Source organism: Protopterus annectens, chromosome 3.part1 (assembly GCF_019279795.1).
Source record: "Protopterus annectens isolate FY-2018-M chromosome 3.part1, PAN1.0, whole genome shotgun sequence".
NCBI lineage: Eukaryota > Metazoa > Chordata > Ceratodontiformes > Protopteridae > Protopterus > Protopterus annectens.
Window position 1 is genome coordinate 1,832,663,376 of NC_056732.1, and position 144,179 is coordinate 1,832,807,554.

At 41.5% G+C, this 144,179-nt stretch overlaps 1 protein-coding gene across 1 annotated transcript; it reads right to left on the reverse strand.

Moving 5' to 3' along the window:
• Positions 1-37,946: 37,946 nt before the first annotated feature.
• Positions 37,947-99,258, reverse strand: LOC122797896 (putative protein ZNF720). The gene is made up of 4 exons (XM_044066415.1): positions 99,123-99,258; positions 69,878-70,004; positions 39,402-39,524; positions 37,947-38,083 (listed from the first exon to the last, which is right to left on the reverse strand). Exons 1-4 carry the CDS (start codon positions 99,132-99,134, stop codon positions 37,947-37,949), a joined length of 399 nt encoding a protein of 132 aa, XP_043922350.1. The 5' UTR covers positions 99,135-99,258.
• Positions 99,259-144,179: the final 44,921 nt, after the last annotated feature.

Here is a 144,179-nt window from a genome sequence, read left to right on the forward strand (position 1 = left end):
TTTACCAACACCAAGTTAATTTTGACAAAGTGTTAAAAAATACTGAGGTTTTTGTGAACAAAAGTAGGTTGGTCAAACAAAAGAAGTTGACTAGGGACACAAATGACTATGCTAACAAATGTGCTTACCCGCCTGGGTGAAAAATGGGTTTTCATCAGCCTAGACTCAATATGGAAGGGCCTGTTGTTAATGACAGTGACGACAATGTTTTCAAACCTATCAATGACCAAGAACTTGATTCAGCACATGAGCCTTTTTGGAACAGTCATAATGACCTCACGGAGGTCGGAAAGACTATTAAACAGAGGGTGCAAACAGTCAATTTTCAAGAATATTGGGGGAGGGGGGAGTATCGAAATGGTCTGTAAACACAACTGAGGGATGTGTAGGCCATTTTGCAGTTTTTAACAGTGTTATTAATGTTGGAAAAGACTATTTGGGTGAGGAGTCACTTGAACTTGGTGATTCAACTGACAATTGTTTGGATGTTGACATGGGTGCCCAACATACTGAAATGGGTGACAAGGAATTTTGGGTCAACACATATGTAGGAAATGACTATGGTTCTTCAGTTGTTAACAATGAGTCTGTAATTTCAGTCAGCAGTAGCTTAGCTGACAAACATGATTTTCTTGATGTACAAACTGTTGATAGTAATCACTTGGTTCATTGTGATACTATAGATGAAGTTGTTTCAAAATGTGATATAGCACAGAAACATGCTTTTTTTTATATACAACTACACTGATGTTGACTTAACAGACACTCATTTTGATTTGTTTAGCAAGGGTATTAAATTTGTCCCCAATTTTAGGTTGGATATTGCAGAGGTTTTGATTGCTATGAGGTTATATACGAGGAAGTTGAATTTACAACTGTACTTTGCTACTGACCAGCAATACAATGAAACTGTCAATAATGGAAGCTTGGTTAGGTTGAAAAAAAAGAGCACCTTTATTCCTCCATACAACCCAGAGATAGTTGTTCTGGAGAAGTTAATGGAGAACGACCTCAGGAGGATTTGTTTGAACAAAAGTGCCATTCCTGACAATTTATCTGCTGATGAAAGGTTGGTTCTTAAGGAACTAAAAACCTCTAGGCACATTAGATGTATGAAACCTGACAAAGGTGGGGGCATGGTTCTTATGAATACGATTGATTATATTTCAAGTAAGATGGAGCTTCTAGAAGATGATAGTACTTACACCAGGGTTTCTGTCAATGAAATCAATAGGGCATACCAGAAGATTGATTTATTTCTACTGGATGCACTATATCAGGGTGTTATTTGTGAAACCGAATATGACTACCTGACTGTAAAGTTTCCTACTATGCCCAATATCTTTGGTATCCCCAAGGTTCACAAAGGGACAGACAAATTACAATTTAGACCAATTGTGGCCGCTGGGGGGTCCAAAATAGAGCCACTTGCAGCATACGTTGATGAATATTCTAAATCATCATTGGGAGAAGTCTCTCACATTTTGAGAGACTCGTGGCATTGTTTGGAAAGACTAAGGGGATGCAAAAATGATGTCAACTCTTTTGGTTTTTTAACAAACAGCAGGAACAGCACACACAGCAAACGGAGTACGGAAACCACACAGGATAAAAAAGTAGGTAACAAAAAAGTCATAAAGTTCAAGTGTGGTCTCCAAATGGCATACAACTCACTTATAAAACTCCAGGGAAGAAATCCAGCATCCAAAATTGATCAAAAAACAGGTTTATTCCAGTAAGCGCTTTCACCCTAAGGCTTCTTCAGACTTTTATCTCCACAAGCATATTGTTTACAAGCATTTTTAGTTGTCAAAAACAAGCTTTTTGAGTTTTATTTTAACCAATTTTAATTAACTAATTATGATGTCATGACTAATCAGTGGGGTGTGTGGATATATAATGTGCAAGTTTTCAGTGTTTCAAATGACTCTGAGGATGCCATTTTAATGGTGAAAGCGCTAAGTCTGTTTTTTGTAACAATAAATTGGTTTTCATAAGTGAACTTCGTTGCTTTGGTGAATAGTGGTGCAGTGGTTGTGGAACTTCGTATTTTTTTTACTGACATTAGTTTAGAGCAAGAAAAAGATTCCCCAACAGGGTATTTAGCTCAGTTGAAGATTTCGGATCTTAAACTCAAAAACGAAAATTTCAGGAGTCGGCTGACCGGCACTAGCAAACTGCTTTTGCTTTGGGCACCACACAGCAAGAAAGACTGATGTAATGGCATCGGCTGCATGCTTTATACCCCTGACTACCTGACGTCATGGAAGATGAGACAGCAACCGACGAAGGACCCAAGACTTTGATAATCAGGCCGACTGAGGGCTACCTGCAAGAAGATAAACCAAATGTGATGACTGCAACAGTGAAACACGAAGAACATTATGACCTACATGGAAAGACTGAAAAGTCCTGTCACTGTACTCTGTATCCTACAGGCTGCAGAGAGGTAACTTGTGCCTGGCCTACAGAGCAGTCTCTGACCCTGCACTAATGGAAATTATGCACATCTGCAAATCAGATGGGACAAGAGTCACTCGGTACAGGGTCTCAATCTAGCCTTTGACATTATCAGAACATGCTGGAGAGACATATGTATCTTTTAGAGATTGCTGCTCCTCTGGAATAAATTCTCAATTCACATGAAGCAGAGCTCCACAATGAACCTATACAAGTGCAACCTAGACAACTGGATGGGAGATGGTAAACTCAGCCTGTGGTGGCACCCATGTCCCTCATGGATAGGGCCAGTCGGTGCTGTCACAGATTCACTCTGCAAGTAATGACCACCTAACCAAGGTCAGTTATGGAACATGGGTATGACATGGCTAGGCTTGTAAAGGCCTTAGGGCCATTAGCCTAGTAACCTCCTAGGAACTTGTAGTATTTACTTTTATTATCTTAAATTTCATGTTTTTCCAAATATCTCAATAATCAGGTAGCACAGACAGAACTGCTTAGCCTTGTATGAAACCTTTCAGCTGGATGAAAAAAATGCTGCCAGCAGTATATGGGTTACCTGACTGGTTACTGAGAATATTGTAAGTTGTTCACAAAATATTACAAACTTAACAGTTACAGTGTTTACTATGACTTATAAAAATCCAGTTTTATGACCTAGCACCTAAAGAATACTACCATTATAAAAATAAGTTTGCACCGATTATTGTGAAATTTACACTTCTTTATTAAGTCCTATGGCTCCAGAGACATGAACATTTGTTTATAACATGAGGACGTAATTTGATTCTATCAAAGAGCTCCACCCATTGGAAGTTACAGTGCAAAGTTCCAGAGCTCCATTGGAGGGAATGAGTTAAGCATATGCAGGAGGAGGGTATAGAACATTAAGTTTTTATTAATGGATGCGGCCAGTTTAAATGGTTGTAGGGAGGAAATATGTTAATTGAAACTAACAGAATGGAGTATAAATGTATGTGTGTGCTAACAGCAGACTATACTCCTGGATTACATGTTGCAGTTAATATAAAATGTATTTTAAAAGTAAGACCATTGAGAAAGTGAAGGTTTTCAATAACGTTTTTGAAACTTTTCTGAATTTTTTGTCATGTTTTTACATATATTTAAAACAGCCACACTTATTTTGAAGCTGTAACACTTGAAGCATTTGTGCAAAAGATTGTTAGTATTCCACTTGACACTTGTGTTTTATTAAATTGCCTCTGTGGTGGTATGAGCAGTTTGTTATCTTGTACTTTCAAAATGCCTGACTGTTCACACCATTGAGTAAGGCCATTGTAGCTCCTGTGGCTTTAAAAGAAAAACAGATACAGTAAGCTAGCGATGTATATATAGCCGATTGTTTAGAGGCTTTCCCTCCCTCCTTCCTTACCCTTTTTAAGTGAGATAAATAGCTGGTCTGGGATCCTTATCAGTTTTGTCCTCTACAAGTAAAATATCACTTGTCTACTTATATCCAATGAATGTAACATCTTTTATCCCTTGTTCTAGAGATCTAACATGATGATGTGGACAAGAACAGTCTGGTTTGGGGACAAATCAATTACTGTTTAGGCATGAAAGTTGAAGTGTTTTGTAGAAAAATTCTGCCCTTGTGAAAAGTCTAAACTGTATGTGTACGTGAGATCCTGCACCCCCCCCAAGAACTGACCATCATCTGCCAGCAGCTCCGTACGTCATTCACACCTCAGTGTCCCCCTGGGTCCAGCAGCTCCATACCTCATTCACACCTCAGTGTCCCCCTGGGTCCAGCAGCTCCGTACCTCATTCACACCTCAGTGTCCCCCTGGATGCAGCAGCTCCGTACCTCAGTGTCCCCCTGGGTTCAGCATGAATCACATACAGGCCCAGTGTGGAGATCAATGAAGCTGGCACAGTGTCATATTGTTGGTCCCCACCACCCTGCAGCAGCCATGTGAGCTCTACAACTGCTACATCTGGAAACTACATGCGCAACCTCCTGACCAATCTTTATACCTGCTTGCAGCATGGAGCTCAATAATTTTTGGAACAATCCTATTGCAGTAAACCTTTGCTTTCTCTTTCCATCCAGGATGTGTGGGCTGACACTGGCTTCTCATTCCCATTTTCATTCACCGTGGCCCTTCTAGTGCTTCTGCAACTAGTCAAACATGGGCCATCTGGGGCCCAGTAAGGACTTTATCCCCTTGCACCACAGGGCTTCCAAGATGGCCTGCAATTCTGAAATCCTCTTAGCAGAAGTAACAGGCACCAAAAGGGTGATTTTCCATAAAAAGTATCAGGGGGCAAGGAAGCAGCTGATCCAAAAAGTGATAATGTGCATTTCTCTAAAACATACTGGAAGTTCCATGGTGGGATGACATCTCTTTTTGGTAGTCTAAGATGACGTTCCCCTCAGAGGGATTACTTAAACTAGCATTGAGGAGGTGGGTGTTACTGGCTCGCTAGCTGAATAATGGATATATCCAACTTCAGACTGGCAGAAGACATTCCTGTTCTGTAAATAACCCACAGGTAGGGATAACCAGGGTACATATTCTAGACAAAGAGCTTCTTCTGATTTACTAAGTAGGATCTTCTTGTGTTAGGTTTTCTACTCTCCTTCATGATATCTGTCAAATCCTGTAACAGAATGTGCCAGAATGAGATGATCCAAGCCATCAGCCTTAAAGCCCTCAGGTCTGGGTGCAGCAGGGACCTTTTGTTCTCAGTTAAGAGGTTTACATATACAGACAAAAGGATGGTTTGTCATTGTTAGGCTCAGCAGGAGGGAGAATCAGTGTTGCACAGGCCAAAAGGGAGCCATCAGTAGCATTTCTGGATCCTCGTTTGTTTTCTTTAATTCCCTGGAGATTAGTGCATATGGTACAAAAAGACAGAAAACACTGTCACCTAAGAAACTTAGAAGGCATCTGCTTGCCAGGCTCTTGGGGCTAGTGTTCTGGCATAAAACATCAATGGTTACCTGTTGCCTGGAGAAGAAATTCTACTTCTAGTACACCTAACCTGTGTGTCAAGTCCAGGCAAACATCTCTGTTTCGCATTTCTTTGTGTGGGTCTGCTTGTGCCTTGCTAAGCTGATCTGATAATTTGATTCCTTGAGAAAAGATGTAATTCACTCATAGGGTCAGTCTGGACTCCTGGACCATCTCTTAAGCTTGCAAAATTAACTTGCACAATAGGTAAGAATATGTACTCCTTGCTCTTTGCTGTACCGTGCAACTGTACCATTGTCTGCGAGGATGTTCAGAGATCACGGAGTCTAAATTAGTTTGACAGTCTTGAGGGCTAATATTGCTGCCATAATACTCACCAAGTTCGCAGATGACTGCAAACTGGGTGCCATAATCGACTCGCCGACTGACACAAGCATCCTCCAAAATGGTCTCACAGAGACGGATAACTGGTGCGAGAGCCATGGCCTAAAGCTAAATGCCAAAAAGTGCATAGTCATCCCCTTTGGGAAAAACAAAGTGCCCATAAATTACCACATAGGTGGTAATCCATTAAGTACGGAAGAAGTAATTAGGGATTTGGGGACCCAAGTAGATAGCAATCTCTCCTTTGACAATCAGGTTGCCAAAGTGGTTAGAAAGACCTTCTATGTAGCCCACCTTATCACGAAAGGGTTCACATCTAGATCAAGAGAGGTCACTGTGCCCCTCTACTCATCACTCATCAGGCCCATAATTGAATACAATGCCCCATTTGGGATGTACCTTACCCGACACCTGCAGCAACTGGAAAAAACCTCAAAAGTACCTCAGCAAGAGAATCAAGGGACTCAAACAGATGCCCTGTGCAGTTAGGCTAAAGAAACTCCAGCTCTACTCAGTTGCTTACCGCCTACTCAGAGGCGATCTGTGCCTGACGTATAAAGCCATGTCCAAACCAGAATTAATGGACATGCTCCATCTCAGGAAATCTAAATCCCTTAGAGCTACACACTCCAGGGACTTAAACCTCAGCACAGAAATAAACAGGACGTGCTGGAGGGACAGATTCATATACCAGAGGCTCCCCTCACTCTGGAACAAAATCCCAATCCATGTTAGGCAGAGCCCCTCAATGACCCTCTTCAAGAGAAATCTTGACGAGTGGATGGGAGATCGTAGGTTTACCCCTGGGATCTCTTCTGTGTCCCTACTAGACAGAGGCACAGTAAACTAACCTTAAAAGGGCTATCTTCTGTGACCTACTATACAGAGGCACAGTCAACTAATCTAAAAGGGTGGCGAAAGCCAAACACACTCTTGGCTAGGCTTATAAATGCCCTAGGGCAGATAGCCTAGTGTCAACCTATGAACCTATAATCTTTGGCATGATGTGCCTTTTCCTAAAAATTTCTGTCCCAAGAACCCTGAATACTCAAGTCTCTCACACACTCTCCCCAGGTTATGTCAGTTGAGTCTGGTGTGAGACTGCAAGTCCCTTGGACTACCCTAAAAACTGCCCCATGAGAGTTCTTTCCTTATGAAATGTAAGGGTGAACTAGATGATCCAGACAATGGGTTTAATGGCATCTGCTCATGTGATACCATTAAAGCTTCCTCATATGCAATCTTGCTAAATGGATCATCAGTTTGCAGGAAACCATGTACACAGGACTTTAGAGAATTCTCTTACAGTGATGGTGTTCTGTTAAAAGAATTGCCTGGTGTACATGGAAAATGAGAGCACTCTGTCTGGGGGGGGGGGGGGCTCTCTTTGTTTTGTCTACTAATGCCTCCAGGAACTGAATTTCCTAAGCAGGAGCCAGACGGGAACTTGGTAGGTTGACAGACAGAGCCTTTCTAAAATGAGACAGTGACATTTAGCAATGCTCTCTTTCATGAGACAGGGGCATATGGTTAATGTCTTTAGAATGAGACAACAGCATACAGTGGTGATCTCTGGGATGAAGCAGTGACATAACACAGATGCTGTCAGATGAGGCAGTAATGCAGACATGCTGTCTGGGACTCTGGGATACAACATGAAGTGACATGTAGGATTCTGGGATACAACATGAAGTGACATGTAATGATGTGCTCTAGAATGAGAAGATGACACACCTTTTGGCTACCTTTTGGTGAGAACATGAAAGGCTGTGACATTATGGGATTATAGGGTTGGGAGGGTGGCTTAATGGATAAGGTGTTTGCCTTGCAAACACAAGGTGCAGGGTTTGAGTCTTACAAGGGATAACTGGCTAGGCTTAAAATGGCTCGCAGGGGCAGTTAGCCTAGTACTAAACTATGAACCTATGAACTATAGCATAGTTAGCAATGATGTTTTCTGGGTTGAGACAGTGGCTTGTGGTTAAGATGGCCAGAATAACACCATAACATGCAGTGATACTTTCTATCATGAGACAGTGATCTGCACCAATGCCCACCTGGGGTGAGACAATGGCATGCAGTCATGATCTTTAGGATGGGAATCAGTAATGCCCCTTGGAATGAGACAGTAATGTATGGTTAATTTTGTGGGGAGAGACCATGAGTTGCAGTGAAAGACAGTAAATTATGGTTAATTTTGTGGGGGTGAGACCATGAGATGCAGTGATATTCTCTAAGATGACCGTAACATGCCGTAGTCTCTGGAATGGAATAATGACATGGAGTGACACTATATGATGAGATAGTGATGGTCATACTCTTTGGGATGACAGTGATATGCAGTAGTGTGCTCTGCATGAAACAGTAATATACATCGATAGTTTCTGGGACAAGACACTGACTTACAGGGATTACAAGATATGAAAATAAAATCCGCAACAAGCCAACCCCAAAAAGCTAATAACATAAAAGCAGGGTGAAGGAGAGTCCAAAATGACGGGCTGAAATTGATTTTGCAACAATGGTATTTAAAATACTTTTAAAATTTAACTTTGTTAATGTATTTGATTGTTTTGAATTTTCTTTTAAATTGGAGGATGACTGTGATTGGCAGTTCTACATCCAATAGGAATATTTAAATTGTTATTTTAATTATATTTCTGTTCATCTGAAGAAGTGTACTGCATACATGGATGAAAATGTGTGGTGTAATTTGTGCGTTAATGTATCGGTTTTGTGAATTAAAGGGTCAATCTCAGCCTGCTGTCTGTGGATTCTCCTTCACCCTGTTTTTATAAGTTATTACAAGATATGACAATGGCATGAAGTAATGCTCTCACATGTGACCATGATAAGCAGTGATGTTCTCTAAAATGAGTCTGTGACATGTGGTAAGTGCTCTACCATGAGACAGTACACATGGACATGCTTATTGAGATGAGACAATGAGAAGCACTGCTCACTGGTGTGACAGAGAAAAGAAGTGACGCTATCTAGGATGAGATGGTGATGTGATTAAGCTCTCTGTGATGACAGACGTTTGAAGTACTAGTACTTGAAGTCTCTAGGAGACACTGCCGTGCAGTGATGCGCTCTGGATGAGACACTGACGTGCAGTGATGCTCTCTGGATGAGACACTGATGTGCAGTGATGCTCTGGATGAGACACTGACGTGCAGTGATGCTCTCTGGATGAGACACTGACGTGCAGTGATGCGCTCTGGATGAGACACTGACATGCAGTGATGCTCTCTGGATGAGACACTGATGTGCAGTGATGCGCTCTGGATGAGACAATGACATGCAGTGATGCGCTTTGGATGAGACACTGACGTGCAGTGATGCACTCTGGATGAGACACTGACATGCAGTGATGCGCTCTGGATGAGACACTGACGTGCAGTGATGCTCTCTGCATGAGACAGACATACAGTGTTGTTTAAGGTACTTTTCTTCTTACCTTCTCTCTGGCATAGTGTCTGGTATACTACCTAGAAGGGGGGGGGTACCCTTTTCCTTATTTCTAAAAATCTGCTCATCCTAGTGCTGTAGTACATAGTCCATTCCTACAAATTCACTTCATTAGCAGTCAATTACAACCCCCTTTTTCTAATATACAATCAGTTCCTTAACTTCATAAGATAGCAGTCTAACCAGGCTTGGACGAGGGGATTTACACCTGTTACCTAGAGTGATCTGAAACAGAACTGCTTTAGTTTTAACTCTACTGAGAGAAATGGAAGAACTAAGCCATTTATAGGCCTCTTAACTGCTTGTAGAACCTTGAATTGTGCTACTGGCCAGTGCACTCATTTAAATTTTTGTGTTCTTCTCCATCATAAGTCTCCTGTGTTATAAGGCATTGCTCTCTGCTCAGCCATTTCAAAACCATAGCCTCCTCTGCCTTATCTACTCCAGAAACTGTGTGTGTTTAATACTTGGTAGTTGTGCAAAGTGGCTCATTCCTCCTTGTGTCGACTTGCATTGTTTGTCTTAGACAGCACTCCACTTAAGCAACTCCTAATCTCATAGGTACTACTCCCCCACCAGTCCACAGCAGTTAGCAACTGTAGCCATGGATCTGCACTTTCCAGCCGTCTCTGTAGCTAGTTTGGTCAAAATGAGCATCCTGAGACAATGCAGCAACTAACAACCACCCACAACGTAAACAATCTACCACAGTGTGCGAGAGATGTAGTTATATTATGCTATTGGGGCAAAGCTCTCTCACAAGACCACTACAAAAAACAAGGCTGACAGCAGCACATGTCATCACACTAAACCATCTCAAACACGTTAGTTCAAACAAAGAACTGCTCAAGCTGACGCTCTTAATACCTAAACCTAAAAGGTCACCCAGATGCAACTACGTAGCAAACATCCTCAGCAACCTCACAAACACTCAAGCAACTTCCACCACAAAACTATTTTGTTTGCTCGTTTCCCATTTTTCCTTGCTAGTATAGTCCAGATCCCAGGCTTTGCTGGTTTCAAGACTTTATTTTCTGTGCTCAGAGCTATCCAGACCTTGCTGTGGTAGAGGGAAGTCCTACTGCTTACCAGTGGGAGTGGTGAGCTTTGTACTGCCTATCTAACAATAGAGGAGTGGTTTCCAGGTCTGAAATTGTAATTTTATTAGTCATTTCGGCCTGATTTCTATCCCTTTCAACTTTCTGGCTTAAAAACATGTGTGTTTGCACATTTTTTTCATCGTGCAGCACCGCGGGGCTACAGTTAAACTATTTCAGGTGCCAGAAAGTCTGCTCTTCAAATTTTCCCTTAGAACTAGCTGGTTTCTCAGTAGTAGCACTAAAATCTGAACCCCTGTGACTAGCACTTGCTCTAGAACCTGCTGGAAAGCACTAGGAAGCCTTAAACTGATACAAGCACTTAACTCTCCTTGTTAAGGAGAAACTAATCGTAGGCACTAAACAGCCTATAACTGCAAAGTACCTTGCAAAGGTAAGGGAAAACAGCTCTTGTACTTCACAAAAAAAGCATCTAAATAGGCATGTCCAAGGGTCAGCTTCCGGTGATTTCTCCTGTCCACCTCGTGAATCTGGGCTTACTGGGGCAATACAGCAACTGCTTCATGTACACAGACAACCCTCTACTCCTACCACCCAACACTACAACCTGTGAGAGATGCACTTACATAGCTAAACTGGAAGCAAAGCTCTCTCCAGCCAAGATTGTGCTAGACAGTCAAGAGGAGAAGGTTAACACCTGCACTACACCTCAAGCAGCACATAGCCCTTCAAAACCCACACCATCAACATCCACACATAGCAAGACTAAACCTACATATGCGGAGGCCCTTAACATTAACCTGCCCAAGCTACAAGGACCTCCGAAGCTGAAATGCAAACAAACCAGTCACAACCAAAGTGACACATAGCTCACAACACCAGTGTGCCAACCAACAACAGGCCCTAAGGTAAGAAAACGTATCCAACACTTCAGTCATAGGTGACTCTATAGTCAGGCACACTGATGTCCCACTCACCAGGCTGAGCAAGGAGAAAATTACAGTCAGCTGCCTGTCGGGTGCCAGGATCCACCACATAACGCATGCAATCAAGTCACTCCACAACAAGCACGAATAAGACTCTGACATTGTCCATGTTGGAGTGAATGACTTGAGACGTACCTCCCTGGACTACATGAAAACAGACATGGAAGAGCTCTCGGATCATGTGGCCCAGGCAGGTATGACCCTAGCCCTAAGTAGCATCCTGCCTTCGCCCAGAATGATACCACAGTATAAGGACAAATGACTTGACTTCAACAATTAGCTAAGATTCTGGTGTTATTCAAAGGGGATCCAGTATGTGTCTGCCTGGGATGACATGATCGACAAACCATGATGCTTTGCCACAGATGGTCAGCACCTGTCACCCCTGGGATTCAGGTTACTGGCTAAAGCTCTTGCCACCCCTATAGTGCTTTTTTTAGGCAAAGTTCAAAGTACAAAACCACCACCATAACAGATACAAGCATGCAAAATCTGAAGGTAATGCTACTCAATGCTAGAAGTCTAAACCTCAAAATGCACTCTCTCGAGGCACTCCTAAAAATGGAGAACATCGATTATCTGTGCAGTAACTAAGACCTGGTTCAAGACTCCAGAGAGCACCCCTGCAATACCAGGCTACAACTCTTACCACACTTTTCAGCCACCAAATCAAGACCGAAACACTAAAGGTGGAGGAGTGTCCATATTCACCAAGGATATTCACAGCTCCAGGCTAGTTGCCCAACACAATGCATCTGAAAATCTCCAGGTGCAACTAACACTAGGTAAGACTGCAATCCAAATTGTAGCTTGCTACAGATCCCCCACCATGCCCTAAGATTCTCACTATACCTTTCTAAACATACTGGAAAATATTAAGATACAACCAAACACCCTAATACTGGGTGATTTCAACTACTCTGCCATTAACAAATATAAAATAAATAAATAATAAATAAATAAATTAATTAATTAATTACCTGGGAAAACTACTCGGGTACCAACACCTTTTCCCAATGGTTCCTGGATCAACTAATCCATTGTCCCACCAGGGGCTTCAATATCCTAGACCTGGAGATAGCTGCTCCATACCAGTGGTCACCCCCTTATTGGTCAGGTCTGACCATAAGCAAATCACCCTTGACATCCACATCCCACCCCACCCCCCAGTAAGGAAACCTCCATAAAAAGCTTCTCCAAAGTCAACTTCTTGCTACTTAAGTCAGAAGTGACAAACTTCATGGCACCCATGCAGACAGGAGCTGAAAGTTCGACTGCTGAATCCTACACTAAGGCACTGTACGAGCACATCCACTTGTGCATGAATCGTGCCATCCCAAATAGATCCAAGATGCTCTCCTCCAAAAAAAAAGCTAATCTGGTGGTCCCCTGCCATAAACAAATTATACAATAGAAGGAAGAAACTGTTGCAGAAAAGAAGAAAATCCCAGGATGCAAAAAACTCCCTTACCAGCCTCAGTAAGAAGCTGAGATCCCTCATAAAATCCACCAAAGCTAGTTATGAAAATAAAATTGCCAAAGATTCCAAAGACAACCACAAGGCATTCTATAGTTATGTCAAGAATCTAAATGGCAATGCTCAGATCTGCAACAGAATGGCATTAAATATACTGATCCCAAGAATCTTGTCAATATCCTGGCAGATCGATTTAGTGCCAATTTCACCTCCCTCTCACCCCTAAAGGGCCCATCTCAATACCAAAAGATTGCCAAATTCCAGTAATCACAGCCACACAGGTAGAAACCGCGCTCTCCAAAGCTGAGAATATAGCATCCATGGGACCAGATGAAATCCCAGGCTGTGTACTACATTCACCTAAGTGTCATGTTTAATCATAGCCTCACCTCAGGCTTCAGGCCCACTGAGTGGCGCACAGCTACAGTTATCCCACTCCACAAGGGGGGATTCACCTTGGATCCCAGGAACTACCATCCCATCAGTCTGGCGAGCCTGATCTGCAAGGACATGGAACACATTATCATGGAACTTATAAACAAAGGCATTGGCAACCTTTAAACACTGGACCCCACCCAGTTTGAACTTGACTGACTTCTTCAAATCAGTTTCCAGAGCTGTGGACAAGGGTAAGGCGGTCCACACAGCCTATCTGGATCTCGCCAAGGCCTTCGACACCATCCCCCACTGGAATCACAGATAAACTTACTAAGCTGGGCATAAATCCCTACATCACTCGATGGGTTGCCAACTGGCTTACTCACAGAACCCAGACTGTAAAAGTAGCAAACTCCAAATCCAGCTCCAGACAAGTGACAAGTGGAGTACCTCAAGGTTCAGTCTTGGGACCGCTCTTGTTTGGCATCTACTTCTCTGAAGTACAGGCCAACACTAAGAGACTCTGGCTAACAAAGTTCACAGATGACTGCAAACTGGGAGCCATTACTAAATCACCAAATTATGTGGATATTCTACAAAAGGGCCTTACAGAAACAGATGCTTGGTGCCAGAGCCATGGGCTAAAGCTTAATGCCAAGAAATGTATAGTTATCCCCTTTGGGAAAAAACATGTACCCATGTCTTACTGTTCTGCAAATATACAGAGATCAGTATATATTTTTTTGGCTTTATAATTTGCACTCTGATTCCTCACATCTCTGTTGAAACTGTTTTTCCCCTCCCCCCTCATTTTGGTTTCTATAGCTTGTGTTAGGTTCCCTTAATTTGACCTGTTAATAGCAGCCGTCTGCATTTAAAGTGGAACCTGTGTGTTGAGAGACAGCCTTACAAGACTATCTGCAAATATATAGAGCTGAGTATATTTTTCTGTATTATTCTGTATTATAGAGCTAAATTGTTGCTTAGATATCTGTTGTCTTACTGTTCTGCAAATATACAGAGATCAGTATATATTTTTTTGGTTTTATAATTTGCACTCGGATTCCTCACATCTCTGTTGAAGCTGTCTTCCCCACCCCCCTCATTTTGGTTTCTATAGCTTGTGTTAGGTTCCCTTAATTTGACCTGATAATAGCAGCAGTCTGCATTTACAGTGGAACCTGTGTGTTGAGAGACAGCCTTACAAGACTATCTGCAAATATATAGAGCTGAATATATTTTTCTGTATTATTCTGTATTATAGAGCTAAATTGTTGCTTAGATATCTGTTGTCTTATTGTTCTGCAAATACACAGAGATCAGTATATATTTTTTCGGTTTTATAATTTGCACTCTGATTCCTCACATCTCTGTTGAAACTTTTCCCCATCCCCCTCCCTGTTCTTGGTTGTAGTTTAAATTTGGTGGCTTTTGCAGTGCCCGCCCCACTGTAGATTTGATCTAGGACACTCCCCCAGTCCCATCTCTTTACCGCATTCTACCTAATAAACCCTTTCTGCACTTGCTTTTAGTCCTTTTTAATTTAATTACATTTTTCAAACTGTGTGTGGACTAATATTGCTACATACTCAAGTGTGCCAGCTTGCACTGCATGTGAATTGTTTTTACTACTGTTTTTGCTACTTTTCTGAAAAAAAAAAATTGTAAGCCTGTTTCCTACCTTTCCTGTAATTAGTATTCCAGATACAGAGTTGCTGTATCCAGGACTATTTGTAAGCTTCTGAGCCCCCCCAAGCCTTTCTGTGTTGGAGGGAAGCCTTCTAGCTTATCAGTGGGAGTGGTAAGCACTAGGTAACCTGTCTTCCACATAAGGACTGGTTCTGGCCCAGAATTTGTAGTTATTGGCCGTTTCGTCGGTCTTCCATCTCTCTCAACTTTCTGATTTGAAAGCCTGCATTTGCACTTGTTTCTGTCCTGTAACTCCTGGGCCCATCTCATTTGCTCACTCAAAAAAAATGTATCTGCTTTTACTGTATTTGTGTTTCTTCCTACTTTATTTTGCTTTTGCGTCATCTTAAAAGTACTCAATTGTATTTATTACTGCTTGGTGTAACTCATTTTAAGCCTTTTAGTTTAAGCACTTGGGCTTCAGACCAGTTGTTTTACATTAAGAAGGTTTGTGGTCTGCACTGTAGTGGCAGAACAGGTAGCTTACATCCTTCTAAGTTGGGAACTGCTGATTGAGGGCTCAGTGTCTGTTATTCTAAAAGTATATTAATTCTGGTTTAAGCACTTGGGCTTCAGGCCAGTTGTTTACATTAAAAAGGTTTGTGGTCTGCACTGTAGTGGCAGAACAGGTAGCTTACATCCTTCTAAGTTGGGAACTGCTGATTGAAGGCTCAGTGTCTGTTATTCTAAAAGTGTATTAATTCTGGTTTAAGCACTTGGGCTTCAGGCCAGTTATTTTACATTAAAAGGGTTTGTGGTCTGCACTCTTGTGGGAGGAGAGGCTGGACTCTGCCCTTCTGAGCTGGGAATTTCTGGTTAAAGGCTTATAGTGCCTGCATATTTGAACTGTTTCTTACTGAAATTGGTACACCTTGTTTGCTGTAGCATAGCCTAGATCCAGGCCTGCTGAATCTAGCTTTGTTTGTATGCTTGTTGTTTGTTTGCTTGTTATTTCCCTGAAACGCTAATTCCACCTAAAATGCCGCTTTTCAGCCCTTCTGTGAATCCCTAGTGATATCTGCATTGCTTACTGTACTTATTTCCTTGTTTCACTTGAAAGAAAGTTACTGTTTGTCATTTTTGCATTTAAGTTACCTGTAACACATTGCATTTAAGATACCTGGCACTTGCTCACTAAAGCAATTATATAAGTCAGCACTAAAAAATTAAAGCACTACACCCTCACAAACTCCCCTTGAGTACCTTGTTCCCCATTGGCCCTTTTTTTTCAATTATAAAGGAATTCCCAATACTATTCTAGCATGTCCAAAGGTCAGTTGTCAATCTCCTCTTCGGTCCAGCTGGTGAATCTGGGAATCTTGAGGCAATGTTACAACTGCCTCATGTACACAGACAACCCTCTCCTCCTCCCAACAAATTCCAACACATGTGAGAGATGCAACCATATAGCCATACTGGGGGCAAAGCTCTCTCAACTCAGTACTGGCGAAACCAGTCAGGAGGAGAAGGAAACCACACTCACTACAATTCCAGTCTCACATAGACCTACCACGACAGCAAACCAAACACATAAACACACAAACACACAAAAACATACTCGGAGGCTCTAAATAAAAATCTGTCTAAGCAGCAGAGACCTCCAAAGCAGACACCCAAGCAACCGCTACCCCAAAACAAAACACGTGCAACACATAGCTCACAAAGCCAGCGTGCCTAACAGTCACAGCCCTTAAGGCTAAACAACACACCTGATACACTTGTAATAGGTGACTCTATCGTCAGGCACACTGACGTCCTGCTCACCAGGCTGAACAAGGAGAAGGTCACGGTGAGCTGCCTTTTGGGCGCTAGGATCCACCACATAACACAAGCACTCAGGTCACTCCAAGGCAAGTACAAATATGACTCAGTCATTGTCCATACTGGTGTGAATGACCTGAGATGTACCTCCCTGGACTACATGAAAAGAGACATAGAGGAGCTCTCTGAGCATGTAGCCCAGGCCGGTATGACCCTGACCTTGAGTAGCATCTTACCCTCACCACGAATGATGCCACAATATGAAGACAAGATGATCAATTTCAACAACTGGCTTAAGTATTGGTGTCATTCAAAGGGGATCCAATGCCTGTCAGCCTGGGATGACATGCTTGACAAGCCACGATGCTTCGCTAGGGACGGCTTGCACCTGTCACCCCTGGGCTTTCGGATATTGGCAAAGGCTCTTGCTACCCCCATAGTGCCTTTTTTTAGGCAAGGCTCAAAAGACAAACCCACCTTCATAGGTATCACAAGGGATAAGAAACTAAGAGTAATGCCAGAAGTCTAAACCTCAAGATGCACGCACTCGAAACTCTCCTTAGCATGGAGAACATTGATATCTGTGCAGTAACAGAAACCTGGTTCAAGGCTCCCGAGAGCACCCCAGCACTACCAAGTTATATCTCATACCATGCTTTTTGGCCCCAAAACTTGGACCAAACCACTAAACGAGGGGGAGTATCAATATTCGTCAAAGATACCCACACCTCCAGGTTGGTGGAACAGCACGAAGCATCAGAGACTATCCATGTGCAACTAACAGTGGGTAAAACTGCCTTCCAGTTTATAGCCTGCTACAGACCACCCTCCCAAACCCAGGAATCCCACTCGGCCTTCCTGAGAACACTGGAAAATATGAAGGTCTCTCCAAACACCATTATATTGGGCGACTTCAACTACCCAAACATAGACTGGGAGCATTATCTAACGCCAACACCCTAGCCCAAAGGTTCCTAGAATTTATAAACTCAAATGCTATGGAACAACTTGTTACCACTCCCACAAGAGGGGAAAACATACTGGACCTGATCATCACCAACATGGGGTCTCTATGCTCCAGACCAGAAGTGTATCCCTCACTGGTAAGATCAGACCATAAACTAATCTCACTGGATATTCACATCCCGACTCCACCCCCTGCCCTGAAAACCACAGTGAAAAACTTCTCTAAAGCAAATTTCACACTCCTCAAAACCAAGGTGGAATCCTTCAAAGCCCCCGGGCCTGTGGAAAATACAGCCCAGACCGCAGAATCCTTTATAAACGCATTCTATGAACACCTTCAGGAATGCATGGATCATACAATCCCAAATAAAACCAAGACCTAATCCTACAAAGGCAGATGTCCTGTCTGGTGGACCCCAGTCATAAACAAACTATACAATAGAAGGAGGAAGCTACTACATGATAGAGCAAAATCCCAAAAGGGGAGGCATCTCTGATCAGTATTAGCAAAAAACTACGGGCACTCATAAAATCGTCTAAGGCCAGCTTCGAGAGAAAAATTGCACAGGATACTAAGGATAATCACAAGGCTTTCTTTAGTTATGTTAGGAACCTGGGTGGGAATTCTCAGATATGCTCAGAATTAGTCCAAAATGACAAAAAATACACCGAACCCACAGACATTGCCAACATCCTAGCTGACAGGTTCAGCGCAAACTCCCCACCCCCACAAAAAGGGCAAATATCTATCCCAGCAGAGTGATGCCCCCCTGACATCTCAGATGCTCAGGTAAGAGCTGCCCTCTCCAAAGCAAAAAACACAGCATCAATGGGACCAGATGGTGTCCCAGGCTGCGTCCTATATGAACTCCAAGAAGAGCTAAACCCAAACATAAAACAACTGTTCAATCTCAGCCTTACTACAGGATATGTACCCAAAGAGTGGCGTACAGCAACAGTGGTCCCTCTCCACAAAGGTGGTGCCTCAACGGATCCCGGAAACTATCGCCCCATAAGCCTGACTAGCTTGGTCTGCAAAGCTATGGAAAGGATCATCATGGACCTCATAAATAAAGATATTGGGGACCTACAGACACTGGATCCTACCCAGTTCGACTTTGTTAAGTGCAGATCCTGCCTCTTAAACCTGGTTGATTTCTTTGAAACAGTCACCAAGGCCATTGACGAGGGGAAGGTGGTCCACACAGCCTACCTGGACCTCGCAAAAGCCTTTGATAAAATACCCCACTCGGGAATTATAGATAAGCTCACCAGCTTAAATATAAACCCCTATGTCACTAGATGGGTTGCAAACTGGCTCAAGGACAGAACCCACATGGTTAGAATTGCTGGAGCCATGTCAGACTCCAAACCAGTTACAAGTGCCGTCCCACAAGGCTCAGTCCTGGGACCTCTCTTGTTCGGTATATATTTCTCGGAGGTACAGGCCAACACGGAAGGACTGTGGCTGACCAAGTTCGCAGATGACTGCAAACTGGGCACCATAATCGACTCTCCAGCCGACACAAGCATCCTCCAAAAGGGCCTCATAGAAACAGACAACTGGTGCCAGAGCCATGGCCTCAAGCTAAACGCCAAAAGTGTATAGTCATCCCCTTTGGCAAAAACAAAGTGCCCACAAATTACCACATAGGTGGTAATCCATTAAGTACAGAAGAAGTAATTAGGGACCTGGGGACCAAGTTGATAGCAATCTCTCATTTGACAACCACGTGGCCAAAGTGGTTAGAAAAACATTTTATATAGCCCACCCAATCATGAAGGGATTCACATCTAGATCAGGAGAGGTCATCGTGCCTCTTTACGCATCCCTCATCAGGCCCATAATTTAGTACAATGCCCCTTTTGGGATGTACCTTACCAGACACCTGCAGCAACTGGAAAGACCCCAAAAGTACCTCACCAAGAGGATCAAAGGGCTCAAACAGATGCCATAAGCTGCCCGGTTAAAGAAACTCCAGCTCTACTCAGTGGCATACCGCCTGCTCAGAGGCAATCTGTGCCTGACGTATAAAGCCATGTCCAACCCGGAATTAATGGACATGCTGCACCTCAGAAAATCCAAATCCCATCGAGCTACGCTCGAGAGACTTGAACCTCAGCACTGAAATAAATAGGACATGCTGGAGAGACAGATTCATAACCCAGAGGCTCCCTTCACTCTGGAATAAAATCCCAGTCCAGGTTAGGCAGAGTCCCTCATTGACTCTCTTCAAGAGTAATCTTGATGAGTGGATGGGAGATCGTAGGTTTACCCCGGGTATCACTTCTGTGTCACTGTTAGACAGAGGCATAGTATACTAACCTTGAAAAAGGGCATAGCAAAATTAATTTAAAATGGATGGCGAAAGCCAAACACACTCTGGCTAAGCTTATAAATGCCCTAGGGCAGATAGCCTAGTATGAACCTATGAATTACCACATAGGTGGCAGTACACTAAACACCGAAAGCGTGATGAGAGACTTGGGGACACATTGCCACAACAGTCAGTAAATCCTTCTGTGTGGCACACCTCATCACTAAGGGCTTTTCATCCAGAAAAAAGGAGGTCATTGTCCCACTGTACTCATTCCTCATTAGACCCACTATAGAGTACAATGCTCCATTTAGTATGTACCTCACAAGACATCTGCAACAGCTGGAAAGGCCGCAGAAAAACCTCACTAAAAGAATCACATGCCTAAAGCAAATGCCCTATGCTGACCATCTAAAAAACCTCCAGCTATACTCTGTGGCATATCGTCTACTCAGAAGCGATATCTGCTTAATATACAAGGCCATGTCAAACCCTGAGCTGTTGGAAATGCTCCACTTACATGAAATCCCAATCCCTCAGCGCCACATGCTCCAGGGATCTAAAACCTTGTGATCACAATGAACAAAACATGCTAGAGGGATAGGTTCCTGACCCAGAGACTCCCCATACTCTGGAATAGACTGCCCATACATGTCAAGCAGAGTGCCTCCTTGGCCCTCTTCAAAAGGAACCTTGACGATTGGATGGGAGATAGAAAATTCACCCTGTGGATCACGTCAGTCGCCCTGCTAGACAGGGCTCCAGGGAAGTAAATATTGTGGGAAGAAATAACCAGGGAATTGTTATAGCTAGGCCGATAGCCTAGTACCAACCTATGAACTTATGTTGCTCACAGTGCCTCAGTTTGAAAGTCCACAAGGCAAACGTCTACACAACACAACATCCTAGTCATAGGAGAATCCATTGTGAAATAAATTGGCGCCTGAGCAAGGACAGCATCATGGTCAGTTGCTTATGGGGGGGCCAGCATTTGCCACATAATACATACACTCAAGTCCTTGCACCACAAGTACACATATGACACAGTCATAGTACATGTGACAGTAAATGCCCTACAATGTACCTCCCAGGACTGGACTATATGAAGAAAGACATTATGGAGCTCTCATAATGTGTCCAAGGCAAGTATGAACCTAGCCCTGAGCAGCATTTTACCTTTACCTGCGATGATGACACAATATGAACAAAAGATGATAGAATTCAACAAGGTGTCATTCAAAGAAGGTACAAATGGAGGACATAATACAGTCTAAACTGTTTTGCCAGCGATGGCCTGAACCTGCACTCCAAGTCTTTCAAATATGGGCAAAAACCTTATCCACCCCATAATGCCTTTTTATGCACAAACCAGTCTTAAAAGCTTCCAACATAACAAAGTTTAAATAACATTAAGGTATTGCTGCTGAATGCTAGCAGCTTTAACAAAAAACACATTCCTTACAGGCACTCCTGACCTTTCAATACATTGATATACGCATTGTCACACAGACCTGGTTTAAGAATATTGAAGGCACTCCATCTACCTACCAAATTTTCAGGCCCTCTATACTAGATGAAGGCACTAAAGGCAGCAGGAGCTCTATATTCGTAAAACAAAATTTCACCTCCAGACTAGTTAAGGCAGTATAATGACTATTAACAAAACACCATATTATATCATAGCTAACTATAGGACCCCCCTTGGTTCACATCTTCTACTTGACTAACCTGGAAGAAAGAAGCATTCAACCAAACACCATTCTCTTAGGGGACTTCAACTACTCATCCATCAACTGTGAAATGTACACATACCCAAATATGATTGCCTACATTTCTGGCCTTCGTAAATACCATCTGGCTGGACCAGCTAGTCTATACTGCTAGTTCAGGAGACAAAATCCTGAACTTGGTTCCCAATAATGCAGGACAGCTCTGTTCCCTACCTGTTTTAACATCCTCCGTAGTCAAATCAGACCACAAATCAGTCATAGGACTAAAGCTGGAGTAGTCCTCCAATACCTTGATATTCAGATATTATGCTAAAGCTAAAACTATTCTTTAACCACAACTGCCAGGAGAACGCATCTGTAATAAGACTAATAACAAGGCAAAAAACTGAGGTGCTAATCTTCGAAAACTGAGTGACAACCTGGCAATTCAACATTCCCTTCGACCTGATGATCCCACATGAATGCAAAATTCTTCACTGCCACATTCTCTGCACATGTAAATAGCTATACATAAACATTTGTCCCCTTCTAAAATAAATATAACAAAATTTAAAACACCACTATGGTGGAATTGAAATATAAACAAGCTCTTAGCATAAAAGGAACAAGGTAATTGCATGTAAAAATAAATGTAACCTTCCAAATGCCAAAAAAATGCTCTCCCTTAATAGGGAATTCCACTCCCTGATCAAATCTGTCAGAGCTAGATATTGGGTAAAAACAGCCACCCAGGCAAAAGCTGATCTCAAAGTCTTCCTTAACTCTGTTAGATACTTCAGAAATAGTGGCTAAAACTGCACAGTTCTAACAGTAAATATTATCACATACTCAAATCTTAAGGACATAGCCAATCTACTAATGGACAAATTTATAGGTTCATAGGATGTTACTAGGCTATTGACCCAAGAGTCTTTACAAGCCTAGTCGTAAGATCCATTCCCAACATAATACTAGATGAGCGACAGTGTCTATGCCCAAGATTTTTCTAGCAAGGATCACCCATGTCCAGGAAAGAAGCAGGGGCAATCCCTGGCAGAAAAATTATCGTTTCCCATCCAGTCATCCAGGTTGCGCTTAGACAAGGTCATGGAGGTGCTCTAGCATGGATTGGAAACCCATTCCAGAGGAGTGGCAACCTCTGAGAGATGTATCTGTTTCCCCAGCAGGTCCTACTTATGTCGCAGGCTAGACTTAGATCCCTGGAACGGGTGACGGGTCCCATTTGACTTACGGATGTGCTCATTTTTTTTTCTGTAAAGAAGTACTGCATATGCGTGTATTCTAACTCTGTACCATTTGGACCAAAAAAGAAACATATCAATGCATTAGCACATGCTGCCTACCAACCCCCCCCCCACTTCCCCTTTCCAAACCCCCCATACCACCCCCTGCAATCTCCCAGGAAAAAGTCCTCAAAACAACATCCAAGACCAAGAATACTTGTTTCTATGGGGTTTGAAAACATACCAATGTCTACTGGTCAGCCTGAAGCAGGACCTGTCAACCCACCTACAGTTGCTCTTTAATATCAGCCTCCAATAAGGGTTTGCACTGGATAAGTGGAGCACTGCAGCAGTCATTCCTGTACACAAAGGTGGGGTGTTAGCTGATTTGGGAAAATATATACTTGTAAGCCTGACCAGCTTCATCTGTAAGGCTATGGAAAGGGTCATTTTTGGGTTTAATAAATATTGACATAGGAAGCCTACAAACGCTTGATTAAAGACAGTTTGATTTTGTCAAGGACAGACCCTGCCTATTTAATCTGGTCATCTTCAAAAAGATTACCAAAGCGACAGTGGAATGTGCACCTGAAACCAGAAGAATTAGTGGATCTCCCCTCCAAATCATAGTCGCTGTAGTTGTCTTCCCCAGGATAAATCTTAAAACAGAAAAATCTGTGCAGTTTTGAGAACTGACTACTGCCCTGCTGAGTTGGTGATATTTTGGGTTTGGCTTCATGTCTAAAAAGGGTAAAAGGACAAACAAGCATCTGCAGTTGTAGACCTCCATAATGAGATGCCAGGACACAATTTCCTCCTCAGTGGCACGGAGAACTCGTCCTGTGGTGGAACAGGTTCCACTTGAAATGGCAAAAGGATCTGCTAACAGAATGGATTCACCCCATGACCAGATCAGGAAGGAGTTGCTCAAAATTAGACTCTTGCAGCTTACATGGAGAAAACTGAAGGGAAAATATGGGCACTGGAGGACAGCATTACAATGCATTCAAATAAGGTGGATGAACTGAATCACAGGCAACAGCAAGCCAACCAGAGACTGGCTTCAGCCAGATCTAAAACTGACACCTTAGTGGTGCATACAGTGAAGATGGAGGGCAGTGCCTACTTCAAGAACCAAAGGATACTTGGTATTGCCAAGGGTGAGGAAGCAAGAGACAGTGTACCTTACATTAGGCAAAACAATTGCTGAGTGCTCAAATACCTCTTGGGACACCAAAGTCATTGAACGAGCCCACAGAGACTGTATGCCAGCTGATAGCAGGTGTGCATTCCCTCATAATTTTCTCAGCCAAGCCTGGTTAGACTGCTATCTTTTGAAGTTAAGGAACTGATTCTATTGGCTCTATGAAATCTGGAAAAAAATGTAACTGTTAGTAATGAGGGCTCTTTGACAATGTGCGTATTCCCTAGAAAAAAGAGAAACACTTTTAGGTACAGATCACGTTATCTTTTAGTGTTGAAAGTTCATTACAAGGGTGCCTGGCACTTTTTTTTGTACCCATTTAAGTTCTGGATAAAATTCAACACAGGAGTGAGGTGGTTTCTTTGACTCCTGAACCTGAGAGTGCAAAGTTATTTGAGGCACAATGTTAATTTCTCCTTGAGTAATTTTTTCTCTTTAAGCAGCAATCACAGGACAGAAGGAAGTTGGCTACAGAGGCTAGGAAAACAAATCTTGCAAGAGGAGCAGCCTCAGAAACTCTTCCATGATGAAGAGGGGGATCAGGGGCTTTGCACTTTAGGAATACAATTAATGTGACTACTTACTATAAATTTGTGACTCTTGAGTGACTATATGCATTCTCTATAGTAACATTTTTTGTCATCTGATTAATTTAACCACATGTGGGAAGCTGGCAAATGGCTGAATTATGTCACTACTGGTGAGGATGTTGTTATTTTCATATCCTGCCGTTCCATTGCATTTTGAGTGCATTTAGGAAACAATGGTACCTCCTCACAGTTGTGTTAATTATTTGGTTAGCTTTGGCAGCTCCCTACTACAATGTCAGCACTTGAAATGCTGAGGGTCGACACACCAAAAACTAGACAAGCTACAAGAGAAGAGTGAATCTTGAATATTGCTGCTCTTTAAACTTTTATTGCAGGGGAAGTGTCAAGCATCCATGCACCCCCCATGTAGGGGGAGGGGGTAAAGCCTCCACACACCCCAAACATATATACCAACTCAGATCACAATACCTTGGAGAAAAGGTAATAGCATCACCGACTTTGTATATAGAAGTCTGCTCTTTCAGCCATTCAGTCTCTGTGTTCCAGGACTCATTCTAGTGGGTCCTGACATTTCAAATGGTTATCTAGTTGGCTTCTAATCTGAGTAAACAGATGTTCTATCTCCTTCATGTAAGTGATTGTTAGATTTGTGTTTGTATATAGCTGCTGTTGAGCATGTATTAGCAATGTTAAAAAAAATTTTTTTGCTTTCTTTTTCAGTAGGGATTCAAGTGATAAACCTTTGTATGTTTGTATATAGTTACTGTTAAGCATGTTTTACCAATGTTAAAAAAAAAATTACAGCTTTTTTTCCTTTCTTGTTTTAATAGGGATTCAAGTGATAAACCTTTGCATGATTAAACAGAGGTTTGTTATAACACACGTTTTAATGAGAATGGGGTGGTTACACAGCGTGGGTAGTAACCCAGACAGCAAAAATAGATTGTGGTTATTTGGCATTTTTTGTTTTACATTTGGATGGTGGCTAAGCATTATAGTTTAATTTCCTGGAATATAAATGGGTTTGTAAAGCCAATTAAGAATGCACGGGTTAAAAAATACTTTACTAAGCTTTCTCTTCATGTCTTATTTCTACAAGAAATGCATTTTAATGCAGAAGACACTAACCCCAAGATTCTACCTGAATACATTGTCTGGGGAAACTCAGTTTACCCCACAGGCAGGAGGAGGGGTGTGATTACTCTTATACAAAAGGATTTACCCCATTTGGTAACAGATATTAAGATAAATAGATAGCAGTGTTTTGACCTAGTCAAAGGGTATATAGAAGGTAAACTATATAATTTGGCAAATCATTACCTGCTGCCAGATGCTTCCACAGGTGAAGTTTTACAACATTTAAAGGAGACAGTTTCTGTCAGGCGACAGTTATCTGTGGGGGCACTGAAATTTGTTTTTCTCCAATTTAGATACATGAGCAGAGCAAAGATCATTAAAAATTCCTCATGTACGAAAACTGGTAAGAAACTATTTAAAGTAGATGGGTTTTGTGGACGCCTATTACTCGGTGCCCCCTGTCAGACATCTTAATGAATTAAAGTTCTCCTACTTTTCACCCAGATTTGGTTATTTTTCGAGAATAGATTATATCCACCAAAAACACCCATTAGGTAGGGGCTTTGAGGATTGTTTCCCTCAGGTTCTTGGGTGATCCCTTGCAGTTATCCTGGGTGAATCAAATGAGTCCTGTATCACCTCTTTGGAGGATTAATGTATTAATATGTATGGGGGGGGGCTTCACTTGGGAAATCTCAGTTGATTTCCTCTTGGGAGCAGACTAAAAATAAAAATTGGATATTTCCCTCTTTGGTGGGAGAAGCTTAAGAACTCCTTAAAGGGTTTTGCCCAGGAGTTTCAAAGACAAGAACTCCTGAAGTGAAGGAGAAGCCTCAGAAGGATACAGAGTAATTTAGGACAGGGGGAAATGTATATGGAAACTGGAAGGGGGGTGTAGTTACGGCCTTACTATAACAATGGAAAGGCTGTTGCATTACCTTCAATACAAAACAGACACTGCAATATGAGCCCTTAAATCATCTCCCTTTGAGACAACCCACAGATCTTAAAAAATATCTTACTTGGGGACTCCAGCAGCAAGCAGGAGAAAGTCAAATAGCAGAAAGACCAGGTAGTGAGACCAAAGTACTGTTTAGGGATCGAGGGAATCCCACCCAACACAGGCTCTTAGTATTATAAGGAATTATTTAGATTTGTTATACGTCTGTATGTTGGATTCAGTTAAGGTGGAATAGTTCTTCAATCCAGTCACGTGTGAGGAGGCTGAAGTCATTTCCAACAATTTCAACAAACAGGCAAAAGCTAAAGCTCCTGACACAGGTGGGGCTCCATTACAATTGGGCTTTTGAAACTTGTGCAATGGGGCTTTAATAAGACTAGTACACTTAAGCCGGGTGTAAGATATGTGTCGCAAAAACATTCATAAACCAAGTAAAAAAACAAACAAACCAAATGGAGCTGTGGAAACTGCTAGAATTTAATGTGTTTGGGTACCTCTGCTAGAAGTGCCTTCACAGGAATAATTTCACAAACACTCAGCAGTTCAGTTTATACATAGGTTCATAGGTTCATAGGTTCATACTAGGCTATCTGCCCGAGGGCATTTACAAGCCTAGCCCATCGTTTTGTGGCTTACGCCACCCCTTTAGTATGGGGAACTATACCCATTATTTTGCTGTGCCTCTGTCGAGCAGTGACACTGAGGTAATCCCTGGGGTATATCTGCGATCTCCCATCCATTGGTCAAGATTTCTCTTGAACAAGGCCAGCGAGGTGCTCTGCCTCACATATACCGGGATTTTGTTCCACAGCATAGGGAGTCTTTGGGTGATGAATCTATCCCTCCAGCACGCCCTATTAATAGCCGTGTCGAGGTTTAAGTCTCCGCCTTGTGGCTCTGATGGATCTAGATTTTTGAGGTGAAGCATATTCATCAAATCTGGGTTTGACATGGCCTTGTATGTTAGGCAAAGGTCACCTCTGAGCAAGCGGCGACTGAATAGAGCTGGAGTTCTTTCAGTCGGGCAGCATAGGACAGATTTTTGAGACCCTTTATCCTTTTGGTGAGGAACTTTTGTGGCCTCTCCAGCTGCTGCAAGTGTCGGGTCAGATACATTCCGAATGGGGCATTGTACTCAATCATTGGTCTGATGAGTGATGAGTAAAGGGAGACCATGACCTCCCTTGATCTAGATGAGAATCCCTTCATGATAAGGTGGGCAATGTAGAAGGTCTTCCTAACTACTTTAGCTACATGGGTGTCGAATGACAGACTACAATCAACCTGGGTCCCCAAATCCCTGATAACTTCTTCTGTGCTCAGTGGATTGCCACCTATTTGGTAGCTAGGGGTAACCTTGTTTTTCCCGAAGGGTATGACTATGCATTTTTTGGCATTTAACTTTTAGGCCATGGCTCTGGCACCAGTTATCCGTTTCTGTGAGACCCTTCTGAAGGATATCTGTGTCAGATGTGTTTTCTACTATGGCGCCCAGTTTGCAGTCATCTGCAAACTTTGTCAGCCATAACCCTCCTGTGTTTGCTTGTACTTCGGAAAAGTAGATGCCAAACAAGAGTGGGCCCAGGACTGAGCCCTGTGGGACACCACTTGTGACAGGCTTTGAGTCTGACATAGTGCCAGCAACTCTGACCCTGTGGGTTCTGTCACTCAGCCAGTTTGCAACCCATCTTGTGATGTATGGGTTAACATTTAAGCTGATGAGTTTTTCAATGATACCCGAGTGGGGTATTGTATCGAAGGCCTTCGCCAGATCGAGGTAGGCTGTATGGACTGCCTTTCCCTCATCAATGGCTTTGGTGACTGTTTCGAAAAAGTCAACCAAGTTTAAAAGGCATGATCTGCCTTTGACAAAGCCAAACTGGGTTGGATCCAAGGTCTGCAAATTCCCTATGTCTTTATTTATGAGGTCCATTATGATCCTCTCCATGGCTTTGCAGATAAGGCTTGTCAAGCTAATAGGCGGTAATTTCCAGGGTCGGTGGAGGCACCGCCTTTGTGAAGTGGGACCACAGTTGCAGTGCGCCACTCCTGGGTACGTATCCAGAGGTAAGACTTTGATTAAATAGCTGTCCTAGCTGTGGGTTTAATTCCTCATTGAGTTAAGTGGAGCACACAGCCGGGGACACCATCGGGTCCCATGGATGCTGTGTTTTTGCTTTGGAGAGAGCAGTTCTAACTTGGGCGTTGGAAATGTTTGGGGGCTGCAATCGTTTGGTATAGATATCTCTCCTTTTGGGGAGGGGAGAAGTTTCCACTGCACCTGTCAGCCAGTATGTTGGCAATGTCTGTAGGATCAGTAATCTTCACATCATCTTGGCCTAGTTCTGAGCATATCTGGGAGTTTCCTCCCAGGTTTCTAACATAGCTAAAGAATGCCTTATGATTGTCTTTTGAGTCTTTAGCTATTTTTCTCTCAAAATTTGCTTTGGATGATTTTATGAGAGCTCTTAGTTTTATACTTATAGTGATCAAGGGTGACTTACCTTTTAAGGATTTTGCTCTATCTTGTAGTAGCTTCCTCCTTTTGTTGTAGAGATTGTTTATGGCGGGGGTCCAACAGACTGGACGCTTGCCTTGGTACAAAGAGTCTTTGTTTTGCTTGGGATTGCCTTATCCATGCAGTCCTGCAGGTGCTGGTAGAAGGCATTTGTAAGTGATTCAGCGGCTTGAGTACTGTTTTCCATGCTCGGGGCCTTAAAGGAGACCACACTAGTCTTTAGAAGTGTGAAGTCGGCTTCGAGAAGTTCTTTACTGTGGTCTTTTTATTTCAGGTGGGGGTGGGATGAGGACCTCCAGCGAGATTAGTTTGTGATCTGATCTCACCAGTGAGGGGTATACTTCCAGTGTTGAACATTGTGCTCCCATGTTCGTGATGATGAGATCAAGTATGTTATCTCCTCTTGTGGGGATGGTGACTAGTTGTTCCATGGCATTTGAGTTTATGAATTCCAGGAACTTTTGGGCTAGGGTGTTTGGGCTTGAGTAGTGTTCCCAGTCTATATTAGGGTAATTGAAGTCACCTAGTATGATGGTGTTTGGTGATACATTTATCTCCTCTAGTGTTTTCAGGAAGGCCATGTGAGGTTCCTGAGTTTGTGAGGGTGGCCTGTAACATGCTACAATATGCAGAGCAGTCTTGCCTATGGTTAATTGCACCTGGATGGTCTCCGATGCATCGTGCGTTGCCACCAGTCTTGAGGTGTGGGTGTCCTTGATGAATATGGATACCCCCCCCTCCTTTCTTGGTATTGTCCGGATTTTGGGGCCGGAACGCATGATATGAGGTAAAACCTGATAGTGCTGGGGTGCTCTCAGGAGCCTTGAACCAGGTTTCTGTCAGAGCACAGACATCGATGTTCTCCATACTGAGAAGGGCCTCGAGTGCGTGCATTTTGAGATTTAGACTTCTGGCATTGAGCAGCATTACCCTTAGTTTTTTCCTTTTTGTGTTCTAGGGTGGTAGGTTTAGAATTTGAGCCTTGCCTAAAAAGGCACTATGGGGTGGCAAGAGCCTTTGCCAATATCCGGAATCCCAGGGTGACAGGTGCAAGCCGTCCCTTGAGCAGCGTGGCTTGTCCAGCATGTCATCCCAGGCAGACAGACACTGGATCCCCTTTGAATGACACCAGTGTTTAAGCCAATTGTTAAAGCTGATCATCTTATCTCTGTATTGTGGCATCATTCTTGGTGAAGGTAGGATACTGCTCAAGGTCAGGGTCATACCTGCCTGGGCTACATAATCAGAGAGCTCCTCAATGTCTCTTTTCATGTAGTCCAAGGAGGTACGTCTCAGGTCGTTTACACCAGCATGGACAATGACTGAGTCGTATTTGTACCTGCTGTTGAGAGACCTGAGTGCTTGCGTTATGTGGCGGATTCTAGCGCCCGACAGGCAGCTTACTGTGACTTTCTCCTTACTCAGTCTGGTGAGCGGGACGTCAGTGTGTCTGACTATGGAGTCACCAATGACTAGTGTGTCTGGCATTGTGTTTGGCCTTAAGGGCTGTGACTGTTTGACACTCTGACTGTGAGGTCTATGTGTTGCAGGTGTTGTGTTCTGAGGTGGTGGTTGTTTGGGTGTCTGCTTTGGTGGCCTCTGCTGTTTTCGTAGATTTAGGATCAGAGCCTCCGAGTATGTCTTTGTGTGTTTATGTGTATGATTTGAGGTTGTGATGGTACTATGTGAGACTGGGTCTATAGTGTGTGTGGTAACCTTCTCCTCCTGACTGGTCTTGCCAGTCCTATGTTGAGAGAGCTCAGCCTCCAGTTTGGCCGTATAGTTGCATCTCTCGCATGTATTTGTGTTTTGTGGGAGGAGGAGAGGGTTGTCTGTGTACATGAGGCAATTGTAACATTGTCTCAAAATTCCCAGGTTCACCAGCTGAGCAGGAGAGGACACTAGCAACTGATCCCTCGACATGCTAGAAGGAATAGACAAAAAAACTTTGAAAAGGATTCCGGGGGACGTGGGAGACAGAGAAATGGGGGTTTGCCTTTTTGGGGTACTATCTATGACAAGAGTGCCGTATCAAGGTAATAAGTACTGTAGGAGCAAGTGCTAGGTTTAATAGGTATAGAATAATCTACTTGGAGTCAAGTAGAGATGATCTTTTTAGTTATAGGATACGCTGATTAGATCAGTAGTATAGTTTGAGGAAGGTAGTTTTAAGGGAAAATTTGAAAAGTGGAATTTAGGTAGCCCTAATAGTTTAATTCTGCTTAACCGGCGCTGCCCTAGTGTGCAACAGTGGCAATTCCGCGCTAAATCGCGCAAACGCGCGTTTAGCGTTTTTTATATCAGGGGGCTGAAAGAAGCTAGGAACTGGCCCAAAACGACCAATAAACTACAAGTTGCTGGCTGAAACCTCACAAAACTGGACCAACAGGCAGCTCAATGCTTCCCACTCCCACTGGTAAGCAAGGGAACTTCCTCCTTTCCAAATTAGGTAAAGAATCAGTAACAGGAACTGCAAACAAAGTCCAGGGATCAGCAAGCTCTGAAACTGGACTAATCTAGCTTAGTAAGGCGGGAAAACAAGAGATATATTTTTTTTTTTTCTCAAGAGAACAAGCAGAAACAGATACAGTAAACACTTATAAATGCTATAAATCGGCTATCACAGCCTACACAAACAATTTGCAACAGTTACAGATTTTAAAAGTAACAATCTGAGAAACAAGTGCAATATCAGAATAAATGCAGAATAAACAATAACAATGTATCAGCAGCAGGCGAAATACAGTTGCAAGATAAATAGAAGTGGAAAGCCACAAAAAAATACTTATATCAGGTAAAGTCGCTTTTTTAGCTCTCTGAAGCTTGGATTACTCTGCTGGCCACCACGAGGATCTTGTGCTGAGTACAAGTCTTAATTAACACATTCAATCAAGCGAATAAATATCAAGTAAATAAATATGCAATCTTTTAAAGAAACAGTTTACCAAGTCATCCATCGAAGTACATATAATAAGAATGAATCACACATTTAAATTAATCTCCAAAGTCAAACCCGTAGGAACATGTGTACCAAAATTTAAAATAAATCTGCTTTCCATTTCCAACAACTTTTGTACAACATTACCTCCCCCTTGGTATAGAGGCTTTGCTTTTTCTTCTTATTTTGGCTGCTCCCATTAGGGGTCGCCACAGCAGATCAACTGTTTCCATTTCCTCCTGTCCTCTGCATCTTGCTCTGTCACACCAACCATCTGCATGTCCTCTCTCACCACATCCATAAACCTTATCTTAGGCCTTCCTCTTTTCCTGTTACCTGGCAGCTTCATCCTTAGCATCTTTTCCCCAATATACTCTGCATCCCTCCTCAGCACATGTCCAAACCAATGTGATCTTGCCTCTCTGGCTTTGTCTCCAAACCTTCCAACCTGGGCTGACCCTCTAATATACTTATTCCTAATCCTGTCCATCCTCGTCACACCCAGTGCAAATCTTAACATCTTCAACTCTGCCACGTCAAGCTCTGACTCCTGCCTTTTTGTGCCACTGTCTCCAACCCATGTAACATAGCTGGTCTCACTACCCTCTTGTAGACCTTCCCTTTCACTCTTACAGGTACTCGTCTGTCACAAATCACTCCTGACACTCTTCTCCACCCACTCCATCCTGCCTGTACTCTCTTCTTCACCTCTCTTCCACACTCACCATTATTCTGAACTGTTGATCCCAAGTATTTAAACTCACCCACCTTCACCACCTCTACTCCCTGCATCCTCACCATTCCTCTGTCCTCCCTCTCATTCACACACATATATTCTGTCTTAGTCCTGCTGACCTTCATTCCTCTTCTCTCTAGAGCATATCTCCACCTTTCCAGGGTTTCCTCCACCTGTTCCCTACTCTCACTACAGATCACAATGTCATCTGCAAACATCATAGTCCACGGGGACTCCTGTCTGATCTTGTCTGTCAACCTGTCCATCACCATTACAAATAAGAAAGGGCTCAGAGCTGAACCTTGATGTAATCCCACCTCCACCTTAAACGCATCCGTCACTCCCACCACAGGCCTCACCGCCGTCACACTACCCTCTTACATATCCTGTACCACTCTTACATACTTCTCTGACACTCCTGACTTCCTCATACAATACCACAACTCCTCTCTAGGCACCCTGTCATATGCTTTCTCTAAATCCACAAAGACACAATGCAACTCCTCCTGACATTCTCTGTACTTCTTCATCAACACTCTCAAAGCAAACATCGCATCTGTAGTACTCTTTCCTGGCATGAAATCATACTGCTGATCACTAATCACCTCCCTTCTTAACCTAGCTTCCACTGCTCTTTCCCATAACGCCATGCTGTGACTGATCAATTTAATCCCTCTGTAGTTACAGCTCTGCACATCACCCTTATTCTTAAAAATCAGTACCAAACTATAGAGGCTTTGCTAACACACTAAAAAACAAAGAATCGTTCTGCCCCCATGTATTCTATGAAAATGGTCAGCAATGGGAATATCTAGACTCATAGGTTCATACTAGGCTATCTGCCCTAGGGCATTTATAAGCCTAGCCAGAGTGTGTTTGGCTTTCGCCACCCATTTTAAATTAATTTTGCTACGCCTTTTTTTGAGGTTAGTATACTGTGCGTCTGTCTAACAGTGACACAGAAGTGATAGCCGGGGTAAACCTACGATCTCTCATCCACTCATCAAGATTCCTCTCGAAGAGAGTCAATGTGGGACTCTGCCTAACCTGGACTGGGATTTTATTCCAGAGTGAAGGGAGCCTCTGGGTTATGAATCTGTCCCTCCAGCATGTCCTATTTATTTCAGTGCTGAGGTTCAAGTCTCTCGAGCGGGTAGCTCGATGGGATTTGGATTTTCTGAGGTGCAGCATGTCCATTAATTCCGGGTTGGACATGGCTTTCTGATATCCCTCAAATGTTCCAAAATACAAACTTTAACCATTTGTTTCGTCTGACCAACACACCACATAGGGGAGTGAACATCCACATCCCAGAATACAAACAGCCTCACAAGACTTGACAGTCAAAGCTATGTTTCACCACATATCTAACACCATTAACCCTAGTGCCCAAAATATTTTTAACCCTCACACAAACTTTACATTTCCTACACCTGGACATACTCTGCTCTTTCAACAAACTTCTATTTTTAACATTGAGTAGCTCTCATAACATCTCCCATAGGAAAAAGTGACCTTCTTAGGAAATAAATTGCCCCCTTCATTATTGAAACAGATAATAGGCCATAAACTTTCCACCAGACTCTTAACATTAGGTGAAAAAGGGAAAAATTTAGTCACAAAAAAAACCTTTTCCTTTTCCTTTTCTTCTTGCCTTTCCCCATAAAACGTTTACAACACCAAGTCGCTAGCCCTGCCATGGATAATTTATTATAAGACATGGTTTATTAATTTATTTTTTTTACTTGAGGTTATATTGCGCTGGATTAATGACACTGCATATTAATGTCTTTGCTTGGATTTTGGTACAATACCACTTCTATCTGTACAAAACTCTTACTGATGTTATTAATCTGGTCTGTTTAATATGAACCCCTACAAAATTTGTTGATAAAAGATTACTGAAGAATTGGATGAGGGAAAATCTGTACACACCTCACATCTACATGTCACAAAGATGTTTAACACCATCTCATACTCGGGTAGTGTTGACAAACTCATCCAGCTAAATGTAAATTTCTGTGCAACTCATTGTCTACCAAACTGGATCACAAACAGAACCCAGAAAGTAAAGGTAGGTGGATCATCCTCCTCCAAGAGACCTGTCACTAGTGGTGCATCTCAGGATTCAGTCCTTGGGCCATTCCTCTTTGGCATTTACTTCTTAGAGGTTAAAGATAACACTAAGGGTTTATGGCTGACCAAGTGCATATAACTATAAATGTAGTGCCATCATAAACTTTCTAGAACATAGCAAGATCCTTCAGGTAGGTCTTTCCCAAACAAATAACTGGTGTCAAAGCCATGGCCTAAAACTAAATTCTCCAAAAATGTATAACTGTATCCTTCGGCAAACGTGTTGTTCCTTACGACTATCCATCAACAACACACCCTGATAATTAACCCAGTTGTGAGGTACCTGGGAATTCATGTGGACAATGAGCTGTCATTCGATCACCACATATTCACTTCTGTAAGGATTATTAGCAAGGGTATGGCATCCAGGTACAGGGATGTCATCATTCCATTATACTCTGCACTTATTAAGTTGATCGAGTATAATGCACCATCAGTATGTACATGTCCAAACACTTGAAAAAAACTCAAGTGACTACAACGTTTTCCCACTAAGAAAATCACAAAAGTTACACTGATCATTTAAAGCCTTGTCTCTCTTTTCAATATCATACAAGCTACTGAGGGTGATCTCTGCTTCGCTTACACAGCCTCTACCACCCCCACCCTTTCAGATCTACTACACATTTGGCACTCCAATAGTGGCAAAAATACCTGCTGGAGATCTCAATGTCTTCTGCAACTTCAGGAGAACATGCTGGACAGGCACGTGTCGCACAGAGAATAATACCACCTCTCTGGAATGGTCTTTCTCATCATGCAAACCAAAGTGCATCTCTTACTCTATTCAAATATAATCTGGACAAGTGGATGGTAACCACAAGTTCATCCCTGGATTCGATCCTTGTCCCTTATGGACAGTGATAACATGTAAATATCCGCTTGCCTCCAGATTATTTGTACTCATAATCATAGTAAAAACACTACAGCTGAAAACGTACTGGAGAATGCATGGCTAGGCTGGTAAAGATTCTCATGGATCATTAGCCTAGTAAGTACTTACGAACCTATAGGATGAGACAATGACATGCTGTCATGCAGTTTAAGATGACAGAATGACATGCTGTGATGCAGTTTGGGATAAGAACATTAGATGTTCCATGAAATAAAATAGTGAAATGAAGTAATAATCCTTAGGATGAGACAATAATATGTGGTTATGTTCTTTGAGATGAGACAATGGCATGCAGTGATTCTCCATAAAATAAGACTACAATACACAATGACGGTCTCTTGGATGAAATGGTGACACATGATGTTATGTCATACACTACAGTGAGATGCGGTGATGCTGTTACTGAATGCTTTGTATGCCCGAGTATTTCTGGAATGGACTAAAATCTTGTCTTGTCAGTGTCTGAGCCTTGGTTTCCAGAAAGGCATCAGAGGGAGAAAGCACCTATTTTGCATCAGTGACACAAGAGTTAGCATACCCACCTTTGGTTCAGAAGGCTGTGGGTTCTATTCCCACACCAGGTAGGCAGACTGCTGACACCGCAGTACAGTAAAAGTGGGAGGTGCTTCACTCGAGTGTGCTGTCCTTCAGTTGAGATATTAAACTGGGGTCCCATCTGTCTGAGTTGTTGGTAGTTCAGCTGGATGTAAAGGGTACCATGGCACCGATCAAAATAAGCAGGGGAAGTTACCTGTTGCCCAGTAGTATAAATACTACCTCATGTCTCCTCTGAAGAGAGGCTACTAGCCTAGTGGGACTAAGACATGAACAAATACATTTTCCAGGCTAGTTGATATGGTATTCAGGACCAAATCTTCCTCAGCTGCAAGTTCTATGGTGAAGCAAAAAGATCTTCTGGAGCACCCTAGTTGTCGGTGAAATCTAGAAAACCTTCCGTTTGGCATCTTTACATGTGCTTCACCTGTGATGTGCTTAGCCTGTCTGCCAACACCTTTTCCTGTGAAGAGATGTAGGCTGCCTAGAGTATTATGTCCATCTTGTAGGCAATTTCCCAGGCCTGCACTGCTAACCTGCAAAGGACATAGGAGTGACCACCCCTTTGCTTGTAGATGTACTACATGACTGTGGTACTGTATGTGAGAATTTGGTGATTTCCTATTTCTTTCACATTTATGCATTTCTTCTTCACTTTTGGGGTTGTCTGTGCCCAAGATTTTCAATGTCCCCTCATCGGCTCCAGAAGCTAAGTCTGTAGACTGTGTTGTATAGGTTTGAGTTGCCTGTGACAAACTGAAGGCAGCTCTTTCCATCATGAGAGTTACTTTGTTATACAGGGAGGAATGGGAATATGAGTATCTAGAGTCTGTAAGTGGTAATGCCAGGTGTCCTAGAGGGATAATTGCAGCTTCTAGTACCAGGTTATTGAGATACCCTTGTAGCTTCTAGTACCTGGTGTTCTAGAGATACCCTTGTAGCTTCTAGTACTAGGTGTTCTACAGATACCTTTGTAGCTTCTAGTACCAGCTGTTCTACAGATACCAGTGTAACTTCTAGTACCAGGTGTTCTACAGATACCAATGTAGCTTCCTCATATGTAAGCCTGCTAAGGATGTAGGAAGCCATGTGACCTAGGACTCATAGAAGTTCCCTTAGTGTGACCAGTTCCTTCTGTTGTATTTCCTTGATGAACGAGGTCAAAGAAAGAGTTCTGTCTTCAGGTAAGAAGAACTGGAGCTCTGCGTTTAAGAGCTCACAGAAAGACCATGGTCCTCTTAGATTCAATTTGTTTTTGATCATACTGACTGAATGACCCAGTTTCTGGATGAAGTGCAAGGTTCGGTTAATCTTCTCTACAGCTTATGTCTGAATGAGGCAGTTATCTGGCTAAGATTAAATGTGGATGCCTTTGGTTCTGTAATAGGTGATAAACCAAAGCCAAACATTTGGTAAAGAGAATGGATGCTCCAGACGAGTCAAAGGACAAGGAAGTGAACTGGAAATATTGTCAGCTTGCTGTGATCCTTAAAAGCTATTTTGTGATCTCTGGAGGTTTGTGGCTTTTAATGACTTCAGTCTCCGAGAAGGCCTGTGAAGATATGAGAGGACAGAGAATGGCTTGCAGGATCAACATCTTGAATTTTGGCATGGGGAAACAATAGTTTAACTTCAAGACATTCACAATTGCTGTTTTCATGCATTCTTTTTCCTGTACATAAGAAAAATTCTTCAGGAATAACATTATCCATATTCTGATCTTCGGACTCCCTCTCTGGTCTCCTGCTTTAGCAAGTCTGTCAAAACAGGAGGAGCTAGGGGATTTGCTCCAGTAGAACTGATGGTATGCCACCAAACCTCGGTCTGCTTAGAAAATCGAGTCTGAATCTGTATCTCTTACTGTAGAATGTTTAATAATCACTTGTTCTGTGTAATATTTCCTCAGATTTTTTTTTTTTAATAAGCAAAGGTCAGATGCTCCCTATTCTGACGGAGGATGTATGGCGATCTGGAGGACTGGGTTTGGGTTGGGGGGGGAGGGGCTAAAATGAGTCATTGCTGTTCTGGTTGGAAGTCACAGCCTTGATGGTCTGCAGGCTTCTCTACAGACTTCACTGCTACTCCCTTCTGAACTTAGCCACCTTTTTCTTATCATGTTTATTCTTTTCTTAGGAAATTCAGGGTTTAGTAGGAAAAGTTCTGCTGAATTTAGGTGACTATGGGAAAAAAAAGCTGAGTAACACACTGCATTGTCTTAGGTTCATAGATAGATTATAGATTATAGGTTCATAGATTAGTACTAGACTGGCTGCCCTTGCGAGCCATTTTAAGCCTAGCCAATTATCCCTTGTGAGATTCAAACCCACTTTGTGTTTGTAAGGCAAACACCTTAACCATTAGGCCACCCTCCCAACTCTTGCCCTTGTCTTCCAGTCTCTTGAAGATACCTTTATCAAGTGGTCTGAAGAAGAGTTCCTTATCCAGTGGGGCAATAAATAGCTCTAACTTCATATGTCCTGTTAGGAATTGGACCCTCACTCATTTATATCTCTGGATAAAAGATCCTAGAAGTGATGCCCTACAACATGTAGCTACTAAATTAGACATATTTCTTGGACTGCTTGTCAACCTAAGCTGAGAAATCTCACAACTCAAGCATCTTGTGTCTCAGGCCTTATCTGTGATCCACTCTGCAATGATCCTTATCTTTTCCAGCAGGGTTTGGTTGTAGACAAGTACGTGGCTTTGGCAGTTTAAGGATTTGAAGGACAAGTTAGCTAGCCAAAGTACAAACCCTTCCCCAAATAAGTAAAGTATTATGCTCACCTTGTCACAAAGAATAAAGTTACTAGTTGAAGCCTTGCTAGAATGCATGGATACCACGACTAGATCTGCTAAAGGATTTCATAGTAAATTCATAAACAAATGATGACTTCCATGGTATATATATATATCTGAAAATCAAATTGCTTATTCCAACTGCTTACATTTTCAGATATGAGCTGTTTGCTTAGCTAAGTTTTACTTACTGGTTTGTGTGACTTTAGGAAGATCTGTTTTTACCACAGTCAAATCTTCTAGCTTCATATTAAATGGAAGTTCACCATGTTTTTCAATACGCAACAGCAGGTGTTCTAGTGGAACATTGTATCCTGAGTAGTTGAAAAACAAATTGTGTAATTAAAAATATACTCCAGAGAATTACTATAGCTGTCTCACTTAACATTGAGTTAAACAATACTGATAATGCTAAAACATAAAACCAGATCAGAACTTAGTACACAACATATTCATGTAACTAAGAAACTGGAATGATAGGTCTGTGAAGCGGTCTACATGTGATTAAGACCTGTTTCCGATCATACAACAGCAGTACAAGTGAGAATAAAAATGAAGATGGCAAAAATACTCCAGGAATACAGGACAAGTTAAACAGATCAGTGTTTTAGCTATATAAAAAATACTCCTCCACATTGTTCAGTCTGCATTCAGGTTATGAGATTATTCAAGCCTGTGAAACAAAACATGCGTACCTAGCTGACAAGGGCAAGAAGTATGGTGTCATGAGACAGGTTCTCAGATCTGAAACTGACCCACCCTCTGATCAATGAACTAGACACTCAATGAAAATCCTGTTTTTGCTACATGGATTGATGAATTGATAAATGTGACCCTGCTCCACATAGAGGATTACGATTGGTTATGATAAAAGTGACCCTGCTCCACATAGAGGATTACGATTGGTTATGATAAATGTGACCCTGCTCCACATAGAGGATTACAATTGGTTATGATAAATGTGACCCTGCTCCACATAGAGGATTATGATTGGTTCACCAATCATAACCCACTTATGTGTTCGAGACATGGATGTCAAGAAATCCACCTCAATAGCTTCTTAGCATCCGTGTTGAGAATAGGTAATTTAAGGTTATGATCAGCGAACTGATCATCATTCTTAGTGCATGGAGCTTTATCTGTTCCATAGACTACTGGTTATGGGGGGGGGGCATGCCAAATGTTTTGTCTTTCAAAGCTGTAGAACACTTAGTGAGTGCTATCAGACAGGTAGTGTAAAGCGGTCCGTTACATATAAATGGAACTCTAATGCCTCTCAACTGTCTAGATTCCAGATTATTGCTTCATACTTTTGGTCTGTTCCTCATCAAATCTGTGTTTTTTGGACAAACCACCAAAAATTGAAGTCACTAAATAATGACAACCATTTGAGTTTCAGAGTTCATATCCTCCAGGAAATGAATACTGCTAAGTACTAGGCTAACTACCCTTTTGAGCCATTTTAAGCCTAGCCAACTATCCTATGTGAGAATCTAACCTTGCACCTTGTGTCTGCAAGGTAAACACCTTAACCATTAGGCCAACCTCTTCTTGTTATTCTAGCAACTGAGTTTGTTTGTGAAGGTGGGGACAGATTACCAGAAATCTTTTTTTCTGCTGCTGTCATTTGCTGGTCAGTACAGGCAGATTTTACTGCCAACTGCCAGACATGACCTTAACATAAGCAGGGGGTGCTTAAAATTTGTTAAGGTCAGGTCTCGCACCACTCTGGTGCTTAACTGGTTCGTCTTTTTCCAAATATTGAAGGGTAATCAGCACGCACCATGCACTACATAAATTTTATTGTGGTATAGAAGTGCATTAGAGACACTATTCCATGTAGGCATTGTTCTAGTCACAGTCAAGCCACCAGGACTTAAAAGTGAGCACATTTTCTTACAGTTCATTTTTTTAATTATCTCACAGGAAATTATTTATTTTACATTTGTTAACTGGATAATGCCCAGCTGGGCAAGTAGCCCGTTTTCAGCGGAGACCGGGGGAGATAAGCTCCATAACAATAGTACATAAAGATTACAAATATTTTTAAAAGATTTACAAACAATATACAAAAATGTTGGTCAGTTGCCAACAACCACAACTTACAAAAAGGAGAATGTAAAACAGAAAACATTAAATTTCCTAAGCCTTAATACAGACAATAATATGAAACTCAGATATATAACTAAAATCAGTGTGGTATTTTTATTTGGTAGAAGTAAGACAAGAAGATAGCAGAATAGAAAACATTTGATCAAAGGCATGAGAAACTATCCAGGAGTATTATAGGAGCATAGCCATTGTTGAGTAAGGTATTCCTTCAGGAGTTTTTTGAAGCTATGACGATCTGTGATTTTTAAGATATTCTGGGGTAATAGGTTCCACTGTTTGGCTACTTTGAAGGAGAACAGAGAGTCACCAAAGTAATTATGGGACTTTGTAACTGAGTATAAGTTTATCGGACGATCTAAGAGTCCTGGGGTGGTATTTAGTTGCACTAGGTTGGAGATTGCAAAGCAGTTTTCAGGTTTGTGGATAATGGAGTGGGCAGTGGTGAGATGATTGAGAAATTCAAGCCAGTGTAATTTTTGAAAAGCAAGGCAATGATGGGTCCTGTTGGGTATATTAGCAGCAAATTTTGCTATTCTGTTATAGCAGTGATCAAGTAGATGCAAATACTCAAGAACTTTAGTCATTCTTCAGAGTGTCACAGCATACTCTGTGTAGATTACATAACTCATCCTTCAGAACCGTACAAAAATTATAAACTGGATTTTTGGAATTCTATATAATAATATCAATGTTAAGAATGAATTATCATATCTATATAACACTTTGTCTATAAGACAGCTCCTAAAGATTCTTACTGGCAATACCTAAAACAAACATTTTATTTTCAATTAAACTAACTTTTTACTCACAATTCTGGAGGATTTTTCATTGGAAATTTCTACACAGATCCTTTTTGACACCTGAGAAACTCAAAAATGAACCCTTCAAACAGCAAGTTATGTTGGAGTTGTCATCTGTCCACTAATGCTGACTGGACTCATATTTTTTGACTGTACTAATATTAAACCATATTGGAATGAGATTAAATAATTTCTTCAAGCTATCTATACTGATATATTTGTTTTGACAAAGTCTTTAATTTTACTAAATGTTGTTAATAGTAATAATATGAAGAAAGATGACCTGTATTTGTTGTGGACAATGTTAGCAATAGCCAGAAAATGTATAACTAGAAGATGGAACTCTAATGTAGCACCCACAATGGAGGAATTCCTATCATCACTGAAGAAATGCATACTAATGGAGAAAAGAACTAAAGAGTTAAGAAGTTTTTCTAAGTGTTAGAAAAATATGTATTAGTAATATGCTTAGTGCATTCGAGGTTTAAAAAGGGTTAACACATTTATTCTATTTCACACTGCATAAATCTGCACGAACTGCAGAAGCATTCCAATCTTGTAATGTCATGAAATATGCGCAGTTATGATCTCTGCTTATGCTCTGGAAATTTACAGGGAAGCATTCAATTTCTGCTAGTGTCAGGGAAATAATAATAGATGTATCACTTCTACTAATGTCATGAGATTTAAACAAAGAGTTATTTATTTTCTGCTTATGCTATGAGAAAATCCAGAGCTGCAGAAGCTATTGATAATGAAGACAAAGGCTGTTTGAAAATATGAACCGTAATCAGCATTTACTTGTACCCAAGCTAGAAAAGTACCTTGAAATGTAACATATGTATTAGAGCTGCACAAGTGAAGCTTGTAGTGGGCTAAAGGAAATACAGCCCCCAAGGTCAGGTTGTTTTTCTCAAATGTTTTTCATAAATCCAGTCATGTCAGCAGGAAATCCAAGTAACATTTTCTATGTAACATATAGTGAGTTTCAAATCTGAACACGTCAGCAGGAAATCTGAGTAACATTTTCTATGTAACATATAGTGAGTTTCAAATCTGAACATGTCAGCAGGAAATCCAAGTAACATTTTCTATGTAACATATAGTGAGTTTCAAATCTGAACATGTCAGCAGGAAATCCGAGTAACATTTGCTGTAGAACAATACAGAAAGCTGTGTCTAACGACGTCAGCCATAGAAAGTAACATTTTATAGAACAGTATAAGAAAAGCATACTGCCTGTTAGTAACTAGGCAAAATTCTGTATTTGCATGGTTTTTGTCTCCTTGCTGCAAGTAATAAAGGTGCCATACCTGAACCTTACGTGCATTGGTCTTTGAAGTTTTTTCCTTTGACACTAAGCCATTGGTTAATACAAAGGTTTGAATTTGATTGATACCCTACAGATGGAACCAAACTCTTCCTAACTATCATAGTTTATATATTAACTTATTTTTTAACTACAAATGTTTTTATCTGAATCCTTTTTGTCAGGCTGAATGTAAATACTGTAAATAGTTATTGAATGTTGTGAATGTATTAAATTATTGTATTTCATCAAAATATAAATCATTTGAGTAAAAAAAGAACTTCAGTCATGATCAAGTTAAACTTTATTTATTAAATTTTTTAATTGCATTTGTTTACTGGGTGTTTGACAGGGTATAATGCCCCTTTTTAGTGGAGACAGAGGAGAAAAAGTTGCAGAAACAATTTTAGATACAGTAGCATTTCAATTACAAAACTTGTTTTACAGGTTGCAGTAAAGGCAGTGAGGTTGCAGACACTTCTATTTGCTAATGGAACAGTGCACCAGCCATTAGAGATTATTAGTCAGTAAACATCAACCAGTCTTTAGAGATAATTACATTGAAATAAAAAAAAGAACAGATTAGGTGTTAAAAGGAAGGAAAAAAAAACTAAGAGTTGTAACTAGGACAGTGTACAATAATACATTTGATTTGGAGTAGAGAGGGTGGGATAGAGTGGTACAGAGTGGGCAGTCAGAAGGGATGAAGGATCATCAAAAGTTTAATTTTTGGAGGTGTGCCAAGCTCACTATTTTACTGTGAGGTAGATGAAAAGGTGTGGGTATAGTTTTGAAGAATAAGTGGGAGCTGGTTAGGTGATTTTCTATAATACTGTTTCAGTTTGGGGATGAGAGACAGGGTGGCCAGGCTTGGTGTGGAGTGCCCCACTCTGTGTTCTTACCCAGTAATTCCGCACAGAGACTGAACCCATCACAATACTTGGTCTCTTTCTCTCAGTAATCCTCTTTCCCTGCTCAGGCAACTCTTCCAGCTTCATTCAGGTACATCAGTTTTCCCTTCTAACAATGAAAGAATAATCATGGAAACCATCAACAATGACGTAGGAGACCTCCAGACACTGAAGCCATCTCAGTTTGGCTTTGTAAAGGAAGGTCATGCTTACTGAATCTGGTGGAATTCTTTGAAAAAGTCACTAAGGCAATGGATGAGGGGAAAATGCTGCATACTGCCCACCTAGGTCTAACTAAGGCACTTGATACAATAACAGACTCAGACATTGTCAACAAATTTTGGAACTAGGTATAAACCCTTATATAACATGCTGGATAGACAGCTGGCTCACTGATAGGACCCAGGATATTAGAATCTGTGAGGTCACCTCCACAAAGTGGCCAGCCACCAGTGGAGTCTCTCAGGGCTGTGTGCTAGGCCCGCTCGTGTTTGGCATCTACTTATTGGATGTGAAAGCCAATGACAAAGTCATCTGGCTAACCAGGTTTGTAGAAGATGCAAACTAGGAACAGCCACTGAATCCCCCACAAGATGAGAACACCCTTCAGGAATGCCTGGTGCCAAAGACATGTATTAAAACTCAATACCAACAAATGCATTACAGTACCTTTTGGAAAATCTGCCACCTGGGTAACTATGTCATCAATAGAACACCTTAGTCAGGCATCTTGGAACTCGTCTAGACAGCAACCTAGCCTATGACCATGTGTCAAAGGTAGTATGAAAATCCTTCTGTGTTGCTCAACTTATAAAAAGCATTGCATCTAGCTCCAGAGAGGTCATCATACCACTGTACTCATCCCTCAAACTCAGAGTAAAATGCTCCCTTCAGTATGTACCTGACCAGACATATACAGCAAATGCAACATCCACAAAGTTTCCTTAAAAAAAAGTATGTCCTATTCTGATCACCTCAAAGCCCTATCTCTTTACTCAGTATCAGACAGACGTCTGAGAGGCAATCTTTGCCTGGCATGCAAGGCATCCCTGGACCCTGTTTTGATGAGCCTTTTGCACATCTGCAAAACAACCAGCATCAGAACTACTAGATTAAAAGACCTAAATTTTGCTTTTGACATAAACAGGACATGTTGGAGAGGCAGAGTTTCACAGAGAATTTCCATTCTCTGGAACAGACTTCTCATCCATGTGAAGCAGACTTCCTCACTTGGGGACCAATGGATGGGTAATCGGAACTTCACTCGGTCTGGTGCCTGTGATGAACAGAGACTGTCAGTAAATCACACCCTATACAAATCAAATTTGTGGGTCACATTTGGGTTGCACCGTAGGGTTTTAAGGGCACTATTGGTCATTAGCCTAATATACACCTATGAACCTATGAAGAAATGCAAATATTTTGTGAATAATAAAAGGTATTAAACTGTAGAAATAGCGATGTTGTCAGTAAGAAGTATTCTTTACAGTGATAATAGTCAGTGCATTCACAGTCTTTCCATAAATCAATAAAACGATCTCCATACTGTCATACCATATTCAAACTGCATACAGTACGCAGATGATTCCACACTAATTTGCTCAGCTTCCTCCCAGTCAAATCTGTGCTTAGAAACCCAGCTAACCTTTAACAAAGTTGAAAAATGTCTCTCTGCCTGTCGTCTACTTTTTACCCCCACATCCAAGTCGAACCCCCTGTCTTTTTCTATTTCCTCTAACAATAGGACCACAATTCATCCTGAAACCCACACAAAACTATTAGGAGTTAATATCGACAGCAATCTTAAATTCAGCATTCATATCAATAATACAATTAAAACTGTCAACAAAAAACTAGGGTCACTTTACAAGATTAATTCCTTTCTCACGCCAACTGCTCGTATGGCCATTGCTCGCTCTCACTTACTTTCAACCTTACTATATGCTTCCCCTGTTCTGACCAACCTAGGTAAAGCTAAACTTAATAGATTATTGGTTTGCTATAATCACATAGCCAGATTTGCCACTGCCCTGCCTTACAAGACACATCACTGCACTAATCTAATATCGCTTGGGTGGCTTGAATTACCTTCCCTAATCCAACTCAACCAGCTGGTACTTGCTCATAAAATCTTACACCAACCGGAAAAAAACCCTGCACTGAAACCAATAATCTACCCCTATAACAATTTAAACACACTTAGATCATCAAAAAAACTACTTGTCCGAACTATCAAAGCAAACAACTCAGCCGGCGACTCCCTATTCACCAACTATGTAGGAAAAATCTGGAACTCCCTATCAGCTAATATTTCCCTAGAACCCTCCTCAAACCAATTTAAGCATAATCTAACTATACACTTTAAATTACACTGGTCTTGCTCATGTTCTAAACCTGACTAATTCATGTTGTGTTGAAATGTACTTACCCCCATTTCTCAATGTCCTTGATGTTCATAGATGTCAATTGAGGATCTAAGGAACTGTTGATTTCTGATATACTGTAACTATTTATATTGTATTGAAGTGATTTTCACTGTTTTCCTATGTAATTGTATTCCTATCTCTGCTTATATGAAATTGAATTTGTTTTTCCTTTGGAGCTTTTCTCCCTGGACCTCTGCTGAAAATGGACATATATCCAGTCAGACTATCCTGGTCAACAAATGTAAAACAAACAAATAAATAAATACTGTAATATAATGCACACAAACCACAAAAGTTTTCTAAACTTTCACAAACAAATTTTAATATCTTAAACTATACAATCTAGACATATAACAGAACATTTTCATTAACCAGGCACAAGCTTTCATGTGGCAAAAGAAATTCCTCCATAAGTTCACGTTTAATGAGATATTTACAGAAATGTGAGAACATGTTCAGTTGTACAATTAGCAATACAAATAGTACTAGATATCACAAGATGTACAGCTTACAGTGAAAATATTAAATATTTTTCTTCAACAACACTAATGTCATACAACAGTTTGTAAGTCCCTTGCTTTTTGAAGTAATCAGTAAATAAAGAAATATTGATTATTTTCATAATTACTAAAAAACAGCCAACAATATTTCCAGGATAGTATGATATAAACCAACATGTTCAATGATTTGTCCTGTGTCCCACACTGGTGCTTCACACCTTATGCCTTAATAAAATATAGGTCTCCGTTAAGAAAATATGAGCATAAATATTAAATCTTCTTCTTTATTCGGCTTTTCCCGTTAGGGGTCGCCACAGCGGATCACCTGTTTCCATTTCTTCCTGTCCTCTGCATCTTGCTCTGTCACACCAACCACCTGCATGTCCTCTCTCACCACATCTATAAACCTTATCTTAGGCCTTCCTCTTTTCCTGTTAACTGGCAGCTTCATCCTTAGCATCTTTTTCCCAACATACTCAGCATCCCTCCTCAGCACATGTCCAAACCAACGTAACATTGCCTCTCTGGCTTTGTCTCCAAACCTTCCAACCTGGGCTGACCCTCTAATATACTTATTACTGATCCTGTCCACCCTCATCACACCCAGTGCAAATCTTAATATCTTTAACTCTGCCACATCCAGCTCTAACTCCTGCCTTTTTGTCAATGCCACTGTCTCCAACCCATATAACATAGCTGGTCTCACTACCCTTTTGTAGACCTTCCCTTTTACTCTTACTGGTACTCGTCTGTCACAATTCACTCCTGACACTTTTCTCCACCCACTCCACCCTGCCTGTACTCTCTTCTTCACCTCTCTTCCACACTCGCCATTACTCTGAATTGTTGATCTCAAGTATTTAAACTCATACACCTTCCCAACTCTACTATCTGCATCCTCACCATTCCTCTATCCTCCCTTTCATTCACACACATATATTCCATCTTAGTTCGGCTGACCTTCATTCCTCTCCTCTCTAGAGCATATCTCCATCTCTCCAAGGTCTCCTCAACCCATTCCCTACTCTCACTACATATCACAATGTCATCTGCAAACATCATAGTCCACGGGGACTCTGTCTGATCTTGTCTGTCAACCTGTCCATCACCAGTGCAAATAAGAAAGGGCTCAGAACTGATCCTTAATGTAATCCCACCTCCACCTTAAACGCATCTGTCACTCCCACTGCAGATCGCACCGCTGTCACACTACCCAATATCCTGTACCACTCTTACATACTTCTCTGCCACTCCTGAATTCCTCATACAATACCACAACTCCTCTCTAGGCACCCTGTCATATGCTTTCTCTAAGTCCACAAAGACACAATGCAACTCCTTCTGACCTTCTCTGTACTTCTCCATCAACACTTTCAGAGCAAACATTGCATCTGTAGTGCTCTTCCTTGGCATGAAACCATACTGCTGATCACTAATTATCACCTCCCTTCTTAACCTAGCTTCCACTACCCTTTCCCATAATTTTATGCTGTGACTGATCAGTTTTATCCCTCTGTAGTTACTACAGCTCTGCACATCACACTTTTAATAAGCTTCATAAATATTAATTTCTCCACTGCAGGGCATCCTAAACAAGCAGTCTTAGTGTAATTTTATTAATAACGACTTGCCCTTTCTAATACTGTGTATTATTGGCTGGTAAGTCACTTAAAGAACCCAGAACCAAAAAAGTTCTAGATGCTATAAGGATGTATGGGTGCAAACTGGAAGTACACAAAACGGTGTTGAAGGCTTCAGTGAGTTAATACAAGAGTCAATTAATATGTATTCTGCATAATGCAGCAGACCAGAGATTATCAGCATAAAAGCATACCATACTCTATCACTAAACAAAGACATTGCTGAACACAGAACTGCTGATGCCAGTGGCAAACTGGATTTTGTGCTTGAACATCAGCTATTCGAAGATTGCAACTGTATTTATTACAAGGGGCAGATAAAAGAAAGGGAAAGAAACAACAAAGTTACTGCAGAGATTTTACAGTGGAACAACAGATGCTGGTCCACAGATGTGGGGGTCACATCCTTCAAATGGTGGCTACTGATATACGCAGAGGATCCACAACTACGGGAAAGGTATTACATAACCAAGCATTTTTTTCTCTGTCTGTGCAACAAATTAGTTAGAATGCTTTCATGGTGTGGGTATTGTGGTGCACCCCCCATTGAGGGGTGCTGTTTTATCATGGTTGTGAGCATGTCTGGTATGGTAGAATGAACCCAGTCAGTATCATATGTGTGTTGTGAATATTTATTTCATGTATATCTCCCACCTGTGTGATGTACTATTACTTTTTCCCCTCACAGGATGTTCTTCTCTGGAAAAGATCCAGTTCCACCATCACTGTATGCATCAGAGAGAATTGTAGTTTGATGGGTAACTGTTTTAAATGTCAGGACCCACAACAGAGAGTACTCAAATATGGAGACTGAATGACCAAAAAATCAGACTTTTTAACACCAAGGCCAAGATGCCATTTCTCAGAGTATTCCCTTTCCTCTGAGGTACAGCGATCTCGGAGTTGGTATATATAAGTTCTAAGCAGAACAGAGATTTTTGAGATTCGCTCTCCTCCAGGTTTTCAGTATTTTTTTTTCGGATTTTCAGCACTCGGCATTACGAGTACTGATATTTCAATAGGAAGTCATCTGATGTACTCCGTGAAATGTATTTATTCATACATTGTCTGCTATGCATATTTATCTACACTGCTACAGTCACCTTATGCTGTATCCCCTCATCGCACACTGCTGTAATTACTTCTAACACTAGAATACGGTGAGCAAAACATAATCACTCCAGTCCATTTTTTTTCTCTTTTTATGATTGGAGAATTACCTGACCACAGCTACATCCCTTTTCCTGGATCTTTACCGTTTTAATTTCATTTTTGGAAATCAGCTTTTCCCATGCCTGTCCAGTAGCACATATACACACACACACACACACACCAGCTTCAGGTACTGATGTACACCTGTCCCACAATCATGGGTACCACTTGTATACATCTCCTGTCATCTCCAGGTACTGCTGTACACCTGTCCTACAATCATGGGTACCACTTGTATACATCTCCTGTCATCTCCAGGTACTGACGTACACCTGTCCCACAATCATGGGTGCCACTTATCTCCAGGTACTGCTGTACACCTGTCCCACAATCATGGGTACCACTTGTATACATCTCCTGTCATCTCCAGGTACTGCTGTACACCTGTCCCACAATCATGGGTACCACTTGTATACATCTCCTGTTATCTCCAGGTACTGACGTCCAAGTGTTCCACACATATGTGGACAGTTCATACATGCTTCTTACCTCTCCAGATTTTTGCAGAATTTTTGCCTCATATTTTTGGACTTGTTCCTCATACAAACTGTGGTTTTCTGACAAATCAATGAATACTGAATTCACTAAATAATGACAGACATTTGAGTTTCAAACTTTATATTCTACAGAAAATGCATGGAAACACAAAACATTTTATTTAATAAAATAATAATAATTATTTATAAACTTTCAAAGTTGCATTCAAAAGTTCTCCAATTTTTCAGAATTTGTACAATGAAAATGTTTGGGTTTTGTCAACATTTCTTGTGCTAAGAGGTTGAACGTTATGCATGGACTACCTATAAACATATTTATTCTCCTACAGTTGCTGATGTACAACTGTCCCATATGCATGCTGCTACTAGTATACATGTTTGTTCCCACACATCATCTACAGGAATCAATCTACATATGTCACACATATACCATGTACTATCTGTGTAAGTCTCTGTTTCCTTATATCATCTACAGGTACCAGTGTATACGTGTCACCCATATATGTGTGCTCTCTGTATACATCTCTGTTCTCATACAATAGCTACAGGTACCAACATACACCTGTCCTGTACATATGTTTACTGCTTGAATACAGCTCTGTTCCCATGCATCATAGCTTCATAGGCAGGTACTAGGCAATTGGCCCTAGGGATACAAGCCCAGCCAAAAAGGTACCCTGGCTTTCGCCAACCAAGAAAATTATTTTCCTGTGCCTCTGTCAAGCAGAACCACAGAAGTGATCCAGAGGTGAATTTCCTATTACCCATCCAATCATCAAGATTTTTCTTGAAGAGTGCTAATGAGGAGCTCTGTTTGACATAGACAGGTAGTCTGTTCCAGAGTATGGGAAGTCTCTGGGACAGGAATACATTCCTCCAGCATGTTCTGTTTATTCTGGTAACAAGGTTTAGGTTCCTAGAGCGTGCAGCTCAGAAATATTGGGATTTCTTTAAGTGGAGCATGTCCAGCAGCTCTGGGTTTGACATAGCTTTGTATGTTAGGCAGAGGCAGCCTCTGAGTAGGCAATATGCGACGGAGTAAAGCTGGAGTTTTTTGAGACGGTCTGTGTAAGGCATCTGTTTGAGGCCAGTAATTCTCTTTGTGAGGTATTTTTGCGACCTTTCCAGTTGTTGTAGATGTCTTGTGAGGTACATACCAAAGGGGGCATTGTACTCTATAATGGGTCTAATAAGTGATGAGTAGAGGGGAACAATGACCTCTTTTTTTCTGGGTGAGAAACCTTTTGTGATGAGGTGTGCCACTGTGGCGATGTGATTATCAAAGGAGAGACTACTGTCCACCTGTGTCCCAAGGTCTCTTATCACACTTTTGGTGTTAAGTAGACTACCACCTATGTGGTAGTTCATGGGTACAGAGTTTTTACCAAAGGGGATGACAATGCACTTTTTGGCATTGAGCTTGAGACCGTGGCTTTGACACCAGGCATCTGTCTCAGTGAGGCCCTTTTGTAGGATGTCCACATCGTTAGGAGTTTCGATTATGGCTCCTAGTTTGCAGTCATCTGCAAATTTAGTTAGCCAAAGACCTTCTGTGTTAGCCTGTACTTCAGAGAAGTAGATACCAAATAGGAGAGGACCCAGGACTGAACCCTGTGGTACTCCACTTGTCACTGGTCTGAAGTCTGATTTGGAGTCTGCTACTTTCACAGTGTGGGTTCGGTTAGTAAGCCAGTTGGCAACTCATGTTGTGACATAGGGATTTATACCTAGTTTAGTGAGTTTATCTATAATTCCAGAGTGGGGGATGATGTCAAATGCCTTGGCAAGATCTAGACAGGCTGTGTGAACCACCTTACCCTCATCTATGGCTTTGGTGACTACTTCAAAGAAGTCTATCAGGTTTAGGAGACATGATCTGCTTTTACAAACCCAAACTGTGTGGGTTTCAGAGTTTGGAGAGCTCCAATGTTTTTGTTTATGAGTTCCATGATGATACGTTCCATGGCCTTGCAGACCCAGGCTTGTCAGGCTAATGGGGCGGTAGTTCCCGGGGTCTGTTGTGCCCCCCCCCCTTTGTGGAGTGGGATAACTGTCGCGGTGCACCATTCAATGGGCACAAAGCCTGAGGTGAGGCTATGATTGAACATGGTACTTAGATCGGGTGCCAGTTCATTCTGTAATTCATGTAGAAGGCAGCCTGGGATGTTGTCAGGTCCCATGGATGCTGTGTTCTTGGCTTTGGAGAGTGAGGTTTTTACCTGTGCAGCCGTGATTATAGGAACTTTGCATTCTTGCGGTATAAAGATGGGCCCTTTAGGGGATGAAAGGGTGGTAAAATTAGCACTGAACGTATCTGCCAAAATGTTGGCAGTATCAGTTGGTTCTGTATACTTAGTGTCATTGTGCTGTAACTCAGAGCACATCTGAGTGTTGCCATTGAGATTCTTGACATAGCTATAGAATGCTTTGTGGTTGTCTTTAGAATCAGTGGCAATTTTGTTTCCATAACTAGCTTTGAAGGATTTTATGAGGGATCTCCACTTCTTACTGAGACTGACCAGGGAGTTCCTCCAATCGTGGGATTTTACTCTTCTTTGCAACAGTTTCTTTCTTCTGTTGTAGAGTTTGTTTATGGCAGAAGACCACCAGATTGGCTTCCTTTTTTTGGAGAATAGCATCTTGGTTTTGTTAGGGATAGCACGATCCATGCACTCATCTGGCATACACCTGTCCTGTATATATGTTTACTGCTTGAATACAGCTTTGTTCCCATGTATCATCTGATGTACACTTGCCCTGCATATATGTTTACTGCTTGAACACAGCTCTATTCCCATGCATCATCTGACGTACAAGTTTAAGCTTGTGTAGCAGCAGTGATTCAGTGTGTAAGGAGCATTTTTTTTTCTTCATGGTTGTGCAACTATGGAGTTAGTATATTTATATTGGAGGTGTGTAGGGCTGAAGCCCCCCACATTACAGGATGTGTAGGGGATTACTCCCCGCAGAAAGCTTTTGGAGATATATTTAGCATGTATGAAATTGTCAATGAAATGAGAGTTGATTAAACATAATGTCGACCAAATCAGTTTTAGAGTAAATGAAGCACCGTTTCTTCTTGTTGATTAAATGAAATAATAATGTAGTTATATATACATACACACACACACACATATATGTACCAGTATTACTCGGTCACAGTCCATGTGGGTATAAATGACCTCAGGCGTACCTCCCTAGACTACATGAAGAGAGACATCATGGAGCTCTCAGAATGCGTGTCCCAGACTGCTACGCGGCTAGCATTCAGCAGCATTTTGTCTTCTCCAGGGATGATGCTGTGAGGTAGATGATTGACTTTAATAACTGGCTTAGTTTCCTATGTCATTCTAAGGGGGTGCAATATTTGTCAGCATGGAAGAAGACCATTGCCAGGGATGGTCTTCACCTCTCCTCTCTAGGCTTTTGAATATTTGCTAAAATACTGTCCTCCCCCATAGTGCCTTTTTTAGGCAACACCAAAGTGAAAGTACTTCCAACATCGCAAATCAAAACCAAGAAAACCTAAATGTGTTACTGCTCAATGCTAGGAGTCTAAACAAGAAACTCCACTCCCTACAAGGACTCCTCACTCTAGATAATGTTAATATCTGTGCAGTCACGGAGACATGATTTAAACCCATGGACAGCACACCAGCAGTGCAATGCTATAATGCCTTCCACGCACTTAGATCAGCTACTATACTAACAGGGACTAAAAGGTGGAGGTGCCTCAATTTACATCAAAAATAAATTTACCTCCAGGATGGTCGCACAGGAAAATGCACTTGAGCTTCCCCATGTTAAAATCACCACAGACAAAATCCCATACCATTTTCTTGCAAGCTATAGGTCCACTCTATGACACAGGAAACACACAACATGTATTTAATCTTATTTGAAACACTCACCATAGGTTCATAGGTTGGTACTAGGCTATCGGCCCTAGGGCCTATACAAGCCTAACCATAACAATTCCCTGGCTATTTCTTCCCACACTATTTATTTCCCACCCAATACCATATCCATGGGCAACTTTAATTACCACAATATTAACTGGGAATCATATATGACACCAAATGTGCAGGCACAGAGACTCCTGCATTTTGTAAACACAAACTGCCTGGACCAGACTGTCAATAAGCTGACCAGGGGCACAAATGTACAGGATCTCATCCTCACTAATATGGGACAGGGCTGCACGCTCCCTAGAGTAACATCATCTCTGGTAAAGTCAGACCACAACTGTCTCTTTTGAAGTAAAAATGAAGCTCAGAACCCCAAATAACCCTAGAATGTTCAGGAACTACTCTAAGGCTAACGTCCTACTATAACCTGACAAAATGTAAAGCCTCCATAAACCATGTGAACAGTGAATCACATCATCAAAAAGCTGTCTAACAGAAGAAAGAAAATTATGGCAAAAATTAGGAGGTGTAGCACCCAGCAGGACAAAAGCATTCTCAAACTAAACAAGCAGAACAAATAAAGTATACCAAAGCCAATTTTGAGGTAAATTTGGCCTCCCAGGCCAAGGACAATGACAAGGCATTATTTAGCTATGTCTGCAACCTCAAAGGCAATACACAGCTGTGTGTAGAGCTCATTGTTAATGGAGCCACCAATACATAGGCAGAAGATGCAAAAAAAAAAAAAAAAAAAAAAACCTACTGGACAACAAATGCAACTCTAATTTTACCCCCCTCTCTCTTCCTAACCTCTTCTCAGAAAATAGTATCAAATATAACTCCCCCACAATCAGTCCTCAATGCTCTAAGGCCAAGAACACTGCATGAATGGGCCCAGACAATATCCCAGGAACATGACCTATTAGGCCTTCTGGAATTACTTTTTAACTGTAGCCTCCAAACAGGTTTCTTGCCACATGAATGGAGAACAGCAACAGTCATCCCTTTGCACAAAGGTGGGCCATCTACAGATCCTGGATTCTACAGACCCTTAAGTCTCACTGGCTTCATATGCAAAACCATGGAAAGAATTAGAATGGAAATGATCAATAATGACACAGGAAACCACCAAACACTGGATCCAACCCAATTTGGTTTCACCATGGGTAGTTCATGCCTACTCAGCCTTGTGGATTTTTTTGAGGTCTCCAAAGCAATGGATGATGGCAAAATGGTTCACTCTGATTACCTTGACCTGGCCAAGGCATTTGACACAATAATCCACTTTGACATTGCTGACAAACTCAAAGAGGTTAGGCATACATCCTTATGTCACTCAGTGGATCGCCCGCTAGCTCACAGACAGGACCCAGGAAGTTAAAATTGTAAAGTCCACCTCTCCATAGAGGCCAGTCACAAGCAGAGGTCCTCAAGGATCAGTACTGGAGCTGCTCCTTTTTGTTATTTACTTCTCTAAAATCAAAGCCAATGTCAAGGGCCTCTGGCTGACAATTTGTAGATGATTGCACATTAGGAGCAGTCACTGAATCTCTCACCAACACTAATGTTCTCCAGGAAGGGTTGACAGACAAAACTCGTGTCAGAGCCACGGACTAAAACTAAACACCAAAAAATGCATAACAGTATCCTTCATGAAGTCATCTATCCCCTGGTAACCATCATATTAACAACACACCCCAAAGAGTTGATCAGGGACTTGGGAACACACAGACAGTAATCTATCCTTCATCATTCTATGACGTGCATGCAATTTATAAACAAATGTAGGGCATCTAGGTCCAAGGAGTTCATTGTTCCATGCTATTCAGACCCGTCACGGACTACAGTGCCCCTTTTGGTATATACCTAACTAGGCTCATCCAACAAGTGGAATGTCCACAGAGGTGCTTCACAGGGCCAGAAGTAACTTACCCTATGCAGACTGCCTCATAGCCCTGTCCCTGTGTTCTGTCTCCTACAGGCAGTTAAGGGGAGATCTATGCCTGGTATACAAGGCATTGTCAGACTCAGTCTGATGGACCTCCTGCATATCCACAAAACAAATAGCATCAGAATTACCCATTCTAAAGACTTAACCCTTGCCTGTGATATATATATATATATATATATATATATATATATATATATATATATATATATATATATATATATATATATATATATCTCCTTTTTCTGGAATAAGCTCTCAATCCATGTGAAGCAGAGTTCCTCCCTAACCTAACTCAAGTGTAATTGGACAACTGGATGTAGAACAAGAAATGCATCCCTGGTTTGGAAACTGTGTCACTAATGGATAAGGCAGCCTGTAAATGGTTCCTCTCCCAGGTCTCTGTTTGAAATGTTTCAACTCCCAAGCCCCTGCGTGCATTTATCAAGGGTTTCAGAACTTGTCAGAGATTTGGGATGCATAGCTAGGCTTAATAACGCCCTAGTAATTGTTAGCCTATTAAACACCTAAGAACTTATGGACATTGGTAAAGCCCTAACCTTAATGGGCCAATTCCAGTGTCAGTCCAAAGTTAAGCATACTTGACATGCTATGTCCAAAAATGGATTGGGTATCAAATGCAGAACGTGGCGAATAAAAATGCATTTCATACAAAAATACTACGTTCATTTAATTAATGCTTCCCCTAAAATCAACTGAGACACAGCTAAGAAGGAACTCTACCACAACTGAACAAGAACACAAGTTCCCACAAAACAACCCAAGGCAGCAGAGACAACACAAACAGTCCAAAGCAGTAATGGGCATGGCAGTTCATTCACACCACCACCTTACAGTTTTACAACAGTGGGCAAAGGAGAAAACTAATTGGGCAAAGCAGTCTGGCATACACAGTAATGCCTTACCACAGAAGTATAAAAAGTTAGTTTTTAGCAAACTCAAGCAATAGTAATACTTGGGAAAGTTAACTGGAAACAGCCCAACTTCCTACAAATCCATTGCATAAAAGCCTCGTTTAACGAACCCAGGCAATGGAATAAAGAAATAAAGCTACAGATAGCAAGACTACCCCTCTGACTACACCGTGCAGCTTAGTGTGTGTGTGTGTGTGTGTGTGTGTGTGTGTGTGTGTGTGTGTGTGTGTGTGTGTGTGTGTGTGTGTGTGTGGGGGTTCTTGCAACAAAGTATGCAGCTGACCAGCTAATGTAAATGTGGGTTGTAAGATTAAATGACTACGGCTAAGCTGATGTGGATGCATGCAAAACCGGCTTAAGTACATGTGAAGCAGTTATGGTTCTAAAACTCTAAACAAAACTAAATAACTCTCATATGTCACACCTGTTAGTTCCAGCTTTAAAAAGAAACCATGTCAATCAATCAACGACCAATTTAGTCAATGGCATTGTAGAGCTGTTTCAAAGGTTCAGCTTTATATCAGCATTCGGCTACTCACTCAGTCCAAATCAGCTTGGAAGCTTGAAATGAGGTGTGTATATCAAACCCCTTAATAACTAGAATGTCAGACACCCATGTGAGTAGTGTGTGTCCTACTAGACATTAGACACTCTGTAATCAAGTCCTGAAACTCCATAGATTTAATGGCAGTTGAATTAAGAAAACTGTAAGGTGTAAAACTTGTTACATATAAAAAGTGTTTCTGTGGGGGGAGGGGCTCCAGCCCTTTTGCACCCTCAAACCCTGCTATATATCAGAGAAGAGATGCAGAGATTTCAAACTTGGTCTATATTGCCCCATATCAATCTTAAATTCTCACAATTCTGCCAAGTACACTAAGCCAGTTCAGACTTACAGTGGGACCCCAGCTGGTGCACAGCACCCCCAACAAGAACAATAAGTACTTGCAAATACACATCTGGCATGGAACAGTAAAGATCTCGGAGTCTGATAACCCTGACACCATGCTGCTGGTCTGTTCACTCCCTGTGGAGTCACTCAGTTTTATATTCCAGCCCTACTTCCTTCTTCTAGACCTTGCTGAGTACTGATCTAGCTGTGAATCTCCAACACAGGCCACTTTGCTCTTCAATATGTTTCCTCACTGCATTGCCAACAGAAGGGAGTGAGGAAGAGCACTTCCCTAGATACATTCCGTGCACACAGTGATAGCCTAGTACCTACCTATGAACCTATCTGCCCGAAGGCATTTATAAGCCTAGCCAGAATGTGTTGGCTTCCACCCCCCCCCTTAGATTAGTTCCCTGTGCTTCTGTCCAGCAGAGCCACTGAAGTGATCCCTGGGGTAAACTTTCTGTTTCCCATCCACTCGTCAAGGTTTCTTTTGAAGAGTGTTAGTAAGGAGCTCTGCCTAATGTAGATTGGAATCTTGTTCCAAAGCATGGGAAGTCTCTGGGACAGGACTCTATCCCTCCAGCACGTCCTATTTATTGTTGTGGTGAGGTTTAGATCCCTAGAGCGTGTGACTCGAAGGGATAAGGTTTTCTTTAGGTGGAGCATGTCCATCAATTCTGGGTTGGACATGGCTTTGTATGTCAGGCAGAGATCACCACTGAGTAGGCAGTATGCAACCGAGTACAGCTGGAGTTTCTTCAGTTGAGCTGCATAGGGCATCTATTTGAGGCCAGTGATCCTCTTGGCGAGGTACTTCTGTGGTCTTTCCAGCTGTTGCAGGTGTCTTGTAAGGTACATCCCAATGGGGCGTTGTACTCTATGATGGGTCTGATGAGTAATGAGTAGAGGGGCACAATGATCTCTTGATCTGGATGCAAACCCTTTTGTGATTAGGTGGGCCACATAGAAGGATTTTCTAACCACTTTGGCAATGTGATTATCAAAGGTGAGATTACTATCTACTTGGGTCCCCAGATCCCTTATTAAGTCTTCTGTATTTAGGGGACTACCACCTATGTGGTAGTTTGTGGGTACTTTGTTTTTCCCAAAGGGGATGACTATGCACTTTTTGGCATTTATCTTGAGGCCATGATTTTGACACCAGGTATCAGTCTAAGTGAGACCCTTTTGAAGGATATCTGTGTCAGCCGAAGAGTCAATTATAGCCCCTAGTTTGCAGTCATCTGCAAACTTGGTCAGCCATAGTCCTCCTGTGCTTGCCTGTACCTCGAGTATATGCGGAACAGGAGGTGTCCTAGGACTGAGCCCTATGAAACGCCACTTGTAACCGGTTTAGTCAGACCTAGCTCCCGCAGCTCTCACTATGTGGGTTCTGTCCATGAGCCAGTTGGCAACCCATCTTGTGATGTAGGGGTTTATGTTCAGGCTGGTGAACTTGTCTATAATACCAGAATGGTGTTGAAGGCCTTAGCGAGGTCTAGCTAGGCTGTGTGTACCACCTTTCCCTCATCTATAGACTTGGTAACTTGTCTCAAAGAAGTCCACCAGGTTTAGGAGGCATGATCTGCCCTTAAATCCGAACTGGGTAGGTTCCAGTGTTTGTAGGTTCCCAATGTCCCTGTTAATGAGTTCCATGATGATGCGCTCCATAGCCTTGCAGTACAAGCTAGTCAGGCTTATTGGGCGATAGTTCCCGGGGTCTTTTGTGGCTCCACCTTTGTGGAGCAGAATAACCATTGCTGTGCACCACTCTATGGGTACATGGCCTGTGGAGAGGCTGAGTTTGAACAGTGTGTTTAGGTGAGGGGTTAGTTCATCTTTGAGTTTGTGTAGGACGCAGCCTGGGACACCGTCTGGTCCCATTGATGTTGTGTTTTTGGCTTTGGAGAGGGCTGTTTTAACCTGAGTGTCTGTGATTTCCAGGACTCTACATTCTTCTGGTATGGTTATGGGCCCTTTTGGGGGTGAAAGGGGGGTGAAGTTTGAAATTAACCTGTCTACCAGGATGTTGGCGATATTGGTTGGTTCAGTGTATTTTGTGCCATTCTGCACCAACTCCGAGCAGATCTGAGCATTGCCACTTAGATTCTTGACATAGCTAAAGAATGCCTTGTGGTTATCTTTGGAGTCCTTGGCAATTTTTCTTTCAAAGCTCGCCTTGGATGATTTTATGAGGGATCGTAGTTTCTTGCTGATACTGATCAGAGATGTCTTCCCTTCTTGGGATTTTACTCTTTTCTGTACTAGTTTCCTCCTTCTATTGTATAGCTTGTTTATGGCAGGAGTCCACCAGACTGGTTTCCTTTTCTTGGAGGGCATTCTAGAATCACTCATCCTCAGGATGATGAAGGGTATATTCCTATATCCATCTCTTCTGACAGTGAGGAAGAGCACTTCCCTAGATACATTCCAAGCCCGGAGTGAAGAAGGGCATTCCAGAATCACTCATCCTGAGGATGAAGGGTATATTCTTACATTCATCCATTCTGACTATGATGTGGATATCCCACCTGTGGGCCAGTAATCAAGGAGCCTCAATCCTCACCACTGGTATCTGTGGGGGGATGTTCACTGGGAGGATAAGTACACACACAGTATTTCCAGATGCAGCTCTTTCTATCAAGTGCACATTTCCCCTAAGAGCAGAAGAGACCACAGTCAGTCTGGGGTTGGTTTCTCATTCTTTCCCCAGATCCCCAATAAGACTCCCCACTGGCACAACTATAGATTTGAGATCTCAGCTGAGTGACCAAGCCAAGACCTCCAGCACCCTCTCTGTCCAAGCAGTGCTTCATGTCCCTACCCAAGTAGCTGACATACACACTCATTGAGGTTTGATTTACACACACACACACACACACACACACACACACACACACACACACACACCTGTGGTAGTTTGACCAAGAGCAAAGCTTTTAGGAGTGGCCCATACAGTGTCACCAAATAAATATACAAGTACTTAAATATCTATAGAAAGATCAGCCACAATGAAGGATTTAAATATATTTAATAATAAGAGAACAAGAAAATACTAAGTATATATTCACAGTAACATCAGAGTTCAAAATCACAGGAAATATTTAAACATTGGAGGACAGTCTCAAACAAATAAAGAAACATTATATCTAAACTAAGATTTACTATATTACTGACTGTATCTATGAGAATTACTATACTCTAGTAACTTACTAATAGAGCACGGCAGATGATGTAATGAATGGTTCTTCTTGTTATCAGGTCCAAGACACAATACAGAATGCTCTGTCTCACTAACAGACTTCACAAAATAATGTCTAAACCATCACTGCTACGATAGCTTGCAGAATTACATCATTTCGAGGCATCTGACTTCTAGTTCCCAGGCAAAACCCTAATTTCTGAAGCTGGCAGTATTTAGCACCTACCTGTAAAAATACACATATAAGGGCTTTTGCTCAGATCTTTGGCAGGTGCTGGAAGTCATAAAACAATTGCATTCCTTCATGCTTTCAAAGTAGTAATTAGTTCACCCCAAAGGCAATACAGAAAGCTTCCTAGTACAGACTCTATGTCTCTGGCTCCTTTGAAAGTGAGAGAGCATCTTTATGGCCTATCCTATAACAGATATTTTTCTAACGTTTGCTGGACTGAGGTTAACCCTTCAGTCTCCTCTGTTAAAACAGATACATCTAAACAAACAGTTACAATAGTGCATGTACATTTCTGTTTTCTGAAGTAGGCACACTGTGGTTACATTTCAAACACAACCCTTTACAAATACCCTTTCAACACAAACATCTGCACCAAGCAATTTGATATACACATGACATACAGTCCTAAAGCATTTGTAATACCAGCATCTTATACGATATACAGTTCTAATGCATTGTAACACCAGCATCTTATACAAATTAGTCTGATATTCACAAATGACATGCGCTTATTTACAAAATTCCAGCTAGCTGTGCTGGCAGGAACTCCTTTTGTCACACTGACAATGATGAACACATCCCTAGATGCACCTCTCCACTCTTGTCTAGCCACTCCTTCTTTGGTCCTTATGTTTAAGGCTCCATTGCTGGTTTGTTAGCACAGTTTCCCCCAAATTACCACTAAGTTGGATCCCACAAAAATAAAATTCGACAGTTATAACACCTGTTTCTCAACATTATTTAAGGAAGTACCTTGAAATGCTGCGCTAGAGGGACACTGACCCACTAACATAGTGCCCTCCCTACAATGGGAGCACCAAAAGGCCTGCATATCTACCCAGTAATCTCCCTAGGTAGTTTTCCCCACTGCTGTACTTCTTTTAACAGGCTACCAGAACTGCCTGGGAAAACCCTGCTTTAGTTGTTCCTGTCCCCAAAATGCCAACCACAGTTTCTAGCCTTTCAGAGGATAAATCAGATCTCTTTGGGGAAAAAAGTGTAACAATGGCCCATACCCCCAAATAGGCTGACCATATCTTCTGGCCTCCCACAGAATACACAACATTCCAGTAATGTCCCCTAAAACCCTGATGCTATGATTTTTGCAGTGCCCCAAAGAAGGCTTACACTTCCCAAAACCCATCTGTCCTTTCACAAGATAAACAGTCCCATAAGATGGATAAATTCAGGAAGTGCATTCCAGTTTCAGACATTTTACCCACTTGAGCACTAACCTATGTAATGCACTTTCTGCATTTAAGGAAATCTTACCTAAGAAATGTGCCATATATTTGTGAGTTGACAGATGCGCCATTAAGGGAAAAGCTTCTATCCCAAGCCTTGACCACCACTAATACAAACACTGTCTCAATACACATTCCTTATAAATACCACGCAGGCAGCTAACACAAAAGCAGGATCTGCAATACCCAGCACACATGGCTGAAATTAATTTCACCAAGGATATGACTGTGATGTTTCTAGATGCACCCTTTTGTGAACCACGTATCTTTGGTAAATAATTTTATGATCATCTAGAAAATGTGGAGAAGCATGGAAAATAACCAATTGAAATGTTGGGACCTGGTACAGAGAGTCCTGAAATGCGGAGACTGAATGGCTAAAAGAACGGGCTTACATATAAACTAATTCCAAGATGCCACTTCTCGGAATATTCCCTTTTCTCCTAGGTATGGTGATATCAGAGTTGGTATATATAAGTTTGGGAAGGAGGTGTGGAGGTGCAGGTGGGGTTGCCTCCCCCTGCAAAAAGAAGTTTTAAGGAGAAGAGTGATGTCAAGATTCGCTCTTCTCTTGATTTAAATTTTTTTTTTTTTTGCTTTTCAGCATTTTGAGTGCCGACGTTTCAATCGGGAACCATGTAAAACCCAGACAGCTGCAGGTATAGAATTCTACCTTCAGCGTATCTTTCTGGGGACCCAAAGGAGTGAACTCTACATGTTCTTTCAGTGTAGCACATATACTAAGGGTGAGCAGGAGACAGCTGGGAGAAAGACCAGTAACCAGGATAATTCCCAGGGGGACACAGACCCACAAACAAGTGCCCTGATGCTGTCCAGGAGGCTGCAGTCTATCACAAAGTGGACAGCAGTGGTCATGAGGCTCTGTTGGATTGTTCTGCTCTGCAAGCAGCCAGGGTCCGTCTTCACCTCCATAAGTCAGAGTCAGGGATCTCATCATACTCATGACTCTTGGGCCTCAATCAGCCTTCAAACCAACATCGTTCTGGGTGAGGGAAACTATTACTCTACACTCCTAGTAGTACAGAATACTTTTTTTTTTTTTTGGAGGGGTGCTGTGGCCCTTTTGGCCAAGTGCTTGTCCTCATGTAGCCCTCATGCTCTTTTGAGTCTTTGAGTCTCAAACTCCTGGTCAGTTTCAACAACCATTACAAGGACAGGTTAATAACAACAACCATATCCAGAGGGTATACAATTTCCTCTCACCCGCATAAACCTAGCCTTGCATCCTACCACGTCAAAAGAAGAGCCACCCAAGTGATCCTAACAAATCAGAAAGTATTAGGATACTCTCTTCTCGATTTCTTTTGGTACTCCAACAGATAAAGAACCTCTGGCCAGCACTATATATTATGGCCTAAACACCTATATCCCAAAGCAAATAATTTTAAATGTTAATGGTGTAATCAATTCTTCTCGGCTTAAAACAAAGAAACAGTATGATCCTTAGTCCTCCAAGATGCCTACCAACACATAAAAGTTACCAAGGAGTCAAGGAGGTACATCTGCTTCCAGGTAGTATCCAGTCATTACCAGTTTCAGATGCTTCCATTAGATTTCACTTCAGTCCTCAGAGCATTCATCATATGCATGTCTGCATTAGCAGTAACCAGTACAGACAGCAAACAGACAAGATGTTTCTGTACCTAGATGAACAACTCCACCCTGCTGTTATCAGTCCAGGCTCTAATTTCTTTCTAATGACCTCTGTTTAAACTATTCCATTCCTTTGGGCCTTGGGACACTGGTTGTCAGCAGACTCTCCTATAACTAACACATCTGTGGTAGCGAGAAAATCCTTTCGCCTTCTGCAAATTATCCTTTGTCATAGCTCTTAAAGGTCCAAAAAAAAAGTTATAATTCCCTCTTTATTATTATTAGGCCTATCACTGAATATTAATGCCCTCTTTAGCATGTACCTTGCTAAGCACCTAAGCCAACTCGACAGTCCTCACTTTTCTTCAAGAACAAAATCAGTACCCTTAAAGACAGTGATTAATCAATGTCCCTCCCTCTACTCAGTGTCATATATAATTCTAGAGGGTGATCTCGAAGGGGAATGGAACTTCTGCTTCTCACTAATGCCCCCCGCCCCTTTTGTAAATACACTTTCTGTACATACTGCAAATCCAAAATGCTTTAAATATGTCTTTATCATCAGTGTTACTAAGGCTGTACGACATTTACTATTAGATGTTTTTATCAGTGGTACCTAAGCTTAATGTATAATTTTGTTTAACTTGATTGATCTCCTACCTTAGTTTCTTTTATTTACTATAGTCTTTTATAAACTTTTTGTTTTATCTGATCTTTCTACTCTCCCAGGCTTGGCCTGAAAACAGTCCAGATGGATCAGTAATTTACCCCAGTCAACAAAGAATGAGTGAATAAACAATAAGCAAGCCATCCATGTTATGCATGATCCAGCATTCCCTCAACTCCTGCACCTGAAAAGAACCGGTGGCAAAGCAAACACCTGCTGCAGAGACCACTGTGCCACAACAGCAGCACATGATGGCACTACAGGTACTTAATCCAATCTAGTCCCAGTTCTAGAACATGCTGACCTTGCATATCAAAGTACTTCCCTAGAACTTTTAAAACTGTCTGGATGACTGGATGGGTGAAAGCACATTTTCACCCAAGACATGTGGAGGAAAATCTGCTTAATGTGGGAAATTGTTAGTTTCCCACCAGAACTGGATGACATAGCGGAGATTCTCGATGGTCTCCTTGGCTATACACTTAGTAAGAACCTATGAAGCTATGAACCTGAGAATAACTGAATCATGTGACGTTCCAGATGAGATCCTCTCAGGTACTATCCTTTGGCTTACTAATCATATACAGGGCAGGATATCCAGCCTTTCAGGTTGCAGTAAGATTCTAGAACTGAATTCTGTCTCCCTGTGGGTGTTAATGACGATATCATACTGCTGGTTTCCTACTCCAGCACCCACAGGAGAGTCCTGCAATGAATAAGTGGCTCAAGTGCACTGGCCCCAGTGGTCAGATCCTCATATCTCATAAAATCAAAATTTCCAAACCCTGCACAAAGTGGCGGTGTATTACAGACAATTACACTTGTGGAAAGCCCTTCCACCCATCAACTTTCCAGGACTTGGTCTGCATGGACGTATCTGCCCTAGGGAAAGGAACTAGAAAGAGCAGATGGCCAAGGTAGCGTAGTCATCTCTGAAGTCCACTTTCCTCATCAATGCCCTGAAAATGCAGATGGTCCTCTGTACTTGATCTGCCTTTCAAGACTGTCTTCTTCAGAGAATGACTGCCATATACTCTGACAACATGATAGTTCTGTGGTTTCAACAAGCATTGGGTGACTCTCACCACGAATACCACAATGTCAGTCTAACAGGCCATGCAGTCCCACAACTTCATTGAGGTCAATCAAATCCTCTGAACAGGCCTATGTCCTTGCAAACAAATATAGATGTTGTCAACTAAAGCTCCATGGGTGGTTTCACAACCAACCTGTGACTCCCAGAGCATTTGGTTTATAGTACAAGCTTCAGCATAAACCAGTTGCCTGCCAACCAATGCAAAATGCATCAAATTCTCCTCTTCTACCTCATGTAGGAGACTAACCCAGGGATGCCCTGGTTCACAAATTGTCCCCTAAACTCTTTTACAGTTTTCCTCGATGGTTTACTCAAAATGACACTCTCCAAATGGCCAATGTCCTCCTTATAGTCCATTTACTGGACATAGCACACATGCTTTTCTCTACTTCACACTTTCTTTCTGAGGAATTGTCGTGCTTACTATGCACCCATTTCAGCACTCAAACTTTCACTAACTCGTTTGCTTGTACTTCGGAAAAGTAGATGCCAAACAAGAGTGGGCCCAGCCTTTCAGGTTGCAGTAAGATTCTAGAACTGAATTCTGTCTCCCTGTGGGTGTTAATGAAGATATCATGCTTCATGGCAGTGGTCATACTGCTGGTTTCCCACTCCAGCACCCACAGGAGAGTCCTGCAATGAATAAGTGGCTCAAGTGCACTGGCCCCAGTGGTCAGATCCTCATCTCCCATAAAATCAAAATTTCCAAACCCTGCACAAAGTGGTGGTGTATTACAGACAATTACACTTGTGGAAAGCCCTTCCACCCATCAACTTTCCAGGACTTGGTCTGCATGGATGTATCTGCCCTAGGGAAAGGAACTAGAATGAGCAGATGGCCAAGGTAGCGTAGTCATCTCTGAAGTCCACTTTCCTCATCAATGCCCTGAAAATGCAGATGGTCCTCTGTACTTGATCTGCCTTTCAGGACTGTCTTCTTCAGAGAATGACTGCCATATACTCTGACAACATGATAGTTCTGTGGTTTCAACAAGCATTGGGTGAAATGCCACAATGGCAGTCTAACAGGCCATGCACTCCCACAACTTCATTGAGGTTAATCAAATCATCTGAATAGGCCTACGTCCTTGCAAACAAATATAGTTGTTGTCAACTAAAGCTCCATGGGTGGTTTCACAACCAAACTGTGACTCCCAGAGCATTCGGTTTACAGTACAAGCTTCAGCATAAACCAGTTGCCTGCCAACCAATGCAAAATGCATCAAATTCACCTCTTCTACCTCATGTGGGAGACTAACCCAGGGATGTCCTGGTTCACAAATGGTCCCCTAAACTCTTTTACAGTTTTCCTCGATGGTTTACTCAAACAGACACTCTCCAAATGGCCAATGTCCTCCTTATAGTCCATTTACTGGACATAGCACACATGATTTTCTCTACTTCACACTTTCTTTCTGAGGAAGCCTTGACATCTGGGCCCCAGAAAAATCTTTCTAGCACATCCCTTCAGCAAACCTCACACAGACATTCACTTAGTCAGACTTGTGGATTGGCACCTCTGATTCCATTAACTGCCAGTAACTCCACTTTTTACACACAAGTAATATAAAGCTTATGCTCTTCACAAAAGCCTTCTGTTCACAAAGTATACACACAAGTGAACTCCCTTCCTGCCCTTTTGTCCATGTTTCTGCCAGTTACATTTCTATCAAAGTCCATTTAGTGCCAATCACTATTCAGGGCTTGATTCTTTGGTATAACTCAAGGCCATTTTAAAAAGGGTACATTTCTCCTTAGACCTCTAACACAGATCCACTTCCAACTCACGACTTGTATTTACACACTGAAGAAATTTACCCAAACGTCTACTCAGACATGCTTTTTAGTTGGACTAAAATGCCTCTCCTGGAAGACATACTTTCTGGTAATGGTGACATCAACCAGGACAATCTAAGTTCATGTTTTCAGATAAACCACTTATATGTTCTTTCAAAGTAAAAGAGCCTAGCTTTCACACACACACACACAAACCATGTGTCATCAGATTACCAATCTACCTGTTTTCTTCCCAACTTGTACTGATGAACTAGATTACCTACTCCAGTACATGCATATTGACAGCATGTTGGTGTCTGTACTGACATAACTAAAGAGTTAAACAAAAACTGATAGTATCTCCTCTGCCTTATCAATACATGTCTTGTATCAATATGTCTTATAAAGACAGATTAGCTCAGAAGGCTGTCAAACTCTCCCTGTACAGCTGGCTGTTTAGCTATACACACTTGTGTCACATTCAGCAGGGTAAGACTCATCACAAAGGACTTATGGCCTATTCCACTACAGCAGTAGCAATTTCTATGACCATCTTTCTGTGGGCATCCACAGAGGATATCTAGGGAGCAACTAGCTGGTCTTTTCTCAATAATGTTGCAAGACACTGCAAGCCTGATGATATGTTCAGGTCCAGATCTGAACTTGGGGCTTTGGTACTCCAGAAATGTTCCCAAAGGAATGGATCCCCAGGACATTTTCCTAGAGACACTGCCTTATTGTGTCAGTGGATGGATGTCCTCTTATCACATCTGAAAGTTATCCAATTATAATGACAGAGACCCAGGTCATAGGTCAGTCCTCTGTAATATACCCTCAATTAGCCCCCCACCTTCTTTCTTTCCACTATGGCTATACTGTCCAGAGCTGTTGTAGAAAATATGGAAAGGCATGGTAGGAAAACAGAGTTCTCAGCAGCCAGAGACACTTTGATCTGTTGACAGCACCTAATCCTAGCAAAATTAGTCCTGTTGTTATGGAGGATATACCAAACTCTTATAAGTAGCATTACAGTAGTTACACAATTTGCATATTTTGCCACCATATTCCTGTGAAGCCCTGGAGAAATCTCCACCCCTACTGACACGTGAAGTCCCATCTCCACCCCTACTGACACGTGAAGTCCTATCACCTCAACAATTAACTCTAGAACTATCCTCCTTACAGAGACCTACTGATACCATGTGTTCATAGTTCTGTACCATCACCCCAATACATCCTTGCAAAGGTCCCCTTCAACTACTGATGCCATTTGTTCATAGTTTTGTAACATCATCCTTCCCCAGTGTATGCCTGGGACCAGCCTCCTTACCTACTGATGCCTTGTGTTCATAGCTCTGTGCAGTCACCCCCACAGTGTATTCCTGTAAAGGTCTCATTCACCTACTGATTTCTTGTATAACTAGTTCTGTACCATCTCCCCCTCCCCAGTATATCCCTGCAAAGGTATCATTCACCTACTGATGCCATGTGTTCATAGTTCTGTACCATCACCTCCCCCCAATCAGTGTATCCCTGGGACCACCCTTCCTTAGCTTCTGCTGCCCTGTCTTCATAGTTCTGTACCATCACCCCCACAGGGTATTCCTGGGATTACCAATTCCATATGCTCACACCTTTATGTTCCTCTTTATCTCTGGGAATATTATCCTTATCTACTGACACCACTTGCTCAACTTTCTGTGCCATCACCGCCCTGTGTATCCCTAGGACCACTATTCTTACCTACAGATACCATGTGATCAAAGTTCTGTGCCATCACCTCCCGGTATAGCAGTTTGTCTTCTTTGGTCAGCATATTCCATTCTTCCATCGAGAAGTCCACAGCAACATCTTCAAATGTTTCTGGAATCTGAAAAAAAATGTTTAAACTATTTTTTTATTTTCTGCAAAGAAAGGTTTCAAAACAAAACATGTACTGATAAAGTCTATGACTTATTACATTCAACAACTGTCATTTTACCCAGTACCAAATCAGTTCTCATATGTTTAGATAATTTATGTTCTTCTGTTCACATTTATTATATTTGTTAGATGGGAATGTCCCCAAGGAAAAGGCAGTTTTAGGAGAATTCATCATACAAATACAATATTATATACAGATATAAACATTTTTATCTATATTAATTTACCAGAGTGCAGCATTGATTTATATGGATCTTTTTAAAACTCATTATGGGAGCTCTGTTTGGTCAAGCCCTGTTCCTGAAATCTGTATTGGATACGATGATGCGACTTGTGCCTGGACTACAGGCCATCTCTGACCCTGCCCTGAATTGTATACTGCAAATCAGCAGAGTCTGGTGAGAGGAAGATGTTAGGAGCAATGCCCCATATGTTGTTATAAAATCCTCTCTCTAATGTCAAGCAAGTGCAACAGTTGACTGCAGTCAGAAAAGAACCCCTACATATCTAAGAACACAGACTACAGAACTCAGTACTTTATGCACACACCATAGCAGAAGTCTGACTTTTACAAGGCTGCAGGACAAGTTATAGTAGATGACATAGGCAAGGCATGTTGGAGAGAAGATGTCAGGAAGTCTGCATAGGTTCAGTTTCATAGGTTCATAGGAGGTTACTAAATTAATGGCCCTAGGAAGTTTACAAGCCTAGCCATGTAAAACACAAGTACCTTTATTGAGCATAGTTAGATGGTCATCAGAGTGATTTTGTGATGACTGCCCCTGCCCATGAGGGATGTAGGTGCCACCTCAGGGGTGAATTTACAATCACCCATCCAGTGATGAAGAAAGTTGTAAAGGCTGAGGTTGATTCGGGTCATTGAGGAGCACTGCTTCATATGTAGTGGGAGCCTGTTACACAGGAGTAGCAATTGCTGGGATATATATCTGTCTCCCTAGCATGTTCTGTTTATGTGATAGGCTAGGCTGAGATCCATGGAGCAAGTTATTTTTGTCCCATTTGATTTGAAGATGTCCAGTATGTCCAGTTGGGCAGGGTCTGAGACTGCTCGGTATGTCAGGCTAGGTCAGTTCTCAGCAGCTTGCAGCATACTGATGGCAGTGACAGGTCGTTCAGTCTTTCCATGTAGGTCATGTTTTGAAGGCCCTGGATTCTCCCGGTCACAAACCTCTGTTTTCTCCAGTCGTTACAGGTGTCTGGTGAGGTGCAGAGAAGAAGGGAGCATTGTACTCAATTAGTAGTCTGATAAGGGTTAAGTACAGCAGAGCTATGACATCCCTGGCCTTGGATGTGTTGCCCTTAGTTATGAGGTGTGCAATGAACAATGTGTGTCTCATCACCATCAGCACACAGTGACTGAAGTGTAGACTGCATGTGTTACCAAAGTCTCACAACACTCTGAGCTTACAGTGATGCTATGTATATCATAATTAGCAGGGGTACTTCATTGCTAAAGGGGACAATGAAGAATGTTATTGCTTTAAGGTTCAGTCTGAGTTTGGCACCAAATCATAATATGTTACCATCACTAGGGGACTCAGTACGAGTGTGCCCAGTTGACAGTCATCTGCAAACTTGGCAAGCCACAGGCCATCTACCTTTGCCCAGACTTCAGAGAAGGTTTCCAAACAGTTGAGGACCCAGCACAGATCTTTGTGGTATTCCACTGGAAAGTGGTCTAGTGGTGGAGGTGCACTGCCCAACTTTGAGAGTGTGCGTTCCATCAGTGAGCCAGTTGGCTATCCATCTAGTAATGTATGAGTCAATCCCCAGATGGGAGTCTCTCTCTATGATACCCGAATGGGTTACTGTGTCAAAGGGCTTGGACAAATCAACATAGGCAGTATGTTCTGTTATGACTCATCCAGGTGTTTGGGGTCATTATCAAAGGACTACACAAGGTTTAATAAGCAATATCTACCCTTGACAGAACCAAAATGGGTCCGGTCGAATGCATGGAAGGTCGCCTATGTTCCTGTAGATAAGGGACATGACGATTCTTTTTGTGACACCCGTACCCTGACCCAGCAATCAAGGAGCCTCAATCCTCAACAGTAACACCAGTGAAGGGCATCTCATATAGAAGGAAAGGATAACAAATACACACAGTAAAGTGCAATTTCCCTTAAGAGCACACAGAGATCACAGTCAGTCCGGGGCTGGTCGCTCCCTTGCTCTCCAGGTCCCCAATAAGACTCCCCCACTGGCACAGCTATAGGGTCCAGATCTCAGCCTAGTGGGCAAGCTGAAACCTCCAGCACCCTCTCTGTCCAACCAGTGCTTTGTGTCCCTGCCCACATAGCTGACACAAACACACAAACACAAACACACACACACACACACACACACACACACACACACACACACACACACACACACTTTGAGATGAGCTTATACAACCACAAGACACTCCTGGGGAAGGCTGGTACAGGTTCTCCAGCTGTGCCCCTTTTTCCCAGACTATACGGTAGTATCAGCTGCCACCACCCATGAATATTTATCAGCTACTCAAAGGCCCTTAAAATGGTGTCCAATTATTAATGCGCAATATTATTATCCAACTGGTAAGTGTGACTAAACAGTCAAGGCTTATTAGAGTGACTTGGTACAGGATCACTATATACATGCAATGTACTCTAGAGAGCTTAAAGTATCTCTACACAAAACAGCCACAGTTAAAAGGGTTTAAAATATTTAATAAATAATTAAAAACACAAGACAATACTTTTTACTACACAGTGCTTGTCAGGAGTTCAGAGATCACAGAGAAATACTTAAAATAATTCAGTAGTACAGTTCTGACATCACAGAAAAAAACACAGTCTAATCTTTCAAGTTTCTAGCGATTTATAAGAGAAAACACACATGTAAGATGAACTCACATATAGAGCAAAGGCAGAGTGTTGATAAGTTGAATAGTCAAGACAAAAATGCTTAATGCTCTCTGATTCTCTCTGCTTTTAAAGTCACATTCCTGGTTCACACATTACATCATTCTTCACACTTCCTGGGCTTCCAGGCTAACAGATACTACATTTACATTCTTCACCTCTGGGCAGAAACCACAGCAATAAAGGACATTTATGCATGAAACTTCTGGCCATTAACTCTGGCCTTAAAACAATAGCAAGAATTCCTTCATCTAGACTGGCTGGAGCCATGTTTACATCAAAGGGTCACAACATGCTTTACTTGGTCAGTAGAGTGCACTGTTGTTACATTTTTTCCAGTTCCACATGTAACACTATTTTTACCATTTAAGACAACAAGCCTGTAGTTTACATGAATATTTACAGAGGACAGAATTATCTCCCAAAAGTCTATCTGACTAGGTTGGCAGCCTTCACCTCTCTTCACCCAATCTTCACACCTTCATATCCTTGCAAATAATGCTGTTTATGCTTATGGATCAATAGTTCTAGTTCTGCATGTTACTAGATTGATGTGCATTGCATATCATACAACATATTAATCTATGTAGTGTAGTTGATATGTGTGAAAAAAGTACTGAGACACCAGGGTTGTAGTGCTTGGGGGGAAGCAACAAATGGCTGTATTGTAAACAGGTGACATTGTTAGGGCCTTCACTTTGTTATGTTTCTACATGTAGTTTCAAGTCATAAACAGGAAATGGACAGTAAACAGCACTAATACATAATATTTAGTTGTTCATAGCACAGCAAATTTGCTCTGTGGTTTGCAAAGTGTTTGCATGTGCAAGATACACATTTATAGGTTTATAGATTCATACTAGGCTAACTGCCATTGTGGACCATTTTAAGCCTAGCCAATTACCCTATGTGAAAATTAAACCTTGCACCTTGTGTCTGTAGGGTAAACACCTTACCCATTATGCCAACCTCCCACTTCCAAAACAAAGGTTGCACACCCTTTACTACACCCCAGTACCATCTGCACTCCAGGCCTACACTTACATCTACTGCCACAAGATGTCTGTGAAAATGCAAAGTACGCAAAAACATCTCACTAGCAGACTGAGGAGAAGGTAAAAAGGGCATTATATTGACTGATTCAAGGACAACTCATTTACTACCTGGGCATAAAAGAAGGATTAGTCTGGAGGGACACCCTGTCCCTGTGAAAAAACAAAAAAGGAGGAATGGCCATAAGGGCCTGGAGTTCAGAAACCCTCTGAGCAGAAGAGCCAGCAGCAAAACAGTCTTCCAGGTACAATGTTGCAAAGAAGCAAAATCTGCAGGTTCAAAAGAAGCCCAAGTCAGTTTTTACAGCAAAATTAAGGTCCCAAGGAGGAGGAATAGGTTTCCTTGGAGACTTAAGATGCAGAACATCTTTAAGAAACTGTTTGACCTCAAAACGAGAAGTGAAAGGAGGATTCAATGGCAGACAAGCATAGTTAAGCAGTACGTAAATGCAAGCCACATTGCTAGAGATCTGTGTTAGTGCATTGTTAAGCGGTGTGCAAATGTGAGCCCAGTTAGTATTCAATCTATGAAACACAGCTGCTGCTCAACTGATTCTGTGATAGCACGTGTACATGTATTAACATTTCTTTTTGAGCACAGATGATACTGGTTTGAATCCACGTGTATGTGATATTTAAAAAAATGCCAAACTCCACTCAAAAAGAGGCCAAAAAGTGAAGGGATCTGTCGCTCGTTCAGTCAGGTTAAAACAGACAGCATTCATAGGTTCCATTCAAGCAGCTTTATTATGTACAAACACATCAGGATTGAGGCTTAATAACTTTAACTTGGATAACCTTAGACAAACTAGCTATTACACTCATACAAGCTCACTGTCTGGCTGCACTCTCAAAATGGCGCTGAAGCCAGCACGTGCTCGCTATTTATATGCACGTGCTGTCCTTGGAAATGCTGCTTAAAGGTACAACATCCACACTATTCTACAGGATCTATTGCTTCTTCTGGTACTTGTGTATTGTGTGTGGTTCTACTTTTTGATCAGATTAAAGGTGTTAATATGGGGTAAATAGGAAAGTGGTGAAATGTGGAGCAAGCAGATGGAAGAACAAAGGGAAATCAATACAGGAATGTGATGGAGGGAGGTAGGAAAGAACCATAGCTATCCATTCATTCAAAAGTAAAAACTGATCATATGTGCAGAATATTAGCTGAATTTGGAAGAGGGGTGACAATAATGTAGTCATGTTGTACAGCCAATTGGACCAAATCAAGTATGTCAAGTAGACATATGTGAAATGGAGAGCTATGTAAGGGACAATTGTTGGGGGACAGGTGCCCATTTTTTATTAAATTCAGTAAGAGAGAACTGCTGGGTAAGGGAAGTAGGTATGCCTGGGTCAGGTAAGTTGGATAGGTGAGGAAGCAAATGCAAACAAAACAAACAAGACAAGAGACAGGGATGGTGAGGGACACAAAAGGTTGGGGCATAACTGGGGTGAGGGAGGGAACAACACAGGCTTACACCCATCAAGCTTAGAGACATTGAGAGTCGAGTCCTCACCCACTGGACTGTCATCTCTGCCCCTCACTCTACTGGTGGTGCAGCGTTTGACATCTTTTCTTCCTTCGGACCATGAGAGAGAGCCGCTTCTCCATCCAGCATAGGCGTACACAATGGTGCGGTGCACAAACCTACGCATCAACACCGGCATCTCCCGGAGTGTGATGAAATCACCAACTCTGCCACTGCTCCCGGAGGATACCACTGGACAAGCTTCCAAGGCTGTACTACCTGAGGGTGCAGGTAGTGCAGGGGCAGCAGAAGCAGTGCTGCCAGGTTGGCTCCCAGATATGCTGGGCTTTGGTGATGGAACTGATGAAGCAGGGGCAGGCTGCTCCAATGGGGCTGGCCTACCTCACTGTGTTGTGTAGCATTTACTGATCAGGTACACATGGATGACATGCAGACATCCTGATGACATAAAAAAAAGAGAGATAAGGGATGGGGAGAGAGAGAAAAAGAGATAAAATTAGTATCATCATATGTGACATACAATGCATTAACAATTATACAACTCTCTTATCTGAAGTACTACATTTAAGTATATGTCCTAACAAATACACACTACAATACAGATTGCTGAAAGTAATCCTTGAAATGTGCATATATTGCACATGTGCGTGTTCAAAGTATAAATATTACAGTTTACAGCAGGGCATTTGTGCCATTCGTATAGAGTTTTATTAAATTATTTATTAATCAAGAAATAAGTGTGGTATAGTTGCGAATCATGGTATTTGAACCCACAATCTCAGACTACAGTCTAATCTTTCACTCCTATAATTGGTGTGTGCAACTAACTAAATCATGCATACTTGCTTTTACAGTTGAGATATGCATACTCAGTTTGATACAACTGTATAAAGGACTCAAAAAGCTAACTTTTTAAGCTACAATCACACTTCTCTTCTTCTGCTGCATACATACCCCTTGCTTCCCTCAGTCTTACCACTCAAGAAACATGAGCCTGCCTATTGAACTCATGCTTGGTGGCAGCTGGGAAAAGAACAGAAGAGCATTACGCATACCAGTCTTGCCTATATTTATCTTTTTAAGTCTCACAAATGCTCGCTTATTGACATACTTACACAGCTGTGCGATGACCGCAACTTCAAATTCATGCAATCAGTTGTTAAGAGTATCCATTTTATGCCTGTGTATATCATTAAAATGATGCCTACATTGCTCTCTAGTGGGTGGGATACCAGTGGCACTTGATACAGCCTGGGCCAAACTATTCCACACCTCAGACTTGTACTGGGAGTTGTCCCCCAGCAGAAGCCTTGGGCTGTGACATTTTACCAGGAATCCAATAAATATCCTGGACACCCCACCTCTGTATTCTAAACTGGGCAGTTTCCTCCCTAATGCCAACCATGTCTACCAGCTGAACTAGAGCAATGGAAATGGATGCTTTCCCGCCACTTCCTGTTATTGCGTTCACTGGTAGTGCATAACCCAAGGAATGATGCCAACTGCATTTGAGTGATGTTAAGCATAGAGTAGCAGTGCCAAGCATGTAGGAATTAAATAATTGATATTGGAAGGGTAATCTGACACTTGGCCTTAGTTTGAGGGGTGTCTACTGATGTAGCCTGGAAATATATACTGGAACATGGAAGGTAACTGTTAGGTGGGTTAAGTTTGCAGACATGCACTGGGGGCATAAATGTAATGACTAGATGCATTTTTTGCCTTTACACACTGTGAAAAAATTAATTTTACATCATGAGATTCAAACCTATGCATAAGGGACAAAAAATTTCCTTCCAGAGCATTGATTTTCCATCTTTGCCACCGAAGTGCTGCTCAGACAGTCAGGAATCATACATAAAATTCAGGTGATATTTTGAGCTGTTACACATGTATATGTGTGACCTGACAAGGTTATTCGGTACAGATGAAGCTGTGTATGTGTTTCATGTAATTGTGAAGACCATACAAGTCCAGATAACAGAATTATACTTACAGAAATACAGGAGATAGTATACCCTCAGTCATACATTTGAAAACACAATAATGGTGCCTCATCCCTCATACATATAACTCACATCAGATCCACTATATAAGGGTTATAAGTGAGAGCGAATATAATGGGAAGTGGAACAGTAAAAGTGTATAGAATTTCCTGCAACAGAACCCAGGTCCATGTGTATGGCAGTCCTACACTTATATCTGTTGGCCACAAGAATACTGAAACTACAGTTGTCCATTTCAGTTCATTGCTACAAACTGCACTGCTACAACAGTAAAAATAGGTTGCACACCCTCTATTAGAACCCAAGATCATCTGTACTCCAGCCCTACACTTACACCTGCTGCTGCAGGACTAGTTACATGGTACTTTCTAATTTCATAATCATTCATAAAGTCTCTGTTACCACCGGGCAATGCCACTAATCATGTTTGCGCGGTTTCCAAAAGAATTAATTGAATGTATCCTGTTTCAGTTATTGGCTGACTGAGTCCTCTGCTTCCTTGGAGGGCCACTAGTCCAGTTTACACATTGCCATGCTTTGAGCAAACAAGTAAAGCACAGCCAAACCGGACATTCGTTTTCCCCATTTCCCGTGTTTGTTTGAAACCACTCATGTAAATACCACCCCCCCCCAAAAAAAAAAAATAAGACGTGGAAAAGCAGTTGAAATGAGTTAAAGCAATCTATGACATACACACTACAAAATGTTAGTACACATGAAATATTTCTACGCACATCAGGATTTGAGCTCTCACTCCAATGACCTTCAGAACACAGTAAGGGTATCTTACCCCTCGTTGCCACACAAACAGCTTTGCAGCAAGGAACTGAAATCATTATGCATACAACCAACTGCAACATCATCTACAGTAATATGAAACCATACAACTGTTATTTGTACATTTATTATTCTTGGATGTAGTGCACTAAGTGATCTCACAGCCAGTTATGACAATTGCTTGCAAATATACATGCCTGTCTTACCTCTCTGTGTTTGTTGCTCATTCTTCTTTTATCTGACCAGTAATGTGAGACATGCAGACTGTAAACCATTCTATTTCATTGTCCTTAAAATGTGTGAGGATATTAAAAGACAATACTATACTATGCACTTGCCATCAAATGAAGGGAATGTTGGATGTTCATGAACAGAGAATGTCAATTGTGTGCTGCTTACTTACATTTCCAACCTTGACAAACTTGCATCTAACACTTTGCAAGTCTAACCTGACACACCCATTGGATGTAGGAAGGTCTGCATTGCTGTTGTGTTTACCTTCTCCCAACCAGTAATCATTCACAGTTGCAATCCATTAAAAACAAACACTGAAGGAGTGCCTGCACTATGTTTACATGTGTACATGGAGACAAGGATTTGGGATTCAACAATTTTAATGAGTTCACACCTCATTTGCATCTTCACCATGCTGCTAGCCCTGAATCTACATCAGAAGACAACCATGTAGCTAGGGAAACTGAAGGGGAGCAGACTTGTGGTGAACACAGAAAAGAGGCTATTACTTTGGGATATATCTGCACAGAGGATTACTGAACTTGACAAGGTATGCTTGCATTTTGTTGGCTACATATTGCATATGTTTAAATGTAATTAAGGAAAATCCAATTAATAATTTTATATATATATATATATATATATATATATATATATATATATATATATATATATATATATATATACACACACACACACACACACACACACACACACACACACACACACACACTTTGAATAGCAAAGGCTTTTACACTTATCTGCAAGCATTAGTTAGAACTGATGGCACAAACAGGTTTGTCAGGGCATTTCACAGATATACATAATTGGCAACACCTTAACATGGAATGTTCTATATTAAATTTGTAGACATGTCTTCGGGACAGTTCCTTTGATAGCACATTTACTATTTCAAAGATGGTTTCTTAGCAGAATGCGTCATTTGCCTGATTTTTGGGGAGGGGGGAGCAAAGCTCCAATTCTGTTATGGCATAAACAAGGATATGTTGCTATTGTTACTCTTGTTTTTATTATTACACAACACACTCCAGGTTCAACACTTATAATTATAGCAGTTGTAACATTTTTAGTTCAGAGCTGACTCTGTCTGATGCAAACAGTACACAGCCAATAAACAAGGAGGTAAAGGTTGTGAATGTTGCCTGGCATCAATGTTACTATATGTATCCATGTAGGAGGTTTTAAGCCCTTAGGTGGTGAGTGTAAGTGTACTATGCATTGTCTCTTAGCCAATGAGAGGGCATATGGAGCACACCTACATCTGCCTACACCTGCTGCTTCCTCCTCTGACTCCTCACCTGCATGTGGCTGTGGTGATCTTGACAATTTTGTTGGGAATGTGTGCCCCTTCCCCTTGTTGATCCTGCACCAGAATTGCAAATTCAGCAGCCCATACACTTGCTGTATGATATTTCTGATTTGAATGTGGACCTCATTATGGCATTCTTCAGCAGACGTATGTGCATTTCTGATGGGTGTTATCAACCGTGGTTCCAGTGTGTAACCTGCATCCCCCAGCAAATGACCTTGTCAGATCCCCCCCCCCATGAACATCTGATACAGTTGGGAGGTGTGCTAGATATGTGAGTCATTGTAACTGCAAGCACACACATTCAAGCTGATTCCCTTGGCATTACACATGAATTGGCAGTTAATACAGTGAAAGCCCTTTCAATTTATGTAGAACCTTCCCTGTTCCCCGGGTGGTGCCTTAATTTCTATATTTGTGAAATCTATGGCACCCAGCACTTCAGTGTAGAACTTCTACATATTTTTGCCCCTCTCCTCGGGAGTATGGAGAAAATATATGTGGTCACTAGCATGTTGGAGCATAGGATTCAGGAATTGATGGAGGATCCCGGATGCTGATGCCTGTGACACCCCTAGCATGCCCCCTGTTGGTCTCTAAAAGGTAACTGTAGCTAAGACTCAAGTGCTACACATATCTTTTTTTCCACTGGTATCGGTTCCCCTCAGTTTGCCATGGGTTTGAAATGAGCACAAAAGAGGTTGCAGAGTTCCTGTAGTGTGTCTCTATCCACTCTGCAGCACTCTACAATTTCCATGTCATGTAGAGTGTGATAAGTTACCCAGAGTCTGAAAACTCTTTTCCTTCTTTGCCATGGTCTGTCAGCAGCAGCAGCACAGACTTCAGCCTGTTACACATACACATGAATTAAAGCAACAGCAGTAGTTAACATTCTTTCTGTGTAGAATCCTTTCTGTGTCTATATTCCAATAGATTTTGGAATTGGGAAAACTAGCACGGAGTCTGTACAGTTGCTTTATAGCTTGTCGAATAGCTCCTCCATCTTGGATTGGTTGATTATCACACAGATCAGCTGCTTATGCTCTAATTTGCATGCCACAGTGTTTACCTTGTTTTCGCGGCTCTACCCACCATGTACAGCCACTTACTGAATACAAAACAGTGAGCTACTGTATGGAGTGCAACATGCACACAGTAGAAACAGACCGTGTAGGCTTTACTGAATCAGAATGATTATATAGATTCATAGGTGTGTACTAGGCTAATGGCCCTAGAGCCTTTATAAGTCTAGCCCCCCCCAAAAAAATTGCCCATGCCATATAATACAATTTTAAAACAATGCAACATGATGAGATTTTGTGATAGCATCTTATAATATGGAAAGGATAGCACTATAATTATAGTAAGTTACAAATAAAAAAATGAGGGTTATATACAATGCGATAAAACATAAAAGGACTATTCATTATACTATATGAATTATTAAAAAAACAGCTGAGATGGAGGTTGGTAGGCAGACAGTAGGAAAAGGAGGGGGTGAGGTGAAGAAAAGTAAAAGAAAAAAACAGGAAAGATAAGCGAAAAAATACTGTGAGGAGGGGAGAAAAATGTAGTTTGGTGACAGTGTTACAGGTGAGAGGAGAATGAAGGATGGCAGAGTATATAAGGATGTCTTGTGAAAAAGGTGAAAAGACCACAGTGAGATGAGGAAATGGAAAGTTGAATTCATATGATGTATTATGACCTTTGATTTTATTGGAAGTGACAGTTTGTGAGTTTTAACTCTTAGGATGGGTTAAGCTAAGCTGGTTTAATCAGGAGATGTGGAGCAGCATGACCCTGTTCATGGTAGATGCTGCTTTAGGTCAGGTTTAAACGAGTTTAGGTTGCTGATTTGTTTCAGAGAGAGGAATGGGATTCCAATCTTTGGAAGCACAAGCTGAGAAAAGCAAGTTATCTGCGGAGTTATAGGATTTAGAAACAACAAGCAGAGACTTGTCATCATATCTGAGCTCTTTATTTAGAGAGAAGGGGTTGGACAATAGACTGTAGAGCAGGACATTCATCTAGCTAATATACAAGTTTGTGGGTTACCAACAGTTGTATCAAGGTTAGATTTTGTGGGAGAATTAACCATTAAACTGTTTGTGACGGACTGTGGCGAGTTTTTGAGCAACGATCTGTACTTGCACAATTAGTGACTATTAACAGTTCTGATCTTCTGCACTAACTGCCATACACACTAAAATGATCATGTAGTCAAACTAAGCCTGCATTAACAATGCATTTTTAAAAGATTAGACTGCAAAATAATACATAAATGTGTCTAGTTAAGAGTATTGAAGACACAGGTAAAGCACCATGCAAGTGATCACAAGGATGGGTCTATATTATGAATGCGAAAAACCGTATGAGCGAATACGAAGATGACATGTACTGCACGAAGTATGGAAATCCCGAATGTACAAAACCGCAAATTCCGAAATGTCGAATTGTTTTGGTTGGCCTGTCTGCGGTATAGCTCTGTAAGGAAAGTGTGCGATAAATAGGACTTTAGTGTTAGGATTTGGGTTAAGGTAAATGTATAGATAGGTAATGTATGTAAGGATTAGTGTAGTGTTAGAAGTAGGGTTTTTTAAGTGTATATGTATGTGTATTGTTTATTTAGTTTGGGTGTATGTCTGTAGGGAAAGTGTGCGGTAGTTACGGAACATAGGGTTAGGGAAGGGTTAAGGATAGTGCATAGTTAGCTGTGTATGTGGGGTTTAGTGTAGGGTTAGAGATAGGGTTTTGGTGCTTTACCTTAGGTTAGAAGTAGGGTTTGGTTAGTGTATGTTGTTGTTGTGTCTTTCGGCTTTTCCTGGTTAGGGGTCGCTACAGCGGAACTCCGGTCCGCTAATGATTGGCAGTAGATTTTTATGTGCCGAGTTGCCGGCCCCGATGCACAACCTTCAAACGAAGGTACACCCATTCACGCATGTCTCCACACAGAAGATGCTCTAGCTGAGAATCGAACAGGACAACATCTTACTGTGAGGCGACAACTCTACCGCAGCACCACCACCGGGTTTGGCTAGTGTATGTGTGTGGTTTATTTATTTTCTTTGGTTAGGTAGTATGTAGCGGGTGGTGGGGTTGGCCGACTATGACAGTTCGATATTTTTTTTTCTGCAGTTTAGTGCGTTTGGGATTTTAGGTGTCGACGTTTAGATATTCAGGAATAGGGTTTTTCGGTTTGGTAATATAGACCCACAAAGATCATAGGATGTCTAGAGATGCACCCCTTTTAGCAGACACACACAAAAGTTAGCTTCTCTCTTTTTGAACACTTAGTATTCACGTCTCAATCGGAGCAAGACACAACATGAAAACCTTGGAGTAAATCAAAGTCTAGCCACCCAATAATCAAGGCTAGCCTTAGAGACAGTCAAAGTATTGCTTAGTTTGACCTGTAGTGGTAAGTAATTCCATAGGATTGGAATATATTGAGTTAGAAACCTCTGTCCAGTGAGTCTTATTTATTTGTGTAGATTTTTAAGTCCCTACAGAGGTGCTTTCACAGCCACTACTTTTGCAAAGTAGCGGGGGGTCTGATAGGGTTGGGCCACTCGACTTGAAAAGCAACTGACAGGTCACACTGAAGTGGTATGTGCATTAAATTAAGGAGAGTCATGCTAATCTGTGTTATTGGCGTGAAAAGCGAGTAACAGGTCACGCTGAAGCGGTATGTGCACTAATGAGTATAAGGAGAGTCGTGCTAATCTGTAGGATAGTTGAACGATTCAAGGCCTTTAGTTTTCTTTATTAGGTATACTTACAGCCTTTCCCATTAAGCAATATGCTTGGACTTACAGGACTGTGTACGGTGGCAGGATGACTTCTTTGGATCTTGAAGGTATTCTCTTGGAAATTGCCTAGACCAAATACAATGACAATGTCTATGGTAAAAACAGTGAGGACTGAATGTGAGCCAGCTACCCATGTAAGTACCCAGGTCTCTTATGTCTGTATCTGTCTGAAGTGGAATATCATTTATTACATATGACATAGGAACAGCTTTGTTTTGCCAAATGCTACCCTGCACCATTTTTTGTATTTAACTTGCGAGACTGTTACAGTACACCAGCGATGTGCATATTCCATTCCTTGTTGGACCATTTAGTATCAGTGCATGAGCAGATAACAGTGCCCAGCTTGCCGTCATCAGCAAACTAGGTCAACCACAGTTTTGAGATACTGAACTGGATGCCTGCAAAATAATGCCAAAAGTACAGGACCCAGGACCGAGCCCTGTGGTAGCCCTTAATTGTGGAGCCAATCAAATACAGCAGATGACATACAGGTTTTGCAGTGGGTTTGTCTAATATTTTTCAAAATATCAGCATAAAAAATAGTATTAAAAACCTTGGCCAGGTCAGGATAAGTGGTATGCACTGAGTGACCATTGTCTACAGCCTTAGTGACCTTGTCAAAGAAGTTTACTACGTTCAGGAGAAGGAGCTGCCATTTTTTAAATCAAACTGATTGAGGTCTAGGTAAATGAAGTTGCCTTTGTCTGTAGAAACGAGTTGCACTATGATATGTTCGATGGCTTTGAATATTCGGCTGGTGAAGCTGATGATATAATTACCTGAGTCTACACAGGGGCCCCTTTTATGTAGGGGAGTCACTGTGGCTGTTGGACAGGAAGGGGTAACAGCTTATGTACAGACTTGGATAGTGCATTCTTGACACTGATAAGAATGCAGCCTGGTACAGTGTCTAGTCTCATGCAAGTATTTGTAGCTGTTGACAGAAATTCTAAGACTTGTTCCAAGATTATTTCAGGAATACCTGGGGCCACAATAAGGACAGTGGAATCAAATTATTTACTTGATTTTGGTTTACTGGAAAGGTCTGACTGGAGGAACTCCTTTTCAGTGGTGGCCCAGTGAGAAAAGTTCTAAAAAAAATGTACCTACACACTGATATTCACATTTTATAAACAACGAAATGAAAACAGTGACAGATAATTGCTTTAAACAGTACTGTAAAGTAGGCACACATCTAGATTACACACTTAGCTGGAGGTAAGTTAGCATTAAACGTGTCTGCTAATATACTGACTACATACTTGGGAGTGGAATATGTGATTTTATTGCAGATGGGCCCAGTGCATATTGTTGGACATTCATTAATTTTCTGACATGACTGAAGATTTGCAGTTTCCTTTGTCTCTGCAGTGAACCTAAGCTCATGCTTTGTTTTACAAATGATACTCCTAAGTTCCTTGCTGGCATGCTTCTATGTGGTCCTGACACAAGGAGATAGGGATTTCTTCTTATACACTTTATTAATACTGGCATACCAACTGATAAGTTTATTCCTGAATTTACCATTATATTAGTAGGTTTACCTGATGAAGTCCCCAAAGACAGTCTCATTTGGTTGCGGTAATAGCAGGCGTGACAGAGAAGATGACTGACTTTTGGTGAGGTGTGGAGATATGGGGTGGGGTACAGGTGACAGCCAGGTTGGTAAGGATCAGGTCAGGGATGTTGGAGCCTGTAGTGGATAGCTTAACAATTTGTTCCACGGCATTGGTGTTAAAGTCCAGGAAATGATGAACATATCCAGTTTTAGAGATGTAAAGGTTCATAGGTAGGTACTAGGCTATCAGCCCTAGGGCCTATACAAGTCTAGCCAAAAAGGTACCCTGGCTTTCACCACCCAAGAAAATTATTTTCCTGTGCCCCTATCGAGCAGAGCCACACAGGTGATCCCCGGGGTGAATTTCCTATTTCCCATCCAATCATCAAGATTTTTCTTGAAGAGTGCTAATGAGGAGCTTTGTTTGATATAGACAGGTAGTTTGTTCCAGAGTATGGGAAGTATCTGGGACAGGAATCTATCCCTCCAGCATGTTCTGTTTATTGTGGTGACAAGGTTTAGGTCCCTAGAGCGTGTAGCTCGGAGGGATTGCGATTTATTTAAGTGGAGCATGTCCAACAGCTCTGGGTTTGACATAGCTTTGTATGTTAGGCAGAGATAGCCTCTGAGTAGGCAATATGCGACGGAGTAAAGCTGGAGTTTTTTTAGACAGTCTGCGTACGGCATCTGTTTGAGGCTGGTAATCCTCTTTGTGAGGTATTTCTGCAGCCTTTCCAGTTGTCGTAGGTGTCTTGTGAGGTACATATCAAAAGGGGCGCTGTACTCTATAATGGGTCTAATGAGTGACGAGTACAGAGGAACAATGACCTCTTTTTTCCTGGATGAGAAACCTTTTGTGATTAGGTGTGCCATGTAGAAGGATTTCCTGACTACTGTGGTGATGTGATTATCAAAGGAAGGACTACTGTCCACCTGTGTCCCAAGGTCTCTCATCACACTTTCGGTGTTAAGTAGACTACCGCCTATGTGGTAGCTCATGGGTATAGAGTTTTTACCAAAGGGGATGACACTGCACTTTTTGGCATTGAGCTTGAGGCCATGGCTTTGACACCAGGCATCTGTCTCAGTGAGGCCCTTTTGTAGGATGTCCACATCGTTAGCAGTTTCAATTATGGCTCCAAGTTTGCAGTCATCTGCGAACTTCATTAGCCAAAGACCTTCTGTGTTAGCCTGTACTTCAAAAAAGTAGATACCAAACAGGAGAGGACCCAGGACTGAACTCTGTGGTACTCCACTTGTCACTGGTCTGAAGTCAGATTTGGAGTCTGCTACTTTCACAGTGTGGGTTCTGTCAGTGAGCCAGTTGACAACCCATCTTGTGACATAGGGATTTATAACTAGTTAAGTTTATCTATAAATTCCAGAGTGGGGAATGGTGTCAAAAGCCTTGACGAGATCTAGATAAGCTGGATGAACCACCTTACCCTTATCTATGATGATACATTCCATGGCCTTGCAGATCAGGCTTGTTAGGCTAATGGAGTGGGAGTTCCCGGGGTCCATGGTGGCTCCCCCTTTGTGGAGTGGGATAATCATTGCTGTGTGTCATTCAGTGGGCACAAAGCCTGAGGTGAGGCTATGATTGAACTTGGTGCTTAGGTGGGGTGCCAATTCATTCTGTAGTTTATGTAGAACGCAGCCTGGGATGTCGTCAGGTCCATGGGTGCTGTGTTCTTGGCAATGGAGAGCGTGGTTTTTACCTGTGCAGCCGTGATTACAGGTACTTTGCATTCTTCCGGTATAGAGATGGGCCCTTTAGGGGGTGAGGGGGGGGGGGTAAAGATAACACTTAACCTATCTGCCAGGATGTTGGCAATATCAGTTGGTTCTGTATATTTAGTGCCACTGTGCTGTAACTCAGAGCAGATCCAAGTGTTGCCATTAAGATTTTTGACATAGCTATAGAATGCTTTGTGGTTGTCTTTAGAATCAGTGGCGATTTTGTTTTCATAACTAGCTTTGGAGGATTTTATGAGGGATCTCAGCTTCTTACTGAGGCTGACCAGGAGGTTCCTCCAATCATGGGATTTTACTATTTTTTGCAACAGTTTCTTTCTTCTGTTGTAGAATTTGTTTATGGCAGGGGACCACCAGATTGACTTCCTTTTTTTGGAGGATAGCATCTTGGTTCTGTTAGGGATAGCACAATCCATGCACTCGTGTAAATGCTTATAAAGTGCATTTGTGTAGGATTCAGCAGTTGTACCTCTATTGTTCGTCTGCATGGGTGTCGTGAAGTTTGCCATTTCTGTCTTAAGAAGCGTGAAGTTGGCTTTGGAGAAATTCTTTATGGTGGTTTCCCTAATGGCGGGTGGAGCAGGATGTGGATGTCTAGGCTGATTAGCTTGTGGTCAAATCTGACCAACAAGGAAATGACCTCTGGTGTGTAACGCCGGTCGCTCATGTTGGTAATGATCAGGTCTAGGATATTGCTGCCCCTGGTGGAGGTGTGGATGCTCATGTTGGTAATGATCAGGTCTAGGATATTGCTGCCCCTGGTGGGGGTGTGGATAAGTTGTTCCAAGGCCCTGGAATTTATGAATTCCGGAAAAGTTGAGCAAGAGAGTTGATACACGAGTAGTTTCCCAGTTAATGGTGGGGTAGTTGAAATCGCCCATTATTAAGGTGTTGGGTTGTACTCTAATATTTTCCAGTGTATCAAGAAATGAGGAGTGGGAATCCTGGGGCATGGTGGGGGATCTGTAGCAAGTTACAATTTGGATTGTGGTCTTAAGTTAGTTGCACTTGGATAATCTTGGATGCATCATGCTGAGCAACATGCCTGGAGGTGTGAATATCCTTAATGAATATTGACAATGCTCCACCTTTAATGTTTTGGTCCAGGTTAGGAGGCCAAAAGGTGTGGTATGAATTATAGCCTGGTAATGTAGGGTGCTCTCTGGAGCCTTGAACCAGGTCTCAGTCACTGCACAGATGTCGATGTTCTCCATTTTTAGGAGTGCCTCGACTGAGTGCATTTTGAGGTTTAGACTTCTAGCATTGAGTAGCATTACCCTCAGATTTTGCTTCCTTGTACCTATTACGGTGGTGAATTTGTCATTTGAACCTTGCCTAAAAAAGGCACTATAGGGGTGGCAAGAGCCTTAGCCAGTATACGGAATCCCAAGGGCAACAGGTGCAGGCAATCTCTAGCAAAGCATTGTGGTCTGTGGATCATGTCATCCCAGGCAGACAGATACTGGATCCCCTTAGAATGACACCAGAAGCTTAGTCAGTTGTTGAAATATATGTGCCAGTTAATGCATGGGAAATTGAAACACCCTAGTAAGAAGGCGTTTGGTTTGATATTTAACTCCTCGATAGTGTTCAGGTAATTTCCATACTCTTTGGGGGACAGTGACGAGGATCTGTAGCTCGAAAGGAAGTAATAAATTGATTTGTTAACAGTGATTTGGATATCCAGGAGCTCCAAGTTAGGGTCATGGGTGAGGTGATTGCTTTTGACAACTACTGATACTCCTCCACAGTTACACAAGAGGATGGAGGCATGATGGGTACTAAACCCTGGTACAGAGGTAGTGCTGTCATTAAACTTAAGCCATGTTGTAATAACTACAGGTTCAGGCATCTATTTATACTCCTAGCATTGAGTAGTGTCACCATGATGTTGTCTGAACCCGAGTTTCAGTTTGCTATGTAGGAATGCCAATTCTGGGGACTTTGCCTATAAAAAGCACTACGGGAGCAGCAAAGCCTTTAGCCACCATGAGGAAGCTCTGGTATGACAGGTGTAAGCTATGTCTGATGAACCAGTAAGTCTCATCTACCATCTAATCCAGACCAGCACATGTTGGATCCCCTTACAATGACTTCAACTATTTAAGCAATTGTTAAAGCAACTTATCTTGTCTTGATATCTAGGCATCATTCATGATAAAGGCAAGAAACTGCTGAAGTCCAGTGTCTTTTCTGCCTTTAACACATGCACAATATGTCTCTCTGCATGTTCCCCTGGGTACAGTGCCTCACGGCCTTAACGTCCACATTGGCCAATACAAGATCATAGTCATACTTGTCTGGTTTAAGGGTCCTTAGAGCTCTTGTGACATCATGGATATTGGTATCAAGTAAACAGTTTATAATCACCCTGCTGTTATTCAGTCTGCTGAGTGTTGAGTCTGAATTCCTAATTACAGAGTCAGACACAACTAAAAAATATTTCCCTTTGTGGGAGCAGACTTCTAGGGCTTTACTAGCTTAACCCAAGAATGACCAGGAAAACAGGACTACGTGTGTAAATTTGCAGTACATATGAGTGAAGAAGTACCTGCTGCCTCATGTACTGGAGACTGGAATCTTTCGGAGTACATTCTAGGAGCCTTTTTCAATTTTTTTCTGTACAACCTCAGCATATGTTACAGGTCTAGTGGTCTGTCTGTTGTGACAGATGTGGCTTGTGGATGTATGACGTTTATCAATAGTGGGTTGATGCGAGACGTTTGCTTCCATGTTTCTTAAATATTTACATCTCTTGCAGGATATACTATCCACTCAAGGAAGCTGTGAACAGTCGGTAATCAAAAGGCACTTGCTACACTGCCTTACAACACACAAAATGCGATCATACTGCCAACAAATGGGGTGAGAGCAGACTTTTGAGCCATTTTGCCAAAATTTGGAGGACTAGGGCTTGTCACAATGGTCAAGCGTTAAAGAAAGACTATTATAGTAAACTGAAGATTTACTGACGAATTATTTAGTGAACAAACTCGCTATGAAAGACGTTCAGTAAATCACTTACACCGAATGTATTTATGGGATTACCTAGCTTCTTATTGAACTGGGTTTGAGGGCTGGTCCACTAACCATTTTCAGTCACAATCCAGACAGGATTTGTCAGTTACAGATTTTCATACAGTGACACATCATATTATGAAATATAAGCAAGGAGGACAGTAGATGTGGATTTAGAAACAGAAGTACAGGAGAGGAAAACAGGTGGTCATTTTAAAAGTCAAGTAGTGGTACATAAGAAAGTCAGTGGCACATATATCAAAGTGCACTATGATATTATTGCTTAATGCAATACTGCAGCCAGTGGTGAAACAAAACAGATATGATTCATTGGTTAAAAAAAAAAATAATGATCTTTTCTTTGATGATACTTAGTTCCAAGCGGCTGGTGTAAGTTTTGGAAAATCTTTTTTGCCCTTATAGCCGCGGAAAATACTAGTGAAGCGAAGAACCACGGAAATGACAAACGTGTCTGTGCTGTGGAACACCTGCTATTGGTAGACAGTAGGAGCAGTTTAGTAGTTTGTAAGTGACTGAGTTAAGCAGCAGAGTGGCCATGGCACTTACTGGTAGCCCCTTGGATGTTTCTACTGACCAGTGATATTCTGTAGGCCCACCTAAGGTTATGAACCTGCATGTCCTGCTTACTGTTGCTTGTACGTTCTGTGTGTTCTGCGCAGAGATAAATGAAAAGAAGGATAAACCGCATTCGATTATGGACATTAATGTCTGCAGTGCCAGGGCCTTCCCGGATTCTGGAGTAGGTAGGTTTGAGTATTAGCTAGAAGTAGATTGTTTTTGTGATACTTAGAGTATGTATGCTGAATGACAGCTGTTGCTCAAGAAATATTCCAAGGTACACCACGGGGCTCAGTAATGCTTAATGAGGAGTTTGACTATTTTTTTTTGGTGAATGCAAAACAGCACTGTTTTCAGGGATTTTTTGTTACATTTCTGTTAACCAGTGTTACGTTGCATTGCAATCAAGTTTGCACCAGCAAAGGCAATACATAACAATGGTGATTTTTAAAAATATTCTGTCTTCTGTATACAAATCTCAGTCATTTGTCAGCATTCACACTCTTACCCTGCCAGTACAGGTTATGCACAGCTGTCATTAGTTTACTTTTATTATTTTATGTAATATATAACTAGTCTTACCTTGCCAGCACAGTTTACCCACAGTTGTCATTAGTTTACTTTTATTATTGTACATAATATATAACTAATCTTACCCTGCCAGCACAGTTGTCATTAGTTCACTTTTATTATTGTACATAATATATAACTAGTGTTACCCTGTCAGCACAGTTTACCCACAGTTGTCATTAGTTTACTTTTATTATTGTACATAATATATAATTAGTCTCACCCTGCCAGCACAGGTTACACACAGCTGTCATTAGTTTACTTTTATTATTGTACGTAATATATAACTAGTCTTACCCTGCCAGCACAGCTTACACACAGCTGTCATTAGTTTACTTTTATTATTGTACGTAATATATAGCTAGTCGTACCCTGCCAGCACAACTGTCATTAGTTTACTTTTATTATTGTACGTAATATATAACTAGTCTTACCCTGCCAGCACAACTTACACACAGCTGCCATTAGTTTACTTTTATTATTGTACATAATATATAACTAGTGTTACCCTGCCAGCACAGTTTACCCACAGCTATCATTAGTTTACTTTTATTATTGTACATAATATATAACTAGTCTTACCCTGCCAGCACAGCTTATGCACAGCTGTCATTAGTTTACTTTGATTATAGTAAGTAATCTAAAACTAGAAAGACCTTGCTTCTGTTTTGCAATGATAACAGTTTTGCAGTTACTTTAATCATACTTTGTAGTCTCTCTTCCTCTCTCTCATATATACCCGTTTTAAGTGCTTCTTAAGACAAACTGGAAGACACCATATCATCATACACGGTATCCCCATCTCTCGCAGTCATCTGAAAAACAAAGCATGCTAACTGTTCATACCTACTAAGTTATTGGTTTAGGTAGTAACTATTAGATAAGTCATTCAAGTCGCATAATGTTGAAATTTACGTATATATTTTTACTCATTTCATTTGCACTTAACTACAACAACTGATGTATATAAGCAATAATGCCAGACAGGGTGGGCTTTACAGGGAAACAGCAGACCACTTCAGGGTGTTGTGAGGCCCTGTGGCCTCCTAATCCCTAGAAGGTTCATTTCCTTGTAATGCCAACCATGGAGAGCATTTTTGCACTTATAAAATAGGCTATCTTTTACACCTGTTTTGTTAGTTCATTAGTATGTGTGTGTATACAGACACACGCAAATACAAATTATATTTTTAAGGTAAAATAGCTCTTCCGCATAATGTCTCAAAGTTGGTACTGGGTGTGTAATTTTTTCTAAAAGTAGTATTTTACATCCAACAATGTCTACACACACAGAGACAAAGTCACACTTACGCATGACATACAAACATGAAAGGTCAAATGTCACTCTTCCAAGGTTTTGTAACATCAATTTTTAAATGTTTGAATCCACAACAGTGAATGCACACTATCATTCGCTATTATGCACTCATCATTTTAAATGGAGATTGCACTACAGTGGGGATCAGGAAATTTACACTTTCACTCACTGTAGTGCAATCTCGGAGTTTGTATGCACAAGTAGGAGAGGGTGTGGAGGGCACAGCCCCCCACATGGGGGATGCATGTCCAGGTAGTTTCGGTAAAGTCAACATTCCTGAGTTGTTGACTTTCCTAAACTATCACTTTCAGTTATGTGATCGTTTGGCATTTGGATTTTACGACATTTAAAGTTGGGTAAGTAATCACTCTCACATGTATGCTGCAAAATTTTGATAGTAAACCTGTACACATATATGTACACACACACACACACACACACATATACACATATATATACGTACACACACACACACACACACACACATATATATATATATATATATATATATATATATATATATATATATATAAATATATATATATATATATATATATATATATATACACACACACACACACACACACACACACATATATATATATATATATATATATATATATATACATATATATATATATATATATATATATATATACACACACATATATATATATATATATATATATTTATATTTACGTGTAACACACACAAATTTATAATGAATGATCATAGGAGAATTTGATCGAAATACAACACCTCAAATAAACTCGATCACTGACTACCAAAATCATCAAAAAAGTGATCACAGATGTAAAACTTTTACGTTGGAGGCTTTGCCCCTTACATCACCCCACACCTCCAGAAATTAAATATACTAAATCCAGGGTTTCACAAACTTGAAAAAAATGGTAAAGACCCTTGAATTATGTAATGGTCCGTCTAATTTAGATTAATATGGGATCACTTCAAATAAGCAAAACTTCCTAATGCTGACATCTGTTTTGTCAACACACTTGTCAACCCACTTTGGTCGACAAAACAGATGGCCAACTTATGTGCAAGTTCAACAATATTCAGGATTGGGGAATATGCCCTTTCCCTGGGGACTGTGCAGTCAGGAGCTGGAATAAATTAGCAGGAGGTATGGGGTGCATGTTTTATAATTTGAAAAAGTCCAGGGTTGTTCCTTGGAACATGAGTAAAAGCATGTAGACATTGCTAACGTTGACATTTTGTACTTTCAATTTTCAGTAATGTCCACGGGACACTAAAGACAAACAAAATGACTTCTTCCAGCAACTTTTAAAAGAAAAAAATGTGCTGTCACATACAGAGCGTGCAATTAAAGAGAAGGACAAGTCCATCCTAGAAGAATTAAGTACTAAGGAAAATAAAGTGAAGGAAAGCAACATCCTTAGATGAGGTCACAGCAGATATGATTAAGATGTTGGGTCAGTTAGCAGAGAAATGGCTTCTGAGGGTACTCACAGCAATATGGAGAGAAAAGTATCCCAGGTGACTACAGAATAGGCTTCCTAGTGCCTGTGTACAAGAACAATGGGACATCCACCATTGTGGGCAGTATAAAGGTACCATACACCTGTTATACTGCATGAAAGTGCTCTAGGGGGTGACTGACAACACCACTGGGAGATGGGCAGTATGGATTCAGATCAGGATGCAGCACAATTGACCAGATGTTTGCAGTGAGACAGATTGTGGAAAATAATTAAGAGATAAGAATATCCAACTGGGCATCCCCAGACTTGGAGAAAACAACACAAGACAATGTCCCAAGAAAGCTGATGTGAACAATCCTGAGATGGGCTGAAGTCCACGAAATATGGGCAGAATTAGTGCATGCTATGTACAAGGACCCAATGACACAAATATAAACAGTGTTTGGAATCAGTGTTCTTAGTGGGAGTGGGTGTGCATCAGGATTCAGCTCTCAGCCCAACTGATGTTCATACTAATGATGGACTACATTAGTAAACAGGCTGGAGGGGGCATATCAACAAAGCCGCATAACAAGCAGACTCTGAACAGGAGCTTCAGCAAATGATAGAGGAATGGAATACAAAACTGAAAAGTGCATGGTATGAAAATGAGTACAGAAACAACAATTTTCTAACAGTTTCAAGTATCTGGAGGTCAAATCTAGAATCAGAGGGGCTGCAGCCAACTGGCACAGAGTGTCAGAGGTAGTGTATGACAGAAGAAGGCCAAAGATACTAAAAAGTACAGCGTACAAAACAGGTGTGACCAGTACTACTGTGTGGTACAGAAGCCTGGGCAGTGACAGTAGAACAGGTAAGGAGGCTAGTGGTGATACAGATGAAGAGCCTCTGATGAGTGTTGGGACACACAGTGCAAGACAGGTGAAGAAAAGAAGACATCGGAGCAGAGGTCAAAGTATCTTCAATTGCAAAGAATGTCAAAGAGTACAAATTATGATGGTTTATGCACAAGTGCAGGAAGGCAGAAGACAATCTGGTAAAGAAGATTTGGGACAAACAGAAAGAACGCAAGAGGAAACAAGGATGTCCAGCAAACAGATGAATGGATTGGGCAAGAAGACCTTCGATAGTCAGGCATGATGGCCAAAAAAGACAGGAGAGCAGCACTGAATTGAGATAGAGATGTGACTGAATTGAGATAGAGATGTGACAGTAGACATAGCACCCAAACCCCGTGTAGAAAAATGAGAAAAAAGGGGTGATGAAGATGAACAACCTACCAAATGATGTCCTGAGGTGAAAGAGTTTGCCTCAATTACATGGTATGAGATTGTGAAGAACTACTTGAATTACAGAAAAATGTACAGACAAAATGCCTTTGTATTGAAAAGAGATGATGATCACACTAACAAATGTAAGTTGTGCAGGAAAACACAATGGCGAATCACACCACAATGACCAGCAGTGGCTCAGGCAGTTCTCGTTTGACCTTACTCAGGTTTATGTTGAAGTGATGGCAACATCAATGTTAGAAGCTGGGCTGGGTATAAAACAGGTGAGAACAGGCAAAACAAATTGCACCAAAAAGTCTAGTTCTACCTATAAAGAAAGTTAAGCCTACTATAATATTCCACGTTTCTGGTTGCAACTGAAAACATTACTCAAATGCAAATTTTAGCTGACTTTGAAGAACACAGCCCATAACCTTAGTAAAGCAGACTTCAATAACTGGAGATGGGCTAGTCAAGTAATATTCAGCCTTAATTTAGTCTGAATTGTACAGATATCAAAGTTATTAAGATCAAACATATCCACTGAGCTGTATACACTTACAATGAGGAGGGATAAAGCACTGGCTGTGACCCTGACAATCTGTGTTTAATTAGAGGCATGATGCTGGCTCAGATGGCCCAAGGAAGATGGAAATGAGTGACCACAGCTATTTTGCCCACCCTAGAGGGGAGGAAGGTGGCTCTGGCTCTCTGTCTAGGGAAACACCTAATGAAAACACTGGATGTTACTCCTTTGGAGCATAAGGCTATTAGGCACGTGCTTCCAAATGATGTCCTGCACAGCAGTAGCTTGTGGAATACCATGGTAGAAAGTATACTTCCCTGAGGTAGGCAGAATTGTGGAGAGCTCAAGGGGTCCAGGGAAGTAAATATTGTGGGAAGAAATATCCAGGGAATTGTTATGGCTAGGCTTATATAGGTCCTAGGGCCGATACCCTAATACCAACCTATGGAGGGAGGGTATGCCACTCCATTGGTCCCAAAGCTGTCTTGCTTTGCCCAGAGGGGAAGCATATAGGCAAACGGGGCTACCGGGGCAAGAAAGAATGAGTTGTAGGCTTCTTGCATTCCTAAGCATGCCTGCCGCTTGCCCCTGAAGAAATAAATGGTTTTAATGGGAGAAGGTACAGTAGGCACCAGGCAAGTGAAGAGGAGCTAAAGGACAGAAGAAGAGAGGAAAACACAGGTGTTCTGCTAATATTTATGTATGAACAGCATGAATTCTGTTCTTCTGGCAATACGATGCAGTCTAAAACAGTGAGCCACGTCTTTAATGTATAAAAGTTATTTATAGTTCAGTGCTAAGAGAATCAATTACATTACCTGCTATAATAAAAGCAAAATAATCAGTCTATTGAATGACATTTGAGTTTTCACAGTAATTTAATAATCACATTAACTTAACTTGTGAAAAGTTGAGGATCACCACAGTTCCTTCAACTCCAATGTCCACAGCCAGGAATGAAAAGACAGCATCTTTGCACCTCTGCAGTATTACATACAGTGCCCATTCCCAGTAGAATGCTACCTGCTCTTATTTCACAGAGCGATTTATAATTGTGCAAACAGGGTAGGTTAGTGAACTCGCAGAGATCTTCAGGAATTTCTGATGGTAGACGGTTAGGAGCAACAGACTGCAGTTTTAATTAATGCAAAAATTTGTAGAATTCAAAACAATACTGAATGGAGAGTAACTACAGGTATAGAAGGGGGTCTGTTCATTTCATCAGTGTGTTTTTTCCATGAAAACAAAAAAGCATCACTGTCAATAGACATATCCTCAACCACCCACACCCTGGTGTATACAAGCACAGTGCAGGTTATACATTCCTGAAGACAACACCAATGTCCTCTACAGTGTACTACATAGGTTCATAGGTCCATACCAGGCTATCTGCCCTAGGGCATTTATAAGCCTAGCCAGAGTGTGTTTGGCTTTCGCCACCCATTTTAAATGGATTTTACTATGCCCTTTTTCGAGGTTAGTATACTGTGCCTCTGTCTAACAGTGACACAGAAGTGATACCCGGGGTAAACCTACGATCTCCCATCCACTCATCAAGATTCCTCTTGAAGAGAGTCAATGAGGGACTCTGCCTAACCTGGACTGGGATTTTATTCCAGAGTGAAGGGAGCCTCTGGGTTATGAATCTGTCCCTCCAGCAGGTCCTATTTATTTCAGTGCTGAGGTTCAAGTCTCTCGAGCACGTAGCTCGATGGGATTTGGATTTTCTGAGGTGCAGCATGTCCATTAATTCCGGGTTGGACATGGCTTTATACGTCAGGCACAGATCGCCTCTGAGCAGGAGGTATGCCACTGTGTAGAGCTGGAGTTTCTTTAACCGGGCAGCATATGGCATCTGTTTGAGCCCTTTGATCCTCTTGGTGAGGTACTTTTGGGGTCTTTCCAGTTGCTGCAGGTGTCTGGTAAGGTACATCCCAAAAGGGGCATTGTACTCAATTATGGGCCTGATGAGGGAGGAGTAAAGAGGCCCGATGACCTCCCCTGATCTAGATGTGAGAATCCCTTCATGATTAGGTGGGCTATATAAAATGTTTTTCTAACCACTTTGGCCACGTGGTTGTCAAATGAGAGATTGCTATCAACTTGGGTCCCCATGTCCCTAATTATTTCTTCCGTACTTAATGGATTACCACCTATGTGGTAATTTGTGGGCACTTTGTTTTTGCCAAAGGGGATGAGTATACACATTTTGGCGTTTAGCTTGATGCCATGGCTCTGGCACCAGTTGTCTGTTTCTATGAGGCCCTTTTGTAGGATGCTTGTGTCGGCTGGAGAGTCGATTATGGCGCCCAGTTTGCAGTCATCTGCGAACTTGGTCAGCCACAGTCCTTCCGTGTTAGCCTGTACCTCCGAGAAATATATACCGAACAAGAGAGGTCCCAGGACTGAGCCTTGTGGGATGCCACTTGTAACTAGTTTGGAGTCTGACATGGCTCCAGCAATTCTAACCATGTGGGTTCTGTCCTTGAGCCAGTTTGCAACCCATCTAGTGACATAGGGGTTTATATTTAAGCTGGTGAGTTTATCTATAATGCCCGAGTGGGGTATTGTATTGAAGGCTTTTGCAAGGTCCAGGTAGGCTGTGTGGACCACCTTCCCCTCATCAATGGCCTTGGTGACTGTTTCAAAGAAATCAACCAGGTTTAAGAGGCAGGATCTGCCCTTAAAGCCATGAAATGAGCACAGCATTGCTACAGATACTCAGAAATATATTCTGCACCAATTGACTGGAAACAGAACAGAGAGCTGTTCTCCCTTGTATATTGGTGTATGAAACCGGAATAAAGCATTGTTCTCCCTCATACTATAGTATACAGCTGTGAAATACAGCTAGTCCCCCTTTATTTCTTTGACAACCATTACTAAGTGCCAGCTGTTCTCACTGTAAAAGATAATCTACAAATTACTCATTGAAAATTTTGTTTCAGACTTTTTTGCAATCATGTCATTTCCACTGTTAAAAGCTTTTTGAGATAATCATTGTAATACAAGTATATTTATTTCTATGTAAAAATTTGATGTGATACTACAGGACAGCAAGTTCCCCTGTAGCAGCAGGGTATATGCTCAGTATGCAGATCTGCAGATCTTAGTCTTAATCCTGTTTCATTCAGTCACCAACATCGATTGCCCAGTTCATAGATAACATCAGCTGTTTTAAAGAATAAAGCCACAAACAATATCTACCCTAAAAATACCGACCATCACTCCATGTAAGCAGCATTCCTAACTTTCAGTTTCACGATTCTGAACCTGTTTCAAGCATTAACACTAACCGCTGTGTTTAGGGATACAAACAGCTGCCACATATAATATTTGCACAAACCTCCAGGTTCTGCTGCAGCAACACTATAAAATCACTTACCTCCAATTTCATGGTTCTAATCTTGTTTTAGACATCAACACTAACTGCTTTGTTCAAGGTACAAGCTGCTGAGTTCACAAAAACAACTTTTGAAAAATCTTAACTGTCTGCTCTTTAAAGTAAATTGCCTCACAGATTCCAGGTACTACAACTGCTTCCTGTCCAACACTAAAATAGGTCCTATCTTCCACAAAAGTACTTATTAATATTCAAAGCCCAGAGCACTAAAGGAAGAGCAATAAGAGAGGGCTTATGAATAATTAATATGACAGACTGTCGCAGACAAAATCTTTAGAGAATCTTTGTTGAACTATTTATAAATTTTACAACTGCAAGTTAAAATAAATACTTCAATTTTGAACTGTGAGCAGCCAAGAAAGAAAAAGAAAAAAACAAACAATAAACTATGAACAAAAATGTTGTGTCTTTCGACTTTTTCCTGGTTCAGTAAATAAAAAGCTACAACACTGTCATTGCATTATTTGTAGTCATTAAAAAGATAAATATCAACTTTGTGGGAACTAGTAGCTAAAATGAAATCATTTGAATGTCCTCAGGGTGAGGAGTATGCTGCCCAGGTTACAGATGTTACCCAGTGCTGATTTTGGTTTACTTTTGGAACAGTTTATATACAGAACTCTGCAGATGTACCCGAGTTATTTTGACATAGGTGATGTAATTCTTTATGACACTGCATACAATCTGCCATAGCTGCAACATAAACTGTGTACAATATCCTGTATACTTTGTACACTGCCAATGAAATCAATAAATGAATAAAATGAAGGAATAGTATAGTGAAGATCAATAAATGAATAAAACAAAGGAGCAGCACAATGTTAACAATAGTATCTGAAAACTGATGAGTCTCCTCATTATGAAATTCTGTATTAACCTGTGTTGGTGGACAGCAAACATACAAATGTGTATCTTTCAGCTTTTCTCAAGAATTCTGGTCAGAGACAAAAGTATGTGTGTGTGTGTGTGTGTGTGTGTGTGTGTGTGTGTGTGTGTGTGTGTGTGTGTGTGTGTGTGTGAGCAGGGGGGGGGGGGGGGCAAAGGACCAAAATCCAATACATTTTTTTTATAATATTAATGTGATTCATTTGAAATGTTAATAGAACAACAGCTTTTGCACCATGAGTGCCAGAGGTGCAACAGGTAACACTCACAATATTAAAGGGAACAACCAGGAATTCAAACCAATAAACTAGGGACGTACCAGAAGTTGCAGCAAAACCTTTATTAAAAACACACACCAATTAAAAATAAAAGATTCAAAATCATTAAGCACTTTCATCCTTTAATGCATCTTGGACTTCAGAACAATCGTTTACCTTTACGACACCTGCTTTTACATGAAAAGAGACATAGAGGAGCTCTCTGATCATGTAGCCCAGGCTGGTATGACCCTGACCTTGAGCAGCATCTTACCCTCACCTAGAATGATGCCACAGTACAAAGACAAAATGATCGATTTTAACAATTGGCTAAAATGTTGGTGTCATTCAAAGGGGATCCAGTGTCTGTCAGCCTGGGATGACATGCTCGACAAGCCACGTTGTTTCGCTAGGGACGGCTTGCACCTGTCACCACTGGACTTTCGGATATTGGCAAAGGCTCTTCCCACCCCCATAGTGCCTTTTTTAGGCAAGGCTCAAAAGTCAAACCCACCCCCATAGACAGCACAAGGAACAAGAAACTAAGGATAATGCTGCTAAACGCCAGAAGTCTTAACCTCAAGATGCACGCACTCGAAGCTCTCCTCAGTATGGTGAACATCGATATCTGTGCAGTGACAGAAACCTGGTTCAAGGCTCCAGAGAGCACCCCAGCACTACCAGGCTATACCTCATATCATGCTTTTCAGCCCCAAAACCTGGACCGAACCACAAAAGGAGGGGGAGTTTCCATATTTATCAAGGATATCCACACCTCCAGGTTAGTGGCATTGCACGAAGTATCAGAGACCATCCATGTGCAACTAACAGTGGGCAAGACTGCTTTTCAGTTTATAGCATCCTACAGACCACCCTCTCAAAGTCAGGAATCCTATTCAGCTTTTCTGAAAACATTGGAGAACATGAAGATCTCTCCGAACACCATTATATTGGGCGACTTCAACTACCCAAACATTGACTGGGAGCACTACTCAAGCCCCAGCACCTTACACCTTAACCCACAGGTTCCTGGAAATTATAAACTCAAATGCTATGGAACAACTAGTCACCACTCCCAAAAGAGGGGACAACATACTAGACCTGATCATTACCAACATGGGGACTCTATGCTCCACACCAGAAGTATATCCCTCATTGGTAAGATCAGACCATAAATTAATTTCACTGGATGTCCACATCCCGACCCCACCCCCAGCCCAGAAAATCACAGTGAAAAACTTCTCAAAAGTGAACTTCTCACTTCTCAAAACTGAAGTGGAATCCTTCAAGGCCCCAGGGCCAGTGGAGACTACGGCCCAAACTGCAGAATCCTATATAAACGCATTCTACGGACATCTCCAGGAATACATGGATCATGCTATCCCAAACAAAACCAAGACCCAATCATCCAAAGGCAGGCGTCCAGTCTGGTGGACCCCTGCCATAAATAAACTGTACAACAGAAGGAGAAAGCTACTACATGATAGAGCAAAATCCCTAATAGGGAAGGCATCTCTGATCAGTACTAGCAAAAAATTATGATCCCTCATAAAATCCTCCAAGGCCAGCTTTGAGAGAAAAATTGCACAGGACACCAAAGACAATCATAAGGCTTTTTTTCAGTTATATTAGAAACCTGGGATGCAACTCCCAGACTTGTTTTGAGTTGATTCTAAATGACAAAAAATGCACTGAACCCACAGACATCGCCAATATCCTGGCAGACAGGTTCAGTGCAAACTCCCCCCCCCCAAAAGAGCAAGAATCTATCCCAGCAGAGGACTGCCTGCCAAACATCTCTGATGCTCAGGTGAAGGCTGCCCTCTCCAAAGCAAAAAACACTGCTTCCATGGGACCAGATGGCATCTCAGGTTGTGTCCTACATGAACTCCAAGAGGAACTAATCCCTCAAATAAAACAGCTATACAATCTCAGCCTCACTACAGGATATGTGCCCACAGAATGGCATACAGCAACAGTGGTCCCACTCCACAAAGGTGGAGCCTCTACGGACCCTGGAAACTATCGCCCCATAAGCCTGACTAGCTTAGTCTGCAAGGCTATGGAGAGGAGCATCATGGAGCTCATAAACAAAGACATTGGGGACATACATACACTAGATCCTACCCAGTTCGGCTTTGTCAAGGGCAGATCCTACCTTTTGAACCTGGTTGACTTCTTCAAAACAGTCACCAAAGCCATAGATGAAGGGAAGGTAGTCCACACAGCCTATCTGGACCTTGCAAAGGCATTTGACACAATACCCCACTCGGGCATCATAGATAAGCTATCCAGCTTAAATATAAACCCCTATGTCACAAGATGGGTCACAAACTGGCTCAAAGACAGAACCCAGAGAGTGAGAGTTGCTGGAGCCATGTCAGACTCGAAACCGGTCACAAGTGGCATCCCACAGGGTTCTGTCCTGGGACCACTCTTGTTCGGTATATACTTTTCTGAGGTACAGGCAAATGTGGGAGGACTATGGCTCACCAAGTTCGCAGACGACTGCAAACTGGGCGCCATAATAAACTCTCCAGCTGACACAAACATCCTTCAAAAAGGTCTCACGGAGACAGATAAATGGTGCCAGCGCCATGGTTTATAGCTAAATGCCAAAAAATGTATAGTCATACCCTTTGGCAAAAACAATGTGCCCACAAATTACCACATAGGCAGAAACCCATTAAGTACAGAGAAAGTTATTAGGGACCTGTTGATAGCTGATAGCAATCTCTCCTTTGAAAACCACATTGCCAAAGTGGTTAGAAAGACCTTCTACATAGCCCACCTCATCACGAAGGGTTTCACATCTAGATCAAGAGAGGTAATCATGCCCCTTTATTCATCCCTCATAAGGCCCATCATAGAATACAATGCCCCTTTTGGGATGTACCTTAACCGACACCTGCAGCAATTAGAAAGACCCCAAAAGTATCTCACCAAGAGGATCAAGGGTCTCAAACAGATGCCATATGCTGCTCGGTTAAAAAAACACCAGCTCTACTCAGTTGCATACTGCCTACTTCGAGGCGATCTATGCCTGACATACAAAGCTATGTCAAATCCAGAATTAATGGACATGCTCCACCTCAGTTAATCTAAATCCCTTAGAGCCACACGCTCGAGGGACTTGAACCTCAGCACAGAAATAAATAGAACTTGCTGGAGGGACAGGTTCATAACCCAGAGGCTCCCTTCGCTCTGGAATAGAATTCCAGTTCATGTGAGGCAGAGCACCTCACTGAATCTCTTCAAGAAGAATCTCGATAGGTGGATGGGGGATCGTAGGTTTGTCCCAGGGATTACTCCTGTGTCACTATTAGACAGAGACACAGTAAACTAAACCTTAAAAAGGGCACAGTATACTCAAATCAAGAGGTGGCGTAAGGCATACAGAATCGGGCTAGGCTTATAATTGCCCCAGGGCAGATAGCCTAGTATGAACCTATGAACCTATAAATGTATTTTTAAGAACCTCGTGACAATCTAGACTTCCTTTCATTTGACAAGGATACACTTTCCTCATATTAAAAACATAGATAGTTAAATATACTAATAGAACATTTTCTAAAGCACCAGTCAACTGAGGCATAAAATTTAAATAATTTGTTGTAAAATAATGTAGTTTCCAAAACAGCATTAACATCAATAATTCATCTGCCACAACTTCAAAATACCCATAAGGGAGAATGTCCTAACTTACAGTTTTGGAATGAATGGCCCCAAAACGTGTTCGCTAAATTAGATATTAAAACAAGACGGATACTTCATGTTCACCAAATGATCTATAAAAATCAGTGCATTCCAAGATTATATATTCCCCATTCCGAAGGGGGGATGGGCCTCCTTGAAACTGATTACATGTACAGATCTGAAATTGTGGGACTCCACACATATTTGGTGACCTTACAAGACCCAAACATAGTGAAAGTTTTGAAACATGAGGAGAATAAATCTAAGTTGACTTATCTGCATAACTTAGCAGAAGCATATCGCCGTCAAGCAGGAATGGAAATCAAACCAGAAGTAGATAAAAATCAGGCAGCAACTGAATGTACCAAAAAACAAAAGAAAGAATATAAGGTAAAGGTCCAGATGACAAGGCAAGAAATGTGGAAAACTCATAAATATAGTTGCAAATGTAAAAAACTTCTGGAAGAACCTCATGTTGATCAGGAAAGAATGCAGGAATGGTTAAGGAGAGGTGAATTCAAACCAAGAGATGAAAGGTTAATATTGGTGGCTCAATATAGTGGGCTACATACACACTCGTTTACAAAGTCTACTGAACATGTGGGAGAAACAGATAAATGTAGGTTTTGTAAAATCGAATTGGAAACAGTTATGCACCTCATTGCTGGTTGTGACATAATAATGGCAGAGGGACTGTACACTGAAAGGCATAAAAATGTGGCGAGACTGTTGCACTCGGGATTGTGCAAACATTATGACAGTGAAGTGGCTGTAAAACACTGGAAACATGAACCACAAAGCATCATAGAAAATGATGAAGTTTACATTACAAGGGATCATCCATTACCAACAATTCAAAAGATAGATGCTAGAAAACCAGATATAGCAGTCCATGAAAAGAAGATGCATTGATCATTGAAATCATCACACCCAGTGCCTACACTGTCCTGCTTACAGAGACACAAAGTTATAACATATCATGATCTGCAAGCAGAAAAGAGAGCAATATGGAAGAAGGATACCCAGATACTTCCAATAGTAGTAGGAGCAACGGGTCTTATAAAAAAATAAAGTCTACAAGCATATTTAGATACGCTACCAATATATGTAGCTTTGTACGAACTGCAAAAGGAGTCATTACTGGACATGTTGCGGATGCTGCGAAGAGCGATTTTCGCTGACATCAAAGAGTAAAACAATACTAATTTCATGAACTTTAATCGTACTTTGACTTAGGAATGGGGTCCATTCCCATCATGGTATCAGAAACCCAAGAGATTTGGAGAAATTAAAAACAGAATGAATGATTTAAGCCAGGATGTGAGTCTGCACTCATAGATTCATTGGATATTATAGCCCTTGAGCCTTTACAAGACTCATCATGTTATACCAAAGTTACCCTAATTGACCTTGGTCAATTGGTTGTTATTCGACGAGCGAGTCTATGATCAGCACTGACTACCCTGTCCATGAGGAACAAAAATGCTCCCCCTGGGGTGAATTTATGGTCTCCCATCTAACTGTCTAGATTGCTCTTGAATACAGTCCTCTTCTTCACATGAACTGGGAGTTTATTCCAGAGAAGCGGCAATCACTGGAGGATATGTCTCTCCAGCATGCTCTGTTAATATCAAAGGCTAGCTAGGTTAAGATCCCCAGAGCAAGTGACTTGTTCTAGTTGATTTGTGGATGTGCAGCATTTCCAGGAAGGCAAGGTCAGAGACTAGGCCAGGCACAAGTTTCCCTGAATTTTCTTGATGAGAAACCTCTGTGGTCTGTCCAGCTGCTACATGTGTCTGGTGAGGTACACTCAAAAGAGTAATGTTGTACTCCTCTATTAGTGGTCTGATGAGGGTCAAGTACAGAGGAGTTGCAACATCTTTAGACCTTGATGCGATGCCTTTACTGATGATGTGCACAATGTAGAACATTTTTTTAATCACTATGGACAAGTGTTGATCAAAGTTTAGATTGCTATCAATCTGTGTATCCAAGTCTCACAACACTGGGTTTGAGCTAACAGGGGTGCAGTCACTATTGTAATTAGCAGGGAATTCCTCTTTGCCAAAGGAGATGATAATGCAATATTTTGCATATCGTTTTAGTCCATGGCTTTCGCAGCAATCATTTGTCTGTATTAGCCCCTTTTGTAGTATGTTAACACATTGAGGGACTCCGTGATTGCGCCCAGTTTGCAGTCAGTGAACTTGGTAAGCCACAGGCCATCTACTTTAGCCTGGACTTCCGAGAAATAGATTACAGACAGTAAAGGGCCCAGCACAGATCCTTGTGGTACATCACTGGTAACTGGTCTACTGCCAGAGGTGGAATCTCCAACTTTGGCAGTATGTGTTCTGTTGGTGAGCCAGTTGGATACTCATCTAGTGACATAAGGGTTAATCCTAAGCTGGTAGAGTTTTTCAATGATACCCGAGTGGCGGATTGTGTCAAAAGCCTTGGCTAAGTCAAGATAGGCTGCATGCACTATTTTGTCTTCATCCAGGATTTTGGTGACATTATCAAAGAATTCCACCAGGTTTAATAGGCATGATCTAACCTTAATGAAGCCAAACTGGATTGGGTCATGAGTTTGAAGATCGCCAGTGTCCTTGTTGACAAGGTCCATGATGATTCTTTCCATGTCCTTGCAGATGAAGCTGGTTAGACTTATGGGTCTATAGTCCCCAGGGTCAGTTGATGGGTCCCCTTTTGTGCAAAGGGATTGGGGTTGCTGTTCTCCACTCTGCTGGAAAAAAGCCAGTACTCCACTATGGTTAAAGAGACCACCAACTGGTTCCACTAGGTCATGTTTTAGATTGTTTAGTAAGCCACCTGGGATGTTATCTGGTCCCATAGAGGCCATATTTTTGGCCTTGGAGAGTCTGGATATGACCTGTTCTCTAGGGATACTAGGCAGAAGACTAGTGTCAGGTATGCTTTGGGGTATGGCTGGTGGGGACGGTGGGAGGAGTTTGTGCCAAATCTGTCAGTTAGCAGGTTGGCAATTTCCTCAGATTCAGTATGGGTGGTACCATCCACTACAAGCACATAGTTGGGCATTCCCTTTTAGATTTCTGATGTAGCTAAAGAATGTCTTATGATTATCTTTAGCTAAGGATGATAGTTTAGCTTCATAATAAGTTTCAGAGGACTTTACAGGATATCTAATTTGCTTTTTCAAGCTGCGGAGGGTATTCTTCCTCTGCTGAATCACTTCCCTCTTGTTCGTAGATATCAGTTTTCTTCCTCTTGTTATATAACCTATTTATACTTGAGGTCTACTAGGGTGGCTTGTTTTTTGGGGAGGACCTGGTTTTGATCCAGTCAGGTATGGGCAAGTCTATACAGTTGAACTGATCATCCAGGGCATTTGTGTACACCTCTGCACAGGAGTCATTGTTGACTGTGTTAGCCAGGGGTTGAAATGTTTTATATCATCATTTGGTAGGCTGTAGTTTGCTTTGGAGAAATTTTTCATTTTTTTGCTCCCATGGGGGTGTCAGGTCTGACAGTTACTTCAAACAAGAGTGATTTATGGTCTGACCTTATCAGGGAAGAAAACAAGCAGGGGTAGTGTAGTGACCTTTTTGGTGAATGCCAAGTCTAGGACATTTGAGCCCCTTGTGGAGGTGCAGACTATCTGCTCCAGAGTATTTGTAGTGAAAAAGTACAGGAACCTGAGGGCAAGCATGTTTGTGCTCATGTATGTCACCCAGTCAATGGACGGATAGTTGACATCTCCCATGACCAAGGTATTTGGCTGTATAGCGAGTGACTGTAGTAAGTCTATGTAGGCAGTGTGCTTCTGTTGGATCATGGTGGGGGACCTATAGCTAACAATGGTGTGGTATGGGGTTTTACCTATAGTTAGCTGGTCCCAGAGTAGGGAAAGATCTCAAGGTGTATTGATGAAGATGAAGATGGATACAGCTCCACCTTTGGTTCTTTCACACTCATTTTCAATTCTGAATGTGTGAAAGGCAATGTAGCCTTGCATGTCTGGGGGGCTGTCTGTGGTCTTAAACCATGTCTCAGTGACTGTACAGACATCAGTATTTTCCAAGGTGAGCAATGCTTCCATGGAGTGCAGTTTCCTGTTAAGATTCCTAGCATTAAGCAGCATAATCCTGAATTTATCTCAAGTGGATTTTTTTTACATCAGAAATGTTGTTGTTTTGACATTGTCTAAAAAGCAATATGGAGAAAGCTTAGAGGAGACAGGTGAAGGCCATCTCTGGCAAAGCAGCATGGCATGTCAATCATGACTTCCCAGGCTGACAGATACTGGATTGACACCAGAAACTAAGTCAATTGTTGAAGTCAATCATTTTTTTTGTCTAGATTGTGTCATCATCCTGGGTTAAGGTAGAATGCTGCTTAGGGGTAGGGGCATACCTGCCTGAGACACGGTCTGAGTTCAGACATGTCTGCCTCTCTTCATATAGTCCAGAAAGGGATGTCTCAAGATATAACAATAGTTGTTGAGTGACTTGAATGCATACATAATTTGATGGATCCTGGCACTTGACAGGCAGCTGACCGTGACTCTCTCATTGTCCAGCCTGGTGAGGGGGGACATCTGTGTGTCTCACTCTGTAATTCTCTATGACCACGACATTTGGTTTTTAGATGTTTTGCCTTAGGGCTTATTTGCTGAGACATGTGCAAGTGGTCTGTGCTTGGGAGGTATCTGATCTTTTGCCAGGCTTCTTTTTAGTACCTCCACATACATGGGTTTATGTGTTGTGACCTTCTTTGTGTGAGTGGTGAAGTGTGTGTGCTGACAACCTGTTTGGCATTTGATTTGCCCTTATGTGAGAGAGTCTCGTCTCCAATTTCATAGTATAACTACATCTCTCACAACGTATTTGTTTTAGAAGTAAGTGATTGTCAGTATACACAAGGCAATTACTACATTGCCTCAGGATGCCCATGTCAAGCAGACTGGACAGAAAAATAATGGGACACTGACCATCCATTATGGCAGGGTTTGACCTTAAGTACTATTGGGAGTGGGCTAGTTAGACCAGATTTTGCTACAGGATTATCAAAGAGGCTTATTCTATTGAAGGCTAGGGGTGAAAAACTGTGACAACATTTAGTGCACAATTGAGTTGCATGCAATGCAGCAGGGAAGCTAGTAAGGGTCCCACTAACAGATGTCTAGGGGAAAAATTTTCCAGGAGTTTGCATCTATACAGGGCACCACTAGCATTTCAATGTAGCTGCACACTATGCAACGGGGGTTAGCGGTGTCCAGCTACAGGCAAACGTGAGGCTTAAATACAGGGGAAATTAAACATTTTTAAGCTAATCTACCAATAGGAAAGCACACTATGAACCTTCCTCCAGCAATCTCCAGCTTAGACAAGGCTGGATCCAGTCTTCTGCCACAAGGGTGCAGATGAACCCCTCTTAATATAAGATGGCTGGTTTAGTGTTAAAGTGTAACAAAAACAGGCTAGATTCAGCAGATCTGAATCTAGACTATGCTATCTAGGCAAAAGTACAGTTGAAAATCAAGTGCACAAAATAAGCTGTCACAGCAATGAAAAAGAAGAAATACAGTAATCACACACAGTGCAATATAAAAAGTGCAATATAAATATAAGGTATACTTATTTTCTTGAAATTTTGTCTTGGATGCCATGGGATTAAAGCAGAATCACTTTGGACCTCTGTCAAAAGATGCCAAATGCAGAGCAGCTCTGACTAATAGAGCTGTCACTCAGTTTGCACTGCCACCACATCTCTCTTGCCTCCAATTTTTATTCCCATGGCTCCCCCTGGGATTTCATGTAATACTTTCAACTACCTAAAATTGAAATACATGATCTGAATACTCCTTAACATGTTTAAACATGTTTTCCATCTTCATCTTATTAATATCAGCAATGTGCTCATATAGCCTCTCAGAGGCTTTTCTTCATTTTACAAGTATAAAACACTACACACATTAGACATGTAGTGGTATAAACAACCCCCTTAGTACCACAATTATAATATGCTTTACTTTTAAGGTCAATGCCATTACAAATGGACAAGGTGTTATCCTGTAATATATGCATACACTGACTGCACATTTTACAACTTCATGTCCCCTTCATAACCTTTGTCAAAATTAAACCTTGCTTATTAATTTCTAACATTTTGATATTATTCCATCTCTGTAAACTAATTTAGGTGCCTCCCCAAGTTTTTTTATCTAGTTTATTAGAGTATAGAACAATTTCCCAATTTTTTATTAAAATGTCCCATATTTCTTGACTGTCAATAGTGTGGGTCATAAAAAATACCCTTTGCACACCTGCAGGTTTTGTTTGTTTTTCTTATTGGACAAAACTAGTGTTCTCCCCGTTAATGGCTTAGGCACTTTTCTCTTACAAATCACTTCATTAGCAATAATGTCTGTCAGTTTTAAAGATAATCCCATCCTAAAAAGCATAGTTTTTAAGATGCCAGTTTGGTAAGTAAGGTGGTGTCCTCCAACACTATTTTTGCTAACTATGCCATTTGTCCTTTTATTAGGGTTCTTTTCTGAAAAATAAAAAAATGACAGAAAAATCAAGCAAAGTATTAGAGCAGCTGGGGTGTCTGTAAATACTAAAGACAAATTTACCTAGTTGGTAATCTTTCCTAATTTACAAGTCTATGAACTTTAACTTGTGTAGCAAATGTTCATGAGTAAATATAAGAAACACAGTGGACAACTTAATATACTTAAATTCCCCCAGTTTCTCTATAGAATCTTTCCAAAAACTGCATATGTCATCCAAAAACCTCCAGTAAAGTTCCAGCTTTGTCTAAACAAAATCGAAGCCTTGAGCAGCCTACCTGTCCTTGGGGGAAGTGACCTCAGCACAAGAAGCTGTAGTAATTGGTTGTTTGGGACCATTCCTATCTCTTTTGTAGTTCACTGCTTAAAATCCGCCTCTGGGCGTTTTTTTCTGGCTATACTGCTCAGACAAGCTCCATGTGGGTTTACAGAGTGGTCCTAGCAGCAAGGAACCCGAAAAACGACTACCTTCTGGATTTAAGTATCTTTGCTTTTTTTTTCACTGGAAATAGCTTCTGTTGCTTACTTTGAACTAGCCTGAACTGTTTTTTTACTGATTACTGCATTTATTTTAAAATCTGCACTTAAAGTTACATTTAGTCAAATTTAATTGAAAGTTTGCTTGTTTGTTTGTTTAATTTAACTGTGGAGGCTGCCCACTAAAGTGTGCTAGCCTGTGTAACTAATTTATCACTGTCTCTGCATTTTCTGTGTGTTTCTACCAAAAAAAAAAAACACAAAAAAATAATCCTTGTTTTCCTGCCTTCCTCGACTAGTTTAGACCAGTATACAGGCATTTCTGTATTCTGGGCTGTGGTGTAGTTCCTGTGTTGTCCATTACCTTACTTGGATAGAAGGAAGTTTCTTTGCTCACCAGTGGGAGTGGGGAGCCTTGAGCAGCCTACCTGTCCTTGGGGGAAGTGACCTCAGCACAAGAAGCTGTAGTAATTGGTTGTTTGGGACCATTCTTAGCTCTTTTGTAGTTCACTGCTTAAAATCCGTGTTTGCACGGTCGTGCGCATAGCGCAGCGCCGGTTAAACAAGGTTAAACTTTTTCTGGCCCCTCCAAGTCTGCTCTTCAATTTTTCCCTTAGAACTGTTCTACTTGCAATCTAAACAGCCTATACTCTATCTGAAAAGCTCAGCACTTGCTTCTAAAGCATTTTTTACACAGGTAAAGCACTCTTAAACAAAAGAAAGTACTTCATTCACCTAAATTCTGTTGAATACCCATTTCCCTATAGGTCCTTTCTGACTCAGTTACACAGCAATCTTTTTCACTATTTCTAGCATGTCGAAGGGTCAGTTGCTGGCATCCTCTCCTGTTCAGCTGGTGAATCTGGGAATCTTGAGGCAATGTTACAATTGCCTCATGTACACAGACAACCCTCTCCTCCTCCCAACAAATACAAATATATGCGAGAGATGCAACTATATAGCCAAACTGGAGGCTGAGCTTTCTCAATTCAGTACTGGCAAGACCAGTCAGGAGGAGAAGGTAACCACGCACACCACAAACCCAGTCTCACATAGAACTATACAAACTGCAAACCAAACACATAAACACACAAAAACATACTCGGAGGCGCTGATTAAAAATCTACCAAAACAACAGAGGCCTCCAAAACAGACACCCAAGCAACCACCACCTCAAGACATAGCACATGCAACACATAGTTCACAAAGTCAGTGTGCTAAACAGTCACAGCCCTTAAGGCCAAACAACATGCCAGACACACTTGTAATAGGTGACTCCATAGTCAGACACACTGACGTCCCGCTCACCAGACTGAACAAGGAAAAGGTCACAGTAAGCTGCCTGTCGGGAGCTAGAATCCGCCACATAACACAAGCACTCAGGTCACTCCACAGCAAGTACAAATATGACTCAGTCATTGTACATGCCGGTGTGAACGACCTGAGACGTACCTCCCTGGACTACATGAAAAGAGACATAGAGGTGCTCTCTTATTATGTAGCCCAAGCCGGTATGACCCTGACCCTAAGCAGCATCTTACCCTCACCAAGAATGATGACACAGTACAAAGACAAAATGATCAGTTTTAACAATTGGCTTAATTACTGGTGTCATTCTAAGGGGATCCAATGTCTGTCTGCTTGGGATGACATGCTTGACAAACCACGCTGCTTCACAAGGGATGGCTTGCACCTGTCACCCCTGGGCTTCCAGATATTGGCCAAGGCTCTTGCCACCCCCATAGTGCCTTTTTTAGGCAAGGCTCAAATGACATACCTACCTCCCTAGAAAACACAAGTGGAAAAAAACTAAGGGTAATGCTGCTCAGTGACAGAAGTCTAAACCTCAAGATGCACGCCCTCGAAGCCCTCCTCAGTATGGAGAACATCGATGTCTGTGCAAATTACTGAAACCTGGTTCAAGGCTCCTGAGAGCACCCCAGCACTATCAGGTTTTACCTCATATCATGCTTTCCGGCCCCAAAACTTGGACCGAACCACAAAAGGAGGGGGAGTATCCATTTTCATCAAAGATACCCACACCTCCAGGTTAGTGGCAACGCACGAAGCATTGGAGACTATCCAGGTGCAACTAACCATAGGCAAAACTGCCTTACAGTTTGTAGCATGCTACAGACCACCCTCTCAAACTCAGGAACCCCACACAGCCTTCCTGAAGACACTGAAGAGTATGAATGTCTCTCCACATACCATCATTTTGGGAGACTTCAACTACCCAAACATAGACTGGGAACATTACTCAAGCCCCAACACCCTAGCCCAAAGGTTCCTAGAATTCATAAACTCAAATGCAATGGAACAACTAGTCACCATTCCCACAAGAGGAGACAATATACTAGACCTGATCATCACAAACATGGGGACAAAATGCTCCACACCGGAAGTATATCCCTCTTTGGTAAGATCAGACCATAAATTAATCTCACTGGAAATCCACATCCGCCCCATCCCTGCACAAAAGACCACAGTGAAGAACTTCTCAAAAGCCAACTTCACACTTCTTAAGACTGAAGTGGTATCCTTCAAGGCCCCTGGGCCAGTGGAAACCACAACCCACACTGCTGAATCCTTTGCAAATGCCTTCTATGGGCACCTTCAAGAATGCATGGATCATGCAATCCCAAATAAAACCAAAACCCATTCCCCAAAGGCAGGCCGGTCTGGTGGACCCCAGCCATAAACAAACTTTACAACAGGAGGAGGAAGCTACTACATGACAGAGCAAAATCCCTAAAAGGGAAGGCATCTCTGATTAGTACTAGCAAAAAACTACGATCACTCATAAAATCATCCAAGGCCAACTTTGAGAGAAAAATCGCAAAAGACACAAAAGACAATCACAAGGCCTTCTTTAGCTATGTTAGAAACCTGGGTGGAAACTCCCAGATATGCTCAGAGTTAGTCCAAAATGACACAAAATACACTGAACCCACTGACATTGCCAACATTCTGGCAGACAGGTTTGGTGCAAATTTCTCCTCCCCCTCCCCCCAAAAAGTAGAAAAATCTATCCCAGCAGAGTGTAGCCTCCCTAACATCTCAGATGCCCAGGTGAGAGCCGCCCTCTCTAAAGCTAAAACACAGCATCAATGGGACCGGATGGTGTCCCGGGCTGTGTGCTACATGAACTCCAAGAGGAACTAAACCCACACATAAGGCTGCTGTTTAATCTTAGCCTTACTACAGGATATTTACCCAAAGAGTGGCGTACGGCAACAGTGGTCCCACTTCACAAAGGCGGTGCTTCTACGGACCCTGGAAATTACCGCCCCATAAGCTTGACGAGCCTGGTCTGCAAAGCTATGGAGAGGATCATTATGGAACTCATAAACAAAGACATTGGGGACCTACAGACATTGGATCCTACCCAATTTGGCTTTGTCAAGGGCAGATCCTGCCTTTTGAACTTGGTTGACTTTTTTGAAACAGTCACTAAGGCCATTGATGAGGGTAAGGCAGTTTACACAGCCTACCTTGACCTTGCAAAAGCCTTTGACACAATACCCCACTCGGGCATCATAGACAATCTCACCAGCTTAAATGTAAACCCATATGTCACAAGATGGGTTGCAAACTGGCTCAAGGACAGAACCCACAGGGTCAGAGTTGCTGGAGCTATGTCAGACTCTAAGCCAGTCACAAGCGGTGTCCCACAGGGCTCAGTCCTGGGACCCCTCTTGTTCGGCATTTATTTTTCCGAGGTACAGGCAAACATAGGAGGATTGTGGCTGACAAAGTTCGCAGATGACTGCAAACTGGGCCATAATTGATACTCCAGCGGACACAAACATCCTTCAGAGAGGCCTCATAGAAATGGATAATTGGTGCCAGAGCCATGGCCTTAAGCTGAACGCCAAAAATGTATAGTCATACCCTTTGGGAAAAACAAGGTACCGACAAATTACCACATAGGTGGTAATCCATTAAACGGAAGAGGTAATCAGGGACCTAGGGACCCAGGTTGACAGTAACCTCTCATTTGACATTCACATTGCCAAAGTGTTTAGGAAGACCTTCTATATTGCCCACCTTATCATGAAGGGTTTCACATCTAGATCAAGAGAGGTCATTGTGCCCCTGTACTCTTCTCTTATCAGGCCAATGATTGAGTACAATGCCCCATTTGGGATGTATCTCACCCGACACCTGCAGCAGTTGGAAAGACCCCAAAAGTTCCTCACCAAGAGGATAAAGGGTCTTAAACATATGTCATATGCTGCCCGACTGAAAAAACTCCAGCTCTATTCAGTCACATACCGCCTACTCAGAGGTGATCTGTGCCTGACGTACAAGGCCATATCCAATCCGGAATTAATGGACATGCTCCACCTCAGAAAATCCAAATCCATCAGAGCCACGAGAACAAGAGACTTAAACCTCAACACAGAAATAAATAGGACGTGCTGGAGGGACAGATTCATAACCCAGAGGCTCCCTACACTCTGGAACAGAATCCCAGTCCATGTTAGGCAGAGCCCCTCACTGACTCTATTCAAGAGAAATCTCGACGAGTGGATGGGAGATCGTAGGTTTACCCCGGGGGTCATCTCTGTGTCACTACTAGACAGAGGCACAGTAAACTAAACCCTAAAAGGGCGTAGTATTCTCATCCTAAGGGGTGGTGAAAGCCACACACACTCTGGCTAGGCTAATAAATGCCCTAGGGCAGATAGCCTAGTACAAACCTATGAACCTATGAAGACATATTCTCTCTCCCAATGGGTCATGACAAGGTTTACATATACTGGTGTGCATACTGCATCCTTTGCCACACCCTTACTTTGCTGGAAATACTTGCCCTCAACGAAAAGGAAGTTGTTAACAAATACAGGTTTCCTTCAGTTGGGTAAATACATCAGATGTTATTTGGGTTAAGAAATCCCATGAGTCTTACAATAAGTATTTCTTTGAAAGGTTTTAATTTGCAATAAACATACCAAGAAATGGAGTCAGTTTTTGACCTGGTTGCATCTACTGTGGGTAGAAATGTTGGGTTTAAATAGTTCTTTTGTATTTTTTTGGTATACCAGAAATACTAGAGATAAATGGTTTCTCAATCAAATACTTGTAGGCATGTTCATCTATTTGTCCCTGCATTAACAAGTCAAAAATCACTGCATCACTTTTTTGATATGCTAAGTGAATTTCCTTAACAGTAATATTACGCTACGACTCTTCATCAAAGAGTACATTTTCACCACATATTTCATTTGATCTATTATTACTACCCCCCACCACCAATATGGGGTTTTACCCTCATCATTGGTGCAGATGGCTATGGGTTCTATTCCCACACCAGGTAGGTCGATTGCTGACACTGCAGTACATAAGGGGGTGCTGCCCTCTTGAGTGTACCATCATTTGGATGAAATGTCAAAATGAGGCCCCATCTGCCTGAGTTGGTGGTAGCTCAAGTGAAAGTAAAAGATCCTACAGCACCTACCAAAAAAGAGTAGAGTGAAATTTACAATTTTACATATTTACATTTTTATACAATATATAATTTCTATTTCCTTCATTATGTAATGACAATTATTTTTCACTTATCCCATTTGTTCTTATTAGACCCCCACTCCTTTTTCCATAACCATCCAATTTTTCGTAATATTGTTGCTAACATCCATTTTCTATTAATACAATTTCATTTATGCCTTCATTCAAAATAATCCATATGACATAAAACATCTTTTTATCTACCTTTTCAACAAATTATTTGCTTTTGTTCTTATGATTCCCATACTGAATCATGTCCATATTTATATTATTCGCTTCATTAATATCTTTACATAATTTTTCCCATAGTTTAACTATATTTTTACATTTAAAAAATAATATAAAAGAACATGCTCTGTAGTTTCTTCTTTTCTACAATATAAAGATATTCTTTCACTTATCTTTTTATATGGCATATTTCCTTTTCTGGTAGTTTATCACCAGTCTCCATAAAAATCTTGGCATTCTATTTTAATTACACTATTCAATTTTTATTTTTACAGCTCCAATCTTTTCTTCTGTTAACTTTGCTCATGGGTTAACATAATATTATATCATTATATTTTTGTACCACAATTTTCTCACTTTTTCATTTTCCTCAGTTTTTATCTTCCATAAAAATGTTTTCTTGGTAATGTTTCATGTTTTCATTTACACATTTTCTAGTCTCTTAAATCTTTTGTCATTTCCCCAATTTTTTTATATTTACATAAATTTATAACCAATTTCTCATTTTTTTATTTAACATTTTATATAAGTTCAATGAAACACTGTGCACAACTGGATTAATTAAACTGAAGCCTCTTTTTTATCTACATCAAAATCCCCCTTTTTATGGGATTATTTTGAACCCCATATACATGAAAAAAGTGACCTGTAAAACTTCTATTATTGGCATCATACATACAATTACTAAATATGCTAATTTTCCTGTTAAGACAAAATGTATTAAATAAACTATTTTTCTAAGTGACAACTTATCATCATCAGCCCCTTTTCCCATTTTTTACATGGAGATGGGGTATCATGTTAACGGTCACCATCTGTCTCGATTCAGTGCCACACTCCTGCCTTCTTCAACACTCATGCCTGACTGTCGCAGATCTTTTTCACACAATTCATCCACCCCTTTGCTGGACATCCTCATTTCCTCTTACCTTCTGTCTGTCCCAAATCTTCTTCACCAGATTGTCTTCTGATTTTCTGCACTTGTGCCCGATCCACCGTAATCTGTTCTCTTTGATCTTTTCTACAATTGTAGCTACTTTGGTTTCTGCTCTTATGTCCTCATTTCTTCATCTATCCCACAGTGTGCATCCTACCACCCTTCTCAGGCACTTCATTTCCATCACCTCTAGCTTCATCTGTTCTGCCTTTACTGCCCAGGTTTCTGTACCACACAGTAGTACTGGTCACACCACTGTCTTGTACATCTTACTTTTCAGCTTCTTTGTCATTCTTCTGTTATTCACTACACTTGAGACTAGCCAGTTGGCTGCAGCCTCTCTGATTCTAGCTTTGTCCTCTTCATTCAGATTTCCCTTCTCCTCAACCACTGCTAACAGATACTTGAAGCTTTTTACCTGTTTCACTGTCTTCCTTTCTGTCTTATCTGTGTGCAGTTTCATTCCATGTGCTGCAGTTTTGCATTCCATTCCCCTATACTTTGCTGAAGTTCATGCTCAGAGTCTGCCTGTAATGCCACATTGTTTGCATACAGCAGGTTTGTTAATCTGCCCCCTCCGATATGTTTGCTAATGTAGACCATCACCAGTATGAACAGCAGTGGGCTCAGAGCTAAACCTTGGTGTAATGCCACTCCCACTGGGAAACTCTCTGTGGGGCATAACACTGTTCATACTTGAGTCATTGGGTCCTTGTACATAGACTACACTAATTCTACCAAAGTTTCTGGGACTTCAGACCACTGAAGTACTGCCCAGATCAGCTTTCTTGGGACCTTGTCATTTGCTTTTTCCAAGTCTAGGAATGGGCAGTTGAACTCTGTCCTCATTTCTAGCGTCTTCGTGACTGTCTCTCTGCAAACATCTGGTCAGTTGTGCTGCAGCCTGATCTGAATCCAAACTGCTCATCTCTCATCAGCGTATATGCATTTATCAATCGCCCTCTCCAGAAATTTCATGCAATGTGATAGGCGTTTAATGCCTCTGTACTGCCTACAGTTGAGGATGTCCCCTTTGTTTTTGTACACTGGCATGAGTATGCTTATTATCCAGTCATTTGGGATATGCCTTTCTCTCCACACTGCTATGATTACCCTCAGGAGTCATTTCTCCCCCATCTCATCTTTATCATATCTGGTGTGACCTCATCTGAGCCTGCTTCCTTCCCTGACTTCAATTTCCTTAGTGCTTGTGATGCCCGTGCACTGGCCCAGCAATCAGAGAGTGTCCGTTCTCACCACTAACACCAGTGAGGGGCGTCCATATAGGGAAAGGATAATAAATACACACACAGTAAAGTACAATTTCCCTTAAGAGCACACAGAGATCACAGTCTGGGGCTGGTTTCTCCCTTTCCAGGTCCCCAATAAGACTGCCCAATGGCACAGCTATAGGGTCCAGTTCTCAGCTTAGTGGGTAAGCTAAAACCTCCAGCACCCTCTCTGTCCAACCAGTGCTTTAATGTCCCTGCCCAAGTAGCTGACACACGCACACACACACTTTGAGAAGAGTTTATATAACCACACAGACACTCCTGGGGAAGGCTGGCACAGGTTCTCCAGCTGTGCCCCTTTTACCCAGATTATATGGTAGAAATCACTGCCACCACCCAGCTAATATTTATCAGCTACTCAAAGGCCCTTACAAACATAAATATATTAATACATAAACAAGCTGTTAAAAATGCATCTATGAATAAACCCTAACCAAAAACATATACATTTTTCAATATATTGTTTAAAAATATATAAAAAAGTGTTATCTAGCTAAATCCCTAGCCTATAAAATAGGTTGAATGGACATAGGGTCATAGGTTGGTACTAGGCTATCGGCCCTTGGGCCTATACAAGCCTAGCCATAACAATTCCCTGGCTATTTCTTCCCACAGTATTTACTTCCCTGGACCCCTGTCTAGCAAGGCGACTGACGTGATCCCCGGGGTGAATTTCCTATCTCCCATCCAATCATCAAGGTTCCTTTTGAAGAGGGCCAAAGAGGCACTCTGCTTGATGTGTATGGACAGTCTATTCCAGAGTCTGGGGAGACTGTAGGTCAGGAACCTAACCCTCCATCATGTTTTGTTCATTGTGATGACAAGGTTTAGATCCCTGGAGTGCGTGTCTCTGAGGGATTGGGATTTCTTTAAGTGTAGCATGTCCAACAGCTCTGGGTTTGACATGGCCTTGTATGTTAAGCAGAGATCACCTCTGAGTAGACAATATGTGAGAGTATAGGGGGAGTTTTTTTTTTAGACGGTCAGCATAGGCCATCTGCTTTAGGCCTGTGATTCTATAAGTGAGGTATTTCTGTGGCCTTTCCAGTTGTTGCAGATGTCTTGAGAGGTACATACCAAATGCAGCACTGTATTCTATAATGGGTCAAAGGAGGGATGAGTACAGTGGGACAATGACCTCCTTTTTTCTGGATGAAAAGCCCTTAGTGATGAGGTGTGTCACATAGAAGGATTTCCTGACTGTTGTGGCAATGTGGTTATTGAAGGTGAGCCCACTGTCCACCTGTGTCCCAAAGTCTCTTATCATACTTTTGGTGTTTAGTGAACTGCCATCTATGTGGTAATTCAAAGGTACATGTTTTTTTTTTCCCAAAGGGGAAACTATACATTTCTTGGCATTGAGCTTGAGCCCATGGCTTTGGCAGCAAGCATCTCTTTCTGTAAGGCACTTTTGTAGAATGGCACCAAGCATCTGTTTCTGTAAGGCCCTTTTGTAGATCTCTTTCTAGACATCTTATCATTAAGGCCCCTCCCCATGGTGGCTCTCATCCTAATGATCCATTTCAGTTCTGAAGTCTCCATTCCCCAGCATGGGGAGAGGCCTTAATGATAAGATGTCCATTAAACCGGTTTTACAGGCTAGGGATTTAGCTAAATAACACTTTTATATATTTTTATTACAATTGCTGCCGTGGTTTGGTCTTTCACTTTTCTTACTTTGGATTTCGTCATAGTGTTTGGTTGGGCCATTTAACTGCACTGCTCTCTTTGTACAGTTCGTTAAACTTTATTTTTTGTTGTCACTTTAATATCATCTGTATAAACCAACATAGCTGGAATTCTTATTCCTTCCCTTATCATATAACCTGCATCCTTCATTTTTATATTTACTTGTCTAATACATTCATAACAAAAACAAATATGCTACTCACTGGAGGGATCTTATACCGTTCTTTACATCTATCCCACTGCTTAACCATTCATTTACTAAAGTTTTTACTTTATTACTATACACAGAACAAACATTCCTAATTTTTTCCTTCATGATTACCCATTAACTTTCATGTCATATCATGTCAAATGCCTCACTCAAATCTTCTATCATAAGTTTAGCCTCCTCTTTACTGTTTATAATGCCATCCACAATCTCCCTCACCATCAGTAACAATTCCCGACATCCTTTTCCCTTTGCACCATATATACTCATCATTCTCTTTTTAATTATTTTCATAAAAATCTTAGTCTGCATTATTTAATACTATAGGTCTCCCATTTTTAAATTAATTTTTCTTTTTTTCCTCTATATAAATTTAAGTATTTCACTGCAGAATTCCTTATACTTAAATCCTTCATTTAACCATTCATTCAATACTTTAAGAAAATACTTCTTTTGCCATTTTTCTAAATTCGTACACATTTGATAGTTCTGTCAGGTCCTGCAGTGGATGCCACATTCACTTGCCCTAATACCTTATCTAATTAGTACAAATACATTTCCTGTTCCAATCACTTATCTTGCTCAGATAATCTTTTAACATTCCATCTTGCCTCCTGCTCTTTTTCCTTTTCTTTAAAAAATGTCCTATATGTAATCGACTACAATATACATAATATTTTTATTTTCCCCTTCATTTTTCATTTCTCTTATTACGCTACTATATTCCTTAACTAATTTACTTAAATGTCCTGCTACTTCTTTTTTACCTTGTAAAAAAAATCTTTGTTTAAACAGCAATTCCTTATTTTTTTCTTGATCTTTTTATATCACTTCTTTATCAAAACGTTCTATATTATTCTTGAAGTTCCTTAAAACACCTTCACATATTCTTTAATATTTTGTTTTCTTGTACCCTTCTGCCATTCTAAAAGAAATACTTTGGCAGTTTTTAAAGAGAAATACACACCCAGACCAGTGCTTATAAATGAATCCCATAGGAATATGATCTTGCCGTTGTTTGATTACTTTCTTTCCTTTTTCATCCCATATTTTTCTCATTAATTCTTTGCATCCCTATCCATCTTGCTAAATGATCTTAAAACCCTGTTACAAATGCTTCCTAGTCAGCAATTTTTAATCTACTGATATCATAAAATAATCTATTTCAGGTTTACATGCATCTTGAGTATACGCCCATGAGTTATTATTCCAAATATTTAACCTTCCAGATCTCAACTCCTAACATCATTTCTGACATCATTTCCTCTCTTTTTCTTCTTAAAATCACAATTAATACCTCCCATTAATACAATATGTATAATTGATACTAGAGAATCTAAAAGCTTATAGAATAAATTCTCCCTTTCTTTACATGTTATACAAGTAAATACTGCTATAACTCTATATGCCTGATCTTTCCATTTTAAATTTACAGCAGTTAATCTTTGTCACATTTAGCATTTTCACTGATTTTTGAGAAAGAATTGCTATTCTGAGCATCTTTCATTTCCCGTATTCCACATTATGTCTCTCTCCAAAGTTTTTCTTTTTGCAATCTTTCTTCCTTGGTTAAAAGTCTTGTATCTCCCAAAATTCCTACATCTGCATCACATTTATTGCATCGCTCTAACAGTCCTATTCCTCTCATCATATTTTAATGCTATTTAAATTTACAGACAGTACTCTAAAGTCAATACTTTGTCTTCTTTCTAATTTCCAGATATTCTTTTATACAACTCTACCATTTTTCTGATTACCTTTATCCATTTTCGTTTTCCTTCTTGCTTATCCCGTTTAACTTTGTTTCCATCTTTCATTCTTTTCCTTTTACGGTTTTCCAGTTTGAATCTTTCTCATCACTTACTTCAAAGCCTTCTTCTACATCAACGTTGTTTTATCTTTTCTTTCTTTTAATGCATCTTTACCTCCTACTGCCTCTCCCTTTTCTTTGTTCATTTTTTCCTCCTCCTTCCTTATCTTTTTTCTGTTTTACAGTCCATCCATAAATGTCCAGTTCTATCACATTTATAACATTTTAATTCACCTCTTCCCACGTTGTGACCCTTATCCCCACAAATATAATATCTTGTTTTGTCACAATTACTTAAGTGATCCTCCTTACCACAGAAAATGTGAGTTTTGGGTTGACCCCAGTATTTCACTACACCCTTATTCCCTTACACATTTATCATGCTAGGAATATATAAAACATTTTCATTTACCATTTTAGTACAATGTTGCAATCCCACTTGCTAATCCATAAACCTCTACTGTTATAAACTTTAGAAATGTCCACAATTTCTTTACATATTTTACTTAATGTCTTTTTAAGGTCTCTTTCTCAACTTCAGTTTGAAATTGCACATGTATCTTTTCTATTTCTCTGTTAAATGCTTTAGTTATATATAAGTTCCATGGATTAGGCCTTTTTCTTCTCATATTCTACCAACAAGCTTTCCATTGCATAGCCAATGTCAAATATAATGTCACAAAATGTCATTTTATTAAAAATGAAAGCTCTTCCGTCTTGAGCCTTTACACCAAAGGCATTATTAAATTATCCCAAACTTCATACCTGTCCAATTTTCACCACAAATTTCAGCTTCACATTTAATCTTTCATATGTGCTCTCTCACCTCCACCTTCCTTCACAGTCTCTGCATAAGATTTCCTAGCTTTACTTTTGTCCTTCGGAATGTCATCTGCTTCTCCATTTTAAATTTTGTCCATAATTTCTCCCCATGAAATCTCTTTTCCATCTTCTGGTTCACTCTGTACTAACATTTCACTTAATCATCTTGCGACCCTCCCTACTAGAGGGTTGTAATTATACATCCTTCACGTATCAATTCTTTCTCCACTTCAAACAAATTTTGCTGAAAAAAAATCTTCTGAGTCCTGTAACATCTCTCCAGCAAAACACTGGGGTTCACCTCCTTTCCTTCCATTACTCTTTCCTCTCGCACCCCATCCTCCCGGCCACCACTGTGGTAGGAACAGGATGTATGCATGTACTTGCTAGCTGTATGAGCTATGAGTAGGGGAAATACCCTGATGCCCTGGTCAAATTTCCTCTAGGAATACAACTACTACTTTGGGTTTCCACTGAAAAGAGGCTACTGGCCTAGTGGGACTAGCCTGGTTAACAGAGGATAAAAAACAAAATAAACATGCATTTTCTGAATGAGACATACAAAACAAATATCTGGCATTATTTACGGAGTATACTTCTCATTAATTTACCAGAAAATCAAAACTTTTGTGAGGAATAAGTCAAAAAAATGAGGCAAAGTTTTGGACAGTTGAGAGATACTCTCAAATGGGCCAGGATTCAGAAAGAGTTCCCTGTGCTAGCAGAAACTGCTGCAGCCAAAAGTAGCAAATTGTAGCAAATGCAATTCATAGACATGCTAGTCATAACGAAGACCTCATTATCAGCTAATCTTGCAGGTCTAAGAATTGCATGGTTTTACTGCTAGTGTTAATCAGGACTTTGTTGTAGTCATCATGATTGGCAGCCCATGCATCGTTTTGACACAGGCAGCCCCCCCATCCACTCTCCAATGCACATGCACACATTCAAACATATACACATAGATACAATAACATACCTCATACCAGTCCCTGAAATTTCAAAATATCCCTGAAGTCTATTTTTTCTGTGCCATACATTAAAGTTTCATTGTTATTGCTCAGAAACTGGTTAAGTTACTCAGAGTATTATTTAAAAATTCTCCTTGTTGTCATCTTGTGTTCCTCCCAGCTTTGTCGGGAAGTCTTGAGCACAGTCATTTAGTTATATGGCAGCCCCACCTCACACACACACTATCCACATTCTCAACAGTCTCTAATCTTACAGAATATCTTTGATTTTGGTGTTATACCTACCTGTCCCTCACAACTGACTATTTATAGTCAGTAATGCCAGACATTAGGGTTTCATTCAAAACATACATTACGGTGTATTATAATAGTTCTACTATACAGAACAAGACAGCGAAGTGTTTTCATTTTTTGATTTAATTATTTGAGATAAACTGTTTAATGAAGCGCTTTTCGTTGTCATATGACAACTTCTTCAGATTATAACAAACAACTAATAACCGTACAAGTTTATATAGCAGGATGCTTAGATCACATGATGTGCAATCAGCTGGTGTAACATCCGTCGCTATAAAGCAACACAATCAAAGAAATCCACCCGCCTATTCAATATTCTACCTAAAAAAGGTTAATAAAGTATAACCCATTAATATAGTCTAAACATTTAAACATATTAAATCATACTGAATTATATACATGTTAAAAAGTCAAAAACTGACTTAAAATGAAAACGTTTAGGTTATTGGTTACTTCACTGCAGATCCCATCATATATATAGATGTTACCTCTAATCGGGTCCTTTACTCAGTTGTGGCCAATTTGACATAATAAAGTCAGAGAGTGTTCAAGCATAAATTATATGGAAAGCCTGACAATAGGCATATGCAGCATTATTTATGTAATAGATGATTATCATAACAATTAATATGTTAGAAGTTATGAAATATGGTAACAGATTATATTGATGAAGCCATAGGATAGTACGAGTAGAGAAGGACAGGGGGTGATGGAGGGGATAGTAGGAATAGATGTGGAAAAGGTATGAGTGTAACCTCAGTTGTGTATGTGTAAAGGAAGGAAGGGTAGGGTAAGTTACTAGTGGGGATAAGAGAGACGACATAGAAAAAGGTATAAGAGTACCTCAGCCTGGGCTCATACAGGAGCAAATCCAAGCTTTGTTGAAGTATTCCTTTATACAGGTTTTGAAGGAGTGCAAGTTAGTAGCAGTTTTCATAGCTAAAGGAAGGAAGTGTCATAGTTTTGCCACAGAGCAGGAGCAAAGGCTTAGGCCTGGGGTTTTGTTAGGTTTATAAGTTATGAGGAAATGTTTGTCTTCAGATCTGAGATGTTAATATCGGATATAAAAGTTAATTAAATAGCTAAGAGCAGGACAAGTTAGTGGGGTTGTGGGTGAATTTATATACCATAGTAAGTTGTATGTATTGAAGGTGGAAGGGGTGTTCAAGCCATTTTGGGGAATGTAGAGCCTTACAATGATGAGTTAGACAGGATGCTTTTATGGCAAATTTGGAAATTTTGTTATAGCACCTTTCTAGGTTTTTTCCTTTGGGAGGTCTAAGTTAGTTAGAATTGGGACATCATATAACAGTGCAGGCAAGAGGCAGGCGTTGGGCAGGGTTAATTTTGGTAGATGCTGTGATGAAGTCTTTATTTCTGAATAGCATGCCTAGTTTTTGGTGGATTATTTTAATACTGTTTTGTATGTGTAGGTGAAACTTTAAATTACTGTCAGTTGTGACACCTAGTAGTTCTGTATGCTGAACCAATTCAGTTTCAGTATTGTTGGCTAAAAAGTTCTTGAAGCTTATTTCGTTGGAGCTATGGGGTCTGTGGGTGAAGAGAAGGAGCTGATCTGATTTTAAATTCATTTTAACAGTCTGTAGCTGCTTTAGATAAGGTCTTTAAGCCTCTATTAGTGATTCCAGTACACAGCTGCACTGCATTTTTGCTGTTTAGGTGCTCTAACTGTTATTAGGTCCTAGTTTAATTTTGTGTACTGAGTGTATGTCAGGCTAGTTCAAGACATGTCTTTGCACTGGAGCAGTTCTAGGTCAGTCAGCTCAGAGCTAAGGGTCTAATTGTTTTCCCTCCCACCTATCCTGTTTTAGTTATGTTCATGCCCATTATAATTTGACAAGATTGGATGGTGCAGTGGTGCAACAGTTGCATTGTCGCTTCACAACAAAGGTTCTCCAGTTCGATTCTCAACTGGGGTGCCTTCTGCGTGGAGTTTGCATGACCTCCCTGCATTTGTGTGGGTTTCCTCCAGGTGCTCCGGTTTCCTCCCACTTTACAAAGACATGCGTCTAGAGCGTTTCTCCATGGGTCTCCGCTGAAAAATGTCTTTGTTCCAAGTTGGACTTTCCTGGTAAACAAATGTTAAATTAAATAAATAAATCCTCCCTCTTCAATTTATTGGCTGTAGACATTAGGCACATAAGTATCATTTTGCAAAGTTTCCCCCCTTAAACTACTCACCAAGCTAAAAGACTTGATAAAATTGCTTAATACTGAGTGTACCGATATTAATTGTATACTAAAATCAGGGCAAGCACTGAGTTTTTTTACTATAGTTACTTTACTGGTGGCAGGTGGTGGTTTCAGGCTAGTTGTTTTGTACCGAACTTAAATACTCAATAGCAAGTCCACCCAAACATTATTCTAAAACCAAACCCCAAGCAGCTATAGTTACCCCTGCTCTCAGAGTCATTCCAATTGGTATCATGGACCAGCATTTCCCCACTTCTCTAGCCAGCCTGACTGAGATGAGTACAGATTCATAGATTGTTACTAGGCTAATGACCGTGAAAGCCTTTCGAAGCCTAACCAAAGAATAAAAATGCCCTGTATCTAAGTAGGACATTGAGGGACAGGCATTTATAAGCTACCTCTGCCCATAAAGGACATGGGTGCAAAGCCTGGTGTAAATTTCCTGCTCCCTATCCACTGGTGTAGTTTGTTCTTAAATTGGGAAATTAAACTCAGCTTTACATAGATAGCAAGCCTGTTTCTCTGGGACACATCTGTCTCTCCAGCATGTTTTGTTCAAAGACAAGCCTAGCCCATAGGATTACCCTGGCATCATGCCATCCGACCATAGCTCCTAGTGCCTCTGTCGAGTAGAGCCAGTGGAGTAATCCCCAGGGTGAATTTTCTATTTCCCATCAACTCATCAAAATTTCTCTTGAAGAGGGCCAGTGAGGTGCTCTGCTTGACATGTATGAGAAGCTGGAATGTGATGGGTCCAACATCTGCAGGTTAGCCACGTCCAAGATGATTCTTTAAATGGTCTTACACATGAATCTGTTAAGATTTATGAGCCGGTATTGTAAGCTCCAGTTGAAAAGTGATTCAAGTGGACCAGAAAGATCATGTTTTCATGCTATTTAGTAAGCATCCAGGGATGTTATTGTAGCCCATTCATGATCCTATGGGCTAGGCTTGTAAAAGCTCCAGGGCCATTAGCCTAGTACACACCTATGAACCTTTGTTAAAGGAAAAATATTGCCTATTAAATCTAGTGGACTTCTTTTAGAGGGTCACCAAAGCAATGGATGTGGGCAAGACTTACCTTGACCTGGCTAAGATTTTTGATGCAGGGGCATTAGTCTTAGAAAGTGCATTAATGACCTGCTCTGTATTAATGGTTGGGTGTGTCATGCTGCCAGCCCAGTTATCTGGAATTTTGTTAATAATTCTATTTAATTTGTGAATATTGACATGATTTATACAGAACTGTATGTTATGTACTGAGCTTCAAGAATGTAACTACAGCATACCCTGCTAGAACATTGAAGATTAACTTGCAAAACTTAAGAATAGTTGAGGTTAAGTTACTTTATAGCTGGGCCATAAACAAGAGAGGTTATCTCTCCGTTTCAGTTCAATAGCAGACACAATGTCTAGAACTAGAAGTTTTTCTATTGTCTTGAAAGAAAAGTAATTACTAGGTTTCAAATGTAAAGTTGTTTTATTGTTTTGCAACTGCCAGGACCTTGCAAACATCTGAGAGATAGGTATTTTTAACACAGAGATGTTAAATCCTATTAGTTTCTATTTTAGCTTGGGAACTGAAGTCGGGTGACAAAAAGTGATGTCATCCAGGCTAACCCAGCAGTAAAATGTGATATTGATTTAAGAACTCTCTCAGAGAGAGACTGTGCATTTTGTGTTTTGTCTTGGACCAAATAAGAAAAAACACTCATCATCATCATCATCATCATCATCTGCATTTGCCTGTCTGTAAGTAAGTTCTTAGGACAAGTAACTCTTTGTAGATATAGTTAGCAATATAGTAAAGATTTATTTAGATGCTTTCTTTATTTATTTGAGACTGTCCTGCATGGTTTTAAATATTTCCAGTGATTTTGAACTCTGAAGTAACTGTGTTTGTTTTCTGACTATTGTCTTGTTCTTTTATTATTTGTTATTAAATATATTAAACCTATCTTTGTGGCTGATATTTGTGAGACATATTTAAGATCTTAGAGTGCTTGTATATGTATTTGGTGACACTGTACAGGCCACTCCTAATAGGCTGGCACTTGGTCAAAACTACCATTTGTATTATTAGTAACAATACACAGTAGGACTGGACACCTTTGGTTAAGAGCCTTAAGTAGGTGATAAAGAGTTGGCTGGTGGTAGCTGGAACTACCTTATAGTCTGGGCAAAAGGGGCATAGCTAGCAAACCTGTGCCAGCCTTTCCCAGGTGTGTGGGTGTGTGTGTTTGTATATCAACAAAATCTCAAAGTGTTTGTGTGTGTCAGCTACTTTGGGCAGGGACATGAAGCACTGGTTGGACAGAGAAGGTGCTGGAGGTCTTAGCTGGCCACTCAGCTGAGATCTCAACCCTATAGCTGTGCCAGTGGGGAGTCTTATTGGGGATCTGGAGAAAGAGTGAGAAACCAGACCCAGACTGACTGTGATCTCTGTATGCTCTTAAGGGAAACTGCACTTTACTGTGTGTGTACTTGTCACCCTCCCAGTATGTATGTCCCCTAGCTGTTGCCAGTGGTGAGGACTGAGGCTTCTTGATTACTGGGCCAGTACAGGGGCATCACAGTGGTAGGATATCCACATCACATATTAATTGGCTTGTAGTGGTGTGGATACTGAATTCCTGTAGCCTGTGTACACTGGTCACTGAAGGTGTTTGTACTCTCAATCAGCCATGCAGTGAGCATTCAGTGTTTCATATCACAATTGTTTTATTTCTTTTTGGCAGCTTAGTTAGTCAGGGAGAGCAGGCAAGCATGTCAGCAGAGGAATATGGCAAGCTGACAAGGAGCCAGTTGGCTGACATGTGGCAGGCTAAAGGACTGGTGCATGCCAACCTGACTAAGGCAGAAAATTGCAGCTTTAGGTCACAGCAGCATCCCAACATAGCAACCAGGGGGACAACCAGAGTGGCCTGGGTATTGTACACCTCTCAGAAAGTGGACAGTACAATCTTTTCACAGAGGACTTAAAAAGCCATGTGGAGTTAAAGAGACTTGAGCTGCAGGACAAACATTTGGAAATAGAGGCAGCAGAGACTGAGACATCTAGAGACTGAGGAAAATGAGAAACTGTGATGTCTGAATGCTGAGGAAAATGAGAAACTATGATACCTGGTAGCTGAGGAGAAGGAGAGGCAGAGCCAACATAAAAGGAGATGTTGACTCTTCACCAGAGTCATGGAGGTAATGGGTAAGGGAGTAACGGAATCCCAGAAGCAACAAAGGTCAGTAAATTTCTTCCACAATTTTCAGAGGGGGATAATGTTGATAGTTTATTTTTGAGAGGGTATGTAAAACAGTATAATGTTGACCAAGGGCTCTGGATATAGTTCCTGGCCTCCTTACAGCATGGTAAAGCTGTAACTGCAATTTCTAAACTGTCTGATACGGATTGCTTAAATTATAATAGAGTCAAAATGTGTTTGTTAGAATTCTTTAAGTTAACACCTGAAGCTTACAGGAAAACATTTCATGAGCATAGACGCAAGGCAGGTGTGTGTGCGAATATATTGCTGAACTAAGCACTTATTTCCATAGCTGGGTGGGTGGATGTTAGGTCACTGCTTTTAAAGGGCTGGCAGACTTTTGGTGAGGGAACAAGCCCTTAGCACTTTGCCTGAGGACATGAGAATCTGGTTAGCTGATAGACAATGCAGTACTGCAAATGAGTTGGGGAAGATGGGAGACCTATACCTAGCAAGCAGGGCATCACTGCACAGAAAAGGGACACTCAGTGCTGCTCATGGGTCTAAGGGAACCCATGGTGGGCAACCCAGACTGCCCCAACAGAGTCCACCAGTAGCATGGGAAACCACTAGTCCAGGTACATGTCCAGGATCAAGGGTTAAATGTTTTAAATGCAACCAGTGGAGCCATGTATCATATAGATGTCTACAGAGGCAAGGTGGGGAACACGGAGGCAAGGTGCAGAACAAAAGGTGGGAGAGCCAGTAAGTGGTAATGATAAAATGCCAGCAGTGAGTTTCCTCAAGTCAGGAAGGGTACCAAACTACAACAAGAGGTTATATCCTATCTTAGTGGATGGGAAAGAGGTCACTGCTAAGCAAGACATAGCCTCTGACCTAACAATTGTGAAGCCTGTAATGGTTACAGAGGAGCACTACATGCTTGGGTAGTCGACTCCAGTCAGAGATTTAGGAGGGACCCCATTCCAAACACCTTTGGCTAGGGTTCACCTTGACTTGGAGGGTGGAAAAGGAAGCCAGCAAGTAGGTGTGTTTCAGGATATCCCTGCAGATGTCCTAATAGGGAATGATTTTGATGATGCAGTGTTGTGTGTGCATGCAGTTACATGCAGTCAGGTTTGGAGACAAGCATGTGGGTCTGGTAGCCTGGGGGAGACCCAGACAAACCTCACACTTGCAGCCAGGACTGGTGAGGTGGTTACTTTAGGGAGGGAGCTATCCTGTAGCAGTGAGACTGAAGATGAAGCTGCTGCAAAGCTGCTTGTAGGTATTGATGTTCCCTTGGACAGAGTGACTGCAAGGGCAGAGGTGAGTAGTAGTACCCAGGCTGACAGTGAGGGACTGCTGTCAGAGGATGCCAGACTTCTTGTGGAAGGGGACCTGGGAATGGTTACTAAGAGTGAGTTGAGAAAGGCTCAGCTCTCAGACCCTACATTACAAAGGCCTGAGGGAGGTAGCTAGTGAGGCACCTAATTCTCAAGGGAAGGGGGAATCTGTATACTGGGGCAAAGGGTTACTGTATAGAGAGAGTGGATCCCTGAGGGAGGGCTAGAGGGTGAGAAAATACAGCAGTTGGTAGTGCCCAGAGCCTACCATCTGGCACTTCTAGTCATAACCTGTTATATTCCCTCTGCAGGTCATATGGGCATAAAATGTACAGAGAGATATATTATGCAGAACTTTTACTGGCCTGGGATTTCCAGAGAAGTAACATGGTACTGCTGGACCCGTGAGCAGTGCCAAAAGGTAGACAAGGCAGGAGACAAAGTGAAAGCTCCTTTGATGCCATTGCCTGTGATTCAGGAGCCATTTCAGAGAGTAGCTATGGATATTGTGGGGCCTCTGAGTACCCCAAATTCCACAGGGGAAAAAGTATATCCTAGTAGTAGTAGATTATGCTGCCAGATACCCTGAGGTGGTAGCTCAGTCCTCCACTAAGTCAGAAAAGGTGGCAAATGTTTTGTTAGAAATTTTGACCAGGGTAGGCTTTCCAAAAGAAATACTGACTGACAAAGGTTCCAATTTCATGTCAGACTTGTTGGCTTGTCTGTGGAAGTATTATGGGGTGAATCACCCAAGGACTAACCTCTACCATCCCCAGACTAATGGTCTTGTTGAGAGGTTGAATTCTACACTCAAGTCCATGCTATGGTCATTTGCGGTCCAGTTTCAGGAGATGTGGGACAAATATTTGCCCCATCTGTTTGCTTACAGGGAGGTTCCCCAGGAATCCACAGGTTTTTCACCCTTTGAGTTGTTGTATGGGCACAGGGTGATGGAGGGGACCTCCAGATTCGATATGAGATGAGTGTGAGTGTGACTCTTACAAGGAGTTTGCTGTGGCATATGTCCTAAACCTCAGGACAAGGCTCAGAGAACTCATGGGCTTGGCCCAGGAGAACCTGGCAGAAGCCCAACAGCAGGAAAAAGGTCTGGTATGACAGGAATGCTCGATCTAGAGAGAATATGCTGTAGGGCAGCAGGTAATGGTTCTCATTCCTGTCAGACACAACAAGCTGCAGGCAGCTTGGGAGGGACCCTACAAGGTGGCAAGGTAGGTCAGTGATGTTAACTAGATGGTAGAACTGCTACACAGAAGGCCGGGGTACAAATTGTACCATGTTAACATGATAAAACCTTACCATGATAGGCTTTGTGCTGAGCATTTGCAGTGGATGGCAGCAGGTGTCTGAGGGGGAATCTGGTGACTGATCTCCTCAGTAAGACTCATAGGTTCATAGGTAGGTACTAGGCTATTGGGCCTAGGGCCTATATAAGCCTAGCCAAAGGTACCTGGCTTTCTCCACCCAAGAAAATTATTTTCCTGTGCCACTGTCGAGCAGAGCCACAAGTGATCCCCGGGGTGAATTTCCTATCTCCCATCCAATCATCAAGATTTTTCTTGAAGAGTGCTAATGAGGAGCTTTATTTGATATAAACACGTAGTTTGTTCCAGAGTATGGGAAGTCTCTGGGACAGGAATCTATCCCTCCAGCATGTTCTGTTTATTGTGGTGACAAGATTTAGGTCCCTAGACCATGTAGCTCGTAGGGAATGGGATTTCTTTAAGTGGAGCATGTCTAAAAGCTCTGGGTTTGACATAGCTATGTGTGTTAGGCAGAGATTGCCTCTGAGTAGGCAATATGCAGCGGAGTAAAGCTGCAGTTTTTGAGATGGTCTGCATAGGGCATGTTTGAGGCCGGTAATCCTCTTTGTGAGGTATTTCTGTGGCCTTTCCAGTTGTTGTAGATGTCTTGTGAGGTACATACCAAAAGGGGCATTGTACTCTATAATGGGTCTAATGAGTGACGACTAGAGGGGAACAATGACCTCTTTTTCCTGGATGAGAAACATTTTGTGATGAGGTGTGCCATGTAGAAGGATTTTCTGACTACTGTGGTGATGTGATTATCAAAGGAGAGACTACTGTCTACCTGGTTACCAAGGTCTCTTATCACACTTTCAGTGTTAAGTAGACTACCACCTATGTGGTAGTTCATGGGTACTGAGTTTTTACCAAAAGGGATGACAAAGCACTTTTTGGCATTGAGCTTGAGGCCATGGCTTTGACACCAGGCATCTGTCTCAGCGAGGCCCTTTTATAGGATGTCCACATCTTTTGGAGTTTTGATTATGGCTCCTAGTTTACAGTCATCTGCGAACTTCATTAGCCAAAGACCTTCTGTGTTGGCCTGTACTTCAGATAAGTAGATATCAAACAGGAGAGGACCCAGGACTGAACCCTGTGGTACTCCACTTGTCACTGGTCTGAAGTTGGATTTGGAGTCTGCTACTTTCACAGTGTGGGTTCAGTCAGTGAGCCAGTTGGCAACCCATCTTGTGACATAGGGATTTATACCTAGTTTAGTGAGTTTATCTATAATTCCAGTGTGGGGGATGGTGTTGAAAGCCTTGGTGAGATCTAGATAGGCTGTGTGAACCAACTTACCCTCATCTATGGCTTTGGTGACCGCTTCAAAGAAGTCTATCAGGTTTAGGAGACATGATCTGCCTTTTACAAACCCGAACTGGGTGGGGTCCTGAGTTTGGAGATTACCAATGTCATTGTTTATAAGTTCCATCATGATACATACCATAGCCTTGCAGCAGACTGCTCATTAGGCTAATGAGGGGTAGTTTTCTGGGGTCTGTGATGGCCCCCCTTGTGGAGTGGGATAACTGTCACTGTGCACCATTCAGTGGGCACATAGCCTGAGGTGAGGCTATGATTGAACATGGTACTTAGGTGGGGTGCCAGTTCATTCTGTAGTTCATGTAGAACACAGCCTGGGATGTTGTCAGGTCTCATGGATGCTGTGTTCTTGGCTTTGGATAGTGTATTTTTTACCTGTGCAGCCGTGATTACAGGAACCTTGCATTCTTCTGGTATAGAGATGGGCCCTTTAGGAGATGACAGGGGGGTAAAGTTAGCACTGAACCTATCTGCCAGGATGTTGGCAATATCAGTTGGTTCTGTATATTTAGTGTCATTGTGCTGTAACTCAGAGCAGATCTGAGTGTTGCCATTAAGATTCTTGACATAACTATAGAATGCTTTGTGGTTGTCTTTAGAGTCAGTGGCGATTTTGTTTTCATAACTAGCTTTGGAGGATTTTATGAGGGATCTCAGCTTCTTACTGAGGCTGACCAGGGAGTTTCTCCAATCATGTGATTTTACTCTTTTTTGCAACAGTTTCTTTCTTCTGTTGCAGAGTTTGTTTATGGCAGGGGACCACCAGATTGGCTTCCTTTTTTTGGAGGATAGCATCTTGGTTCTGTTAGGGTTTGCATGATCCATGCACTTGTGTAAGTGCTTATAAAAGTGCATTTGTGTAGGATTCAGCAGTCATACCTCTATTGTCCTTCAGCATGGATGTCGTGAAGTTTGCCATGTCTGTCTTAAGAAGCATGAAGTAGGCTTTGGAGAAATTTTTACTGTGGTTTCCCTAATTGCGGTCTTGCCCAGAGTTAGTTGCACTTGGATAATAGAGGTGTGGATATCCTTATTGAATATGAACACACCTCTACCTTTAGTAATTCGGTCCAGGTTAGGTGGCCGAAAGGTGTGGTATGAATTATAGCCTGGTAATGCAGGGGTACTCTCTGGAGCCTTGAACTAGGTCTCTGTCACTGTACAGATGTCGATGTTCTCCATTTTAAGGAATGCCGCGAGTGAGTGCATTTTGAGGTTTAGACTTCTAGCATTGAGTAGCAATACCCTCAGATTCTTCTTGCCTGTACCTGTTAGGGTGGTGAATTTGTCATTTGAACCTTGCCTGAAAAAGGCACTATAGGGGTGGCTAGAGCCTTAGCCAGTATCCGGAATCCCAGGGGTGACAGATGCAGGCCATCTCTGGCAAAGCATCGTGGTTTGTCGATTATGTCATCCCAGGCAGACAGATACTGGATGCCCTTAGAATGACACCAGAAGCTTAGCCAATTGTTGAAGTCAATCATTTTGTACTTGTACTGTGGTATAATTCTGGGTGATGGCAGGATGCTACTTAGGGCTAGGATCATACCTGCCTGGGCTACAAGATCGGACAGCTCGTCCATCTCCCTTTTCATGTAGTCCAAGGAGGTACATCTCAGGTCATTCACACCAACATGGACAATGACAGAGTCTTATTTGTACTTGTTGTGGAGTGACTTGACTCAAACTGAAACCTCAGTGGAAGGGATAGCAATGTCCCAGCAGCTATCCCCATCCCAGGTTCAGGAAATCTGAGCAGTGTTACAGGAATCGGGGACATGTTCACTGAGAAACCAGGTTGCACCCACCTGGTGCAGCACCATGTGGATACAGGATCCTAAAGGCCTATTAAGCAGGCCCCTTATAGGGTGCATGAGAGAGTCAAACAGACTTTGAGGGAGGAGATACAGGAAATGTTGGAACTAGGAGTAATTCAGGAGTCCAGCAGTCCCTGTGCCTCCCCAGTGGTGCTGGTACCAAAGAAGGATGGCAGCATCAGGTTCTGTGTGGACTACAGGAAATTAAATAGTCACACAGAGTCAGATGCTTACCCCATGTCTAGGACAGATGAGGCCCTAGAGCAGCTGGGTGAGGCTAAGTATCTTAACACTATTGATGAAAAAACACAGCCCAGCAGCTATGCTCCATGCACTATTGATCTTACCAAGGGTTACTGGCAGGTGCCCTTGACTCCCAGTGCTAGAGAGAGAGAGGTCAGTCTTTGTGACTCCTTTTGGCTTGTATTAGTTTATGAAGATGCTCATGAAGATGCCCTTTGGGATGAAAAATGCCCCAGCACCTTTCCAGAGGCTGGTGGATCAGATCATAGCAGGAGTAGGAGATTTTACCCTTGCTTACCTAGATGATATTGCCTTCTATAACCATTTCTGGCAAGAGTACTTCAGCATGTCAGGGAGGTGCTGGGCAGACTACGGAGGGCATGGTTGACCATTAAGCCCAGCAAATGTCAGTTGGGTATGGCAGAGGTCTCCTACCTGGGGCATAAAGTGGGGAGTGGTAAGATCAGGCCAGAACCTGCCAAAGTGGAAGCCATTCAGGCATGGCCTGCCCCTGTAACCAAAAAGCAGGTGAGGGCTTTCTTAGGGACAACAAGGCACTACAGAAAGTTTGTCCCCAATTATATTACCATAGCTGCTCCTCTCACAGACTTGACAAGACAAAACTAGCAAGATAAGGTTGTATGGACCCCAGCATGTGAGCAGGCATTCCAGAAGCTTTTGGCAGCTTTGGGAGAACCCCACTGTGTTAGCAGTCCAGATTACAGCAAAGAATTTGTTGTGCAGGTGGATGCTTCAAACCATGAGGTAGGTGATGTACTGTGGTATATCTCACTCAGACTCCAACCCAGGGAGGAATGCTATGCAGCTGTAGAAAAGGAATGCCTAGCCATAGTGTGGGCACTGCAGAAACTTCAGCCTTATCTGTATGGAAGGAAATTCACTGTAGTTACAGACCACAATCCCTTAACATGGCTACATTGAGCCAGCCAGCAAAATGCCAAGTTCCTAAGGTGGAGCCTAAGGTTGCAAGCATATGATATGACAGTGCAGCACCACAGTGAGGTTAGCAATGCCAACACAGATGGGCTGTCAAGATGACAGGGAATGGGGTAGGGTATTCCCAGATAGGCTCAACCCTCTCAAACAATGTTTCTCAAGAGTCACTTGAAAAACTAGCTTGAGTTTTTTTTTTTTTTTTGGGAGGGGAAGAAATGACACATGGCCAGCCCAGCTATCTGGAATTTTGTATATAATTCTATGTCATTTGTGAATATTGATATGATTTATACAGAGCTGTATGTAATGTACTGAGCTTCAAGAATGTAACCACAGCATTCCCTGCTGGAACATTGAAGATTAACTTGCAAAACTTAAGAATAGTTGAGGATAAGTTACTTTACAGCTGGGCCATAAACAAGAGAGGTGATCTCTCAGTTTCAGTTCAATAGCAGACACAATGTCTAGAGTGAGAAGTTTTTCTATCATCTTGAAAGAAAAGTTATTACTAGGTTTAAAATGTAAAGTGTTTTATTGTTTTATGACTTCCAAGATCAGGCAAACAGTGGAGAGATATGTATTTTTAACACAGATGTTAAATCCTATTAGTTTCTGGTTTAGCCTGGGAACTAAAGTCAGGTGATAAAAATTGATGTCACCCAGGCTAATCCAGAAGTAAAATGTGATATTGATTTACAAACAGACTCAGAGAGAGAGAGAGAGAGAGAGAGACTGTGCATTTTATATTTTGTCTTGGACCTAGCAAGAACATCCACTCATCATCATCTGCACTTGCCTGTCCATAAGCAAGTTCTTGCCTGTCTGTAAGTATGTTCTTAGGGCATAGTAACTCTTTTTAGATATACAGACTCACTGTGAGATTCACACTCACCCTCCCACTCATCTCGAATCAAATCTAGATGTAGATATAGTAAAGATTCGTTTAGATGTTTTCTGTATTTATTTGAGACTGTCCTGCATTGTTGTTTTAAATATGTCCTGTAATTTTGAACTCTGAAGTAACTGTGTTTGTTGTCTGAGTATTGTCTTGTACTTTTATTATTAAACATATTTAAACCTATCTTTGTGTCTGATATATTTGTGAGACATATTTAAGCTCTTAGTGTACTTGCATATGTATTTGGTGACGCTGTACAGGCCACTCCTAATAGCCTGGCACTTGGTCAAAAGTACCATTTGGATTATTAGCAACATTACACAGTAGGATTGGGCACCCTTGGTTAAGGGCCTCTTAAGTAGCTGATAAAGAGTTGGCTGGTGGCAGCTGGAACTACCTTATAGTCTGGGCAAAAGGGGGCATAGCTAGTAAATTTGTGTCAGCCTTTCCCAGGTGTGTGTGCTTGTGTATCAATCAAATCTCAAAGTGTGTGTGTGTGTGTGTGTGTGTGTGTCAGCTACTTGGGCAGGGACATGAATCACTGGTTGGACTGAGAGGGTGCTGGTGATCTTAGTTTGGCCACTCGGCTGAGATCTCAACCCTATAGCTGTGCCAGTGGAGAGTCTTATTGAGGATCTGGAGAAAGAGGAAGAAACCAGCCTCAAACTGACTGCGATCTCTGTATACTCTTAAGAGTAATTGCACTTTACTGTGTGTGTGTACTTGTCATTCTCCCAGTGTGTACATCCCCTAGCTCTTGCCAGTAGTAAGGATTGAGGCTCCTTGATAACTGGGCCAGTGCAGCAGCATCACAGGGCAGATTGTGGTATTTACTTTGGACTATTGGTGGGACAGTGGAGGGAGAAATTTAAGCTGAAACTGTCAGACAGAAGGTTGGCAATGGTCTCCGGTTCAGTGTGGGTGATGCCATTTAGAATAAGTTCTGCACATTGTTGTGTATTTTCCTTGAGGTTATGGACATAGCTGTAGAAAGCTTTGTGGTTGTCCTTTGTCTGATAATCCATTTTCTTCTTCAAAGTTAGCCTTTGAAGTACTAATTAACTCTCTTAGCTGCCTGTTTAGGTTGGTCAGGGGGGCTTTTAGTATGTTGGGCATTGTTCCTCCTACTCTTGGCCAAGATTTTTTTTCTTTTGTTGTATAACTGATTGATATTGTAATTGCACCAGGGTGGCCTGTCTTTAAGTTTATTATTCTTAAACAGAAGTGGGCACAGTCTGTTCTAAACAGCTATTAATAGCTCAACATATGCTATGGTGTTTACTGGGTTTGGGGGTGCTTGGAATTTAGCCAAGGTTTCTCTTAATAGAGAGGAGGTTAGCCTTGGAATAGTTCTTAAAGGTGTTTGGCTTCACGGGGTACCCAGATTTAATTTTATTTCAAGCAGTACTGCCTTATGGTCAGATCTGATGGGCAAGGACATTACATTGGGTGAGGAACATTGGCCTCCCATGTTTGTTAGTACAAGGCCAATAATATTTGTAGCCCTGGTAGAAGAATCAACCAACTGCTCTAGGATGTTGATAATAACAAAATTTAGGAATTGCTGGGCTTGTGCATTAGAAGTAGGGTAGGATTCCCAACCTGTAGTGTGGTAGTTGAGCTCCCCCATGAACTTTGTATTCTGTTAGGGAACTTAGTGCATTGAGGTAGGTAGTATGGGTCTCCTGGGTCAGGGAGGGGGACCTATAGGTTGCAAGGATATAGTACAAGACCCTGCATATGGTAAGTTGCACATATACGAGTTCCAGTTTGTCATACACTAACTAGTCTGGATGTGAGGTTGCTTTTAATATTGACTGAGACTCCTCCACCTCTAGTTCCCTCCTGTGCAGTAGGTGCTCCAAAGGTGTAGAAGGCATTATAAACCTGTATTGCTGGGGTACTCTCTCTGACTGTAAATCATGTCTCTGTTACTACACAGATGTCTATACTCTCCAGGGAGAGGAAGGCTTGCAGGGACTGAAGTTTCTTGTTAAGACTTCTAGCACTGAACAGTACCACCTTTAGATAAACCTCCTGAATTAACTGAACCTGCAAAGGAATATCAGTTTGGCATTGCCTAAAAAGGCACTATGCGAGGGGAAAAGGTTTTGCCAATATCCAAAAGCCTCGTGGGGGATAAGTGCAGACCATCCCTGGCAAAGCAGCATGGTCTGTTAACCATGTCCCCCAGGCCATCAAATATTGTAAACCCTTGGACTGACACCAGAAGCCAAGCCAATTGTTAAAATCAATCATTTTCTGTTGGTAATGTGGCATCATCCTTGGAGAAGGTAGTAAGCTGCTCAGTGCTGGGCTCATACCTGCCTGAGACCCAATCAGTGAGCTCGATCATGTCTCTCTTCATGTAGTCAAGGGAGGGACATCTCAGGTCATTAACACCTACATGGACTATTACAGAGTCATACTGATACCTGTGGTTCAATGTCCGGAGTGTGTGTGTGTCTTGATAGATCCTAGCACCAGAAAGGTAGCTAGCCATGATTGTCTCCTTACTCAGTCTGGTGAAAGGGACATCAGTGTGTTTCATTGTAGAAATACCAATGACCAGGAAATTTGGCTGTGTGTTGGTTTGCCTTGTGGGCTTAGCAGTAGAGGCACTGGATACAGTATTACTATGTGCAGCTGGGGTGGTGTTTTAACACAGTGTGGCAGTAGAGTGTTACTATGTGTAGCTGTGGGTGGTTTAACACCGTGTAGCAATAGAGGCACTGGATGCAGTGTTGCTATGCATAGCTGTGAGTGATGTGTGAGTGGAACCAAGGCAGTTCTAAGTAAAAACTGTAAAAGGTCAAAAGTGCAGATATTCAACACAGAAAAACTCATGCAGCTGTAACAAAAAAAGAAACGTGAAAACAAGTGCTGAAACAGTGGATTACAGTAATGTAAATCTAGCTTGTTTAGAGTTTAGCAGAAACCAGTAATACTCTTCTCAAGTAGTGGTCACCAAATGTCCCAGTCTAACACCAGATGGATGATAGGAAGCAAATGACATTTTTTTTTCTTTTTTGGGGGGATAGGGAGGCAGACAGTATTTCCAGGTGTTTCCAGATGCACCATCTTGTAAGTATTTCTCATACCAGTTTATTGGGAAATACTGTTTTTGTCAGCACTGAGCATTAAAGCTTCAGCACAACTTATTTATTTTTTGAAAAAATATAAGACTGAATTTCTTTCCTTAGTTGAGACTTTTGTTAAAGCTATAATTGGATCAAGGGGTTGAAAAATTCTAAAATGCACCTCAGAGTATCTTGAACCCCAAATTCCAAGATTCAGCTTAAGACAAGGTATGGAAACACAAACAAGAAGTCAGCCAGGAGGCGTGATTTCTTCATTCTATGTTTATTTATTTAGTTGACATTTGTTGACTGGGAAAGTCTGACTGAGCTAATGCCCTTTTTCAGCAGAGGCCCGGGGAGAAAATCGTCACAGAAAAAAACAAACATTGGTACAATTCGTGGCACTGAATAGAAAATATACGTGTGTCAAGTTAAGTGTTAAAGAAGGCTTATGCAATTGAAATCCACAATAATTGCTCACATGCATAGATAAAAAATACAAATTATACCAAGACGCTGATTGGCCAGCGTGCTCGAGTTATACTAAGGGAAAAAAGTCCGGACTTCTGTCTCGCTATGTTAAATGGGTTTAACATAAAATAAGCAACGGAGATCTCCGTTGCTTATTTTAAGCTGTCTCATGTTAAACCCATTTAACAAAGCAACGGAGAAAGCAAGATCTCCGTTGCTTTTTTGCTATGTTAAATGAGTTTAACATAGCGAGACAGTTTTAAAATAAGCAACGGACATCTCCGTTGCTTATTTTGAACTGTCTCGCTATGTTAAACTCATTTAAAAAGCAACGGAGATCTTGCGTTCTCCATTGCTTTTGCACAACTCTGGTGTACAGTACATCAGGATGCCAGACATCTGCGGAAGGGCAGTAAACAGGCATTATACTATACCATTATTTAAGAAAAGTAATAGTTTCTTTTCTTAAATAATGTCATATATATAGCAATAACCACGCCTGGGTGTGGTAATGCTACGGTTGGCTTTGTTTGGTCCCTTTCGGGACCAAACCACTATAATAATACAATCGGAGTTAAATGCAATATCTTTAAGTATCATAGTCTGTTTATTACATTTGTTTTACTGAAGTACTAGTCTGTTACAGATCAGAAATAAAGACAAATGTTCCTTTGCCACAGACAGTTTGAGAAGCACAGCTCCAACTCCAAGGAAAGAATAAAACAGGAGATTTCAATGAACTATTTGCCAGGCCGCCTTGTATAAGAAGGTGATAGGCTACAGGGAAGAAAAAATTACTGTAGTCTTTCTCTTAAGATAACTGTTAAAGCACTTGAATTCTTTTTATGAAACTATTTATTATAATTATTATTTATTCTACTTCTCATACCTTAATCTACTTTCTGCCCTTAACTCACTCTTCTCACTAGCTTTCTCTAATCTTCCTTGAGTACTCTTTCTACTGTCTTCTAAAAGCTATTAAGCAAATTGCCTCAGAGAAACATTCTATTGTAATTGTCTTGCCTTCATGCAACTACATTATGATAAAACTGGGTTTTTGTAACCACTTACCCCAAAAACTATACTCATCTTAAGGACATATTTCTTTTTATACATCTTGAAATAGTTATGCTATACTCCTGATTACTGACACTGTATAACATTGTATTGCTACCTAATACCTTGTAATAATCTTGTAACATTGCTATTTAATGCTAATTTATAATGAAAATTGTATAATATGTTGGAGCTTTTCTCCTGGGCCTCCACTGAAAAAGGGCTCTTCAGCTCAGTCGGACAATCCCAGTCAACAAATGTAAAATAAAATATAAATAAATGAATTTGCGCCTTTTCCAATTACATCAGCTTGTGTTTGGCTAGAATACAAAACAGGGAACAACGTGTTATAATTTGCCTGATAAGAGCTGCATAAAGTGTGATATAACTGTTCCCTGGCACAGTTGTCAACCCCATGGAGGATCACTGGGATAAGTTTGAAAGTTTGCAGATTGTAGCAGCTATGAGGATATGAAATAAAACTCCATTATCTACGAGGACTACAAAGACTCAAGGTCATTTCCTGTTATGCAAATTTTTAGCTCTTGTCCTTCAATAGTATATAAAGCTGGTGGAGTGTTGCCAAATGCCAGAGGGCTGTATTTTCAAGATTGAAGGCAAGGTAATTTCTGCAGCATTATTTGTGAATAATGCTAAGTGTTGTTTAAAGGAATGTGATGTCAGCAGGGCTGAGGACAGTAATGCTATGTTTGCATTTGTCTTCATATTTGATGAGCCAGATGATGGAGTCACTTTTGATATCTGAGAAAAAAAGATGCAAAAAAAAGAGTGGTCTCAGGACAGAGCCTTGAAGGACTCCTCTGATCACTTTGGATGGTAAAGAATGGCCTCAGGACAAAGCCTTGAAGGACTCCTCTGATGACTGTGGATGGTAAAGAGTGGCCTTAGGACAAAGCCTTGAAGGACTCCTCTGATGACTGTGGATAGTAAAGAGTGGCCTCAGGACAAAGCCTTGAAGGACTCCTCTGATGACTGTGGATAGTAAAGAGTGGCCTCAGGACAAAGCCTTGAAGGACTCCTCTGATGACTGTGGATGGTAAAGATATGTCCTCAAAAAAGAGTGGCCTCAGGACAAAGCCTTGAAGGACTCCTCTGATGACTGTGGATAGTAAAGATATGTCCTCAAAAAAGACTGACCTCAGGACTAAGCCTTGAAGGACTCCTCTGATGATTGTGGATGGTAAAGAGTGGCCTCAGGACAAAGCCTTGAAGAACTCCTCTGATGACTGTGGATGGTAAAGATATATGCCCTCAAAAAAGAGTGGTTTCAGGACAAAGCCTTGAAGGACTCCTCTGATGACTGTGGATGGTAAAGAGTGGCCTCAGAACAAAGCCTTGAAGGACTCCTCTGATGACTGTGGATAGTAAAGATATGTCCTCAAAAAAGAGTGGCCTCGGGACAAAGCCTTAAAGGACTCCTCTGATGACTGTGGATGGTAAAGAGTGACCTCA

Excerpts from the sequence above, each read along its gene's own strand:
- LOC122797896 (XM_044066415.1), bottom strand. Across the intron at positions 39,525-69,877 it reads TGATCACATGGTATCTGTAG|GATACAATGTTCCACTAGAA; the intron begins GTAAGAATAGTG and ends TCAACTACTCAG. Across the intron at positions 38,084-39,401 it reads TCCTAAAGTCACACAAACCA|GAAAAAGAATGCATGAAAAC; the intron begins GTAAGTAAAACT and ends TCTTATGTACAG.